This window comes from Gobio gobio (genome assembly GCF_949357685.1).
Source record: "Gobio gobio genome assembly, chromosome: 3".
NCBI lineage: Eukaryota > Metazoa > Chordata > Actinopteri > Cypriniformes > Gobionidae > Gobio > Gobio gobio.
In genome coordinates, this window is record NC_137099.1 from 60,917,721 (window position 1) to 61,061,899 (window position 144,179).

A 144,179-nucleotide genomic window follows, 5' to 3' on the forward strand; every position below is an offset into this window, starting at 1 on the left:
GCACTGCGAACGGCGCAGGGAAGAAGGGAACATCAATACATCACTTCACAGGAAGTAGAGAGTGAAAATAACCCAAATGTCTTTGTGCGTCGCGTGCATCACCTGTCTGAACTAATGATGGTGCAGAGCCGTTGGTTGGAAGAGTTTTTAAACAACTCTGCGATTAAGGAGTTTACATATGCATTTGAATATTCATAGTTATTATACAAACTAGAGTATTTATGAATGGTTATGGCAATAACTGTTACATTTGTATATTATATTTTATGAATATGTAAACAAATTAAAAGTGTTGAGAAGCACCTGAGGGCTGTCATGTTTTATTTTTTACTTTATTTACCTCAGGAATGTTTACTGTGCAGCTGCACTTGGGAAAGAAAGCGCACGAGATGAGACGCTACAAAGACCATAAGAATAGCCTACATACATAGTTAACCAAATCAAAGTATTTTCATATTGAATGACAGGTGCAGATTCAAATCTGTTCATAGTCAATACAGGTTATAAGTAAACTAATAAAACTAATGGACAATGTTTTGATTATATGTTTAGATAGCCTATACTTTGTGTTTTGTAAATGCATTTGCTTATTATATTGTGGCGCTGACGCTGTTTATTCTCCATTATAGATAGGCTTACTTGATTCACGTGCTGTTGGGGGGAGGTGTCCGGGAGGGAAATAGAGAAGGGGGGCGGAACGCTTAAAAAGAGTGAGTTGAGTGGCGGCGAGGAGTTAGTCTCAATCTCTCTGGCGTTTTGTTGTTTTTGGAAAGTTAAGACACCTCCTGATACCTGTGTTTTAGGTTGTACACGTTCAGGAAATAAAACACAGCCCGTTGGGTGTTTGAATACCAGATTCTAGTCTCCTGTCTGCTTCTCTGGGAAGTGCATAACGTCACACTGGTGTCAGAAGTGGGACCTATAACGTTACCACAGCTGTATGTTCGGGATTCCCAGAAGACAATGGAGAACAAATCGGTAAGATCGCTCCAGTTATCCGCTGAGAAGTCAGAGGGAGAGTCTCGGTATGGGCGGGACGAGCGTAATCCCGAGGGAGAGCGTGCACAGGAGGAGAGAAATGTGCTGATTAGTTCACTGGCGCCCACTAATCCTTTTCTGCCGCTTTTGCTGAACGAATTTGATCAAGAAGGTTCCCTTAAAGCTAGACCAGAGTCAGCCACATCCTGTTTGAGCATGTCTCGTGCTTTTGGTGAACATATTTGCATCGCGAGCACTCCGATCGCGGGAGCCCGCGACACCGGGCGCATCCGGCTGGTTAACCCGAAACCGGAAGTCAGCGGGAATAATAACATCCGGTCTGGAATGCGGATCGCGGATGAAAATGCCGATAAACAAAGACGCGGTACATGGGTTAAGGCTAATGAAACATTTTCTTTCTGCCCTGAAGATGCAACCTACAGTCATAATCATCCACAAACAAGCAATATACATGTTAAAGAGGGACTTTTTGGCGAGCTGTACAGCTCAGTTGCCAGTCAAGCTAACCCATTTGGCTCATCAGAAAAAGTTACACCTTACTCAGTCGCCCCCCCTTACAACACCCAGTGGCCAACCACACTGCCATTTAACCCTTTCCCCCACCAAATGAGCTGTGTCCACAAGCACTCTGATTTACCGATGATGAGTAATATGAGACAAACTATGGAAACTCAGCCAGTGTTGGGCATGTATCCGACCTCATCAGCTACCGCTCACCGCTGTTTCCTGGAGTCCCCAGCCAAAGAGCCCATACCCACCTGCTGCTCCTTTTCTAACCTGCCAATGCAGTCTGTCACACACATACCTGAACAGGGGTCGAGCAAAACCCGTAGCTGTCTGAAATTGGGGCGCTATGATGGTCATTCTTCTTATGAGGCGTTCCGGAAGAAGTTTGAGTTGGTGGCCGAGGCTAATGGCTGGGATGAAGCCGAGAGAGTGGGCCAGCTCGCAGCGGCTTTAGATGGTGATGCACAACAGGTGCTGCTGGATGTCCAAGGAAGTCAGGGGTATAGTGTTCATGCGCTGCATCAGGCTTTGTCTCGACGCTTTGGAGACATTACATCCTCTATGGCCTTACGGCAGCAGTTTCAGGAGCGCACCCGTCAATCAAAAGAGCCCCTGGGTGTGTTTATGGCTGACCTGCGACACTTAGCCCATCGCAGCTACCCGACATTCAACGAAAGCGTGAGGGATGCATTGGTCCTGGATGCGTTTGTACGGGGATTGACCCCAGATCGGTTACGGCAGCAAGTGCGAATAGCTCAGCCATCTAACCTTGATGAAGCCCTTGACCAAGCGCAGGTTATAGAGGGAATATTGGATGAACGGCCCATCGGAATGTTAAGCTACAATAATGTTGGCCGCCCCAGGGTTTTTGCTGCATACTCCGGGGAGCAAACTCAGTCGCAAACTGCTAGGGCGAATACGTCCCAGAGGGAGCTTGTGGTTTGTTGGCGCTGTGGAAAAACTGGTCATTTGCGCCGGGAATGTGCTACCCTGGATGTGGCAGTGTCCACTCCGCCGTCGGGAAATGGACAGGGGCCGGAGTAGAGGGAGGTGCTCTCGGCCCATCAGCCATTCCAGAACCTCCCAGTGGATCATCTGTTGCCTTGGTTAGTCCAGTAGAGTGCTGCCGAATAGAGGCCAAAGTGGATGGACAACTTGTGCGGGCCTTGTTGGATACTGGATCTACAGTCACCATTATTCATCCTAAATTCTTGACGAGAAGGGTCCTTCAGACTGCTCATTTTCCCCTGGTGACTGTCATGGGTGAGAAAGCGACTTTGATGGGACGTTGCAAGACAGAAATCTGGGTGGGGGGACACAGTACAGTTATGTGGGTTTGGGCCGCTGAAATTCCAGAATGTTGTCTCCTGGGTATCGACTTCCTGCACCAGGCAGCTGCGGTTTTGGACTTGAGGGCAGCGACCCTAATGCTAGCTGGAAAGTGTTCAGTGCCAATTCACTTTAATTCTATATGGCCGGGTCCTCAGTCACACTACGTGGGCCGTGTGAATCATAACTCACAAGATCAGGGGGTCCCATGTCAAGACTCCCCCACATTGTCACCAACGTTCCAGTCTATAGAGACACCATTCTCTGGCTCTATGGTAGGACGTTCCACCGTTCCACAACCGGCCGTCTCTGATAGTGGGAACTGCAGTCCAGGTGGGAAAAACTCAGTTTCCTTGCAAACGGTAAAAGACGTCTGGGAGAGAAGTAGCAAGGGTTTGGAAGAACTCCAGAAGCAGAAATTGTGGCGAGTGATGGAACGCCATTATAACCTTTTTGCAGCCTCAGCCGGTGATGTCGGGCAGACAGTATTGGTACAACATTGTATAAACACTGGGGATGCACCACCCATCCGGCAACGTGCACGACGGTTACCTCCCACAAGGCAGTCGGCTGCGGATCACTGCCTAGAAGAGATGAAGGCTTCGGGAATTATAGAGCCATCGGAAAGCCCCTGGGCCTCACCGGTCGTATTGGTCCCTAAGAAGAATGGAGGCTGGCGTTTCTGTGTCGACTTCAGACGCCTGAATGAGGTGACCGTCAAGGACTCTTACCCGCTTCCACGGGTTGATGAGTCGCTGGATCAGATCGCTGGGTCTAGGTGGTTCTCTTCGCTAGATCTGCGTAGCGGGTATTGGCAGGTGCCCCTCAGTGTTGAAGCGAGACCGAAGACTGCCTTCACGACAGGTACGGGCCTCTGGCAATTCAAGACCATGCCTTTTGGTCTGTGCAATGCCCCAGCAACCTTTGAGCGGCTGATGGAGCGGGTGCTCCAGGGAATTCCGAGAGAAGCATGCCTTGTTTATTTGGACGACATTTTAGTGCATGGAAAAGACTTTGAATCTGCCCTGAGTGCCCTTGACCTAGTCATGACCAGGATAGCCCAGGCTGGTCTGAAATTGCATCCGGAGAAGTGCCAGCTGATGCAGAAGGCCGTGACCTTCTTAGGCCACTATGTGAGTGCGGCAGGGGTGGCTACTGATGATCAGAAAACAGCAGCTGTTCGTGATTGGCCAGTCCCATGCAGCCTTAGGCAGTTGCGGGCTTTCTTAGGACTAGCATCGTATTATAGGAAATTCGTCCCTGGGTTCGCTACGATGGCTGCTCCCCTCCATGAGTTGACAAAGAAATCACAGCGGTTCCAGTGGGGGCAAGAGCAGCAGCAGGCTTTTGAAAGCCTGAAGGAGGCTTTGTGTCATACACCAGTCTTGGCCGCACCAGACCCTAGATTGCCATTCATCCTGGACACAGACGCCAGCAATGTGGGTCTGGGTGCAGTTCTCTCACAGGAGGGGGAAAAGGGAGAGAGGGTTATTGCCTACTACAGTCGGGCCTTCAACCGGGCAGAGCGTAATTACTGTGTGACAAGACGTGAACTCTTAGCCGTGGTAGAGGCAGTCAGTCATTTCAGGCATCACCTCTGCGGTCTCCATTTTGTGATCAGAACGGATCATGCTTCCCTCCGTTGGCTGTTGTCTTTCCGGGAGCCGGAGGGACAGGTGGCACGGTGGATAGAACGTCTGCAGGAATTTCAATTCACCATTCAGCATCGCAAGGGGGAGAGTCACCAGAATGCGGACGGGTTGTCAAGGCGCACCTGTATGGCATCCTGCCAACAATGTGAGCGACTGGATGGATATGTGATGCAGGGACCGGCTGACAAGAACCCAGAGATGGGATTGGAGGCATCTTGTAGTGCAGTGCTGCCTGATTCACATGTAGCATGGGCCGTTGAGCAGCATAATGACCCGGAGCTCCAGGTGGTCATCAACTGGGTGGAAGCTGGAAGGAGGCCTACGTGGGAAGAGGTTATGGCTTTTGGATCAGTGGTGAGGGGGCTGTGGTCCATGCGGGATGGTCTGGCATTGAATTCTGGAGTGTTGCAGAGAGGATTCGTGGAACCAGTGACAGGCGTAACCAAGTGGCAGACAGTAGTGCCTAAGTCCTGTCACCGTGTGGTTCTGGAAGCAATGCATGGACAGCCGGGGGTAGGACATTTTGGAGTGAACAAAACATTAAAACGAGTTCGGCAAGAGTTCTATTGGCACACCTGCCGCAGGGATGTGGAGTCCTACTGTCGTCGGTGTGATGCCTGCACTGCTAAGAAAGGGCCAACGGGCCAGTCCCATGCCCCGCTACAACAACGCCTGGTAGGCTGTCCCATGGATCGCGTGGGTGTAGATGTACTAGGACCGTTTCCTCAGACTCCTCGAGGAAATCGGTTTGTGGTGGTCGCCATGGACTACTTTACAAAATGGCCAGAGGCCTATGCTGTTCCCAATCAGGAGGCAGGAACAGTGTCGGAGGTCCTGTTGGAAGGTATGTTTGCTCGCTTTGGGGTTCCCGCTGAGGTGCATACTGATCAGGGGAGGAACTTTGAGTCACATGTGTTTTCCGAGTTCTGCCGACAGTTGGGCATCCGGAAGACAAGGACAACTCCCCTACACCCCCAGAGTGATGGGTTAGTAGAGAGGTACAATCGAACACTGGCCACCCAGCTGGCCCTGTGTGTGAGTCAGGATCAAAAGGACTGGGATCTTCAGGTGCCGATGGTCCTACTTGCAAGTCGGAGTGCGGTGCAGGAGACCACAGGATGTACACCAGCTCTCCTCATGCTGGGCAGAGAACTGCGAACCCCATCCTCCCTATTGATGGGTCAACCTCCGGATGCACCGAAAGCCCCGGCCGGATTAGAGTATGCCCATCAGCTACAGGACCGGCTGCAGTCAGCCCATGAGTTTGCTCGTCGTCAGGCCTTGCAGGCGGGGATACGACAAAAAAACATTAAAACGAGTTCGGCAAGAGTTCTATTGGCACACCTGCCGCAGGGATGTGGAGTCCTACTGTCGTCGGTGTGATGCCTGCACTGCTAAGAAAGGGCCAACGGGCCAGTCCCATGCCCCGCTACAACAACGCCTGGTAGGCTGTCCCATGGATCGCGTGGGTGTAGATGTACTAGGACCGTTTCCTCAGACTCCTCGAGGAAATCGGTTTGTGGTGGTCGCCATGGACTACTTTACAAAATGGCCAGAGGCCTATGCTGTTCCCAATCAGGAGGCAGGAACAGTGTATGACCATAATTGTACGGGACGTGATTTTAATGCTGGAGAGCTGGTATGGGTCTATAGTCCGAAGAGGCAGAAGGGACGTTCACCTAAGCTGGATTGTGCCTGGGTAGGACCTTGTTACGTAGTAAAGAGGCTTGGGGAGTCTGTTTACCGTGTTCGGAAGAGGCCTGGGGGAAAGACTGTGGTTTTACACCGGGACAGGATGGCCCCATATCTGGGAGAACGACAACCCTTCAAGAGCGGAGTACAACGGCAGACTGCTGGGGCGACCCACCCTGCGGACGGAGGAGCTGAACACGCAGCGCCAGACAAGGGGTGGGGAACCTCAGCAGGCTGTGAAGAGGGTGACTCTTTGACCCAGGCTCCTGGGGGCACTCTGGATACTCCCGGAGGAGCTGAACACGCAGCGCCGGGAGGATCTGGGGTTCTTCTGGGTCGGTCTGGGTTGGGGGCACTTGAAGATCATACCATGAGCCCTGGTCATCATTCGACTGACAGAAGACATCGTAGAGGAGGCCGTCATGTCAGTCCGGATGTTGAATACCGGCCGACTACCCCTTTAAGGCATAGGCTACCTGCCAGTGACCTGCAGCAGACTCCAAGAGCGAAGACTGGATCACGGCTCCGGCCCAGAGAGGCACTTCGGGTACCCCAGCGTTTCATGGAGTTCACCTTTCCTCGAGGACGAGGAAACCTGAGGAGGGGGCAGTGTGGCGCTGACGCTGTTTATTCTCCATTATAGATAGGCTTACTTGATTCACGTGCTGTTGGGGGGAGGTGTCCGGGAGGGAAATAGAGAAGGGGGGCGGAACGCTTAAAAAGAGTGAGTTGAGTGGCGGCGAGGAGTTAGTCTCGATCTCTCTGGCGTTTTGTTGTTTTTGGAAAGTTAAGACACCTCCTGATACCTGTGTTTTAGGTTGTACACGTTCAGGAAATAAAACACAGCCCGTTGGGTGTTTGAATACCAGATTCTAGTCTCCTGTCTGCTTCTCTGGGAAGTGCATAACGTCACAATATGGTTTTCAATTTGAAAGTAAAGTAAATTACAATATTAATTTATGTTTGGCTATATCATAATCTGCACTGTCGTTGCCTTTCTTTGATGACGTTGCAGGGCGTTCCAAATGAGCAATTATTGTCAGCGAAGTCCACTTCAGCTGATATACCGTGCTCAGGGAGTAGGGAGCAGTGAACAGTGCGTAGGGACCCTGTCGAATGGAATGCACCCTGAGACAACTCGGTAGTCCCGAGTCATATTTAAGATTCGTTCAAAATGAACAAATCGTTCATGAACGACACATCACTACAGTAACGGAAACAGAAAAGATTCATTCTGACGAGTCTCAGGTTTGAGTCTTTCGTTCTTCCTGTCAGTCCCACAGAGTCTATGCTGTCAGTAGCGGAAACAGAAAAGATTAGTTCTTACGAGTCTTTCGGGTTTGACGTTTGAGTCATTCGTTCTTTTGCCACGTGACTTGTCACCGTATTGAACACTAGTTAACAACCTTTTTACTAACAAGCACATAGTTATTTTTTTTATTTAATTTTAATTTTTTATATATATCATTCTCAGTTAATATCAGACATACAAATATGGGAAATATATTGACTATTCAAGTCTAACATCACAAGGACAACAAAATTATATAACAACTCAATAGAGAAAAATAAAATACAGTTGATTCAAAACGAGTAATAGTCTAATTGACTTGAATTTGTGTTATTAATGAATAAAAATCAGTTTAAAAATGTTACCTTAATCTTTGTAACATAGCTTATAGGCCTATAGCACCTATACAAATACATATTACATATATATTGTATGTATGTGTGTGTGTTTGTGCTATATGATTCAAAATGAGTAATAGTCTAATTGACTTGAATTTGTGATGTTAGACTTGAATAGTCAACATATTTCCCATATATGTCTGATATTAACTGAGAATTATATATATAAAAAATAAAATTTAAAAATAACTACGTGCTTGTTAGTAAAAACGTTGTGAACTAGTGTTCAATACGATGACAAGTCACATGGCAAAAGAACGAATGACTCAAACGTCAAACCCGAAAGACTCGTAATAACGAATCTTTTCTGTTTCCGCTACTGACAGCATAGACTCTATGGGACTGACAGGAAGAACGAAAGACTCAAACCCGAACTCGAGACTCGAAAGATGAACTAATCATTTTTGTTCTTTCCAGTACAGATTCAGTGTAATGCGCATGCGCGGTCAACAAAAAATGAACGAATCACTCTCTGCGAGACGAATTCATGAGTCCAAATTTACTGAGTAATCAAAGCAACCAATAAACCAGTTGTGTCATAATCTTACATGAATATTACTTAGAAAGAAAACATGTTTCGAGTGAATATATATAATCATTCCACATTGAGGAAAAACAAAATCACATTTTTTCTCGTGTTAGTACTTTTATTTCCTTTTTTTTGTGACAGATTTTCAATTTAGTTTAATCTCTTATTCAGTTTGCACATTTCCATTTTTTCCCTCAGAGATAGGAGCAGCTAAATTAAACATTTCAAGCAACACACACCCCTCCATTTTCAAACCCTATATTACAAATAAGTTTATAGACAAATTAAGTTCGTACCCATGTAAAACACACTCGCTTACAAATCCTCAAATCCACACAAGCGGCTCTGCGCTTTCACGCATGCGCACGCACACATTCACTGAATGACAGCGCCCTCTGCTGGCCACGGGTCGATAAAGCTTCTCCAGTGTTCAGATCTCAAATCATCAGCCTGTTTACATATACCAATATGGTATCTTACCAACTTAATCTAAAATATTAAGTTTAAACGTTAAGTAAATCTGTGATAAATGTCTGTTGTTATACGTTTAGTTCAAGTAAAACACTAAGACAAATCTAGACATTTAGGACCAAACCGTGAAACTGAATTACAAGTTTGTACAACTTATTCACTAAATGCCCCATTACCCTGAAACAAAAACTACAAGCTCATGTGCAGGAATTACAGCGGCTCATTTCAGTCACAGATGATGCAGATAATAACAGAATTATTACAGAGGAAAACAGAACAGAGAAATGATGAGAAATGAAATCACAGCACCAAGAACAGAAGTTTGACTCGTCTTTCACATCGCATCAGTCTCGTTTTCTCTTCCTCTGATGCTCCACATGTGTTTATAAAGTCAAACGTGTTTATTTCTGTCCTCTTGAGGGTTTCCGTGACCCCTGACCCTAACTAACATCTGTCAATCAATCACTGTAGCATTAAAACACAATTCATACAGATTGCATGCAACCTTTAAAAATATCTAAATATGGACCATTTTGTGCATTTTATAAAGGAATAGTTCACTCAAAAATGATCATAAAAGTCATCATTTACTCAACCTAACAAACAATTCATATTTATTAAATGGAAAAGAGCTGCATAAACACAACATGCAGGCGAGTAAAAGATAAGATCATGTCTATGTTTGGGTGAATGTTTCCTTTGAAACGCCTCATCTCCGCTACAATAGGAGCATTTACCAACAGCATTTAAAAATTAATCATTGGAATCATCATTCATTGATAATCTACAAACACCTCTACCCTAGATCTCACCCTGAAGAGACGAGGATGAGCGTCCAGTCGTCTATTCCCAGAAGATCCCGTGAGTCCCGTCGTCCTTCATTATGTGGGCGTGTGACGCATTGTGACGTGTGTATTACGGCTGTGTAGTGTGAGAAGGAGAGAGATTGCCCAGAGAGAATACAGCAGGGAGAGCAGCTTCAAGAGGAGGCCAAAGGTCAAGAGGTCAAAGTTCAGCTGATCACCAGGATGCCGAAGTATTGCTTCAGCTGCTCCAGGAAGACGAATGTCAGGACGGTGTGAGGAATCAAGCGGATCCCGGCCGGAACTAAACCCTGTCGTGGGATTGGACGGAGAGAATGATCAGTAATGAAGAAGATCACAATGTTTAATAATAAAATAAAGGCAAACTGGTACCTTGTAGAAGGCCAGTGGTCCCAGTTTGGCAGTTTCACCCAGGCAGTGCATCACACCCTAATGTGCAGAAACACATTTGACAAATGAACAATGAACATAATGACACAATAATAACCGAAGAAAGAGGAAACTCACTCTGTATTCTCCTTTAGAGTTCATTAATCTCGTCTTTATGACGTCCAGCGGCTGGCAGAGGAACGTCGCACAACCTCCCTACAGAGAGAAAGGCATGACATAGACATTTTATATATATATACACATACACACACACACACACACACACACAGATCAGGCATAACATTATGACCATTATGACCAGTGAAGTGAAAAACACTGATCATCTCTTCATCACCTGTGAGTGGGTGGGATATATTAGACAGCAAGTGAACATTTTGTCCTGGAGCATTGTTGAGCCCATGTCCACTCTTTCATGGAAACAGTATTCCCTGGTGTCTGTGGCTCTTTCAGCGGATAATGCGCCGCCACAAAGCACAAATGCTTCAGGAATGGATTGAGGAGCACAACAACGAGTTTGAGGCGTTGACTCTGCCTCTAAATTCTCCAGATCTCAATCCAATCGAGCATCTGTGGGATGTGCCGAACAAACAAGTCCAATCCCTGGAGGCCCCACCTCACAACTTACAGGACTTAAAGGATCTGCTGCTAACATATTGGTGCCAGATACCACAGCACAGGATTTTAGGTCATAATGTTATGCCTGATCAGTGTGTATTAATAGGACCATTAAAATGTCAAAAAACTATACATTACCAATCCAATACAATCAAATAATCAGTTTTCAAAAATAACCTAGGTTTGACCAATCAGAGGCTCCGGTACTCACAGCGATGAAGCTGGACAGGAAGTGTGTGAGTATGTTGTCTCCCATGAGTCCTGTGCCCAACACCAGCTGCTTGGCCTGATCATAACATGCCAGCTGACACAGAGAGAGACGTTCAGCATCATTACATCATCATAAAACGTTAGTTTGGCAGAAGCTTTAATCCAAAGTGCATTCACGGTTTTATTCATCCATCTGTGTGGGACTCAAACCAGCCCCAGATACCTTGTTTCAAGGATAATCAGTAAAAATCAGGGCCCGTATTCATAAAGATTCTAAGACTCCTCTCAGAAAACTCCTAATTTAGCTTAAAAACTTTTACGTAGGAGTCTTAGCTTAAGAGCTATTCGGGACCGATCTGAGAGCAACTCTGAGCAAGGAAAATACAAAAACTTTTATCTTAGTGAAGAGGCGGGGCTGACCCCGTTGCTACGTATGACACAGTCTTTTGAAGACTGTGATTGGTTGGTTGTCCAAAAAGGGGAAAAAAGGAGCGCTTTTAAGTATAGGGTCCATTCTAAGCCTTCACTTTGAAATTACAGGTGCAAATTGTCCTATTTTACCATTCTCACTCTCTCTCACACACACATACACATATATATATATATATGTGTGTATATAAATCCTTTTATTATGTACCATGCTGTTAATTTCCTATAGGGTATTTGTTTGGCTTAGAATTATAAACATTGTTCCACTCGTTCCAATTACACTGGTTGCTGGCATGTCTATTTAATTGGTGGTTTGAAAGTTTGGTTTAATGCAACAAACATGATCCCTAATCTATAGCGTCACTGTCACTGTACTCCATTGTCTAAAACACATTTCTTCTCCTCGCTCTTCGTCTTTCTGCCATTTTCTCCTCTGCTAAAGAAACTCTTAAGCCTCTTAAAAGTCCTCGTCCGTGCTCCTAACAAATTGGACTTTAAGACCTCTTTTAAGGGTTAAGATCCTTTCTGAATTGCTTTTTTCATTACTAGGATTTTTTTGTTAATTTTAAGAGTAAACGCCCATATTTCTAAGAATTTTCTTAGAATTTTGTCATTAGGAGCTACTCTTTGCATTAAAATTCTTTATGAATACGGGCCCAGATATTTACTATATTCCCATCATGCACTGCTTCCTCACCTGTCCGACCGTGACCAGGGCTCCTCTGCTGGACGCCATAGTGGCTCCTGAGAACAGCTTCCTGGTCCCCTCTGAGAGAAAGACACGTTTAGAGAGAGACATTTGCAGATGTTCATGACTGTAAGAGATCCGGAAATGTGCTTTACCTTCTCGCCAGACCCGGAAGAGTCCGTCCAGCGCGTGTTTATAGCTGAGACACACACACACACACACACACACACACACACACACAGATAAATCACTTCATGACAGTCTGGAGCGTAAAGACTGTTTTTAGATCGAGACACACTCACTTTCTCCTCTGCTCTGCAGGAAGCTTCATATCGTTCTGCATCCTGTAGAAACACACAGCATGAAACACTCACACACAGGCCAGTTGAGCTGGAAAAACAGACACAAACCCCGCGATACACACCGAACGTTAACCATGTCTGCTGGAGTCCCGATGAAACCGCCGGTGAAGCCTGCAGAGAAACACAGAATGTGAGGATATCGCAATATATTTGGGTATATCTGCCGCCCCATACACAACAAACTGAGATGCTCTGTGTATTCTGACACCTTTCTATCAGAACCAGCATTAACTTCTTGAGCAGTTTGAGCTCCAGTAACTCGTCTGTTTGATCGGACCACACGGGCCAGCCTTCGCTCCCCACGGGCATCAATGAGCCTCGGCCGCCCATGACCCTGTGGCCGGTTCTCCACTGGTCCTTCATGACCCTGTGGCCGGTTCTCCACTGGTCCTTCATGACCCTGTGGCCGGTTCTCCACTGGTCATCCATGACCCTGTGGCCGGTTCTCCACTGGTCCTTCCTTGAGCACTTTTGATAGAGACTGACCACTGCAGACCGGGAACACCCCACAAGAGCTGCAGTTTTGGAGATGCTCTGACCCGGTCCTCTAACCGTCACAATCTGGCCCTTGTCAAACTCGCTCAAATCCTTACGCTTGCCCATTTTTCCTGCTTCTAACACATCAACTCTGTGGACAAAATGTTCACTTGCTGCCTAATATATCCCACCCACTAACAGGAGCCGTGATATTCACTTCACCAGTCAGTGGTCATAATGTTATGCCTGACATAACAGGCATAACATTATGACCACTGACAGAGTTGTGTATCCACAGATTCTGTAAGGGGTTTGAGCCAAACTGTCTAGCATGGCGTGTCTCATCATAAGGTGTGACGATCATGGCTGGTCTGTGATTGTGTGTGTGTATTCACCTCCAAACGCGCCCAGCAGGACCTTCTGATAGAAAGGCATTGGTCCCTGACTGCCGCTGCCCATCATGTCTCTGACCGTCTCATAGATGGCGAACCGCGTGAGAGAATACGACATCTGCAGAGAGACAGATCATCATCATCATCTTCTGTGCTTGATCCTTAACAGTGTGTCGCCTGTAAACACTAACTCTCTTAAAGGTCCCATGGCATGGCATTTTTCTATTATTTTATAATGTTTCCTGAGGTGTACTTATATTGTTAGTATGATTTTTACATCATAAAATGTCATAATTTAGAAATAAAAGGCATTTTTTCAATACTGATGTTTGTCCTCTGGCTGAAGGCCCTGTTACAAGAGGCGTGTCTGCTGTGAGACTTCAGTAAAAACGCCCACTGTTGTGATTGGCTGACATCTTTGCATTTTAAATGAGCGGAGGGGGCGAGCAGGCACGAGTCTGCCAGAGAGACGGATGGACCTGAGTTCACTTCACATCAGTTCTGTCAGTCTCAGTTCAGTGCTGTTGTAGTTACAGCATATACTTCAGGTTATTAGTTTATTTCTAGTCGGAGGGGCTGTCACTCATGTCAGAAAGTTAGTAACTTTAGTAAATTATGGATCAGCGCTGACTGGAGACGCGAACCGTTTAGAACGATTCAGTCCGATTTGGTGAACTGATTCGGTTCACTAAAAAGAACCGGTTCAAAAGAATGATTCGTTCGCGAACCGGACATCACGGAGACGGAGCGATTGCTAACAAAGTTATTTATAGTAACTACTGAGTTGTGAGAGCGATTTCTGTCAGCGCGAGTTTATTGTGTTTGTATCTGAGAGTTCTGAATAAACACGAGTTCCAGTCACACCGAGTCCTCTTCATCATTATTACCAACTTTGTAACACATGCAAAGTATCATTACAGCTGTCGAGACGAACGAGTTACGAGTAAGTGTTGATAATAGCATTATTCTTAGACATGTTCCTATCATATGAAAAGCGTCAGTGACGCGCATTGAGTACACAGCGCAAACAAAGACACAACAGCAGTTATCGAATGTAATCCAGTTTATTGTGGGGATAGCTGGCTAGCCTAGCCGGATACCCTCACGCTTACCCCCCGTCTGCTTTATCTAGCGCCGCGTAAGGCGCCTCCGCTGTGGGCCAGATGCAGTACTGGGGGTCGGGGATGTTGGAGGCCGACCGGTCAGCCCGAGCTTCGGTGTGTGTGAGGTTTATCTCTAAAGCTGTGGCTCTCTATGTTGAGCAGAAACGACTGTATGCACATTTTAGAACAGATAGACGCGACGAGGACGTACAAAAACACTGACTCACAAGATCGAAAACACCGCTCTGTCGAGAGAGAGAAGCCGCAGTGTGTGCACGAATAATAAATAATTAGCTACACATAAGAAATCACTGATCACAGATCAGAAGGAACTGAAAAAAGACTTCTGTTTTCATTTGTACATCCAAACACTGAGAAACTGCCAGCATTCACTCGTTCACAAGTAATGATCTCTCTCGAGCGTTTGCATGGGCGTGCCAGATTCTCAGGGCGGAGGAAAGGGAGGTAACCGTTCCTGCTTGGACGTCAAACCAGGAGACTTCAGGATTGGCTCGTCTGGCCTGTCATTTTCTCAAAGGCAGAGAAAGACAGCCAGAACTCGGTTTTACACAGATCAACATTTCTATCCACTTGGGGACAATATTCAGGCTAGGGGAACTCATATTAATGTTGAAAAACCTCATAAAATGAAAATTTCATGCCATGGGACCTTTAAAGCCCTTGATCTCACACTTACACTGACAGGATCTTGAGTTTCATGAATAAACACAGACTGAGAGTGTGAACTGCTTCTCTACGGGATCACAATAATAATGTGGAAGAGTTTCAGACGGAGAGTTGACTACTTAAAAACGCTCTACTTCATAATAGCCACTTTCACACATCACTGGACTAATGTTTCCGCACTATTGTGGTGTGTTATTTGTGTTTTATACCTATTGTTACGGTTCACACGCAGCACACAAACTCTGGTAAACTCGGATGTCATGTGCCAGAAATGTAACTCTCTTCATCAGAAATATACTGCACTTTTATTCGTTGAACATTAAATGTTGGAATATTTCCACCTATCGCTCATGTCATTTCTTTGAAAGACTGATGTTGACACTAGGTGCGTTTACATGGAGCACTGTAATCAGTTTAAAAGTCCAATCCGAATAAAAATACTCCATATAAACACCTCAATCGGAATAAAAATGGCCAAACCGAATGAAATTCTAATCGGTTTGAGAGGGGTGGGATAAACCTTTTCATGAACCGATCAAGCGATAAATTCCACCATGTAAACGATCTGATCCGATTACTTTGAGTGCACGTCTTTCTGTGACGTGATATACAGCGCGCGCCTCCTCAACTGAAGAGCGCGCGCCGCGCTCACACCAGGCTAATGTTGACAAGAGAGGAAAGTTCATTTTTCTGAGGTACTTTTTATTTCGTAACATGTTATGAACATGATGTTTGAATAATGACAGACATAGCCTGGCTACACCATCTCATCTTGACAGAGTTTGTCCTTTAGGCTTCACTGCGCCTGACAGAAGAATTTATTTTTCTGAGGTGATTCTTGCACTTTACAACAAATAATAAATAGCTTTAATAAAACTGTATAAGTCCTGGTGGCCGTTGAGAGCTGCCATTTCAACGAGGAACATTCAAGCTGCTCTGTTTCTCGTTAGTTAAGTTAGCTATTCAACAACTGCTTCAAATTGGTTAAGTAACGTTACCCACAGTCTACTTTAATTACTTTTGTTAATATTTATACCTTTGTGATTATGGTATCTTTCCTTAATCATCTGAAATATATATGCGTTTAGTACTAGTATGCGGAGCATGTCTTGAATGCTTCATTCTTGTTTCACCATACATCGTTTTTATTAATAATTTGGGTGCATTTTATAGTTAATTTTGTGTTTTTCAAAATAAATGAATTGAATTAATTTTGATTCCGCATTCATCATTCACAGCTGTTGAAATAGCCATTGTATAGGACATTAGTTTAAACGCATGTCTGCCCACAGAAAAAAAAAATAAATATAAAAATTACCAACACAGAACTATTGATCCACGATACGTAACGAATCTGAGGCGGCAGACAAACTGTGTGCGCATGTCACAGAATGATTCCTACTGAAAGTCAGCACATGTGAACACCAGATGGGTTTAGATAACGTCTCATGTAAACAGTCCACCGAATCTTTCAATCGGAATTATTTTAATCGGAATGACAAAAAGTGCGCATGTAAACGTGGCTAGTGTTTTCTGCATTGTCATGCTGAGTGTTCATAACTCTGCAGATCGGTTTCGTTTCGCCATCAGTTAGGCAGCATTTTTTCCAAAACATTGCTTCATTTTCAGATAACAAACAATGAGAATTAATTTGTGTCCGCTTCCTTCCTTCCTTCCTCTCTCGCTCTCTAAACAACATGAAATGCAAGGCAAAGGCTGTGTGTGTGAACGTGGCTTGTGAAATGTCGCGTCTCCAGTTTTACAGGCGTTTGCAGTGTTGAACAGAGCATCTCGGCTCAGATTTCCCAGACGGATATCTAGCGGATCTGACCTGTCTGCAGAGGGAAGCGCTGAGGCCGTTGTAGAGCGCCAGCACACCGTCGCTCTTCACCACGTGCATCGCCATGCCAACCATCCTCATCTTCACCTCCTGCTGCGTCTGCAGGTGCACCTGTTCAAAAACAACATCATCATCATCATCATCATCATCACAGTAACAACCAATACAAAAACAAAATAACTAAAGCACACACACACAATAAAAACTATTTGTGTCTGGTTTGAAAATAGAAATGAGATAAATCAATCTTGACCAAAAATCGATGCACCTCTTGATCAATTTTTGGTCCTGATCTTGTATTGGCAATGCAAGAGTCCAGCACTCGGTTAAGTCTCCTCCAGCACATCCCAAAGACTTTCAGTGAATTTAAGGTCTGGACTCATGATCCCTCACAACCACTCTCTCACAGTCTGAGCTGATGAATCTTGGCATTGTCATCCTGGAATATGGCCACGATGTGTCTTCATACATGGGTGATTAAGAGATGAAAAGCTACTAGGGGTGTAATGAGTCGAATCATGATAAAATTTGGCGATCCAAACCGCTGAATCGACTCATTGATTCATAACGCTTCGAAGCTTCATGAGGCCGTGTTTTGAAATCGTCATCACTATATAAGTCGTTATTTAGGTTTTTTTTGCGCACAAAAACTATTATCGTCGATTCATAAAGTTATTTTAGAACCACTGTAGTGAGATGGACTTTGTAACGACGTCTTTAGTGTCTTTTAAGGGTCTTGAGAGTGAACCGTGCATTGAGCCAATGGAGGCCTTTCAGAGCATCAGATTTACACTAAAATATCTTCATTTGTGTCTGAAGATGAACAGAGGTCTTACGGGTGTCGAACGACATGAGGGTAAGTAATTAATGACAGAATTTTCATTTTTGGGTGAACTAACCCTTTAAACTTGATGCCGAGTTTCAGTGAAACTACACACAGACAGCAGTCATGCGTTCACGGGAACAGGGCATGTTAATCAGTCAACAATGGCTAGCGGAGGAGCAGAAGAACTTGAAAAGCCTCCTGCATTTTGGCTTCCCCGTAAAATATAATGACGGAAGAAGGGTGGTGGACAAAACTGTAACAGTATGTAGGCACTGTGGCACGAGAAAGATGTATGAAAGTGGCAATACATCGAGCATGGCATCTGAAGCGACACCTGCTGACGTTTTACGCCCGTTTCACACACACTCTGTTTGCGGTGCATATTTTTTTCCATACCCAATTTAACGGATCACAGCTTTCACACTGCACGGTCCATCAGTGCACGCATTCAAGGAGTGGTGTGTAGGCTATACAGCAGGTCAGCAATAGTTTCCGCACAGAGTCTATTTATTTACTGTGCTGTACGCGCTGAATTAAAGTGCCCGCGCATTCATTGTCCGCATGAAAACAAACATGTATCGATGTGAAAATCTAGTAATTCCACCACAGATGCATATAATGTAAAGTCTACTCTGTTTCATGGCTTCTTTTCCTCAGGTAAAGCAAGGAAAACGGCATTTAGGTAAACAAGGAGAAATAATGAAGAGCACTTGTTCTTCATGACCGGCAGGATTTCTTGTAAAAAGATTTAAAAACGAAAGAAAAGACGAGAGTCGGATGTTTTTTCCTATTGTAAGTTCTCATTTAAAATGTTTGTTATTTTAACATAGTCTATAGCCTATGCTTTGCCACTTGCGTGAGCAACGTAATATATAAATGTAAAGTAGGTATTAGGCTATATATATATATATATATAAAGTAATTCATTGAATAAAACGTTGTTTAAATGTAGTGCGTTTAAACATTATATCTATAAAAGAGTGTATAGGCCCACAAAGAGAATCGCAATGTTGACAAGTGTGAGAGGTCTACTCTCTCCCCTGAGAATGTTGACATCCTAATCTTTTTTATTATTTTTTTATTTGTCATTATAAGCTCAGGACCATTTTCACGTCTCAGGTTGTTATACTTTAACAACTGAGTAAAATGTGATTTATTCAGCTGGTTGTTTTTTGTATTAAAACCATAACCATATAGGTTATTTTTGTTAACACCAACAGTTGTGTAATAAATGGAAAGCAAATAAAAATTGTCTCCTCCCCCTTTTTTCTGATCAGAAAAATGATCCGATCCGTGAACCATGAGTTTTGTGATCCGTTACACCACTAAAAGCTACACACTCCATCAGTGAGAGTTAGAAGAACTGATGCCAAACATATGCTAGAAACATAATAATGACTGCAATAAGGATCCAACCATAGACTCTTAAGCATTTGCCTATTTAAATCCAAACAGTGACATCTTTTGGTTCGGGCAGTGTGTGTGTGTTTTATGTATGTTTTTACTTTCTGCTCACCAAGGCTGCATTTATTTGATCAAAAGTACATTAAAAACAGAAATAATGTGACATTTGTACCATTTAAAGTAGTTGTTTTCTATGTGAATGTGTAGTAAAGTGTAATTTATTCCTGTGATCAAAGCTGGATTTATCATCATTACTCCAGTCTTCAGTGTCACATGATCCTTCAGAAATCATTCTGATATGATGAAACATTTCTGATTATTATCAGTGTTGACCAGTTGCGCTCATGGCCGTTTCCAGCTGAGGTCACAACAAAGGTTGTGAAATAATTGCCTCATATATAGTACAAACTCTGCGGTCTTGTCTGTCACCACTCGTCAATGTCAACATACTAGAGATGACCAAACAAATCAAAGCAGACGGGCTTTATGTTCACAGAAGCTGCTGAGCACCAATTCCAGCTCAGCGCTTCAGTTAACGGTCATAAAGTCTGAGATGAGATGTAAGCTAAACTGAACATCATATTTGACAGCTGTTTGAAGATGTTAAATGAACAACATAAATAACTAGGCAAACGTTTGTCTAATCTCGCCAACATTATGTGATTCATGAAATAGTAACCGAGGGGACAAAGAGAGAAGGTTCAGGAAAACCAGCATTTATTTACAACAGAAATCGTATGTACCATTATAAATGTTGGACCAAAATGTTTAGGCCATTAAATGCGTCCTTGCGGAATAAAAGTATTGATTTCTTTTCAGATAACAACATATATAGCGTGTAGGGTGTGTACACTAAATATTATCTACCCAAATATAGACAGATACTTGAACTAGTTGAACTCAAGTGTGTAAAATGTGATTATAGCGAAATATGCAACAACCTGCCCATTTAATCATTACAGAAATACCTGCCACAACATGCAACAGGATGAAACAAAACCTCACAAACACCACAATACATAAGCCGGAGTAAAACAACAACACACACACACACAGTAATCCATTGTGGGACGGATTGAACTTTGAATAGAGGCCAACGGTCGCTCTCAGCAGCATGCCAACAATTTAGGCCAACAATAACTCCACATATCATTCTGCTCAAAAGAGTCTGAACGGGGGTTTTACAGGCTTGGGCAGAATATAGTGGGAAGATATTACAATATCAAGAAGATTATGCGTTTGCAACTGGTTTTTACCATATTCAAAGACCATCGGTAACACTTTACAGAAAGAGTCCCAAACTAGCATTAAATAACAGTGAGCATTTATTCATCTTTGTTCATGTCAGTTCATGTAAAATACAGCAGCTCATTGTTAGTTCATGTCTTTGTTAGTCGTGTGTTTCATGTTCACTGTGTAGTAAACAAATGTAGCCCTTATTGTAAAGTGTTTCCAGATGATTTAAAATGGTCAAAGGTCACGCGCTCAGATTGGACTCACGAGGGTCTCTCTTTAAACAAACAGTGTCTGAAGGGTAACCGGGTCAAGCACCACTTCAGAAGTCACAACTCGCTGTTTTTGGGCTTCAGTCAGTGTGTGTGTGTGTTTGAACGCTGCTTATCTCTGGCTTTTGTTTTGGTTTTAGTGGAGAGCAGACAAATCACACAGTCCGTTATCTCCCAAAACACACAAGAGCACTCAGAAGATTAGAGACGATAGAAAGTACGAGGACAAAAGTCTCTCAGCTCCCAGAGGAAGGATTGCTCAATAAACTCGCTCCCATTCATTCGGGTCTCATTCATTGCTCGAGCTTTCCGGACACCTGATACTTTTCTCTGTGACAAACTGAGTGAAAGTACAGTCTCGCGGAGCAGAAGTGAACTCAAGGACAAAGCAAGACTCGAGATAATCAAAGTCCACCGTCCAAACCGGACTCAACTGGACAAACAGGTGGCACTGCAGGCATGTGCTGATCGCACACGTGTGCAACTCATGAGGAATCCGGACTAAAGCATGCATGAACTCTCACACACACACACACACACACACACACACACACACACACACACACACGTATACTGATGTCGATAGTGATAAACTGCATTTTCTGCCCCAAAAACCAGCTGAAGCCGCATTACTCAGCACAATGATTGACAGCTGATCCCAAAATACCTCTGGCCTTTAATATAAAAGCATCTACAGCCCTTCATTTCAACTACGCATGTGAAATTCTCCTGGAAGACAATTAAAGACAACTCTATTATAAGCCTCACATCTATTACAAGAACAAACTAGCGCTGTATAACAGAGGGATTGTGGGTTCCTGTGATCGACAGTACTGTAATTAAAGGGATAGCTCACCCAAAAATCCTTTACTCACTAACATTGTTCCAAACTTGTGTGGGTTTCTAAAGACAATATTTTGAAGAATGGTGGAAACCAAACAGTTGATGGACCCCATTGACTATCACAGTACTTTTTTCCTACTTTGAAAGAAATTCATACAGGTTTGGAACAACTTTAGGGTGACTAAATGATGACAGAATGGTCATTTTAGGGTGAACTGTCTCTTTAAATGTCCTTTGGCAGAGAGCAGCCCTGACCTCCGTCCTGTTATAATGAGATTACACACTCGTTCATTTGGATTAGTTAGACAGGACATCACATGAGGCCAATACACTGATCCCAAATCAGATCTCAAATGACTTCTGCTTCACTTATTTTACACAATATTTGCTCAAAATTCGATTGTAAATGTGTAATTTGACAAGGCTGTCCATAGATTTTGGAACAGACAAGCTTTCAAAAATTATTATGTTTATATTGTTAAAATGGCCAAATATTATCCAGTTTATCAGACGTAACATCTTAAGATTTTGGGATGAATAGACTAGCATTATAGTGTTAAAATCACCAAATATTACCTGATTTATCGGATGTATAAAATATTTGTTAAAATTCGAAAGTCTGACAGTTGGAGGAGGCCATTTTTTTCCAAGAACAAATATGCTGAGATTATTAAAATGGCCAAATATTACATTTTTTTAAAGCCTGTCAGTAGATTTGTGGACGAACTACTAGCATTATAATGTTCATACGGGTAAAAATCACCAAATATTATCAGACTTATTGGATGTACAGTGTTAGAATGGCCAAATATTATTCAAATTGTCAGATATAAATACATATTTAGTGCAATTTGACAAGGCTGTCATAGATTTTGGAACAGACAAACGCATTTAAATGACAAAATGTTTCCAAGAATAATTATGATTGTTTAAAATGACAAACTTCTTTCATCTTTAGAGAGTGGCCCTGACCTCCGTCCTGTTATAATGAGATTACACACTCGTTCATTTGGATTAGTTACACAGGACATCACATGAGGCCAATACACTGATCCCAAATCAGATCTCAAACTACTGACTTCTGCTGGTTTTCACATCTAAAGTGCAGGATGAATAATAGTTTCATTTTAATGCTTTTCAACAATATTTTCACAATATTTGCTCAAAATTAGATTGTAAATGTGTCATTTGACAAGGCTGTCCATAGATTTTAGAACAGACAAAATGCTTTCAAGGATTATTATGTTAATATTGTTAAAAATGGCCAAATATTATCCAGTTTATCAGACGTAACATCTTCACAAATGTTGTCGGTAGATTTTGGGATGAATACACTACGAGGATTGTTATGTTGATAGTGTTCAAATGGCCAAATATTATCAGATTTATCGGATGTATAAAATATTTGTTACAATTCAACAAGTCTGTCAGTTGGAGGAGACCATTTTTTTCCAAGAATAATTATGTTGAGATTGTTAAAATGGCCAAATATTACAATTTAACAGCCTGTCAGTAGATTTGTGGACAAACTACAAGCATTATAATGTTCATACTGGTAAAAAATTACCAAATATTATTGAATTTATGGGATGTAAAATGTTCATTACCGTATATTATGTCCATATAGAGTTAAAATGACCAAATATTATCCAAATTATCAGACATAAATAAATATTTAGTACAATTTGACAAGGGTGTCATAGATTTGGGAGCAGACAAACGCATTTAAATGACCAAATATTGTCAGATTTATCAGATTTAAAATATTCACTACAAGTCTGTCGGTTGGAAGAGACCAAATGTTTCCAAGAATAATTATGATTGTTTAAAATGACAAACTTCTTTCAAGGATTATTATGTTGATATTGTTAAAATGGCAAAATATTATCCGATTTATCAGATGCAAAATATTTGTTACTGTCGTCTGTAGGTTGGAAGAGACAACATTTTTCCAAAAATGGCCAAATATTACAAGACTGCGAGTAGATTTTGTGACAAACTACAAGCATTACAATGTTCATACTGATAAAATGACCAAATATGATCTTATTTAGAGATCTTACTTTGAAATAAACTTCAAGTGCTATAGTTAATATTATCCAAATTATCTGATGTAAAGAAATATGTATTGCAATTGGACACGGCTGTCGGTAGATTTTGGAGCAGACAAACTTCTTTCAAGCTTTATTATGTTTATATATTGATAAAAATGGCCAAATATCCGATTTATCAGACGTAAAATATGTGTTGCAATTCGACAAGTGTGTCTGTAGATTTTTGAAAAGACACACTACAAGTATGATGTCCATAACGTGTTAAAATGGCCAAATATTATCCAAATTTTCGGATGTAAATAAATATTAATTCTCATTTCTACATTTTTGGTTCAGACTCATTTAAAATGTCTGATTTACCTGAAATATTCAGTACAGTTCAATTTGACAAGGATGTTGACATATTTTAGAACAGCCAAGCATTATTAAGTTAATAGAGTTAAAATGGGCAAAATATTATCCGTCTCGCTATGTTTAATAATTATCCAAATGAGGAACTTTGGACAGTTTTTACTTCAAAGCCACACACATGTGCTCAAGGGGTGTTTATCTTCCTCTGGGGATGAAGATGACTCTACCTTACCTGAACTAAACACACACACACACACACACACACACACACACACACACACACACTCGCCAGCAAAAGCCTGACCGCGGCTGATGAGCGGGTCCGCGGACACGCGCACAGGACCCCTCACGCGCCTCACCTTGATCAGGTCCAGCGGGTGCGTGCAGCAGGCGGCTCCGCACGACGCGATCCCACCGAAATACCAGCGCGACATCCGTTTCTCCGTCATCTCTGCGGTTCCTGTTAACTTCTCTCTTTCTGGCTGCAAGCGACGCGTCGTGTCCTGACCTGACCTGCCCTGCCGTTGGTAGCGTGTGTGGATGTTCTCTCTAAGCTTCCGCGAGGTCGAGAGCTGCCCGGTGATGATTCCGATGTGCACGAGACATCCCGAGTGCGTGGCGTGCGTGACCGGACAAAAAAAGCGTCGCAAAGTTCACGAGCAGCCAATTGCTCGCGCGGAATCCGGAACGGCCTCCCGGTGCGCCAGGTCCACCTCCTACTGGCACACGCACTTTACAAATCGCACAAAACAAGTAAATAAGCATGCATCCGAGTGCTCGGTGTTCATTGAGAATGAGCGCTGGATTCTTAAAGAGACAGTAGGCGCGGAGATAACGCGGGGAGCGCGCTGAATCCTAACCACAGCACTGTCACTTTAAGACGAGACACTTCCTCATTCTCACGCGACTCTCAGAGGCGGGGTGGAGCCACAATAGAGTTGCAATAATGTTGTGTAAAATGTTTAGTGGGGCAATAGAGGTTTGTTCTGGAGACATGCTTTGATGCATGCCTGAAGCCTTTCTAACGCTGTCGGACTGACTGAATGAATGAGTATCTCTCTATAAAATGTCCATTTATAATATCTCCTATCAGTCTGTCTAAACAAATCAAGTACTATGACAGTGAAGAGTTAGCCTGACAATCTGACAGTCTCTTTATGAGTAGCCAGTCCCTTAAAAAAGCATTTCTTTATTTTGCTTAAGGGATTTGCTGCCATCAGAACCCCAATCTTTGCTTTTCAGGAGATGAAACCATGCACAACATATATGAAATATCCTTAAAGTCCCCATGAAATCAGTTTTTCAGCTTTTAGTAGAATATGTTAGTCTTACTGTAGTGTGCTCCAAAAAAACCCGACAAAATTCGCATTTAGAAGATATAAAAGCGTTTAAAACTTACAGTCTCTCACTTCCTCCAATAAGAATCAATGATTCTGATGACATCACTACTAGGGCTGCAACTAACGATTATTTTGATAACCAATTAGTTGGTCGATTATTTTTTCGGTTAATCGATTAATCGGATAAAAGCCTGTTTTCTGTTGGTTTTTTGGGGGGTAAAACACACCATTCCACATCCTGTCCAACACTGTCCATCAAACAAACTTGCTATGAAAACACACATAGTGAATATATCTACCATTACATAAATTACCCTTGGTTTTACAATGAACAAAAAATAAATAAACAACAGGGTTATTCTAGTTATTCAATGGTAACAACACATTTACCATTGTTTTGCTTCAAAGCCATAGTTTAACTATATGGTATTTGTGTGGTTATACAAATGGTAATCAATACTGCATCATTTTTGCGCTATACATTATGTACAAAAAAAGTTACTAAGCAAATCCCTACATTAAAATGATATTAAAGAAAGAAAAAAAAACTAATTCAGTGTTATCGCATAAGAGGAATGTTCTGCAGGAACACACACGCACACACACACACACACACTCTCTATGGACACAGTACCTGTTACTGTCATTTCTTTATCCTGTAGAAACTTCTTACATTTATATTCAATTACACGCCGTTATCCCTTTACAGTTACTACTATCACTTGAATTACATGTTGACTTTTAAAACTAAATTTAGCGCCTAAAGCAGATATTTCAGATAACATGAACGTTTTTGCACTGAATATTAATAGTCTCCCTCTCTAAAGCGTTCTGTGTGTTTGACGCAATGCGCCGGCGCTCCTTCAGTGAAGTTACTGCCAGGACCAGGACGCTCTTTCATGCAAAATGCAAATACTTGCGTGAATTAGTAACATTCACAGATGAGGATATAACTGCAGTTCTCTATATAGATCAGTGGATATATCCTGTAAAATGAACATTTTGCACTGAGGCTGCAGATGCATACACACATCTGTTATGACAGGGTATGTTAAACGCTAATGCAATCGCTTGAAGCTTAAAATAAACAATTCTGAGGTTTTGGGCACTTGGATCACGTCCCTTTCCTGCATCAGCTCACTCTGTTTCCACTCCACTACTTCTAGATGCACATTTTGTCCATAAAGATGTGTTATTCACTGCTGTAATTTGACGTGACTGGTGAAAGCTTTGCGTACAGAGAGCAGACCTGACTAATCGATAATGAGAACTCCCGTGCCAGGCCAGTTCAGTAGTGCAGAGTTTACAGGTTACTCTTTTTTTTTTTTGAAGGCTCAAAGTAAAGTGCTCCCACACTTTGGATGACTTAGTTCGATTAGTTTTATCTTCCGCTTTTTTCTTTTTCTTTCTCGAGCTTACTACACTGCCGCCTGCCTCCGCCATCTCGCTGAATGCTGCAGAGACCATAGATATCCATAATAAAAGCTAGATGTCTTACGGCGGAGTCTCTAACGTCATCACCAGCGGCCATCTTGTCACAGGCAGGGCTCTGTGGCTCCTGATGTAAGGCGAGTGATCTGCATGAACACAAATACTCTTATCTCACTGAAATCTTGATGGATTTACAAATGGTTTGGTTTCTTACAAAGTTATTAACGTGGCTATACTTATGGATGCTTTTTCATAAGTATGCAGTGTCATAACTACATCTCTGACGTTTATAACAAACCAAACAGTTTGAAAATCGGTAGACAATTTAGCAAGTTATGGTTATCTAAAAAGTGCAAGCACCCATGAAAAACAATGTTATGAGTGAGCGAGCTGACTGTGACAAGATGGCCGCCAGGTGCGGACGTCGACCTCCATTGGCCAGCAGCGCGGACGAGACATCTAGCCTTTATTATGAATATCTATGGCAGAGACACTGTACGGGAAGCACGTGACTTAAAACGAGGCCAGCTATTGGCTATTCGCTACTTCTTCTGCTGTACTGGCTGAGTAAAACCTCCGGTGGCTCATTACTGCCACACTTTGATCACCGCAGATTTAAAAAATGCACAAAATGAGCCGCTTACGACAAATAAAAGTTATTTACCAACTAATCGATGACTAAACTATTTTAATAATCGATTTTAATCGATTAAAGGGTTAGTTCACCCAAAAATGAAAATTCTGTCATTAATTACTTACCCTCATGTCGTTGGACACCCGTCAGACCTCCGTTCATCTTCAGAACACAAATGAAGATATTTTAGTGTAAATCCAATGGCACTTTACACTCTCAAGACCCTTAAAAGGTACTAAAGACTAAAGTTACAAAGTCCATCTCACTACAGTGGTTCTACAATAACTTTATGAATCGGCGAGAATAGTTTTTGTGCGCAAAAAACCCCTAAATAACGACTTACATAGTGATGACGATTTCAAAACACGGCCTCATGAAGCTTCGAAGCGTTATGAATCAGCGAGTCGATTCAGCAGAATGAATCGCCAAATTTCAGCAGTTTGGCGGTTTGACATGCGATCCGAATCATGATTTGACTCACTGATTCATAACGCTTCGAAGCTTCATGATGCGCTGTTTTGAAATCGTCATCACTACGTACGTAAGTCGTTATTTAGGGTTTTTTTGCGCACAAAAACTATTATCGCCGATTCATAAAGTTATTTTAGAACCACTGTAGTGAGATGGACTTTGTAACGACGTCTTTAGTGTCTTTTAAGGGTCTTGAGAGTGTAAAGTGCCATTGAGCCAATGGATGCCTTTCAGAGCGATCAGATTTCAACTAAAATATCTTCATTTGTGTCTGAAGATGAACAGAGGTCTGACGGGTGTCGAACGACATGAGGGTAAGTCATCAATGACAGAATTTTCATTTTTGGGTGAACTAACCCTTTAAATCGATTAGTTGTTTCAGCTCTAATCACACTTCAGCTTCAGATTTTCTGTCCAATCAAATGCTCTCTAGAATCTGAAACCCCGCCCCCTACATTAACAGGTGCTGAAGCTGCTGCTGAAATCGGTCATTTGTTCACACATTTACTGTTTTCTACATAGTGAATGGCACATAGTGCACTACATAGGAGATAGGGAACGATCAGACTATATAGCACAGAGTCACCGCAGACGAGAAAACGTATCGGACCGTTTTGAATTCTGCACAGAATGCTGTATTTTAATGTGATATGGAGGACAAACGGTTAGAGATTAGGAGGAAATCGTGGCCTTACTGAGCTCAACAACTCTGGACGAGCTTTGATATAAACTAAACACTATTGGCTGTTATAAAAAAGGGGGAGGGGCTGTTCGACATGCCCCGCCCTGTCTTCCTGTTTCAGTGAAAATTACGTCAACACATTGAATAATGCTGCGCAGGGGGACTTTAAACAGGGGACTTTAAATATCTCCTTATCAATAATGTCCCCCGTTAAACACCAAGGGTTTCAAATGAACCCAGTTTATGACCAACTCACTCTCTCTTCACAGCAGTTACTATGTCTCTGAAGTATTGGTGTTCATGAATTCCTCCTCCTCTCATGGCGGTTGTTTCTGAAGGAGGAACACAAGCTCATATTCCACTAAGATGACATCATCAGACTCACAGTGGACACTGTGTTTATTGTCTCTGTCCTGTATTCTGCTATTGTGTTGTGTGATTCCTGCCAACGCATGCAGTCCAACACACGACGTGTACGAGCACACAGTCAGGCTATATTATTACATTAGGTTTATTAGACAAAGAATGCACACTAACACATCAATAAATACATTACACGATATATAATCATTAATAACACTGAGGAAAAAAAGACAAACAAAAACAAAATGCAAGACTAATGCAACAACAAAAAAGAGGAAACTTACTTAAATTGACCTCCGTGTAGCACATGAGACTCATTAAAAGGCTATGAATTGGAAATGTCAATGAAGGATAGAGTCAGATTTCTTAATGCAATTGCACTGTTTAAATAAACATCATGTCGTCCCTAACCCAAGTGTGCTACACAAGAAATATGAGAAATATGAGTTATTGACAAGCTGTCAAAAAACACACCATAAGAGTGTCTTTAAAGCCGCCTATAAGACTCAATGCATGTTTCAAATCTTCTGAAGCCACACTAAAAAAAAACAACTCTTTGAATGAACATAATAAAATCATGGAAAGTATTTCCAAATGATTAACTTGCTTTATTTCAGCATTATGCAATTCTGTTATTCCAATTTAATGTACTTACGTTGGGTCAACTTAATTTATTAAGGTTGATTCAACTTATTTACTATGGTTAGGCACAGATTAATTTAACTATTTTGCAATGTTTTGGACCAACTAAATTATTTAAGTTAGTCTAAATAAGTGCTTAATGCTGAAAGAAAGCCATTTATTCACATGGGAATCCTTTCCATAATTTAACTACATGAATTCAAAGAATAGCTTTTGAGTGCATTTACAAAACTTTTTGCAAGATTTTATTGGCTAACCAGAAGATGTTTTTTTTGACATCCATGGCATGTCCAAAGTAGTTTTTATATTATTAAAACAACTTTAATAGTTTTTAGTAGGTCCCCACCCCAATCACATGCTCTACACTTCACCACAATGGTAACCTCCAAAATCACTAACATAACACAAACTTAAATACCAACATAACAAAATATTAAGCATTAAAACGTCTCTCAATTTTCTCATCTTGTTAAAAATGCATCAACTAGCACTTTATTTAAACATTTACTCTCCGAATTCAGCCCCTTTGCAACGCATGATGGGAAGTGAAAGTCTTATTTCTTTGGGTTACTTGATTGAAACATGTTATTTCAAAATGAAAACGTCAAGTTATGTCAAAGAGTAACGGTTTTAAGTCAGTTTAACATGAATCAATTACATTTGAACCAGAAACCTAATATAATGGTGTTAAATCAAGATGAATTGCTTAAATAAAGTGAACAGCATCATAACAGACTCAAATTTTGGTTATTATTCATGGAAAATCTCAGAAAATGCTGAAGCTCTTGAATATTATTCTTCATTCCTCATACTTAAACTGGCACACTTGTGTTGGGAAACTTAAACTCAGGTGTGTTCCTTGCACAAAGCTCTCATATTGCTTCAGTGGACAAGATATTTGGACTTTTTATGGATGTTTTTATCAGGTTTTGGAGATTGACATCTGTGTTTTCTTGATTGTCTTTCTTTCCTCTGTTATGAATGTTTTGTGTTTCTGTGACGTTAATAAGCTGTATGTGTATATGTTGCAAAAGGGACGGATAATAAAGAGTCAAATCAAAGGAAGTTGATGCAAAACTCTCCTTTTGTGTTCCACACAAAACATACAGTTTTTGAATGACATGACAGTGAGTAAATAAAGATATTCCTGAATTTCTGAAGATGAAACCTTCACTAGGACACAGTTTTTCCAGGTTGATGTCCTCTTTGCTCCTTTTACACAAAGACCTTCTCCGGTTTGCTCTCTGCCGTGGAGGGAGGGTTCGATTTTCCTCCTCTTCCAAAAACAGGGATGGCTGGAACTCCAGGGGAGACGGAGCCCATATATAGCACAGCCCCGCCCACCAGCATCAGCACGGTCACGGCCCATCCCAGGTAGAGTGCCGGTCCGAGTTCACGTTTGAGCGGCGCGGCAATATTCGGGTCGTAGAAATCCCGTATCACGGCGTACGCGGTCCAACACACCGGCACAAGGAAGAAAAACGAAGCTAGGACGAAGAGCGCAGCGCCAACCTGTGACATCCGAGCTTTGGACTCGTGAGCGTCTCCGAGGCAGCGCGTGCACTTCAGCCCGGCCACGCTGAGCGGGAGCGCCAGCAGACACAGGAAGAGCGACAACACACACAGGCCGCGGCACATCTGGGCAGAGCCTGAGAGGGCGAGGCCGGAGTCGTAGACTTTACACTGCAGGCGGCCCATCTGCGACAGGCACGACATCCACAGCCCCTCCCACAGCACCTGCGTCACCATCAGCTCGTCCCCCACGAACGCCGACACGCGCCACCAGGGGGCGGCACAGACCAGGATCCCAAAAGCCCAGCCTGCGATGGCCAGCACCAAACCCATCACCTGAAGACTCGTGTTTGCCATGACTGAATGCCTACGGATGATTGATTCACTCTGTAAAAGACAATGTAGTTTAAAATACAGGATATTTATTTCAAAGAAAATGTTTCCTTTGTGTGTGTGTGTGTGTGTACATTCGCTAGGTTTGGAAAAGAGATTTATGACCCTCCCATAAAAAATAAATCAATAGTTTTCATTTCAGACACACACATTTAAGATTTATTTATAATACTTTTAGAATTTGCACCTGCCTCCCATACCGGAGACCCTGGTTTGAATCCCGGTCAGAGCGGGTTGAGTAGAACTGGTTACATTTGGTGCCGTGACCCGGATGGTAGTGAGGTTTAGGGGGGTGAGTGTAATGTAGGCCAGTAAGAGCTGTGTGTGTAAACCTCACTCTTCTGGGCTCAAGAGCCATACTAGCAACTGTCACCAGCAGCTGTGGTCTTTAGTGTCCTTGTAAGAGCGTCCACCTCCCACGCCGGAGACCCTGGTTCGAATCCCACTTGGAGCAGGTCTAGTAGTTACATTTGGTGCCGTGACCCAGATGGGAGTGTAATGGACATAGGCCAGTAAGAGATGTGCTTGTAAACCTCATTCCCCTGGCTTCAAGAGGCATGCTAGCGACTGACACTAGCTGCTGCGGTCTTTAGCGCCCTTGTTAGTACGCCCGCCTCCCAAGCCGGAGACCCTGGTCCAAATCCCGCTCTGAGCGGGTCTAGTAGAATCTGTTACATTTGGTGCCGTGACCCGGATGGGAGTGTAATGGACATAGACCAGTAAGAGATGTGCGCGTAAACCTTACTCCTCTGGCTTCAAGAGGTACGCTAGCAACTGACAGTAGTGGCTGCGGTCTTTAGCTCCTTTTTTAGTACGCCCAACTCGCATGCCGGAGACCCTGGTTCAAATCCCGCTCGGAACGGGTCTAGTAGAATCGTTTACATTTGGTGCCGTGACCCAGATGGGAGTGTAATGGACATAGGCCAGTAAGAGATGTGTGTGTAAACCTCACTCCCCTGGCCTCAAGAGGCACGCTAGCGACTGACACTAGCGGCTGTGGTCTTTTTAGCGTCCTTGTTAAAGCGCCCACCTCCCACGCCAGATACTCTGGTTCGAATCCCGCTCTGAGCCGGTCTAGTAGAATCTGTTACATTTGGTGCCGTGACCCAGATGGGAGTGTAATGGACATAGGCCAGTAAGAGATGTGTGTGTAAACCTCGCTCCCCTGGCCTCAAGTGGTGCGCTAGCGAATGACACTAGCGGCTGCAGTCTTTAGCAAAAAATATATATAATGTAATGATTTACAAAGATATGAATAAACTGTATTGTACTGTACTGTACTGAAAAGTCAACAACTATATTTTACAACAATGTATAAACAACTACTTAATAATATAAAATGATCTGACATTACTGTTTTCATAATTATTAACTACATACATTATTTCTAAAAATTACAAAGATCACAACATTATTACACTTAATTTCACTATGACTAGTAGAGAAACTCCTACTAATCTCAGTAACAATTAGTTTCCATTAGTTAATTTTAGTTAATGCATTAACTAACAATGAGCAGCACATTTGCTACAGTATGTATTAATGTGTGTTAACATTCATACAACTGTTCATTGTTAGTTCATGTCAGCTCCATTAAATAATATTAACAGATACAACTGTTGATTTGAATTGTGCATTAGTAAATGCTGAAATTAACATTAACTAAGATTAATAAATGTTTTAGAAGTATTTTTGATTGTTAGTTCATGTTACTAAAATCTCTTCACCTTTTAAAAAAACAAAAGCATTCGGTGTAAACTCTAAATCAACAGCAACATAATTACAAAAACAACTCAGAAGTATCTATTCAAATAAATGATATTGAATGATTTCAGCAGATGAAGTGGAATATCTTCAGTACTTACAGTGTCTGAGGAGCGTCTGTGTGTCGCACTGATGTTGTCGGACTCTCATCTGTGTTTGTAGAAACACTCTCTTTGTTCTCACATGTGGGAGTAAATCAGCATCTGAGCGACGGACAATATCATCTCATCATTATGTGAACACACACATAAATACAGCATGCACTTATGCAAGCGCCTACACACACATGCACACACACGCACAAACACACATAAACAAGAGACACAGTCATGCAAACTTACACACCACCACAAATACATACTGTGTATTCATTAGAAGGCAACTCATAGACACACTTATTATGATTTTCTGTTCACACCAAAACAGAAGGTGGCAGTATGGAGTCATGTGACACCATCCACAACTATAGTTAGGGTTACCAACTTTGTCATTATAAAATAATTAACAAAAGGTGACATGCCGCAATATACAGTGTTTTGTTTTAAGTCATTTGTCATAATGTTAGCTAATCTTCTAATAAAATGAACACATAGCATAACATAATATGCCTTGGCAACATACGGTCGGTTTAATAAAAGTTTGTTAATTTACAGCAGGTACCTTTAAAGGGGTCATGAACTGGCTTTTAAAAAAAATATATACTGCTGTCTGAGGTCAACTTATGAAATTTGTGTGTTTTTTACATTCAAAAACATCATAATGAATAAGTAATAGGCTATTTTCTGCCCTGGTTTTGAGGCTCTCTCAAGGCATGCTCGGTTTCTATGGGTGTGCCCCACTGAAGACTTGGAAGTAAATGCCCATGGCTAGGATTGGATAAGATTTGCATATTTAATGAGCTTCAGCTTCCCTCAGTCCAAGTGGGAATTGTTTTGAAAGCGTGTGGGGAAACACTCACAGGACTCGCAAAATATCTTTATCAAACAAACACAATGATTAATCTCTCATCCACCTGCGATTGATTGGAATGTAATTTTTTTATTACTTATTGAATGTTATTTATAGTTTATTACTTGCCTGATCAGTGAATATAACCGCGAACCGTACACACACACACACGCACGCAAGAAAGGAATGTTAATTCACTGTTTAAGATGGCCCATCAGCAGGCCGGTGATACGTTTTGGTAGCCCGTCTGAAAAACACATAGCCCCGGGGACATTGGGCTTTTAAAAAAGTCAAGTCCGAGCCCTGGCCCATAACATTACAAGTCCGAGTATGATCACTAATGAATCAATAACATCTTCTCCAGCCTGTGACAGTGTGCTAAGGTATGTAATCAATAGATATTAAACAATCTGTAACAATGCAATATAAAAAAAAATGTTTTACTCACATAAGTGTGTGTTGCACCGTTCCTGTCGGATCCAATATAGAAGGCACAGCATTGTGTTTTAATCTCAATATGTCTGCAAATCCAGTCTCGACCTGTATCTTGTTTACAAATGATTCCACGGTGAAATGAAGCGAACAAACACGCAATGTCTTACACACGTGAGCTGGAACCGGCATGTTTATTGCTCAGTAGTGCGACCCGTTTAGCTCCACGAGTCGGTGGGTGGGCTTGAGGCGGTGCTTCTGCATTCTATGACGTCAGTGGTCGACATATTGTGAGATCTCTCGTTTTCTGGGCCTGTTGTCAATAAAAGCTTTTCTTTGACAAACAAGGAAGTTTTCAGCTCCGAAACTTACAGGATATTCTTATATCAAAATGAAATTGTATTTATCAAAGGCTCAAAGGAAAGTTGATTTCTCAATTCATCACCCCTTTAAGGGTGCATTGTGTGAATATCAGTGGCATCCAGTGGTGAGGTTGCTAATTGCAACCGTCCACCGCTCCCTTTCACATAGAGAAGCTACAGGGCCAACACAGGAAAAAGATGTTGTGGTCGGAGACAGCAGATCGTTTTTTTGTCCGTTTAGGGCTCCTGTAGAAACATGGCCGTGTAAAATGGCAACTTCACTGTAAGGGGAACTGCGGTGTGTGTAGATAGAAACGGCTCATTCTAAGGTCATAAAAACATAACGGCTCGTTATGTAAGGTCTTTATACACCACTGAAAACATAGTTACAAATATAAAATTACATTTATGTCAGTATATCCTCATAAATAATACACACTGACCCTTAAAACAACCCTTTAATTAAACCATTACCTTTACTATTTGTCTAAAACAAAACACTTGTGACTCCTGCACTGTAGGTTAGAAAAAAGTATCCCCTTCAAGAGCCAAACTAAAGCAAACACGGATCCCCATAATGGTGACTTAAAATGTCAACCCTTTCATTCTGTGAATCTGGTCATTATCATCAGGTGTTCATCACTAATGCCCAATCATCACTCAATTTATCACTTAATTATCTCATTAACTTTAACACTGATTTAGAGTTAATTTTAACTCTGGAGAGAGTTAATTTAACACTGGGGTTTTTGCTGTGTGGATATTTTTGGCTGCTCCCCAGCCAGCACAGTCATGTGGGGCCCATATGGGCGTCACCTGGGCTGTCTAACTGGGGCCCAGCCAGTTTTGTCCTCAGTTTCCATGTAGGCCCCACATGGGTTAGCCCAGATGAACTGAACACTGCTCAGTGTGCACACTACAGGCTGTTAAATGTAACTGAATCAGTGTTGGAGTTAATGAGATAATTAAGTGATTAATAGAGTAATGACTGAATATTACTGAAGACTCCTGATGATAACAAGCAGAATCACTGAAGGACAGAGAAACACAACAGACTTCTGACACAACTTCACAAAAGCATTATCAGCTTCCCATTTTACCTATTAGATTGACTTTCTGTCATCTTAGTTCTTATTGATAATTAACAGAGGTTTAGTTCTTATTGATAATTAACAGAGGTTTAGATATTGAAGTTGTATTGAAAATAAGAGTTGGTTTGATGTCACCATCGTGGTGATCAGTGTTTTCTTTAGTTGGCCCGTTTGACGACTTTTTAATGTTAGTGATTTTCTGGCTGCTGTGACTGGGTTTGCTATGGCAAGAAAAGCAAGAGAAAACACAATCAGATGCTGTCGGCTGCTTGATGATAAGAGTATAATCATTGTGAAGAAGCTTAATTCACTGATCTCATGAGTTTAGCAAGAGCTATAGGATACTATTAACTTGTTTTATTGTGATTCTAGAAAAAAGAAGCCAGTATGGTTTTAATCAGAAGAGCTGAAGAAGTTTTAAATCAGACTGAAAACTAAGCACTTTGAACTCCTGCAAGATTAACTCACACACAGACATCAAGAATCAGTCTATGAGTCTCAACCATGGTGACATGCTTCATGCCGCAATGCATTATGAGAGCCATGGATGAGTTTTGCATGATGCACCCAGAATGCATTGTGGCATGAATCATGAGATTCATAGACTGATTCTTGATGTCTGTTTGTGAGGAATTCTCGCAGGAGTTCAAAGTGCTAAATGTGTAATGTGTTAATAAACTGGAGAACAAACCTTATGTACATGCTTGAAAATCATTTACTTTATCTGATGAAAACACTGCTGGATCTCCTGCTGTAGAGACACAAAGCTACTATAATCAATGACTCTCAGGAGATCAGCAAATAAAGCCACTGTATGATGATAACAACTGTATCATCAACAACAAACCAACATCATACACTTTCTCTTGCTGTTTTCATTATAACAAACAAATACAACAACCAGAATTGTTTATTTTTTTATATGAAACAGTCAACTAAAGCAAATACTGATCACCATAATGGTAACTTTATTACTTTCAATACAACTTCAATATCTAAACCTCTGTTAATTATCTATAAGAACTTAGATGACAGAAAGTCAATCTAATAGGTAAAAAGGGAAGCTGATAATGCTTTTGTGAAGTTGTGTCTGAAGTCTGTTGTGTTTCTCTGTCCTTCAGTGAATCTGCTTGTTATCATCAGGAATCTTCAGTAATATTCAGTCATTACTCTATTAATCACTTAATTATCTCATTAACTCCAACACTGATTCAGTTACATTTAACAGCCTGTAGTGTGCACACTGAGCAGTGTTCAGTTCATCTGGGCTAGCCCATGTGGGGCCTCCATGGAAACTGAGGACAAAACTGGCTGGGCCCCAGTTAGACAGCCCAGGTGACGCCCATATGGGCCCCACATGACTGTGCTGGCTGGGTGACCAATTCAAGATGTTTTTGTCCTTTTGTGCAGCCTGAAAAAAGTCCTTACATGACAGGTCACAGTTCACAGATATTTGATTCTTCATTTTTGATCAGCTCTGTGCTGCATCAATTTCTTAAGTCTGACCATTTACATGGTCATCAGAGAGAAAATTCTCTCTTCCAAGGCATTTGAGCCTGGCACACTGAGGACAAATGAGACAATCCTGAACATGTTGATCAAGTTGTCTTTCCCCGCGTTTTGGAAAACTGCAACCCACTTCTCACTTTAGTGGACTTTGTGGTATCCTGTGTGGCTTTCTTTATTTCCTTCTTGCTAGCACAAACTCTTCATAGAGTTGGTCCGTACTCACCGTCTTTGTCATTTTGAGGGCAACCACCACCTGCTCCAGGTCAGTGGAGGAGGGCTCCTCGTGAAGGCTTATTAGTTTCAGTTTCATCATAACATTTTCGGATGAGAAATCAATATATGCAATGACAGTAATAGAACTCCAGAAAGTGCTGCCTTGATCTCTGTGCTGACACTTGTTTGTCCATCAGCAGCTTGGTCTGATATCCAAAAAAGCTGTCTTCTTTCCGCTGAAGCATCTTCACTTAGAATTTTCCCACCTCCTCGTAACTATCTGTGATGCAGAGCTTTGTTTCCTCCAGCTTTCTAACGAGTGTGTCAGAAACACACCCCACGCTGTGGAAAAAGCACAGATAAATCTGTTTGGATGAAATAATGTTTAGTTGAAAATGTTTTCGTTGTAGTCACCATTATGGTGATTAGTGTTTATTTTTCCCCTTTTATGCTTTTCTAATCTTGACAAAACACAGCGAAAAGGTCTGAGAAACAAGGTTCCACATTTGGTATTTGTTTTGTGATAACAGTGAAATTTGAACAGAAATGTATCAGTTTGTTACAGGAGAATGCGTCAAAAAAAAATTCCAATGGAATGTGGATGACACCCGGTGGATTTTTTTGGTACAGCACCTAAATCAAATCTCACAGGAACTTCAATTTGTCTGATACAACTTGGTTAGAGATATGACTTTGATTTTATAGTGATTGTAGAGTAAAAATTATTTTGTAAAATAAATATTTTATATAAAATAAAAACATATTTAGTACAGTACATTTGATTTACAGTAAATTTAAGCTTCCATAACCTTTTCATACTTAAATTTTTTTAAGTGCTTTCCCTTCAGCAATAATCTACTGAGTGTCTTCTTTAAATCAAGACTAAATTGATATATTCCTCTATATTATATAACTTTATATTCTAAAGCATTCTTGAATTACAACCATTTAAGTTTGGATTGTGCATTTTCATGTCTATTCTCAAAAAGGGGGGGTGACAGGTAAGTGGAAATCAATTCATAGCTCAATCCACCACAACGACTAGGAGTGAAATAATAGGACCTGCGTGTTTGTGGGCATGTCTTGCTTTATTTGAATAATGTGGGGAAATGTCTGATTTGATTAGCACAGTCACATGACCACACTGTTCATTTCCCTGCCTGCACTTTCAGTTTATTCCATTCAGCCAGAGAAAGAAGGTAGCAGAAGGTGTAGAATCCAGTTGACAAACTTCACAGAAAAATGTCTGCCGCTCACACAGGTACAATAAAATATTCATTAATTCATATGAAACTTGCAAACATAAAATAAGAGACATTTGTCACAGTTCTGTTCAGTTTGTGTTAGTTTTCATGGATATTCAGTTTGTTTTCATTAGTCACGTCTTCCTTTGTTTTATTTTCCAACCACTCATTTGTTATCATGGTCCTGCCAAGACTCATGAGTTTGATCTGTTCCGCTGTGTTTGACCTCGTTTGAGTTCCTATTTAAGTCGTCCCTTTTCAGTCACTTGTTGGCTGCGTCCGAAATCTGGAAAATGCTGCCTTCGTAGGTCACATTCCAAGATAGGAAGGCAACAAGGCACGTCCACATCTAATGTTAGCTTCCTGTCTCCTGAGAAACCTTCATCTGATGGATTTTTGAAGGCAGCATAGATGTATCCTTCACTGCCTTTGATAGCCCACAATCCTGTGCGTTCCATTGTGTGACGAGAAAAAAGATGGAGTTAAAAAAGTTGCGTTTGCTGGTCAGTTTGTTTGTTTTGTCTTTATTCTTTGTACATCTAATCACTAAAGTTGTATAGTATTTAGCAGCGTTAGACACAAGCAACTTACGTTATGATTTTGTTCCTTTAAACGTTTTTATGGATTTGGCTTGTTTACCCCACATTTGTGTATTTCTATTTGTTTTCAGGAGACACATATTGTATAGTCAGCCTTTAGTCACATGACCTTTAAAACTGAATTTACATTTTTACATTTCAAACCTATTAATTTGAGCACTTGACCATGGCACAAAGCACTGACACACTTAGACTATAACACCAAGTAAACATTGGTAGGTCACGGCCCAAAAACAAAAAGTAGTTCTGCAAGTTTTTTTGCTTTCAGGTGTCAAAATGCAGCCAATGTGTGACGCTGTCAGATTTTTTTAACAGTGTGAGGCAGTATAGACACACTTCCTGGGTCAGGTTCACACCGACAAAGAACAACAAAAACAAACTGTGAGAGATATAATGGCATCAGCATATAAAGGTCAGTCTAAATTAATGAACCTAATGTGATACAGCTAGTTTAATACCATACTGAGAAATTAATCATATACTGTGATTTTTGATGCTGGTGATTGACAGCAATAAATAGTAAATCAGAAAGTAAATAGTGAAGATGATCTGCATTTGTATTTAGCCATCCCACTGAGCAAAGTTATGTCCAAAAGACGTCTTTTCAATGTCTTTGCCCCTAGAGGCGTACGTTGAAAAGACGTCCACTGAGGAGCTAGAATGAAAGTTTTTATGACGTCTGTTTTTGACGTGTTCTGCACGTCCGATATAGACGTTCATGGAACCTCAAGGTTAAAAACTAGTTCAAATGTGCTCATTGTGGACATATTTCCCATTTGTAATTGCAAAGCAACTCACAGACAGTGTGTATGTCCAGAAATTATGACAATAAAAGAAACTTAGCTCACACCTATAGACACTTTAGACAACTTAGCATCTGTAATTCACACATCTTTGGATGGTGAGAGAATCGTGGGATTCAATCCAGGATCTTCTTGCTGTGAGGAGACAGTGTTTCCCACTGAGACACTGGTGCTGCCCTTAATCACAGACATAAGACACACTTTGACTATTTCTGTCAGACGTCTACAGAAGCTTTAATAACTTTGCTCAGTGGGATGTTACACCCTTAAATTTCTACTATTCAGTTGTATTAATTCATTTTATAGAATCTATTTGTATACAAGTACAGAGTATCACAATTAAAATACAGTATGATGTTATCAAAATGGTGAGGTTATAATTATAATTATATATAAATATGTAGGTTATGTCATTTGTCTTCTATGTCAAGTTTGAGTCACCATCCTTACACAAAAGGAATGTGACACAGCCTGTTGCTCAAAAAGTTATTGTACCGTCATTCACAGTGTTTGTATACATCAGTTCTGACCATGTTAACTAACCTGAATAGCTAAAAAAAAAAACATAAATATTAAATGTACTCAGAACTAACACTATATTGATAGTTCTGGTGTTTACAGTGATGTAGATGTTGGCTGCTCATCTACAGTATTTGCAACAGCTTGAAGAATAAAAAGTGCTAATTAACTTTCAACTGTGTCATGATCTCACAGATGTGGTGCTTTAGTGAAAAACCTGATGGGAAATGGGAAATGGAAGCATGCTCTCTCTCTGTCTCTCTCTCTCTCTCTCTCTCTTTCTCTCTCTCTCTCTCTCTCTCTCTCTCTCTCTCTCTCTCTCTCTCTCTCTCTCTCTCTCTCTCTCTCTCTCTCTCTCAAACAAACAAACAAACAAAAATAAAAGTTGTACCTTTCACTGGGGTGGGACGCTTAAGGGTATTTTTGTACCTCTAAGTCAGGGGTAGGCAAGTTCGGTCCTAGAGAGCTGATGTCCTGCAGAGTTTAGCTCCAACCCTACTAAGCCACTACAGTATAATGCTGCGTTCACACCAAACGCGAATTGAGCGTCAAAATCGCGTCTACCGTGTCTAGTTTCACGCGCGTACATTTTGAATGCATTCGCGCGTCAGCAGAGAATTGGACGCGCGTAGAAATCGAGCGCTGGAAGCGAAATTGACGCGCGTTCAAGGCACTCCAGGAGAAATATGTCATAAAACACCACTCTGCCTCTTTTCATTTTCATTAAACATATATATTAAGCATTAATAGCCACACAAATGTGGTCCAGGCAACTCCTACATTATCTTCACTGCATGTATGTTTAAATATCCTTAAAATATAAAGTTATGAAACTTCTCTTTGCCCTCAGTCAAAACGATTTGGCAGACAACAAATTATATATTCATGAGAGCAAAGCTCGCCCGTTAGATCCACACAAGACGAACCACTACAGGACATCAGAGCCAGCGGCAGACGCCAGAAGGACTGGCCGAGGAAAGGCTGCCTTCGCTGGGGTTATGAGCAGTGATTGCCCGTTGATAGCCTGGATCTCACAACTCCAAAAACACAAGATTATTTTTTTTAAATAGGCGCTCTCTTTATAAATAAACCACAGATTTGAGCTTTAAACAACTACATTCCCACCTGAAAACGTCTTAAAACTACATTTTGTGACACAATAGTACTGGTTTTAATTTATGCAAGGTTTCTCATACACGTCACTTTACCACGTGACAGCAGCGAGCAGGCTCCTGATTGGTTAACGCGGCGCGAATTGACGCCAAAGTTCAAATTTTTCAACTCGGGCGTCAGACGCGAATTCGCTTCAAACGCGTGAATGCACAAAAGCACCATTCGCGTGTAACGTGCGTATCGCGCAAGACGCTCAATTCGCGTCCAATTCGCGAATGAGGCGGATTCGCGTCCTTCGCGCCGCGCGTAACGCGCCTCCCGCGCCGCGGGACCTCCAGACGCGCGTCAAAGCGCCTTTCCATTGACTTAACATTGAAATCACTCGCGCCAGACGCTCAATTCGCGTTTGGTGTGAACGCAGCATAACACTCATGGCTCCCAGCATGCATTGCAGCATTAAGTATGTCAGCATTGTTGATATTCATATGCTGATTCTTGATGTCTGTGTGCGACTAACAAGTCCCCCTTAGAATGTGTGTTTATTTATTAACATTTATAATCAGTGATGAGTTTAGTCAAACACTTTTCTTCATGACATTTTTTGAATATTGCTTCTTTTGATTTGAACAGATTATGTGTTCTGTTAACACTATAAGAAAAACCACAGACTCACAATAAAAGCCAAGAGTCAAACTGGTCAACTAAAGGAAAAACATATTCAATTAATCATCAACATCTAAACCTCTGTTAATTCTCAATAAGAGCTTCTATAGATGTCTTTCAGGGTTGGAGCCAAACTCTGCAGGACAGCGACTCACTAGGACTGAACTTGTCTACCCCTGCTCTAAGTAGAGGAAAACAATGGTATAATGGCCAACCAATTGTGTACCTTTAAAGGTACAGTTATACGTTTTGTTTCCCAAGGAACAAAATTGTACCTCCACTGTACCTTTTTTTCTGAGAGTTTGTGATGTATATCAATCAGAAAGTATACTGTAAAACAAAATAAGTTTAGCTAACTTAAAAAAACAAATAAGACAACCTACTGCCAGTGCTTGAAGTGGAAAAATAAAGTGCCGGTACTCACCAGAGGGGGCGGGGCTTTGTTGGGGGCGTGGTTATGGGGGGATTGTTTAGTCAATAATTCAAGAAGGTCCATATTTTAAAGCTCTTTCTAACTTGTTTTCAGCCTTAGAACTAACATATAGTTCTTGTAATTGTTTAACTATATTAACTATATCATTTGTTACAATAAGGGTTTAATTACAAAGCAAGACCATTGACGGCACCTCTTTAGACCTACCATGCAGGCCAATGTTACCTTTATTCTTTATTTTTTCTGATCAAATAGCAACACAGTTAGAAACTATAGCTACAACATGCGGCTGTTGTCATCGATAGAAGTAGTGTCACTCTCGTCCTCGTCCTCGTCTCCACTTGTGACCTCGGCACAAGTGCTTTGTATTTTAACCGAGCAGCTATGGTTGCGCGTTTCACACACCCTCTCCGGACCACATTGAGTTGTTGACACTAGGCTTGTTTGAGATGAGCAAAATCTGCGCAGAACCGATCACCGGTGATCAGCGCGAGATGCATGCCGGTTAGAAAAGTGTCCGAGGGTCCACCTTGCTCTGATGTCATGCTGACGTATGTCAAAAAACTCTCGCGAGCGAAAGGCGGATGTGTCGGATTCTGCAGTCGAGCGCAGCTGCTCTCCACCGACTGCGCTGAGCAAAAGCATGATGGGAAACGACTTGCTGACGACACGGCTTAATGCTTATTGGTTTAAAGGTCCCATGGCATGGCATTTTTCTATTATTTTATAGTGTTTCCTGAGGTGTACTTATATTGTTAGTATGATTTTTACATCATAAAATGTCATAATTTAGAAATAAAAGGCATTTTTTCTATACTGCTGTTTGCCCTGTGGCTGACTGCCCTGCTTCAAGAGGCGTGTCTGCTGTGAGACTTCAGGAAAAACGCCCACTGTTGTGATTGGCTGACATCTTTGCATTTTAAATGAGCGGAGGGGGCGTGGTTTAACGAGGCACGAGCAGGCACGAGTCTGCCAGAGACAGATGGACCTGTGTTCACTTCACATCAGTTCTCTCAGCATGTCTCAGTTCAGGGTGAACTGTTGTAGTTACTAGAATATACTTCAGGTTATTAGTTTATTTCTAGTCAGAGGGGCTGTCACTCATGTCAGAAAGTTAGTAAATTATGGATCAGCGCTGACTCGAGACGCGAACCGTTTAGAACGATTCAGTCCGATTTGGTGAACTGGTTCGGTTCACTAAAAAGAACCGATTCAAAAGAATGATTCGTTCGCGAACAGGACATCACGGAGACGGAGCGATTGCTAACAAAGTTATTTATAGTAACTACTGAGTTGTGAGAGCGCTGTCTGTCAGCGCGAGTTTGTTGTGTTTGTATCTGAGAGTTCTGAATAAACACGAGTCCCAGTCACACCGAGTCCTCTTCATCATTATTCTACCAACTTTGTAACACATGCAATGTACCATTACAGCGAGATGAACGAGTTAGTAAGTTTGATTAAAGCATTATTTCTAGATATGTTCCAATCATATGAATAGCGTCAGTGATGCGCATTGAGTAACTTACACAGCGCAAACAAAGACACAACAGCAGTAATCGAATGTAATCCAGTTTATTGTGGGGAAAGCTGGCTAGCCTAGCCCAGATACCCTCACGCTTACCCCCCTTCTGCTTAATCTCACGCCGCGTTTGGTGCCTCCGCTGTGGGCCAGATGCAGTACTGGGGGTCGGGGATGTTGAAGGCCGAGCTTCGGCGTGTGTGAGGTTTATCTCTAAAGATGTTACTGCTGATGTTAAACAGAAAAGACTGTATGCACATTTTAGAACAGATAGACGCGACGAGGACGTACAAAACACTGACTCACAAGATAGAAAACATGAAAACACCGTTCTGTCGGGAGAGAGAGAAGCCGCAGCGTGTGCACGAATAATAAATAATTAGCTACACATCAGAAATCAATGATCACAGATCAGAAGGAACTGAAGAAAGACTTCTGTTTTCATTTGTACATCCAAACACTGAGAAACTGCCAGTTCACTCGTTCACAAGTAACGTTAATGATCTCTCGAGCGTTTGCATGGGCGTGCCAGATTCTCTGGGCGGAGGAAAGGGAGGAAACCGTTCCTGCTTGGACGTCAAACCAGGAGGCTTCAGGATTGGCTCGTCTGGCCTGTCATTTTCTCAAAGGCAGAGAGAGACAGCCAGAACTCGGGTTTACACCGATCAACATTTCTATCCACTTGGGGACAATATTCAGGCTAGGGGAACTCATATTAATGTTGAAATACCTCATAAAATGAAAATTTCATGCCATGGGACCTTTAAACAACCGTGATGAATGGTTCTTTTTAAAATGTTTGATTTTAAAACTCTGATATCATGTTTTTATGTTTGAATATTCCCAAACTCTCAGACAGTGCGATCTCTCTGTGGGTTATGTGATTGTTGTCATATATAAAAAAGTATATAAAAAGTTTTTGTATACTTTTTTATATATGTGACAACAATTTTTATTATGTTTTTATTAAAAACTAGTATGTAATTAAAGTAAAAATGATTGATAAACACGTCTTTCGAATGGAAATAAATAACAAAAACTTTGGGTGTCTTGTTCATCATATCTATTTTCATATAAAAGCAAAAGAACTTAAATTACATCCAGTTCATCAGCAACAAAGCGCACGAGTGTGAATCCCGCGATATCCGCCTCTGATATCGCAGGTGTCTGATCCACTACGAGAAGAGAGAACTGTCCGGCATCTCAAACAAGCCTACTGACAGCGGCAAAAGCGACTCATGCGCTTTTCACTTGTAAAACTCAAGGGTGTATGGGTAATGTAGTCTCTGCTCGCAAATGAGCGTACCGGTACGCTAAAAGCACTGTCTACTGCATTCAACTTTTTAAGTTAACTCAACTTATTCTCTACAGTAAAAATCTACTTAAATACTTCTTCATCTAATGAGTACCGGCTAATCTTTTTAACTTAAACCTTATAGACAAAAAAGAAAAGAAAAGTTGAGCCCATGGACTGTAAAAAAAAAGATGGATGGCGTGCCTTCACTTTCTTCCGTTGACGTAAGTGAAGCCATCAGTGTTCAAATATGGCGCTGACATCTTGAGTCTCAAGTCTGCTCAGTAGTGAGCCAAAGTGGAGCTGTGATATCAAGGTCCCACCTAGTCAACAACATTTTGTGAAATAAACAGTTATGGAAATTTAGAGATTAAAGGTAAAGCTCCAATCTCCTCCAGAAATTCCAGAGAAATGCCCGTTGGTGGCTCAGTGACTTCACTCAGAGAAGCTGTCAATCTCAGCTGTCAATCATGACATCACACCTCAGATTTTATAGCATCAAATTACTAACTAAAACCAAACTTATTTAGAGAACGAACACTTGAACTAACCTCAGTGTGATAAAAACTGCCTAAAATGACATAAAAATGACATGAAAACAAATATTTGAAGTGTAATTTGATTGTTTATTTATATTCGCATGGAGAGGGCTGGGTTTATGTGCTATACTGGGACCAACCACCTAGGGGCGATCAAAATGCTTTTTTTTTACTTTTCAGGGCTTGTGGGTGGCACACTTGCACAGCAGGTTGACGCTATAAATTTTGTACAATCACAAAAGTAACATCTCAGCACATGAGTGGATAAATGGGTCTGGTGTATTAGAAAAACATAGATGGGGTTAAAAAAGCAGGCATGTTTAATCATCTAGAGCTCCAGCTAATGGCATGATCTGTTTGGCAGGTGATCCACATGATCTGAGGATTGTGCTGCTTGGAGTCTCTGGAGCTGGAAAGAGTTCAACAGGAAATGCAATACTGGGTCGAGAGGTGTTTAAAGAGAGCAGAACCAGAGAGAGTGAGATACAGAGAGGAAGAGTAGAAGACAGAAACATCTCCATCATCGACACTCCAGGATTCTTCAACACTCAACTGACTGATGAAGAGATGAAGAATGAAATGATAAAGAGTCTGTTTCTCTCTGATCCTGGTCCTCATGTCTTCCTTCTCATCATTAACCTGGAGAACTTTGAGGAGGAGCAGAGGAACATTGTGGAGCAAATTCTGGAAAAATTTGGAGCTCAAGCTTTGAACTTCACCATGATTCTGTTTATTGGACGAGAAAAAATAGCAAATAGAAAATGGAAGCTTTTTATGGACAGTAGAAAGTTTCGGAACCTCGTCAGTCACTGCAGAGAAAAATATCATGTGGTCAACAGTAAAAAGGATATTATTCCAAGTCACATCACAAAGCTTCTAGAGAAGATGGATGAATTCATCAAACAGAATGATGGCCAACATTATGACATTGACATTTGCTTAAGAACTCCAATAAAGGGCAGACAAGATAAGATAAAACAAGAGAAAGAAACAAAAGTGCAAGAGACGAAACAAGAGCAGATAGAAATAGTGCAGGAGACGATTAACGTGCACAGTGTGACGGAAAAGAGCACAACACATGTAACTGAAAAAAAAATTGTGACAAAAATCGAGACAACTGAATTATATGAAGACAGACGCTATAGAGTTCAGCAAGAAAACAAGAATGATGAGGAGGAGGCAGTAAAACAATCAGTAAAATCACAGAGAAACTCTTTTGAAAATATGAGATTAACAAATACAGTCCAGAAACCAGAAAAATGCTGGAAAACCAGCGGAACAGGAGAATGGGACCAGAAGAAACAACATACGGTGACAGAACAGCATCCAACGGAGACAGGTTAGAGAACTTATATTTGAAGCACACACAGTAAATTCCCGGTGTTGAATTAACACCTCTCTGTGTTCATATGGGAACCACCAGCAGGGTGTTAAAGTAACACTGAAGCAGTGTTAGAGTTAATAAGATACTTAAGTGATTCATTGAGTGATGAATAATACATAATTAAAATGAAGATACAATTTATACAAAACGAAATTCACTTTAAAGAAAGCAATTCACTTTCTACAAAACAAAACAAAAAATCACTTTCCACAAAACAAAACTCCAGAATCATTTCTGACAAATTTTGATGTAAAATTAAAAAAATACCATTAGGCAATAATATTTAAACATCAATATGAAGAAAAATAAGTTTGAATGGTACTATATTTATCTGAGCAGACATTTGCGAATAAAAGCTTTATTGATGTGACACTAGGCTCTTTTACAATAAACACGTTATAATCTGTCCAAAACAAGCCAAATACATCTTGTCTAAACAGTCTTGCGTGTATGACATTTAAAGCTACACTGTGTAACTTTTTTTAGTTTATTCATAGCTAAAAACACTTAGTTCTTTCAAAAATATATGTGCTCATTAATGTATATTTACTTCTTTCAAGTAATAAAGTATTCTCGTAAGTTTATAATATGCAATTGAAAATACATACGGGTGAGGGTTTGAATGCGGGTCGCCATGTTGGCCCTCCATCTTGAAAGTACATTAGCCAAAGAGGGACATACCCGTAAATTCAAGCTTCGCCTTTGGCGTTTTAACACTCGATGGCTCCGTGTCGAATGTGGACTAGGTCGAACTGGAAGCCATATTAATCTTGGACTAAATCGGCCACCATAGGAGTTAAAACGAAATCGGAATTGAGAGGAAGAGAAACTAATATTCACTGGATGGTCATATACCTTTCCACCGCTAGATGGGGGAAAATATCACACAGTGTAGCTTTAATGTTGCAACAGGATTCATATTTAAACGGTCATTTAATATTCACAGATGCTAACAGAATAAACTGACCTTACAATCAGCGGCGGAGTCCTTTGCTTTTAGAAATGAATTACCATTCATGAGGAGAATAAATCCAGGATTATTGCTCAACTTCTCAAAACGATGTAGCTGAAGTTACAGCGCTTCACTAGATGTGTTTGTATGAGGTGATGTGTGGGCATCGACTCTGCACAGTAAAATCCCCAGAGTTAAATTAACACTGCTCAGAGAACATTTGGTCCCACTCTACAGAGTGTTAAAGTAACACTGAATCAGTGTTAAAGTTAATGAGATAATTAAGAGATTAATTAAGTGATAATTGACCATTAGTGGTGAACACCTGATGATAATGAGTAGAATCACTGAAGGAAAGAGAAAAAGAAAAACACAAGAACTACGACTGACTATAAAAAAGACATTAAATCTCTGAAGATCTCAGCAGAGGAGGATTAAACAACTCCACAAACAGCATTACCAGCTTCACACATCACTAACCAGACTGACTTTATTTCTGTCAGACGTCTCTTATTGAGAATTAACAAATGTTTTGTTTGATTTTGTTGTGAAAATTGTTAGTTTTTAATGTGACCATCATGGTGATCAGTGTTTTCTTTAGTTGGGCAGTTTGATGACTTTTTAACATTAGTGTTTCTCTGGCTGCTGTAACTGAGTTTGTTATGGCAAGAAAAGCAAGAGTAAACACAATCAGATGCTGTCGGCTGCTCGATGATGAGAATATGACCATTGTATAATGATTTAATTCATTGATTTTATGACTGAGTATGAGCAATATACTATTCACTTTTTTTAATTGTGATTTTAGAAAAGGTCCAACACTGTTTTAATCAGAAAAGCTGAATAAGTTTTGCAACCGATTGTACACTTATCGTTTCTAACTCCTGCGAGATGAACTCACACACAGACATCAAGAATCTGCCTATGAATCTCAACAATGGTGACATGCTTCATGCCACAATGCATTCTGGGAGCCATAGATGAGTTTTGCGTGATGCACCCAGAATGCATTGTGGCATGAAGCATGTCACCATTGTTGAGATTCATAGGCAGATTCTTGATCTCTGTGTGTGAGTAAAACTCGCAGGAGTTAGAAGTGCTTATTGTGTGATGTGTTATTAAACCGCAGTACAAATCTTACGTACATTTTTTTTGATAATTGTTTAGTTTCTCTGATGATAACATTGCTGGATCTTCTGCCCTAGAATCACACTGCTCCTATAATCAATGACTTTCAGGGGATCAGCAAATAAGGCACTATATGATGATAACAACTGTATCACAAACAACAGGCGTCAAGATTTTCTTGCCATTTTCACCGTAACGAACAGTTACAGCAGCCAGAGAAAAACTTATGTTAGCAACTCAAGGGTCAAGAGCCCAATTAAAGCAAACACTAATCACAATAATGGTAACTTCAAACAACTTTAATTTTCAATAAAACATCAACATCTAAACCTCAATAAGAGCTTCTGTAGTCATCTGATAGAAATAAAGTCTGTCTGGTTAGTAATGTGTGAAGCTGGTAATGCTGTTTGTGGAGTTGTTTAATCCTCCTCTGCTGAGATCTTCAGAGATTGAATGTCTTTTTTATAGTCAGTCGTAGTTCTTGTGTTTTTCTTTTTCTCTTTCCTTCAGTGATTCTACTCATTATCATCAGGTGTTCACCACTAATGGTCAATTATCACTTAATTAATCTCTTAATTATCTCATTAACTTTAACACTGATTCAGTGTTACTTCAACACTCTGTAGAGTGGGACCAAATGTTCTCTGAGCAGTGTTAATTTAACTCTGGGGATTTTACTGTGTGGATCGTCAGTATTTGAATCTCGATAGAACACACAATCCGTGGGCGTGGTCGCATTAGCGGATAATGAAGTGGCTCGCGGGTGACTGACATCTATTGCTTTTAAAGCAGATTACATAAACACAGAATATTTGTTTTCGATTTGGTTTACAGTGTTTAAAACCTGACATTTCAGCGTTTCTTTAGACATATGTCTCATGTTTGTGAGACAAGTATTAAATAAGCTTGAGTTCCTTTTTCTGAAGACTATCTGAATGAACGTTTTTGACAGAGAGGCTGCAGATCGCGCATCATGTTTGTTTTCTTTATTTTGCAAAAAGCAAAACATTTTGTTGTTATTGTGACTGTACACCAAAAAAAAAAAAAAAGAAACTTAACAGATTATAATGATGTTTGCCTGAATGATAAAAAACAACAAGAGTTATTTGAGTCTCTTTGGCACAAAAGAGAGCCGATTGCGCCGGCGCGACCGCCGACTCGAGGGGGTTAACACCCTGCTTTTAGTTCCCATATGAACACACCGGGGAATTTACTGTGTACATTTCCCAAATATCATGACACATTTCTTGAAAATAAAACTCTGCGAGAGTCCATACAGAACAGACACATGACAATCATGACACATTTTAGAAATCTAATTTTTTTATCTAATTTTTTTCTGCTCTAAAACTGTCGGGGCCTCAGTTTCAGAGTCCATACAGTACAGACACATTAAACCCGGTGAGAGCACAGATCTCAGGATCGTGATGGTGGGTAAAACTGGAGCTGGAAAGAGCGCAACAGGAAACACCATCCTGGGAAGAAAGGAGTTTAAAGAAGATTCTTCTTCTGAATCTGTGACTGGAAAATGCCAGAAACATCAGCAGACGGTGGAAGGACGAAACATCTCAGTGATCGACACGCCAGGACAGTTTGATACAAAAATCAGTGAAGAACAACTGAAGGATGAGATTGAGAAGTGTGTCCACATGTCTGTTCCTGGTCCTCATGCATTTCTTCTGGTCATGAGACTGGACGTGAGATTCACAGAGGAGGAGAAACACACTGTGAAATGGATCCAGAAGAACTTTGGAGAAGATGCTGCTCGTTACACCATCGTTCTTTTCACTAGAGGAGATCGGTTAAAAACACCTATAGAGGAGTTCTTGACCAAAAGCAAGTGGATTAATGAGCTAGTTAGAAAGTGTAATGGTGGTTATCATGTGTTCAATAACACAGATGAAGAAAATCGATCACAGGTCACTGAACTGCTGGAGAAGATCGACCGAATGGTGATGGAGAATGGAGGAGAGCATTACACAAATGAGATGTACAAGGAAGCTCAGAGGAAAATAGAGGAAGAAGATGAAAAGATAAGGAAGGAAGAAAGAAGAGTAAGGCTGGCCGTAGTGGGAACAGGTGTGGCAGTGTGTGCAGGAGCAGCAGTTGTTGGAGGAGCAGTAAGTCCAGCTTTAATCTCTGCAGCAGCAGCTGCAGGAGGAGCGGCACTGGCCTCTGTTGCTAAAGGAGTGACTCAAAAAACTTTAATTGCTGCTGGAAATGCAGCACTCGCCTCTGTCAATAAAGGAGAGCCACTACCTTCAGTTTTAATTGCTGCTGGAAATGCAGCTCTGGCCTCTGCCGTTAATGGAGTGATACTGCCTGAAGCTTCAACTGGAGGGAGCAGCAAGAAATAAGTTAAAGTTAAAGCACTGAAAAATCCAATAGTTGTTTTAACTAGTGTTAAACTTAACTAGTGTAGTTTTAACTTAATGTCTTAACTTAATTGTAAAAATCTAATACGCTGTATTCACATGCTATGCCTTGTTTAGCCAGAAAACCCAAGTTAAGATTAATTGATTGGCTTGAGTGTCATTTTGTCAAGCAAAAAAAAATAAAATAAATAAAAACCTCCCTCCACTTCTGCAGTTATTTTTCTCATTTATGTTATTTTAATTATCTTTCTAATGATGCAGCAACAAATCAGTTATTTTGTTTCAAAGGAAGGGACATAATAATTAGGTTACCGGTACTTATAAAAACCACCCAGCCAGCACAGTCATGTGGGGCCCATATGGGCGTCACCTGGGCTGTCTAACTGGGGCCCAGCCAGTTTTGTCCTCAGTTTCCATGTAGGCCCCACATGGGCTAGCCCAGATGAACTGAACACTGCTCAGTGTGCACACTACAGGCTGTTAAATGTAACTGAATCAGTGTTGGAGTTAATGAGATAATTAAGTGATTAATAGAGTAATGACTGAATATTACTGAAGACTCCTGATGATAACAAGCAGAATCACTGAAGGACAGAGAAACACAACAGACTTCAGACACAACTTCACAAAAGCATTATCAGCTTCCCTTTTTACCTATTAGATTGACTTTCTGTTATCTTAGTTTTTATTGATAATTCCCACTGAGCAAAGGTGTACGTTGAAAAGACGTCCACTGAAGAACCAGAATGAAAGTTTTTATGACGTCTGTTTTTGACGTGTTCTGCACGTCTGATATAGACGTTCATGGAACCTCAAGGTTAAAAAACTAGTTCAAATTGTGGACATATTTTCCATTTGTAATTGCAAAGCAACTCACAGAGAGTGTGTGTTTGTCCAGAAATCATGAAAATAAAAGAAACTTAGCTCACACCTTTAGACACTTTAGAAAACATATCATCTGTAATTCACACATCTTTGGATGGTGAGAGAATCGTGGGATTCAATCCAGGATCTTCTTGCTGTGAGGAGACAGTGTTTCCCACTGAGACACTGGTGCTGCCCTTAATCACAGACATAAGACACACTTTGACTATTTCTGTCAGACGTCTACAGAAGCTCTTACTGAGAATTAACAGAGCTTTAGATGTTGATATTTATGGTTAATTTGAAGTCACCATTGTGGTGGGAAGCGTTTGTTTTAGTTGGGCTCTTGGTCCCTGTACTCGAGTTAGCTTTTCTTTGGCTGCTGTAACTGTGTGTGTGAAACACAGTAATTATGGCTGAGAAAGCAAAGATAAAGTGACTTCAGCTGTTGTCAGCTCCTTGTTGATGACAAAATCATCAGAAGTCTAGAATCTGATGTTATGCTTTTGAGTTTTACGTTCTTGTTTGGCAAATAATAATTGGTTTATATACTATAACCTTGTGAATCCACTGTATTGACACCAATAGCAAGAAAATAATCACTTATCCTAAAAGATGATAAAAAAGCATGTGCACATTGTTTTGAGAAAATATTTCACAGTCACACGCAGACATCAAGATTTTGCATATGATTCACAACAACGGTGACAATCATAACAAAAAAAACTTCATGCTGCAATGCATGATGGGTAGCTTCAAAGTACAAAACTCATGCTTGATTGTCACCGTTGTTGTGAATCATATGCAAAATCTTGATGTCCGTGTGTGACTATGTGAAATATTTTCTCAAAACAATGTGCACATGCTGTTTTATCATCTTTCAGGATGAGTGATTATTTTATTGCTATTGGTGTCAATACAGTAGATTCACAAGGTTATAGTATATAAACAAATGATTACTTGCCAAACAAGAACCTAAAACTCAAAAGCACAACATCAGATTCTAGACTTCTGATGATTTAGTCATCAACAAGGAGCTGACAACACCTGAAGTCACTTTATCTTTGCTTTCTCAGCCATAAGTATTGTGTTTCACACACACAGTTACAGCAGCCAAAGAAAATCTAACTCAAATACAGGGACCAAGAGCCCAACTAAAGCAAACGCTTCCCACCACAATGGTGACTTCAAATTAACCATAAACATCAACATCTAAAGCTCTGTTAATTCTCAGTAAGAGCTTCTGTAGACGTCTGACAGAAATAGTCAAAGTGTGTCTTATGTCTGTGATTAAGGGCAGCTCCAGTGTCTCAGTGGGAAACACTGTCTCCTCACAGCAAGAAGATCCTGGATTGAATCCCACGATTCTCTCACGATCCAAAGATGTGTGAATTACAGATGATAAATTGTCTAAAGTGTCCAAAGGTGTGAGCTAAGTTTCTTTTATTTTCATGATTTCTGGACAAACTCACACTGTCTGTGAGTTGCTTTGCAATTACAAATGGGAAATATGTCCACAATGAGCACATTTGAACTAGTTTTTAACCTTGAGGTTCCATGAACGTCTATATCGGACGTGCAGAACACGTCAAAAACAGACGTCATAAAAACTTTCATTCTGGCTCCTCAGTGGACGTCTTTTCAACGTACACCTTTGCTCAGTGGGAATTATCAATAAGAACTAAGATAACAGAAAGTCAATCTAATAGGTAAAAAGGGAAGCTGATAATGCTTTTGTGAAGTTGTGTCTGAAGTCTGTTGTGTTTCTCTGTCCTTCAGTGATTCTGCTTGTTATCATCAGGAGTCTTCAGTAATATTCAGTCATTACTCTATTAATCACTTAATTATCTCATTAACTCCAACACTGATTCAGTTACATTTAACAGCCTGTAGTGTGCACACTGAGCAGTGTTCAGTTCATCTGGGCTAGCCCATGTGGGGCCTACATGGAAACTGAGGACAAAACTGGCTGGGCCCCAGTTAGACAGCCCAGGTGACGCCCATATGGGCCCCACATGACTGTGCTGGCTGGGCATTAACCCTTAAGTTTGTAAACTTGGTACTGGGGTCAGAATTGTGTTAATATTATCGTCCTTTAATATTTAGAGTTCCTGGGAAAACATCAAAAGTCATAAGTGGTATCATTACAACGCTTAGGCCCTCTACTTTTTACACAAAACCACAATATTTTTAACTAATTATTGCAGTATATGAATGTTTAAATTCTTGTTTTCACAATGATTATACAGATAAAAAATATACATAGGTTAGAGTGGGGGAAAACTTAAGGACTGTGTAACTTTTTCTGTGAAACAAGTTAAATTGTGCCTAGAATAGTTATCCTAGTTTTCAGTGACAATATATACCAAGAATGAAAAATGTCCAGAGTTTTCATTTTATTAGATTTTTAACAATGCCACCACTCTGACAAAGCAATTTGCTTTCTTTGTTTACAGCAGAATCAGAGTACATGTTTAGCTTTAAATTAAAAAGACAAGACAAAATAACAGTAGATAAATATAAATATTTATTAATGAACCATTTTGAAAATCTACATTTTTGAAAAATATTGTTAGCTGATGTTAACTGGCTGGCTAACTAGCTAGCTGATGCTACTTGGAGGTAATATTTAAATATAAAGTCCACATATTTTTATTCAAACCACCTAGTTAGATTACATTTGATGGAAAAACAAAGAATGTGATGTTCAGAAAATGGTAACTACAGTCCTTACACAACAATATCCGTCTGCAATACTGGAGGCTGCACTTTCAGGACCGCATTTTTAGGAGCGCATTTCTAGGACCCTATTTTTTTGTGATAGTGCCACCTACCGAATCAGAGAACAGCAGTCTCAGGAACACATTTCCAGGACCCTAGTTTTGGAGATCTGAAACAAGTGCCACCAAGGCAGTATTTTAACCCCTTTTTTTTCCTTTTTTTTTATTATTTTTTTTTTTTTAGTTTTTTAAAGGTTTATTACACCCAAATACTGCTTTCTTTATTGCAGTTAAATCTGGTTTCATGTTGAGTAATTATTGGGTCCAAGTTGCACAATTTAATAACCCATCAAGTAAAATAAACAAGGAATGGTTTAGCCTTTTCAGTCAATCACATTTTCAAGTACAGAGGGAATACACAAGGAGGACTCTGGGGTAGATTTAAGGTTGTGTATATTTTATAAAATAATATATTGCAACAGTTGAATTTGAACACACACAAAAACAAATGTCTTCATGACGTGAACCACATAGGAAGAACTTCATGGACAACGTCTTCACTGACTCCTAAGAGAGAGAAAGATAGAGAAGTTAATGAAATAAGGAACATTGAGTTGAACTTGTTCAACTCTCTAATTTTTAATTTCAAATTTTAAAGATCTTAGTCACCACAGAGCACACACATTATATACAATACAAAATTATATCAACCTTCATACCAAATAATGTTAATATTACTGTTAGTGCATACTGTTCATACAAGTACAAGTACTGTAGATTTCATACAATTACTTTTTTGCTATCATATATTGAATTTTGTGGGCGTTTGTATTCATTTTGGTGTCATTTTTGACTTAATCTCCCATTAATTTGTGACTGCACAACAGTAATAAAGTAAACAGTGTCTATTCACACTTGTTGGGTAGTGCTATTCACACTAGCTCCGCCTAACATCTACAGCTATTTGCACTTGGTGTAAATATCATCTATCACTAAGAAAATTGTATTTTCACTTAGTGCAAATGTCTGCTGCCTAAAGCAAATCAAATTAGTTAGTTATTGATTGAATTTGAAGCAGGAAGTTGTACGTTATTTGTTTGAAAGTTACGAAAAATGCACTGCACGCTGCCACGCGAAATGGGGTCTCAAGCACTCAATGCGCACTACCGCCCACTCCGATGACGTCTTTTTTGCCGCACGCACCTTTGCGCTTGTGTGGACACAGTGAGTATGAACCAGGCTTTATATATTACATCTTTTGGAAAAGGAGCAAAACAGGTCCCCTTTAAAAGTAGCAAAATACTGAAAGATCAAAGACTGTTGAGCTTTAACCCCTCAAAGGGTTTGTTCACCCAAAAATGAAAATTAGCCCATGATTTACTCCCTCAAGTCATCCTAGATGTATATGACATTCTTCTTTCAGACGAACACAATCGAACACACGTTATATTAAAAAAGTCCTGACTCTTCAAGCTTTATAATGGCAGCCTAAAAAGTGCATCCATCCATCATATAACTGCGGGTGTTAATAAAGGCCTTCTGAAGCGAAGCGATGCATTTGTGTAAGAACAATATCCATATTTAACACATTATGAAGTTAAATATCTAGCTGGAATGTGGGTGACACCTGGTGGATATTTTTGATACAGCACCTAAACAAAATGTCATACACTCTAAAAAGAGATGTGTTAAAAATGACACATGTTGTGTTAGTTTTAACACATGTAGTGAGTGTGCTCAGGGACAACACATGTTGTGTCAAATTTAACACGATAAATGTGTAAGTCATTTTAACACACTAATTGTGTCAGGTAATCACATACTCAGATGTAATTTTAAAAATAAAGTGAAACTAAATTATTAAGCATTTAATCAGTAGTCGAGTACAGAACGCATGTGCACACAAAGTACAATGTTTCAAACTCTATGACTCTATAAACTCAATTATTCACACTTCAACACCACATCGATGCTGCTTTTGATAAAAGATCATGAAGAGATAACAGTTGACAGAGTTTGCGCTTTGAATTAAATTAAAATGTAGCAACTGATAAAACATTCTATATAAATAACTTTTATTTACTCAGGCCTGTTTGTTTGAGAACATAAACACTGCATACAATGCACAATGATGGTGTGTGTCGCGCTTTATAATATGATGTGTTGAGAACAACACAACCAGATGTGTTAAAAATTGACACATGTTGTGTTAATTTTAACACATGTAGTGTGTGTGCTCAGGGACAACACATTTTGTGTAGATTTTAACACATGTAGTGTGTGTGTTCAGGGACAACACAAGTTGTGTAGATTTTAACACATATTGTGTGTGTGTGTTCTCAGGGACAACACATTTTGTGTAGATTTTAACACATGTAGTGTGTGTGTTCAGGGACAACACATTTTGTGTAGATTTTAACACATGTAGTGTGTGTGCTCAGGAACAACACATGTTGTGTAGATTTTAACACATGTAGTGTGTGTGCTCAGGGACGACACATGTTGTGTAGATGTTAACACATGTAGTGTGTGTGCTCAGGGACAACACATGTTGCGTAAAATTTAACACAACCTGTGTCGTTTTCTTTAACACATCTCCGTGTTACCTGTAACTCAACTAATGTGTTATTCCTCTTACACAGAAGTGTGTTGAAACCTTTTACACAATAATGTGTTATAGTTACACAACGTGTGTCAGATGTGTGTTACATGTTACTTCGTGTTTGGATGAACACTGACACGTATTGTTAACTTGTGTTTAGTCCATTGACGTTTAATAAAGAGTGTTTGACTGTTTATTGTATTACCTGGATGTTTTAGACATCATGAATCTACACACACCAGCTCTTATTGAGATGAACAGAGGTTTAGATGTTGATGGTTCATTGAATGTTTCATCTGAAGTCACCAGAATCGTGATCAGTGGCTCCTTTATTTGAGCTCTTGACCCTTTACTTGTCTTTTAATTCTCCTCTTTCTGCTGTAACTGCCTTTTAATCAAATATGTTTGTTATGGCGGGAAAGAAATCACGATCAGAAGTTTCTTGATCAAGTCATAATCTCAAGATCTGATCCAGTTTATGATTAAATGGATGGTATACATTTACTTTATTTATGTGCTGTTAGCTATAAAAGTTTTGTGAAGTTAGTCCATGATGTCCAGCAGTGCAGAATGAATTCTTAAAAAAATACAAATTCAATGTTTTCAGAAAGTTTAGAGCTGCAGCAGATACTCGTCAAACACACACATCAAGAATCAGATCATGAATCGCAACAATGGTGACAAACGCTTCATCCTGAAGTGCATGCTGGGAGTCATGGATGAGTTTTGTACTATGGTGACTCCCAGAATGCATTGCGGGATGAAGCTTTTGGTTTGTTACCATTATTGAGATTCATGAGCTGATTCTTGATATGTGTGTGTGCCTGTGTGACACCATAGACTAGAACATCCTATGTGCTCTGTGTATCTAAAAACAAATGTGCAGATAATGACAACAATATTATAAAATAATTATTAACAGCGCAAAATATTTTTTACAGTACAGTTTGAGATATCAAACACTTGACTGAGCTCAGCAAATGTATGCGATGATAACATTATCTTCTTATCGTCGTTTTCTCATGGGTAGTTCTGCTGCTTCAAGTGTGCATAATAAACACACAGTCACAGCAAACAGAGTAAAACTGATGTGAAAGAGTCAAGGGTCAAGAGCTCAAATAAAGGAGCCACTAATCACGATTCTGGAGACTTCAGATGAAACATTCACTGAATCATCAACACAAATCCTGTTCATCTCAATAAGAGCTTCTGTCTGACAGAAATAAAGTCAGTCTGGTCAGTGATAACAAGTGAAAAGCGGAGAAAACATTTGAAAAAGACATTGAAAAAGAGGCATGATGTGATTGGCTGCCAAAACACCCACTGCTGTTCATCCAGAGTAACATTTAACACACATTGTGTGTTATATCTACACAACATGTGTCAAAATACCATCAACACACTCAGTGTGTTGTTTTTTAACACATCTCTTTTTAGAGTGTAGGAACTTCAAATTTGTAATACAGCTTGGTTAGAGATATGACTCTGATTTTATAGTGATTTTAGAGTAAAACTCTATATTCTAAAGCATTCTTAGATTACAACCATTTAAGTTTGGACAGTGCATTTTCATGTCTTTTCTGAAAAAGGGGGGTGACAGTCAAGGGCAGGGGTCTCCACACTCGGTCCTGGAGGGCCGCTGTCCTGCAGAGTTTAGCTCCAACCTCAAATAAACACACCTGAACCTGCTAATCAGTGTCTTACAAGGCCCTAGTTCAGGCATGGGCAACTCCAGTCCTCGAGGGCCACTGTCCTGCAGAGTTTAGCTCCAACCCTAATCAAACAGGTGAACCAGCTAATCAATGTCTCCTGGATTACTACACAATAAAATCCCCAGTGTTAAATTAACACTGCTCAGAGCACATATGGTCCCACTCTACAGAGTGTTAAAGTAACACTGAATCAGTGTTAAAGTTAATGAGATAATTAAGAGATTAATTAAGTGATGATTGACCATTAGTAATGAACACCTGATGATAATGAGCAGAATCACTGAAGAAAAGAGAAAAAAGAAAAACACAAAAACTACGACTGACTATAAAAAAAGACATTCAATCTCTGAGGATCTCAGCAGAGGAGGATTAAACAACTCCACAAACAGCATTACCAGCTTCACACATTACAAACCAGACTGACTTTATTTCTGTCAGACGTCTACAGAAGCCTTATTGAGAATTAACAGATTTTTTGTTTGATTTTGTTTAGAAAATTGTTAGTTCTTAATGTGACCATCATGGTGAATAGTGTTTTCTTTAGTTGGGCAGTTTGGTGACTTTTTAATATTCGTGTTTCTCTGGCTGCTGTAACTGAGTTTGTTATGGCAAGAAAAGCAAGAGGAAACACAATCAGATGCTGTCGGCTGCCCGATGATGAAAATATGATCATTGTGTAGTAATTCAATTAATTGATTTTATATGAGTTTATATGAATTTATTTTAGTATGAGCAATATACCATTAACTTTTTTTTATTGTGATTCTAGAAATGATCGAGCAGGGTTTTAATCAGAAGAGCTGAATTTGTTTTGAAATGGATTGTACACAAATCACTTCTAACTCCTGCGAGTGTAACTCACGCACACACATCAAGAATAAGCCTATGAATCTCAACAATGGTGACATGCTTCATGCCACAATGCATTCTGGGAGCCATAGATGAGTTTTGCGTGACGTACCCAGAATTAATTGCGGCATGAAGCATGTCACCATTGTTGAGATTCATAGGCTGATTCTTGATGTCTATGTGTGAGTAAAACTTGCAGGAGTTAGAAGTGCTTATTATGTGATGTGTTATTAAACTGGAGTACAAAACTTATGTACACATTTTTTGATAACCATTTAGTTTATGTGAAGTAAACATTGCTGGATCTTCTGGTGTAGAGTCACAAGGCTACTATAATCAATGACTCTCAGGAGAACAGCAAATAAGGCACTATATGATGATAACAATGTATCATCAACAACAAGCCAACATCATCTGTCATCAACTTGTCATCATGAATTTTCTTTTGCTGCTCTCAGCGTAATAAACAGTTACAGCAACCATAGAAAAAAAATGCTGACAAGTCAAGGGTCAAGACCCCAACTAAAGCAACACTAATCACCATAATGGTAACTTCAAACAACTTTTATTTTCAATAAAACATCAACATCTAAACCTCAATAAGAGCTTCTGTAGACATCTGACAGAAATAAAGTCAGTCTGGTTAGTAATGTGTGAAGCTGGTAATGCTGATTGTGGAGTTGTTTAATCCTCCTCTGCTGAGATCTTCAGAGATTTAATGTCTTTTTTATAGTCAGTCGTAGTTCTTGTGTTTTTCTTTTTTTCTCTTTTCTTCAGTGATTTTGCTCATTATCATCAGGTGTTCATCACTAATAGCCAATAATCACTTAATTAATCTCTCAATTATCTCATTAACTTTAACACTGATTCAGTGTTACTTTAACACTCTGTAGAGTGGGACCATATGTGCTCTGAGCAGTGTTAATTTAACACTGGGGATTTTACTGTGTAGAAGGCTACAGGCAGGTGAGTTTTATCAGGGTTGGAGCTAAACTCTGCAGGACAGTGGCCCTCGAGGACTGGAGTTGCCCACCCCTGCCCTAGTTAGACATTGATTAGCTGATTCAGGTGTGTTTAATTGGGGTTGGAGCTAAACTCTGCAGGACAGCGGCCCTCCAGGACCGAGTGTGGAGACCCCTGGTCAAGGGTGTCACGTACTGCTCCAAGACTTTGGGTTGGAGATCAAAATGCAAAATGCTTTATTAGAGGGACAATCCAGACACGTAATCCAATGTACAGGCAATGGGTCAATAAACAGGCAGGCAGTCCAAACAAAAACAAATGAACAAACAGACAAGGCAGGAGTGACAGGCAAAAGGGTAGTCCAAAAACAGGCAGAGAGTCCAGATAACAAGATCAGTGGCGGCTGGTCAATAGAGGGCGCTGGGGCGCCGCCCCCATCAAAATTCCAGAAACATACATGTATACAAAAATGAAATAAAAGTGAAATAAAAATAAAATTGTTTACTCATACGATGTGCTGGCTGTTAGTAAGAGCCTCAGCATTTAATAACAACTGGCTTTGATGGGTTAACTATTTTATATGTTCTTCAATATGTTTCATGTGTGAGGGACGCCGGACAAATGGATGTCTATCTGAGTCTAAAAATATACGGGCAGCATGTGACCTGAAGCTGGTCTCTAATTGGTTCTTAAAGATCCTCCTCCGGACGCAGGTCGCTGCGTCCCTGGCGAATCAGAATTGAATGCGTGTTATTTTATCCAATCTGATTGGTTCTCGTCACCTGTCATTCAACTTTCCGTTCTTGGCCACTAAAGCGAAAGTGCGCGGGCGACAAAGTCACTCCGACTCCGCCAAAACCTTGCTAGGATGATCACTTTCGTAGAGATGGCAGCAGTTAAACCAAATTCACAAGGCGTTTGTTGGAAGATCCCGAACCGGACCAACACGATTTACAAATCGTTCAGCTCACCCACACTTTATTGAAAAGACACGTTCAGTTTGTAATTGTAGTGTCTATTCTCTAACTGAACGAAATAATTGTATTACTATGAAAATCAAAACGACGGTGGGGTGGACAAGAGGGCAAGAGGTGGGCAAGAGATGTAACCAGTAGCCGTGGCTTTGGGAGTGGCCTCGTGGGGCAGCGAAGCAAGTGCATTCTGGGAGTGGTTGTCTTTCTCAGTCTAGAAGATACCAAATTCAAAAATAATTTCACATTTCTACTACATAAATGACCCAGTTTAAATACACATTCATCTTCCCAGCGCTGAAGTACCCCTTTAAGTGTAATATTCACCAATAAGACTTTCTTGCCACAGATAAAACATACTGAAATTTGATTTTTAAATTCATTGACATCAAGAATCAGCATTTGAATCTCAACAATTGTGACATTCTTCATGCCGCAATGCATGCTGGGTACTACCATAGTATTAAACTCATGGCTCCCAGCATGCATTGCAACATTTAGTATGTCACCATTGAGATTCATATGCTGATTCTTGATATCTGTGTGTGTGTCTAAATATTTTACTCACAATGTATTTAAAAACGAAAATTCTGAATGCTGATCTGTGGCAAGAAAGTATTAAAGGTGAATATGAACTCACTAAATAACCATTTTGCTTTATGGTGATAACTATATCATTTGATAAATTTTGTTTAAGGCTTCCATTTCAACAATTTATGCATTTCTAATACTATTACAAGATCCACACACTGACATAAAAAGCTAAGAATCAAACTGCCCAACTAAATAAAACACTGATCAGCATAACGGTGACCACGCATTTTCAATAAAACATCAACATATAAACCTCTGTTAATTCTCAATAAGAACTGTAGATGAATGACAGAAATAAAGTCAGTCTGGTTTGTAATAAGAGAGATTTAATGTCTTCTTTTATCTTCAGTTGATTTAATCTAAAGTAGTTAGATACAAGTACAAGGCAAAAGTAGTTGTAGTTCTTGTGTTTCTCCGTCCTTCAGTGATTCTGCTCATTATCATCAGGTGTCTTCAATAATCAAACAATCATCACTCAATGAATCACTTAAGTATCTTATTAACTCTAACACTGCATCAGTGTTACTTTAACACCCTACTGGTGATTCCCATATGAACACCGAGCGGTGTTAATTCAACACCCAAAATATTTCTGTATTTAAAGCACTGTTACATTTCAAACTGCATGATGGACAGCAAGTTTACAGAGTCAGGATTTCACAACTAGTTTAAAGGATTGTAATAGTGTTGTGTAACACCATTTAGTTTTCAAACCTAAAAATATTAACATAGACACTCATAAACTGTTATAGAAACAATCATAAAACTGGTCTTCTGTTCCAGACCTAAATGTAACATTCTTACAGCGCTAAACACACACAAGCGAAATCCCAGTCAACATGTGAGATCATGCAATGTCAACCCCTTTAAAAGTTTCTCAATGAGTTTATAATATTACTGTTAGCCATACAATTTTTTCAGATCATTAGACAAACTATAATTCCTTATTACTTCTCTTCCGTTGAAACTATGATTTTAGAAGAGCACTACAATAACATTAAATAAGTTTCCAAATACCCAACCAAATGGAACACTGATCACCATAATGGTGAGTTCAAACCAAAACATTTTTGGAAAATCAACATCAATTTATGAAGTCAGATTATGTGATGTTACTCAAATGTTTCAGTTGTATTGAAAATTCAACATTCAAGATGACTTTGGTGTAGCAGGCTACAGCTGTCTGGCCAAATGGCAATTCATTTGCGGTGCTGTGAGCCAATCGCGATGGTCGAGTCCCTATATATAAATCGGGACTTTTCGTTTGACAAGTTACGTCATCGACACGCGACTGTTGTCCTGTTTACCTGCCGGCCTATCTGTCTGATGTCTGTTTTGGTCTGCCTGGGTCATCTATTCGATCCTAGCGTTACCGGTAGGAAAAGCTCTGGTTCTTTGTTTCCACTCTTTTAACTTTATGACGGGCTTATAGGGAATGTTTTAATTTTAGAATCCCCGTTGCTGTAGTAGCCCTGTTAGCAGCTAAAGTTGTGCCCGGTTATTGGTGACCAGAGCCTGGGGCCGTGACTGGATGCTGTTTCACAAAGGTATGTGACTACGATAATCATTAGATAAATGTTACGGTGAGATGCGTTTACAAGTAGACACTTTTTGTATTTCAGGAGAGGCTTTATAGCCGGGGTGTAGCGGCCAGCGGGCGACATCAGCGCCGAACGCCTGCTGCTTTGCTTACGTTTTTTATTCCTATTTGTTTACGTATATCATTGGATCATGTCAACAACTGTGGCTGCCTTTTTCACCCGGGACCTAGAATAAGTGGAACCGAGGTTTGCTTACATTAATCGGCAGCTTCCTGGTGAGCTCGGTCTTCCTGTTAGACCGTGAACTGGTTTCATTCAGCATCATATGACCAGTTTCATGGTTTAAGTGTGGAGTGTTGGATGGACTGACACCATTAACTGTTATTATTTTGGTCTATATTTTATAGGCTCAGTGTTTTGTGTGTTTATTTAAACTCTTGTAGGGAGGCTTTTTGTTTGCTGCTGATATACATGAGTATTATTCTGATTCATTTGGGTTGATTATTGATTTGTTTTGTCTACCCCGATCAAAGATCGTTAAGCCAGACGGCATTTTTTTGCCCCATTGTGCTGGCTGGGCTATGATAGTTTGTTTGTTTAATTTGTATTTTGCTTTGTGATTCAATTGCTATCCATATCTTTAACCCTAGTACCATCTTGGGTTTAACAGTGTTTTGCAATTGTTGTGTGTGGTTGTGGTTGATTTTCACGTGCTTGTCTTTTGTCTAGGTGCTGAAGACCGCCAGTGGGAACAGTGCCCCTTGTGGTGGTGGGTCCCTTGGTGTGTGCAGTGGCGGTGCGTTCACCAAATGTGATCATTTCCCTTGCGGTGTGTGTGAAATTTATCACGTGTGAGTGGGGTGTTGTGTTATGGACGATCATTGCTCGGGCCACTAGCCTCCCACTGGTAAGTTTCAGCCCTAGCTTCACCTCGTGTGTGTGTGTGTGTACATTGTGATTAGAGTATACTGTGTTTGTTATTTGATTTGGTGTCAATTACATTCTATTCTCTGTGAAATTCGTACTATGTTTGTTGTGAAATCTTGAATGTTTGGAGTGACTCTGGAGTGTATGGCTCCATGGGTTGTACATTTTTATAAAAAGTAAAAAGAGAAATTAAAATATTATTTTTGTACTTGACCACTGTCTCTGGCTGATCCTTGCACGAACCTGAGTGTCTTGTTAGCGAAAAACCATTAAATCTTTGGGTGTAAGTCCCATCGTGGCGTAGTCTGCTATTTGTCTGGGTCTAAGCCCAGCTATATATATATATATATTCCCCCTGCCACATTGGGAAATGAGTGAATGCAACTAGAGAAAGAAAACTGTAGAAGTGGAGGAAAAGCCTATTAAGAATGGACCAGCTTCAAAAATGTTTTTTTTTTCTTGACAAAATGGCCACCAATCAATTAATCTTAACTTGGTTTTCATCCGAACAGGCTCTCAGTCAGTCGGACCTGCAATGTTTTTTTTTCTCTGGTGTGTGTGTGTGCAGGCGTGCGTGCATGCCATGCGTGTTTTGGTACACATAACTGATGATGATTGGTGGGTGGGAGACAAGGTTGAGGTTGTTATGTTGAGTTCACACACACACATACATGCACACTCATATGCACAGTCACACACACCAACGACCAGGAGGAGTCAGAGCTATGGCAAGTCCAACAACTTCAAAGGTAGCTTTCGCAAACTGGAAGTATAAGCGCTACTTTTCTCTCGTTGAGGTGAAAGGTAAGAATATTTATGTAACGTGCAAATTATGCCCAGGAAGAAAGAGTCTCTCCACATCGGTGGCACATAATTCTAATCTAACGAAGCACCTCACATCATCACATGCCGCCACAAAATTAGTGGCTAAAAAGTGATAACGTGAGCTCCACTACCAAAGGAGTAGTACTGATAATATTGACAATAATGTATTGAATTTGATAGGTGTCTGTTACCTTGTCCCACAGCAACATTACAATAGTGTACATTAATGTACAATGTTTTATAATAATAATTTATTCTACTTAGTGTCCAATTCATAAATGTAACATATTTAATATTGGGGGCATCCAAGTTATTTGACACAATTGAACATTTGAAACAAAAAGTAACACAGTAGTTACTTTCCCTGTTAAATAGTTACTTTTATGATGATGTAACTCAGTTACTAACTCAGTTACTATTTGTAAGAAGTAACTAGTAACTATAACTAATTACTTTTTTTAAAGTAGCATGCCTGACACTGGTTAGAATCATTGTTGGAATATTCATTCAAAAAAATGTAATCTCTGTGTCTGATTCAAAGAAGGCAGAATGCTAGATCTAATGAGCTGTAACTGAAGAAAATGACCGTCAGTTTTACCCTTCCGGTCAAATATTGCCCTGCAAACATCCATAACAGCTTTAAGTTGTCAATGCTGCACAGCAAAAACTCCAGAGTTAAATTAACTCTCCTGGGAGTATATGTGAGACCACAATCAAGAGTGTTAAAGTGTTAAAATAAGAGTGTTAAAGTTAATGAGATAATTAAGTGATTAATTGAGTGATGATTGGCCATTAGTGATGAACACCTGATGATAATAAGCAGAATCACCAAATGAGAATTTTTTTTTAAATGCAGTCACCATTATGGTGAATAGTGTTTGCTTTACTTTTTGACCCTTGACTTTTTAATATTATATTTTGTTTGGTACTGTAACTGAGTTGTAACAGCCAGACAAGCAATGACAAAAGCTAAGTGCTTGGTGTTGGTGATGTTTTGACATCGTCATTACTTGACCTGATTCACTAACTTCATTTAGAGCCTAGTCTCTGAGTTGGGTTTATCTTGTTGATTATAACATAAGATCCAGCATGTTCAATATAATTCTAAGGATTTCATAAAAATTGTTCCGATAAAAAAAAATCTGTTTAGGCACACGCAAATCAAGAATCAGTGTAGGATTTTCAACAATGGTGACAAACAGCTCGTAAAGCTCATAATTTATTCATGAAGCAATGAATAATGGGAGTCATGGAAGAATTTTGATTGATGGCTCCCAGAATGCACTGCAACATGCTTTTTGATGGTCACCACTGTTGAGATTCTCAGGCTGATTCTTGATGTGTGTGAAAATTTTTTTTTGGCGGGTTGGTTTTTTGATCAAAACTTTTAAGAAAACCTTTGGATAAAAGTTGAAAATGCTTGATTTTATACATTGGAATCACAAAACTGGTATGAACATAACTAATATATAAGGAGATAATCAATGAATCAGCTCAATTGATGACTATGTCAAAACATAACTAAAACCACCTGATCATCTTTTACTCTTTACTTGTCTGGCTGTTAAAGCAATCAAACCAAAATCTGATGTGTTAAATGGCAAGGGTCAAGATCCAAACTAAATCAAACACTGATCACCATAATGGTGACTTAAGAATTGTGGTGTTATCATTTGGCGATTCTGCTTGTTATCATCAGGTGTTCATCACTAATGGCCAATCATCACTCAATTAATCACTTAATTATCTCATTAACTTTAACACTGCTTCAGTGTTACTTTAGCACTCTTATTTTAACACTTTAACACTCTTGAGTGTGGTCTCACATATACTCCCAAGAGAGTTAATTTAACACTGGTGTTTTTGCTGTGTGGCAAATGGGATAATCCACAGCTTACTTACTTGCATTCCCATCTATTGTCAACATAATACATTCAAATTGTAGTCACTTTTGGTGTGCCATATTTACAGATTTTACCAGAACATAATATATTATTTATATTTTATCTAATCATCATGTGTTCAATTAAATGGAGTAACATTATTATATTCTCTTTATGATTTACATACCATTCATGATGGAATCAGTAAAATAAAACTACAGTAAGTAATGCTCTGCTGGTTCAATTTTAAGTGTAAGAGTCTCTAAGTGAAACTGAAATTTGGAATTTTGAGATGGCTGCTGCTATTCCTCTTTTAATCAAAGCTCGAGGTAGGGGCAGTCCACATATAGAAAAGAGCAGTCCAGCACTCCCAACAGCTACTGCTCCTATGATTAAAGATTCAACTAGTGTCAGTCCAGCAGAGGCCAGTAATGCACATCCAGCAGCCATTGCTCCTGAGAGTAAAGCTGAACGTAGTGACGCTCCACCAGTAGCGGCCAGTGCTGCACCTCCTACTCCTGCTCCTACTATACCTGCTCCCAGTAAGACTGTCTCTGTGAAATTGTTCCACAGCCTCATTCTTTCATCCTCCTTTATTTTTTCCTCCTCTTCCAACTTCTTTCTCTCTTCTTCCTCTCTCTGCTTCTTCTCTTCTTCCTCTATTTTCCTCTGAGCTTCCTTGTACATCTCATTTGTGTAATGCTCTCCTCCATTCTTCATCACCATGATCTTTATCTTCTCCAGCAGTTCAGTGACCTGTGTTCGATTTTCTTCATCTTTGTTATCGAACACATGATAACCACCTTTACACTGTTTGACTAGCTCGTTTATCTGCTTGTGTTTGGTCAGAAACTCCTCTATAGGTTTATCTAACTGATCTCCTCTAGTGAACAGAACGATGGTGTAACAAGCAGCATCTTCTCCAAAGTTCTTCTGGATCAACTTCACAGTGTGTTTCTCCTCCTCAGTGTATTTCACGTCCAGTCTGATGACCAGAAGAAACGCATGAGGACCAGGAACAGACATGTGGACACACTTCTCAATCTCATCCTTCAGTTTTGCTTCACTGATTTTTGTATCAAACAGTCCTGGAGTGTCGATCACTGAGATGATTCGACCGTCTACCGTCTGCTGTTGTTGTTGTTGACATTTCTTAGTCACAGATTCAGAAAAAAGTTCTTCTTTAAAAGCCTTTCTTCCCAGGATGGTGTTTCCTGATGCGCTCTTTCCAGCTCCGGTTTTACCAACCATCACGATCCTGAGATCTGTGCTCTCACCAAGTTTCATGTTTCTGTGCTGTATGGACTCTGAGACTGAGGCCCAGACAGTTTTAGAGCAGAAAAAAAAAAAGATAAGATAAAAAATATATATATTTCAAGAAATGTGTCATGATTTTTGTGAAAAGTGTAATAAAATGCATGTTCTCACCTGTCGGGGTTGATTGTTGTTCTGTCGCTGTCGGTTGTTTCTTCTGGACCAAAAGTCCTGTTCCACTTTTTTTCCAGCAATTTTCCGGTTTCTGGCCTATATTTTCTCCTGTTTTTTTGATTGAGCTTCTCAGTGATTTTACTGATTGTTTGACCACCTCCTCTTCATCGTTCTTGCTTTTTTGTGGAACTCTAGACCATCTGTCTTGTGTTCTCTCAGTGTTTTTTGTCACATGAGAAATAAAATCTTTCTTTTCAGTCACAACATTTGCTGTGTCCCTTTCCTTTAATGTATGCAGTTTATTTTTTTCCTGAACTGTTTTTATTTGCTGTGTCTCTTGCTCTTTCTTTCTGTCCTTTTCTTCCTCTTGTTTTTTCTTTTCTTTTCTGCTCTTTATTAGATACTTAAAGTAAATTTCGTAATTCGGGCCATTATTCTGTTTGATTTCATTAATCATGTCAAGAATTGTTGTGATGTTAGTTTGATCAATCACAGTTTTGCTGTTGATCACATGGTAATTATTCCTGCAGTGGCTGACTAGATCCTGAAATGTTCCACTAAATTTAAAGGTCACCCTTTCTTTCTTTGACATTTTTTCTTGTCCAGTAAACAGCACCATTGTGAACTTCAAAGCTTGAGCTCCAAAGATCTCCAGAAACTTTTCCACAATGTTCCTCTTCTCCTCTCTGAAGTTCTCCAGGTTGACGATGAGCAGGAAGACGTGTGGACCAGGATCAGAGAGAAACAGACTCTTCATCATCTGCTGCTTCATCTCTTCATCAGTCAGTTGAGTGTTGAAGAATCCTGGAGTGTCGATGATGGAGATGTTTCTGTCTTCTACTCTTCCTCTCTGTATCTCACTCTCTCTGGTTCTGCTCTCTTTAAACACCTCTCGGCCCAGTATTGCATTTCCTATTGAACTCTTTCCAGCTCCAGAGACTCCCAGCAGCACAATCCTCAGATCATGTGGATCACCTGCCAAACAGATTATGTCATTAGCTGGAGCTCTAGATGATTTATAAATGCTTCTGTGATGCCCTATGTATTTTTTGCTATTTTACCAGACCATTTATTCACTCATATGCTGAGATGTGACTTTTGTGACTGTATAGATTTTATCAACCTGTTGTGCTCAGTATCTCAGTACAACTTGAGCACCAATGCAAATTGTTCATTCATCTAGTGCTTTATAACATTTACCTGCACCATTGTTCACAAAAGGGATGGTTAAACTAAAAATAGCTAACAACTAACTAAAAAACTATACTAGCCAGTTAACTGACCAACCAATGAACGAGCTGGCAAGACTAAAACAAACTATCTAGCTAGCTAGTTAACTATCCAACCAACTGGTTAGCTAATTAGTTAACCAGCTAACTATTTAACTAAGTACTTAACTAGCTATCTAATTAACTAACACCATGCCACTCTAGCTAGATAGTTATTTAACTATCCAAGCAACCAACTAACTAGCTAATTAGTAACTAGCCAACTAACCTGCTAACTAACTAAGTTGCTACCTAGCTAAAAACTAGCTATGTAGTTAATAGCTAGTTAAAAAGTTAGTTAGCAAGTCAACTAACTTGTTAACTAGCTATCTAATTAACAAGCCAATCAACAAACAAGCTTACTAGTTAACTATAGAAACTAACTAGATAACTAACTAGCTAGTTAATAGCCAACCAACTATAGCTGGATAAACTAAAACTAACATCATGCCAATATATCTATCTATCACATATGCTATTATTTGGTGTGCTGTTTTTACTTTTAACTCATTTTATGTAATGCATTATCATGTTTATTTTATTGATTCAAGCTCACCAAAAACTCCAATAGCCACAAAATATGACTAAAGGGTTAGTTCACCCAAAATGAAATTATCTCAAAAATGTACTCACCCTCAAGCCATCCTAGGTGTATAGGACTTTCTTCTTTCAGCCAAACACAATCAGAGTTATATAAAAAAATATCCTGACTCTTCTAAGATTTATCATGACAGCGAATCGAGGCTGAGATTTTGAAGCCCCAAAAAGTGCATCCACCCTTCATAAAAGTGCTCCACATGGCTCCAGAGGGTTAATAAAGGCCTTCTGAAGTGAATCAATGTTTTTTTTTAAGAAAAAATATCCATATTTATAACTTTATAAACTGTAATTACTGATTTCCAGTAAAGGCCATCCGCACGTTCACGGGAGAGTCGAGTTCCGGTGGGAAGGGTGACCTTCCTCCAACATTTTTCTTTGTAAATTCTCGTTTTAGACCTATAATTCATGATCAGTATTTCAAGCTCAGTCCTAGAGAGCTGATGTCCTGCAGAGTTTAACTCCAACCCTACTAAGCCACCACAGTATAAAACTAATGGCACCCAGCATGCATTGCAGTATTAAATATGACACCATTGTTGAGACTCTATGCTGATTCTTGATATCTGTGTGCGTGTAAACTTATTCTCCTAGAATGTATTTAAAAGTCAGAGTTCATAATGTCTGATCTTCGACAAGAAAGTATTGTTGGTTAATACTATTTATTACCATTTTTAGTCAGTGATGAGTTTAGGCCAGTGGTTCTCAACTCCAGTCCTGGGGACCCACTGCTCTGCACATTTTGTATGTCTACCTTATTTAAGGCACCTGATTCTGATCATCAGCTCGTTAGGAGAGAGCTCCATGAACTGAACTGAGTGTGTCAGATAAGAGAGACACAAAATCTGCAGGGCAGTGGGTTCCCAGGACTGGAGTTAAGAACCACTGTTTTAGGCCATAAAAAAATTCATGATAATTTTGGATTTGGATTTTTGATTTGGACTGATCATGTTTTGTTAACACTGTAATATTATCCACAAACTCACATAACCAGCCAAGAGTCAAACTGTTCAATTAAATGAAACACTAATCACCATAATGGTAACTGACTTGCCAACACAACATTAACATCTAAACCTCTGTTAATTCTCAATAAGAACTTCTGTAGATGGATGCCTGGATCTGTAGATGACAGAAATAATGTCAATCTGGTTAGTAATAAGTGAAGCTGGTAATAAGTCCACCTTTTTTTGGGGGGGGGGGGGGGTTTATTCCAACCAGAATTCAACGTCTGCCCAACGCTGGAGCTTGACGTCAAACAAACGTTGGATTTACCATAACGGTGACCAAATATTTTCACTAAAACATCAACATCTAAACCTTTGTTAATTCTCAATAAGAGCTTCTATAGATGTCTTTCAGGGTTGGAGTCAACCTCTGCAGGACAGTGACTCTCTAGGACCGAACTTGTCTACCCCTGCTCTAAGTAGAGGAAAACAATGGTATAATTGTACCCTTAGGACCAATTGTGTACCTTTAAAGGAACCCAAGGAACAAAATTTTACCTCCACTGTACCTTTTTTTCTTAGAGTGTATGTCAGGTCAGACGTCACCCCTCCGCTGGAACTCGACTCTCTCGTGAACACGTGTATGGCCGTTAGCTGAAGCCAGTAATTACAGTTTATAAAGTTATAAATATGGACATTTATTTTACAAAAACCCATGGCTTCGCTTCAGAAGGCCTGTATTAACCCCCCAGAGCCGTGTGGATTACTTCTATGATGGATGGATGCACTTTTTTGGGCTTCAAAATCTAAGTTACCATTCACTGCCATTATAAAGCTTGGAAGAGCCAGGACATTTTTAAATATAACTCAGATTGTGTTCGTCTGAAAGAAGAATGTCATACACACTTAGGATGACTTAAGGGTGAGGGTGGGGGAAAATGTGATTCTTAGATGCATCACGATTTGGACATGGACAATTCTAAATCGACTCACAAATGTCAAAAAAAATCGATTTTCTAAATGGTGATAACGTAATGTTGACAGAACGCAAAAGGCGCAACTCTGAAGTGCAAAAGTGCAACGCCCGGACCGTCTGTGGCGTGCACGTATAGAGACGCATGATGGCTGAGCGAGAAATCCCACCGGCACCCTCTGCATTAAAAGTTAACGTATGGAAGCACTTCGGCTTCTATGAAGTTGAAGGGGAAAATGACCTGGACACGAGCTAAACTATATGAAATTGTGTCAAACTAAACTAAAATATTTTCCAAACATGAGAAACCATATAACAAGTTTCCAATGCTCGGTTGTACCGGTAACGTTAGTCGCTGCCAACCAGAGGACCACAAACTCTATCGCAAATTTGATGGTCAAGGATTTGCGTCCGTACTCTCTGCAGATGTTAAAGGGTTAGTTCACCCAAAAATTAAAATTCTGTCATTAATTACTTCCCCTCATGTCGTTCGACACCCGTAAGACCACCGTTCATCTTCAGAACACAAATTAAGATATTTTAGTTGTAATCTGATGGCTCAGAAAGGCCTCCATTGGCTCAATGGCACAGTACACTCTTAAGACCCATAAAAGGTACTAAAGTCGTCGTTACAAAGTCCATCTCACAACAGTGGTTCTACAATAACTTTATGAAGTGACAAGAAGTGAGTCGATTCAGCGGTTTGGAACGGCAAAATCACGTGATTTCAGCAGTTTGGCGGTTTGACACGTGATCCGAATCATGATTCGACTCACTGATTCATAACATTTCGAAGCTTCATGATGCCGTGTTTTGAATTCGGTCATCACTATATAAGTCGTTATTTAGGGCTTTTTTCAAAACAAAAACTATTCTCGTCGCTTTATAAAGTTATTGTAGAACCACTGTAGTGAGATGGACTTTGTAACGATGTCTTTAGTGGCTTTTATGTGCCAATGGAGGCCTTCCTGAGCCATCGGATTTGCACGAAAACATCTTCATTTTTGTTCCAAAGATGAACAGAGGTCTGACGGGTGTCCAACGACATGAGGGTAAGACATTAATGACAGAATTTTACATTTTTGGGTGAACTAACCCATTTAGTGTTCAGATGTTCATTTCATAAAAGCTGTTTTCGATTGTGGTATATAGCAAAAAATTGTCTGTGTTTTAAGTCATAAGTCTTAGACTCTATTATTTATTTGTGTATAAGAGCAGCTGTATGTTACTCGTTATTCAGAATATACTAAAGTCCACAAGCACTACTTTTGTGTGAGAGCTGCTAGTACAGAATTTGATATTTTTGTATTAAAGCTGTGATTTTGGTACAGCAAAATGTTTATTTTATTGTCTGAAGGATTATATTGCTCATTGCACATAACAGGAGGGTGTTAATACTTTAAATGTTCGTGATTTAGAATATGCTGAAGTCTGTATTCATTTACTTCAAGTTTTTATTTTCCTGTTGGTTTTTTGCAATGTTGGGACATATTCTGGCTAATGTAACCTTCCTGTTGACTTGTAAAATCACTTACATTTGTTTTATTAATAAAAGACATTGGAAGTTAATTCATTATGGGTCATTACAAATACTTTGCTTTAAAAGTACCAAGTGAGAAAATAGAAAATCTGTATAGAAAAAAAGATGCATCAATAATCGTTTTATAATCGCATCGCAGCCCTCTGAATCGTAATCGAATCGAATCGTGAGGTGCCTAGAGATTCCCACCCCATACTTCAGGGTGAGTAAACCATGGGCTAATTTAAATTTTTGGGTGAACTAACCCTTTATCTGTTTCCCATCATTGCTCAAAGCATTTCAACACAGTGTATGTTGTGGTCATCTAGTGGTCACATGGATGAACAGCACCCTAGTTACTGAATCCCTTTAAACACCAGAAATATAAAATATGTAATAATATGTAAGTTCTGAATAAATTTAATATTGATGGTTTTTTTTTTAGCTCTTCAGGTTAGTTAACATTGTCAGAACTGATGTATACAAACACTGTGAATGATGGTACAATAAAGTTTTGAGCAACAGGCTGTCACATTCCTTTTGTGTAAGGTGAGTCAAACTTGACATAGAAGACAAAAAACACCTCACTATTTTGATAACATCATACTGTATTTTAATCGTGATACTCTTGTATTCAAATATATTTTATATAAGGGTGTAAAGGTGTAAAATGGCGACTAAATACTAATGCAGATCATCTTCACTATACTTTCTGATTTACTATTTATTGCTGTCTGTCAACCACCAGCATCAAAAAGCAGAGTATATGATTAATTTCTCAGTATGGTATTAAACTAGCTGTATCACATTAGGCTCATTAATTTAGACTGACCTTTATATGCTGATGCCATTATATCTCTCGCAGTTTATTTTTGTTGTTCAAAGTCCCTCTGTCTTTGTCTGTGTGAACCTGACACAGGAAGTGTGTCTATACTGCCTCACACTGTAAAAAAAAAAAAATCTGACAGCGTCACACATTGGCTGCATTTTGACACCTGAAAGCAAAAAAACTTGTAGAACTACTTTTTGTTTTTGGGCCGTGATCTTCCAATCTTTACTTGGTGTTATAATCTAAGTGTGTCAGTGCTTTGTCATATATGAATAGGTTTGAAATGTAAAATGTTGATTCAGTTTTAAATGTCATATGACCAAAGGTACACACTGAGCAAAGTTTTGTCCATAAGACATCTTTTCAATGTCTTTGCCCCTAGAGGCGTACGTTGAAAAGACGTCCACTGAGGAGCCAGAATGAAAGTTTTTATAACGTCTGTTTTTGACGTGTTCTGCACGTCTGATATAGACGTTCATGGAACCTCAAGGTTAAAAACTAGTAATGTGCTCATTGTGGACATATTTTCCATTTTTAATTGCAAAGCAACTCACAGACAGTGTGTGTTGTCCAGAAATCATGAGAATAAAAGAAACTTAGCTCACACCTTTAGACACTTTAGACAACTTAGCATCTGTAATTCACACATCTTTGGATCGTGAGAGAATCGTGGGATTCAATCCAGGATCTTCTTGCTGTGACACAGTAAAATCCCCAGAGTTAAATTAACACTGCTCAGAGAACATTTGGTCCCACTCTACAGAGTGTTAAAGTAACACTGAATCAGTGTTAAAGTTAATGAGATAATTGAGAGATTAATTAAGTGATGATTGGCCATTAGTGATGAAAACCTGATGATAATGAGTAGAATCACTGAAGGAAAGAGAAAAAGAAAAACACAAGAACTACGACTGACTATAAAAAAGACATTAAATCTCTGAAGATCTCAGCAGAGGAGGATTAAACAACTCCACAAACAGCATTACCAGCTTCACACATTACTAACCAGACTGACTTTATTTCTGTCAGACGTCTCTTATTGAGAATTAACAAATGTTTTGTTTGATTTTGTTTTGAAAATTGTTAGTTTTTAATGTGACCATCATGGTGATCAGTGTTTTCTTTAGTTGGGCAGTTTGATGACTTTTTAACATTAGTGTTTCTCTGGCTGCTGTAACTGAGTTTGCTATAGCAAGAGTAAACACAATCAGATGCTGTCGGCTGCTCCATGATGTTTAAATCAGAAAAGCTGAATAAGTTTTGCAACCGATTGTACACTAATCGTTTCTATCTCCTGCGAGATGAACTCACACACAGACATCAAGAATCTGCCTATGAATCTCAACAATGGTGACATGCTTCATGCCGCAATGCATTCTGGGTGCCATAGATGAGTTTTGCGTGATGCACCCAGAATGCATTGTGGCATGAAGCATGTCACCATTGTTGAGATTCATAGGCAGATTCTTGATATGTGTGTGTGAGTAAAACTCGCAGGAGTTAGAAGTGCTTATTGTGTGATGTGTTATTAAACCGCAGTACAAATCTTACGTAAAATTTTTTTGATAATTGTTTAGTTTCTCTGATGGAACTCTGATGGAACCATTGCTGGATCTTCTGCCCTAGAATCACAATGCTCCTATAATCAATGACTTTCAGGGGATCAGCAAATAAGGCAATATATGATGATAACAACTGTATCATAAACAACAAGCGTCAAGATTTTCTTGCCATTTTCACCGTAACGAACAGTTACAGCAGCCAGAGAAAAACTTATGTTGGCAAGTCAAGGGTCAAGAGCTCAATTAAAGCAAACACTAATCACAATAATGGTAACTTCAAACAACTTTAATTTTCAATAAAACATCAACATCTAAACCTCAATAAGAGCTTCTGTAGTCATCTGATAGAAATAAAGTCTGTCTGGTTAGTAATGTGTGAAGCTGGTAATGCTGTTTGTGGAGTTGTTTAATCCTCCTCTGCTGAGATCTTCAGAGATTGAATGTCTTTTTAATAGTCAGTCGTAGTTCTTGTGTTTTTCTTTTTCTCTTTCCTTCAGTGATTCTACTCATTATCATCAAGTGTTCACCACTAATGGTCAATTATCACTTAATTAATCTCTTAATTATCTCATTAACTTTAACACTGATTCAGTGTTACTTTAACACTCTGTAGAGTGGGACCAAATGTTCTCTGAGCAGTGTTAATTTAACTCTGGGGATTTTACTGTGGAGGAGACAGTGTTTCCCACTGAGACACTGGTGCTGCCCTTAATCACAGACATAAGACACACTTTGACTATTTCTGTCAGACGTCTACAGAAGCTCTTACTGAGAATTAACAGAGCTTTAGATGTTGATATTTATGTTTCATTTGAAGTCACCATTGTGGTGGGAAGCGTTTGCTTTAGTTGGGCTCTTGGTCCCTGTCCTTGAGTTAGCTTTTCTTTGGCTACTGTAACTGTATGTGTGAAACATGATAGTTGTGGCTGAGAAAGCAAAGACAAAGTGACATTAGGTGTTGTCAACTCCTTGTTGATGACAAAAGCAGAAAGCGAGCATCTGATGATGTTTTTTTAAGTTTAGTGTTTTTTTTTTTGGCAAATAGTCATTTATTATATCCACTATAAGCTTGAGAATCTACTGTATTGGCACCAATAGCAAAAACTGATCCTTTGTCCTGAAGGATGATAAATTAAAGTAAATTATAAAGAAGTTGGATTGCAGAGTGTGCACACAGCGTTTTGAGCAAATATTTAACATAGTCACACACAGACATCAAGATTTTGCATATGATTCACAACAACGGTGACAATCAAAACTAAAAAGCTACCCACTGAGCAAAGTTATGTCCAAAAGACGTCTTTTCAATGTCTTTGCCCCTAGAGGCGTACGTTGAAAAGACGTCCACTGAGGAGCCAGAATGAAAGTTTTTATGACGTCTGTTTTTGACGTGTTCTGCACGTCCGATATAGACGTTCATGGAACCTCAAGGTTAAAAAATAGTTCAAATGTGCTCATTGTGGACATATTTTCCATTTGTAATTGCAAAGCAACTCACAGACGTCTAAAGAAGCTCTTACTGAGAATGAACAGAGGTTTAGATTTTGATGTTTATGTTTCATTTGAAGTCACCATTGTGGTGGGAAGCGTTTGCTTTAGTTGGGCTCTTGGTCCCTGTACTTGTGTTAGTTTTTCTTTGGATGACATTACTGTGTGTGTGAAACACAATAGTTATGGCTGAGAAAGCAAAGATAAAGTGACTTCTGGTGTTGTCAGCTCCTTGTTGATGACTAAATCATCAGGGCCCGTATTCATAAAGATTCTAAGAGTCCTCTCAGAAAACTCCTAATTTAGCTTAAAAACTTTTACGTAGGAGTCTTAGCTTAAGAGCTATTCGGGACCGATCTGAGAGGAACTCTGAGCAAGGAAAATACAAAAACTTTTATCTTAGTGAAGAGGTGGGGCTGACCCTGTTGCTGCTTCACACATTACTAACCAGACTGACTTTATTTCTGTCTTTATTTAATGTCTTATTTTATCTTCAGTTGATTTCATCTAACACTCAAAAAAAAAAGAAGTTTCAAATTAAACACGAACACCTCTGTTAATTCTCAATAAGAGCTTCTATAGATGTCTTTCAGGGTTGGAGTCAAACTCAGCAGGACAGTGACTCTCTAGGACCGAACTTGTCTACCCCTGCTCTAAGTAGAGGAAAACAATGGTATAATTGAACCCTAAGGACCAATTGTGCACCTTTTAAGGTACAGTTATACATATTTGTTCTCCAAGGAACAAAATTGTACCTCCACTGTACCTTTTTTTTCTGAGAGTGCACTGTAAAAAGTGAACAGTTGGATCAACTTAAAATTACTACAATTGGTAACACCTAAACAAATTAGGTTTTCTCAACTTAAAATATCACATTTTATCAACTTAATTTCACTAGGTCAATCACACTTATATTATTTGAGTGTATTCAATCCTATTATTTACATTAGTCTAACTTAATTTTACTGCATTCCAACTTAAAATGTATGAATTTTTCCTAGTTGGATTAACTTAAAAAAAATTACTTCAATTTGTAACACCTAAAAAAATTACTTTTTTCAAACTTAAATTATTACATTTTATCAACTTAATTTCACTAGGTCAATCATACAAGACACAAATTGCTTTAGAAATATTTATTAACATTTATTCATTTTCCATATTACAAACTTAGTTTGAAATCATTACAAACTGCTCACATTTGTTGTACAAAATGAAATTTACATTTACTGACACTTAACATCCATTTCAGTCATTTACTGACACACTTAACATCCAAACAGTATTTTTGCAAATTGTCTTTGCACTGCATTATGCTCAAAACTGAGCCACTAATATATTTATTAAAAGAAATATAAAAACAGTGCATATGCCCATAAAAGAGCCACCTAAAAACAATTAAAGGGATAGTTCACCCAAAAATTGTTCAAGTTGTTCCAAAACTTTATGAGTTTCTTTCTTCTGCTGAATACAAAAGAAGATGGGTTGAAGAATGTTGTTAACCAGGCAGTTGACGGTACCCATCGACTTCCTTAGCAGGAAAAAAAAAAAATACTCTGGAAGTCAATGGCTACCGACAACTGTCTGGTTACCAACATTCTTCAACACATCATCTTTTGTGTTCAGCAGAAGAAAGAAACTCATACAGGTTTGGAACAACTTGAACCATTTTTGGGTGAACTATCCCTAACCATATGTAAGGAATAATTGACGACGGGCCGTTCAATTATTAGAACAATAATGCACACCCGAGGTGGTGATGCGGTCACGACGCGAAGCGGAGTGGCCGTTACACCTCGGGTGCTCAAGAGATGCTCTTGTGCATCTGCCAAATGCATTCACCCAAAAATGGTTCAAGTTGTTCCAAACCTGTATGAGTTTCTTTCTTCTGCTGAACACAAAAGATGATGTGTTGAAGAATGTTGGTAACCAGACAGTTGTCGGTAGCCATTGACTTCCAGAGTATTTTTTTTTTTTCCTGCTATGGAAGTCGATGGGTACCGTCAACTGCCTGGTTAACAACATTCTTCAACATTCTTTGGCAGACGCTTGGATAAAAGCGTCTGCCAAATGCATAAATGTAAATGTAAATGTATTATTCTAATAATTGAACGCCCCGGAGTCAATTATTCCGCTTATACTACGGTTACCACACCTCAAGACATCGATCCGAAGATATATTTAAAGGGATTCGTCCGGTTTTTGTACTTAAATCGCTATTGTGAGTAGGACTATTTCTTCCGCGTCTCATCCAACGGCTCTTTTGCTAGTTCCAAAACGTCATTTTAAAGCTGTTAACGAAGGCTTGAGCCGTTGATAGCATTCTACTGCAGTTATTAATAAAGTTATTACAATGAGAGAGAGAATGAATGAGAGAGAGAGAATGAGAGAGAGAGAGAGAGAGAGAGAGAGAGAGAGAGCGAGAGAGAGCTTGTGTGAATTAGGCTACCTCTGTGCGTCTCTAAACAGCGCTGTTATTACCTCGCTAGTGAAAAAATGTCACGTGTAGCCTTTAAGTTGCTCCACTATATAGGCTAACTGATCAAATCGTCAGGGCAGCGCTGACACCTTTTTGTGCAAACTGTAGTGCGAGTGCGAGTGCGAGTGTGTGTGATTTCAGTAATGAGACAGAAAAGCTTGCCTTTGGTGTCCGCTTCCGTCTGTTGGTTTTCATCTGGACTGTCTAATACTGCTGCCGCCCAGTTGTTGAACATTTTATATTCACCGTAAATATTAAGATTTACTTTAGGAAAATCGTCTGTCATATTGTTGTTTTTTAGTCTGTTATTACAGTTAACTATGCGAAGTGATATGGAACTGTAATGCGGTCAAGAGCTGCCTGGAACTACGTTCGCTGTGCATCTCCCAGAAAATAATTGCACACCTCAGAACGTTCATCAGCCAATCAGATTCAAGCATTCAATGGCCCGTAGTATAAAAGTGTATTATGAGAAGTGCTTTAGAACCACTTACAGGTAATGTCCTAAACAGAGCCATGTTTTTATAAAAAACAATGATTAAAAAAAAATCGACTTATTTATGATTATGATTATGATTTTAAAAAGCAATCGACTTATTTTTGGCACATATAGAACCCATAAGTAAGCAATGACTGTTGACAAGGACAAATGTATAGTACAAAGCACTAAGCAATCGACTTATTTTTGGCACATATGGAACCCCATATTTTTTTTAATAAATGGCAACATTAACCAGTGCTGAAAAAGAAGCTTGCTCAGTTGAAACCGCTTGTCGTCAAATATTACACAAAAAAAAATTCCTTCCTCTCCTGAAAGATTAGCGCTGGTCTCTGTCTCCTCAGTTCCATCACAAGCCCCTATACTGGCAACTCCTAACCACTTGAGAGACCTCTCGAGCTGTCTTAAATGACTGGGAGAGTAAGAATGATTCTTAGCTTTAAGAAATTTGATAACTTGCTTTTATACTTAAGTTTGAAAGTTGGAGTAAATTTCATGAATTCTCAGCACTTAAGACTAAAATGGCACTTTGAGAAGCTTGATAAATACGGGCCCTGCCCACTGAGCAAAGTTATGTCCAAAAGACGTCTTTTCAATGTCTTTGCCCCTAGAGGCGTACGTTGAAAAGACGTCCACTGAGGAGCCAGAATGAAAGTTTTTATGACGTCTGTTTTTGACGTGTTCTGCACGTCCGATATAGACGTTCATGGAACCTCAAGGTTAAAAACTAGTTCAAATGTGCTCATTGTGGACACATTTTCCATTTGTAATTGCAAAGCAACTCACAGACAGTGTGTGTTTGTCCAGAAATCATGAAAATAAAAGAATCTTAGCTCACACCTTTAGACACTTTAGACAACTTAGCATCTGTAATTCACGCATCTTTGGATCGTGAGAGAATCGTGGGATTCAATCCAGGATCTTCTTGCTGTGAGGAGACAGTGTTTCCCACTGAGACACTGGTGCTGCCCTTAATCACAGACATAAGACACACTTTGACTATGGCCCTGTCCACACGAACACGGGTATTTTCAAAACCGCAGCTTTTTCTACGCGGTTTGGCTGTTCATCCACACGCAAACGCAGTATCCGGTTACTGAAACCAGACTTTTTTGAAAACTCCGACCATGGTGAAGTTTTTTGAAACTCCGGTTACAGCGTTGTCGTGTAGACGGTGAAACTGGAGATTCCGGCTTGTTAAGTCGAAATGTGCGCCGTTATTGCTTTTGTTTATACATAAGTGGAGTCTATGCAATGGCGGACGTAACTTTTAATAACTCTGCTAACAGCGCTTATTACATATATGCAGATACATGCGCAGTTATCTCATTGTATTGTAGAACAGAGGCACCAGAATTAGGGTTGGGAACCGAGAACCGGTTCTTATGCAGAACCGAAACTGATTTTTGAAAAATACCAGAACCGTGCGAAATTCCTAAGTTTTGGTTCCGAAAACGGTTCTGGTGCAATGTGTGTGCGAAACGCTGGAAGCGTATCCTTTCATAGCGAGTGACAGCCAGTGTTGCCAAGTCCGTGGTTTTCCCGCTTTCCACTGTTGCCGCGGGCTGTGTTTCATGTCCGCGGGTTGAAGCGATTGTGCAATTGTGTGGGATTTTTTGTAAAAACCTGGCAACCCTGGCTCACCTCATCATGAATATTAATTACGTTGCCTGCCGCTTCCAGGAGTGCAGCAGTTCAGCACTGAAAGCCCTCGCGCTACACATTTACGGTTTTGCGTCAGATATTTTCTCGTTAACCACCAGCATGGCGAAGAGAAAGTCACAAGTATGGATTCATTTCCAAAGAATGAATGATAATGAAGCAAAATGTAACACATGTGAAAAGTTAATAACATGCAAAGGAGGCTGCACTAGCAATTTGACAAAACATTTGCTACAGCACAGAGTGCCACAGGGCTTATACCAGATTTATAGTCAAAGGCCTATATATATATATATATATATTTGTCAACCGTTGAGTCACCATGGTTTAGGTAAGCGTTTAGGCACAATTACCTTTGTAATGCTGAATTGCAATTTATGCAATTTTTAAGTTCACTGAATAACTGAATTACTATTAAATTAATATACAACTAAGTAATAAATATAACTAATAAATATAATTTATAACTTGGTTTTATTCAGAGACAGAGAGATAAAATGTAATAAGACAATTTCAGAGGTGTTCATTTGAAAAAAAATGTGTTGCAAGAATGGTTTAATTAATACTGTAATATATGTACAGTACAGGACTTTTTTGACATTGCCAACTTGTAAATTAATTTTAGAGCAAGTATAAACACAAAATGGATTGTTTGAGTTGCGTATTGTGCCTTTTTCCTTTACCACTATTTGTTTAATAATTTTAATGGAACCGGAATCGGAACCGGAATCGTTAGGCGGAACCGGAACCGGAACCGGAACCGGAAAAATTCTCACGATTCCCAACCCTAGCCAGACTACAATAATACAACATAGTAAGGCAAGTGTGTGAAGCTTCAGTCCACTTGGGCCTGCCCCTGTGTATATACAGTTACCTGTCACTGAGTCCAAAGTAAACTTGCAGAAGGGTTTCACTGAGCCCATGGCATCCCTCAGTGCATCGGTGCCGTGGATGGGACCCATGTGGAAATCAAGCAGCCAATTATAGCGCGGTTTTGCGTATTCATGTGGACTGAGATTTTTTTAAAACCGTGCTTGTGTGGACGCGATTGTTTTTTAAAACGGAGAAGGAAAAACTCTGGTTATAAAATTACCCGTGTACGTGTGGACTAGGCCTATTTCTGTCAGACGTCTACAGAAGCTCTTACTGAGAATTAACAGAGGTTTAGATGTTGATGTTTGTTTCATTTGAAGTCACCATTGTGGTGGGAAGCGTTTGCTTTAGTTGGGCTCTTGGTCCCTGTACTAGAGTTAGCTTTTCTTTGGATGTTATAACTGTGTGTGTGTAACACAATAGTTGTGGCTGAGAAAGCAAAGATAAAGTGACTTCAGGTGTTGTCAGCTCCTTGTTGATGACTAAATCATCAGAAGTCTAGAATCTTATGTTATGCTTTTGAGTTTTGTGTTCTTGTTTGGCAAATAATAATTTGTTAATTGTCTCAATAACCTTGTGAATCCACTGTATCGGGACCAGTAGCAATAAATTAATCACTAATCCTGAAAGATGATAAAACAGAATGTGCACATTGTTTTGAGAAAATATTTCACATAGTCACACACAAACATCAAGATTCTGCATATGATTCACAACAATGATGACAATCAAAACAAAAAAAACTTAAAACACAACATTGGCTACTTGCTTTCTGATGATTTAGTCATTAACAAGGAGCTGACAACACTTAATGTCACTTGATCTTTGCTTTCTCAGCCATAACTATTGTGTTTCTCACACACAGTTACAGAAGCCAAAGAAAAGCTAACACAAATATGGGGACCAAGAGCCCAACTAAAGCAAACGCTTCCCACCACAATGGTGACTTCAAATTAACCATAAATATCAACATCTAAACCTCTGTTAATTCTCAATAAGAGCTTCTGTAGACGTCTGACAGAAATAGTCAAAGTGTGTCTTATGTCTGTGATTAAGGGCAGCACCAGTGTCTCAGTGGGAAACACTGTCTCCTCACAGCAAGAAGATCCTGGATTGAATCCCACGATTCTCTCACGATCCAAAGATGTGTGAATTACAGATGCTAAGTTGTCTAAAGTGTCTAAAGGTGTGAGCTAAGATTCTTTTATTTTCATGATTTCTGGACAAACACACACTGTCTGTGAGTTGCTTTGCAATTACAAATGGAAAATATGTCCACAATGAGCACATTTGAACTAGTTTTTAACCTTGAGGTTCCATGAACGTCTATATCGGACGTGCAGAACACGTCAAAAACAGACGTCATAAAAACTTTCATTCTGGCTCCTCAGTGGACGTCTTTTCAACGTACGCCTTTGCTCAGTGGGGAAGAACACGGTTACTGGACACATCAAAACACTGAATGTTTCATTGTTCTTGTGAAACCTTGTTTGACCTGTTTAATCTGCCTCAGGTGAATCTGAATGACAACTTCTTCAACTGCACACATAAAGTCTGTAGTGAGATGATAAAGTTACATGTGTGCCATTTAAGGCCATCTGTGTTATGAATAAGATATTTTAATGCAAATGTAAATTATAAATACAGAACTAAAATGCAATATTTTGGTTTATCTGACTATAATCTCAGGATGTGTTCTGAGCTCTAATAATTTAATACTGTTTTATGAGAGATTCAGTGTTATAATAAACAACAGGAATCAATGGAGCCAAAAATATATTATAATTATAATTACAAACAGAGCATCTTATTTTGGCTCTAGAAAAGTAAGAAAAAAAGAAAGAAAGAAAGAAAAACATATTTTGTGAGAGAAGAGATCTGAAAACAGGCTTTTCCATTTTGAACTTTTAAATCTGTAAATCCTTGTTTCATTTTAGTTATATGTGTAGCTCTATTGTTTATTTAAGGACACAGAAGCTTTAATTTAAATATTTATTTTGAAAAAGTCCATTGCATCAGTGAGTGACTTGTAAAACAGTGAAAGTTCAAACGATGCTCTGAGCAGATAATAATGCGTTCATCATCTGAAGCTGCTCCACCTGTTCTTCACACAGATCCTGTTCCACTAAAAACACTTCATTAAAGTCAACCACAGAATAATTATGTCTAATTATATATAATTATATATTTTCTCCGGAGCTGATGTACAGCCGATAAAATTCTGTTGCATTATTTTCCTGTTTAACACTGTGAAGCTGCTTTGAAACAATCTGTATTGTAAAAAGCGCTATATAAATAAAGTTGACTTCACATGACATGACTTGACTTGAATGTTGGTTACAGAAGTGGGTAGTCCAGGGATCAGGAAGTAAAAACCAGCTTTAGATTAAATCAACTGAAGATAAATAGACTTTATTTCTGTCAAATGTCTACAGAAGCTCTTATTGATAATTAAAAAATGGTAAGGTGTTGATGTTTTATTGAAAAAAAAAAAAACAGTCACCTTTATGTTAATCTGTGTTTGCTTTAGTTGGGCTCTTGGGTTTCTAATATCAGATTTTCTCTGGTTGCTGTAGCTGTGTTTGTTATGGCGAGAACAATAAGAGACAACTGAATGGTTATTTGTTGATGATACAGATGTAACCAATATGTCGTAGGATTCTCTGGGTTTACTTTTGTCATGTGAAGCATTGATTATAGTAACAATGTGACTTACATCAACAATGAGACATTAATAATCAATGTATGAATCTCATTGTGGGTGCATCATTGAAACTCATCCATGGATCCCAGAATGCATTGCGACATAGAAACCTGTCACCATAGTTGAGATTCATAGGCTGATTCTTGATGTTTGAGTGTGAGTTAGTCTGGTAAGATATGCTCACTGTAGAATCACAACAACAATCAAGCAAATATCAATAACAAACATCACTTATTTAAAAATCAGATATAAGATCAATGTACTAAGCCACAACATGATGATTATAATCTTATCATCAATGAGCCAACCTCAACTGATCACACTGTCTAATCACATATAATAACTGTGTGCAAAATTCAAGGGTCAAGAGCTCAACTAAAGGAAATACTGATCACCATAATGGTGACTTTATTATTTTCCATAACGCAGCAACATCTAAACATCTGTTGATTCACATTACAATCAATGCGGCCCAATGCTGTTTCGACACCAACCTTCCTTAACATATATTCTTCTGAGGCAAAATAAAAGACATGACAGCAGTGATATAACAGTTATTTAACACTGTGATGAAGATTTTTCCATTACACCTCACAATAAGCATTTATAGATCCAAGTACGTCTGATATAACGGTCCATGTTTAACATGTTTGCTGGGTTTATAGTTAGTATTTTCATGTTTAATATATTTCAACATCTTGTTCCTCATTCATGTCAAGCCTTTGTATGATTTGATCAGGTTTGTTAGTTGTGTAATGTCCTGAAAAACATAAGACACACAAACACCCATCTGATATATGCACCCGAGCAGGTTCAAACTGTAAGGTGTGGTGTGTTTAGTTTAAATGATCACGGACATAATTATTCTGTGTTTGACTTTAATGAAGTATGAATTGTCAGACAATATTTGTTTGAAGAAGAGATGGAGCAGCTTCAGATGATGATCAGATGATCTTTGTTTGTTTCTACTGTGAGCTTTCACTGATTTACACGTCACTGGTGCAATGGAGTTTGCAAAATAAAGAATGTAATTAAAGTTTCTGTGTTTCTGTCAAACAAGAGGTCCAGAGGTGGGTAGTCCAGGGGTCAGAAAGTAGGCAGTCCTGCCATATTTTTATTCCACTCATGAACTCAGTCAGCTGATTTCACTAATTAATTCTACCTCCTGGCTGAAAAACTGTGCTATTAGCAAATCCAGGTGTTTGGAAAAAAACACAGAGCAGGACTTTTTATCTTCTGAACCTGGACTTTCCACCTCTGGCCCAGATTAAATAAAAATTGAGTGTGCACACTACAGGCTGTTAAATTATTAAGTGATTGAGTGATGACTGAGCGTTTTTGAAGACACCTGATGATAATGAGCAGAATCACTGAAGGACAGAGAAATACAAGAACTACAACTGACTTCAGCCACAGTCTTAGATGAAATCAACTGAAGATAAATTGACTTTATTTCTGTCAGACGTCTACAGAAGCTCTTATTGAGAATCAACAGATGTTTAGATTTTAATATTTTATTGAAAATAATAACCATTATGAACTTTTAATAATAATTACCATTATGGTGATCAGTGTTTGATTTAGTTGAGCTCTTAACCCTTGATTCTTGAACATTAGTTTAGTCTGACTGTTGAACTGCCAGAAAAAGTGTGATCAGATGTTATTGGCTCATCAATGACGAGAATATAATCATTATGTTGTCGCTTAAATCACTGATCTTATGTCTGACTTTTATAATGTGAAAATTGTTATTAGCTTGCTGTGGTGTTCTCACCATTTCACAGAACACACCATTTTACAGAACACACTCCATGCGTTGTACAACCAAAACTCAAACTTTATTCTTCTTCTTCCTATTACTCAACACAGTTTCTCACTAGAGCCCCTAGTGGTGCAGTTCCACATTACATGTGTTATAGTAAGCCATTACTATGAATGAAGTGTTATATACTTCCCAACACAACATCTCCCCTGTTACTCAAACAGAATTGCTTCTCTTATAATATATATTTTTTTCAAATAAGATAATGAAACTCAAGTCTTATTTACTCAAACAACAAAATTTTCAAATGAACACTTGTGCATTCAAACACAGTCTCAACTAAACTCTCAACTAGGCATTTCAAATGAGAATAATGAAATCTTAGTGCACTTTATACTTTAAAGTAACACATAACATTCATCAAACATTTCAGTGTACATTGATTTTTTTTTAAATAGGGCAGCGATCCGCCTACACCCTTTACATATCCTCGTCTGACTTATTTCTCTCTCTTCAGACACATTACTCCATCACATAGTCTTGAGTCCACATGGGTGGGCGTCTCTGTCTCAAGCCTCTATTCAAACTCAAAGTAGCATTCTCCGTTGTACAGCCTCTTTCGGGTATTTCATCTTGTGCAGAGTGTTCCTCTCTTTCTGGGCATAGCGAAAGACGTGCTGAATTCCATCTTTTCCCATCACTTAAGATGAAAGTACTCAGTCCTGTTTGTTGTTGTACTGACAACGGATCAGTGAACCGGGCTTCTCCTTTTTTCACGTGAAAAGGCTTCCTCACTCTCACCTTATCGCCAATCGCGATTTTCAGAAATTTAGCACCTCTCTTACGATCAGTGTATTGTTTACTTTTGTTCTGCTTTTGTGTCACACGAGCTCTAACCTGAGCAAAGTGATCAGCGCTCTTCTCAGGCAGAAGAATGTTCAACTTTGTTCTCATAGGTCGGCCCCTTAAGAGCAGAAAAGGGGTCTCACCCGTTGTAGCATGGGGTGTTGCTCGATAGTTCTTCAACATGGTCAGGACTGCAGATTTCCAGGGCTTACGAGCCATCTCAGCTGCCTGAAGACATTCTTTAAGCACCCTGTTGAATCTTTCAATGGCACCATTAGCCTGAGGGTGATAAACACTGGTCTTTATGTGCTTTATTCCCTGTGTTTTCACAAAATCAGCAAATTCAGACGAAGTGAACTGCGGTCCATTGTCTGTCGTGATGGTGCAGGGGTTTCCTTCTCGAGCAAAGATAGTGGTCAGAAATTTCAGAACAGCCTCTGTTGTTACTGATGAAGCAAAACCAACTTCTGGCCATTTGCTGAAATAGTCAATCAGTGTTATTGCAAACTTACAGTCAGTAGCTCCCTTCTCGAAAGGTCCTACTATATCAATAGCAACATGTTGAAATGGGCCTTTTGGGAACTCCACTGGCTGCATTGGAGCTGTGAATGTTTTGGCCGATTTATCACTGGCCTGGCAGGTCACTCATGCAGATAGAATTGTGTGAACAAGATCATCCATCCTTGGCCACCAATACAACTCCCTCAGACGCTGTTTGGTTCGCACCAGCCCCTGATGTCCCTCGTGTGCCAGGTGGATGAGGCGTTCCCGCAGTGCAATAGGAACAATCAAACGACTCCCTCTGAAAATCAATGGAGATTCAACAGCCAGTTCATGTCTAACAGGAAAGTATGGACGCAAGTCACTGGAGACAGACTTTTGCAGTTTAGGCCAACCTGACTGAATTGTCTGGCGTAACTGTGACAGCTCTGGACAGTCCTCTCATTCAGCTTTAAAATCCACTAGCGGCAACGCAGTCAGAAATGGCTGAATTTCTGCGATTTCAGAAATCAAATCCTCTTCAGTGGATACAGTGGTGTCTGTGTGGCTCAGTGGCATACGTGAGAGACAATCCGCAACACAGTTTTTACTACCTGGACGGTACTGTAGATCATACTGGAAGCACATGAGCCTAGCAGACCAACGAGCTACCCTCATGCCTGCTCTATTCATGCCCTTTGTGGAGAGGAGAGTGGTAAGGGCCTGATGATCAGTTCTTAGGGTGAAACGATGTCCCCACACATACGTTCTCCACTTTTCTACCGCCCAAACACACGCAAGTGCCTCCTTCTCCACAGTAGAATATTTCCTCTCAGCTGTTGATAGCGTCCTGGATGCAAAAGCTATCACACGTTCAACACCACCAGGATGTAGCTGCGTCAAAACAGCACCAAGGCCGTAATCTGAAGCATCTGTGGTAATGAACGTCGGCAGGGAAGGATCATAAATAGACAGAACAGGGCTCTCCAGCAGCATTCTCTTAAGCATATCAAAGCTATCAACAGTTTCTTTACTCCACTGTAGTGGTGTTTGTGCATCAGCTCTGAGCATCTGCCTCAGCGGCTCAACCACAGTAGCATAGTTCGGAAGAAATTTGTTGAACCATGAAGTGAGCCCTAGGTACGAACGTAAAGCTACCATGTCTGTAGGTCGAGGTGCTTCTGCAATGGCAGTCAGGTGATCTGGGCTGGGACGTAGTCCTTCTTTAGAAATTACATGGCCCAGGAACGGAATGCTTGTTTGGTTGAAGGAGCTTTTGTTGAAGTTAATCTGCAAGCCAACCTCTTCTAGCCTTTGACGAACAGCTTGGAGGTGCCTATCATGGGCCTCTTGAGAATTACCATAAACTATAATGTCGTCTAAGTAATTCTTTACACCTTCCAGCTCCCTTAGGACCGTTTGCATCATTTTTTGGAAGGCTGATGGTGCTGACGCTAGTCCAAACGGAACCCGGGTGAAACGAAAAAGGCCTTCATGCGTTATGAACGCAGTCAGATTACGACTGTCTGGATGGAGAGGCAGCTGGTGATAAGCTGAACTCAGATCAATTTGGCTGTAATGTGAAGCACCTGCCAGTTCTGAAAACAAATCCTCCATGTGAGGTAATGGGTAGCAATCCATAATCACACTCTTATTGGGCTCACGGAGGTCTACACACAGTCTAATATGGCCATCACGTTTACGTACCACCACCAACGGACTCACCCATTCAGAAGCATCAACTGGTTCGATTATGCCCGCTGTAAGGAGACGATTAAGCTCAGTGGACACCTCCTTGCGGATGCTGAGAGGTAAGCGTCTCAATTTTTGACGTACGGGTGTCATTGTTGAATTAACTTGCACTCTGTGGATGAATCCTTTCACACATCCGAGGTGAGTAGCAGATACAGGTGACACTGTGTACACAGGATGTGTGGAATGCTCAGCCGTATAAGGAGGTGCAGGTGAGAGTTCACATTCATTGTCTATGCGCTTTACTTTTCCACTTACAATGTCCAGCTTCAGCAGTCTAATTAAATCTAACCCTAGCAAGGGAGATCCTGCAGTCACTACATAAAAAGTAGCTGGGACAACGCTGTCATTCGCTGATACACCTACTAATGCTGATAAACAGCCCATAACTGGTAGGTTCTCTTTTGCGTAAGTGACTAGTTTGATTTTGGGCTTACTCAGTGTGCATTGTGAAAAGTGTTTCTTGTACACAGCTTCTGGAAGTATGGAAACTGATGCGCCCGTATCTACAACCAGTCTTAACTTGTGTTTATTACCATCTGGTGCTTCAACATTCACTTCACATGTGATCTTATCATTGGCTGTAGCAGATTGTTTTATGCTATCCACGCAGAGCACAGTCACGTCTGGAACTACCACCTCTCTTACTTCACTCACGGCTGCTTTACACACTTTAGCAAAGTGACCCTTTTTGCCACAGTGTCTGCATGATATTTTAGCAGCAGGGCAGTTTTTATCATTTGCCAGATGTTTTTCCGATCCACATCTGAAGCACTGTCGACGTTGCTGACCAGGCGTTGTTTGTTTTCGATCGTCCGATTGTCTCTGAGCAGCGTGTGACTGCTTAGTTGCACGCGCGCCCTTTCCCCCTCTGCCGTACTTAGTATCCATACTAATGGCTTGTACCGACTTCATAGCTGTAGCAGTGGAATTACAGAGTAATGACGAATTTTTAACTGCAGCTTCCACTTGACAAGCGATTGTAATCGCTTTCTCTAAAGTGAGGTCGTCCTCCAACAGTAATTTGTCCTTAACTGTAGTCAATGACACATTTGCGATCAACTGATCACGAAGCATTTCACTCTCCATTTGCCCGAACGCACATGGGGCTGCTAACGCTCTTAAAGCGGCAACGTATTGTGTAATAGTCTCATCCACTCTTTGCACACGTTGTCTGAACGTATGTCGGCACGCTACGACGTTAACTTTAGGCACAAAGTGTTTCTGAAGTGCAGCCATTGCTTCATCAAAAGTAGTACCTTGGTCTGGCAGAGTATAAAACAGGCGCTGGCCTTCCGTCCCCAAGCAATGAAGCAAGACCGCTCGTCTGCGCGCCTCCGGCCATGCATCTCCCGTTGCCTGGATGACGGTCATGTAATTATTGAAAATTTTCTGCCACGTTTCAAATGGAATCGGTGGCTCCCCACTAGCAGAAAGAAACGGGGGCGGGCTCGGCACTGAAACGCTCATCCTCGTCGCCAATTTGTGGTGTTCTCACCATTTCACAGAACACACCATTTTACAGAACACATTCCATGCGTTGTACAACCAAAACTCAAACTTTATTCTTCTTCTTCCTATTACTCAACACAGTTTCTCACTAGAGCCCCTAGTGGTGCAGTTCCACATTACATGTGTTATAGTAAGCCATTACTATGAATGAAGTGTTATATACTTCCCAACACAACACTTGCGTTTGATTATTGATGTGATTCTACAGTGAAGAGACTCAGTTTAATCAGAAATGATCAGACTGAATTGAACACTAAACATTAAAAATAACTCATGTGGGCTCAACTGACACTCAAACATCAAGAATCAGCTTATGAATCTCAACAATGGTGAGCTGTTTCTATGCTGCAATGCATTCTTGGAGCCATGGATGAGTTATGTATGATACACCAAGAATGTATACCGGCATGGAGTACGTCCCCGTTGATCAGATTCATACACTGAGTCATATGGTTATTTTAATCACTGCTTCTCATACCATAAGCAGACACAGAGAATACCATTACATGATGCTTACATCTGTATCAAAGCTAAAATCAACTGATAATGTTTTTTCTTGCTGTTCTCACCATAACAAACAAAGCTACAGCAACCAGAGAAAATATGATGTTTAAAAGTCAAGGGTCAACTAAATCAAACACTGATCACCATAAATATTATTTTCAATAAAACATCAACATCTAAACATTTGTTAATTCTCAATAAGAGCTTTTGTAGTCGTCTGACAGAAATAAAATCAATTTATCTTCATTTGACTTCATCTAAAGCTGTGGTTGTAGTTCTTGTGTTTCTCTTTTCTTCAGTGATTCTGATTGTTATCATCAGGTGTCTTCAATAATGCTCAATCATCACTCAATCACTTGATCATTTAACAGCGTGCAGTGTGCACACTTAATTTTTATTTAATCTGGGCCAGAGGTGGAAAGTCCAGGTTCAGAAAATAAAAAGTCCTGCTCTGTATTTTGTTCCGAACACCTGGATTTGCTAATAGCACAGTTTTTCAGCCAGGAGGTAGAATTAATTAGTGAAATCAGCTGACTGAGTTCATGAGTGGAATACAAATATGCCAGGACTGCCTAATTTCTGACCCTTGGACTACCCACCTCTGGTTAGTAGGGTTGGAGCTAAACTCTGCAGGACATCAGCTCTCTAGGCTCTCTTCGCATACAGAAAGGCCGGAAAAACTGCTAGATCTGCTTATTTCTCGACTCTCTTGGAAGAAAACAAACACAACCCTAGGTATTTATTCAATACAGTGGCTAAATTAACCAAAAATAAAGCTTCAACTACTGATGTTTGTAAACAGCACAGCAGTAATGACTTTATGAACTTCTTTACATGTAAGATTGATAATATTAGGAAGAAAATTTTAACCATGCAGCCGTCTAATACAGCATCACATCAGACAGCATTGTAGCATCACTTAGGAAAAATTACACTCATTCACTGCTATAGGAGAAGAAGAATTGGCTAAACTCGTTAAATCATCAAAATCAACAACATGTATGCTCGACCCTATACCGACTAGGCTATTAAAAAAGATGCTACCAGAGGTCATAGATCCTCTTCTTAATATCATTAATTCATCTTTGTCATTAGGATATGTTCCGAAAACTTTTAAGTTGGCTATTATTAAACCACTTATTAAAAAAATGCAACTTGATCATCCTACAGAATTAGTCAATTATAGACCAATCTCAAATCTACCCTTTCCGTCAAAAATACTTGAAAAGGCAGTGTCTTCACAAAAAATATGTTCCTTTTTTAGAAAGAAATGGTATCTGTGAGGATTTCCAGTCAGGATTTAGACTGTATCATAGCACTGAGACTGCTCTCGTCAGAGTTACAAATGATTTACTCTTATCATCCGATCATGGCTGTATCTCTCCATTAGTGTTACTCGATCTTAGCGCTGCATTTGATACTATCGACCACAACATTCTTTTGAATAGACTCGAAAATTATGTAGGTATTAGTGGAATTGCTTTGTCATGGTTTAAATCATACCTATGTGACCGTTATCAGTTTGTAGCAGTAAATGAAGAGATGTCACACCGATCACAAGTTCAGTATGGAGTACCGCAGGGCTCAGTGCTAGGACCGCTACTCTTCACCCTGTACATGCTACCACTGGGAGATTTTAGGAAGCATGGCGTTAGTTTTCATTGTTATGCTGACGATACTCAGCTCTATATTTCTTCACGCCCTGAAGAAACTTACCAATTCACAAGATTAACGGAATGCATAGCTGATATAAAACATTGGATGACCGGTAATTTCCTGCAACTCAATTCAGAAAAAAAATGAATTTTTAATTATTGGACAAAAAAGCTCCACAAGTAGTAACCTAGAATACTGTCTAACACTTGATGGCTGTTCTGTCAAGTCCTTGTCGTCAGTGAGGAAACTGGGTGTGCTCTTTGATACCAATCTTTCATTTGAAAGCCACGTTTCTACACAGCAAAAACTCCAGTGTTAAATGAATTCTCCTGGGAGTATATGTGAGACCACACTCAAGAGTGTTAAATTGTTAAAATAAGAGTGTTAAAGTTAATGAGATAATTAAGTGATTAATTGAGTGATGATTGGCCATTAGTGACGAACACCTGATGATAACAAGCAGAATCGCCAAAGGAGAACACCACAATTCTTATGTCACCATTATGGTGATGAGTGTTTGATTCAGTTTTGATCTTGACCCTTGACTAGTAGTGGGAAGTTCGGATCATTTTACTGACTCAGATCTTTGAGTCTCATTCAGCAAAATGAACGAATCTTTTTTCGAGTCATTTCAAGTCATTTTGTTCATTTCAGAAAAATATTATTAAAATGACATGTTAAATAGCCCAACCCATCTAGTACTTCTGAAAATGTTGATTACATTTGTAAAACTAAATAAAAATAAACTATAGGGTACTGCAACCAAAGCCAAATGATAAGATTTGACGTTTGAGTAATTTTTTCTTTTGTCACGTGTGACTTCTCACCGTATTGCACTTTAGTTCACAACCTTTTTACTAACAAGCACGTAGTTATTTTTTTATTTTATTTTATTTTTTTTATATATAATTCTCAGTTAATATCAGACATAAACAAATATGGGAAATATATTGACTATTCAAGTCTAACATCACAAATTCAAGTCAATTAGACTATTACTCATTTTGAATCATATAGCACAAACACACACATACATATATATATATAAATATATATATATATATATATATATATATATATATATATATATATATATAGATAGATAGATAGATAGATAGATAGATAGATAGATAGATAGATAGATAGATAGATAGATAGATAGATAGATAGATAGATATAGATAAATATGTGTGTGTAATATGTTTTTGTATAGGTGCTATAGGCCTATAAGCTATGTTACAAAGGTTTAGGTAACATTTTTAAACTGATTTTTATTCATTAATAACACAAGGACAAAAATATATATATATATATATATATAACTCAATAGAGAAAAATAAAATACAGTTGATTCAAAACGAGTAATAGTCTAATTGACTTGAATTTGTGATGTTAGACTTGAATAGTCAATATATTTCCCATATTTGTATATCTCTGATATTAACTGAGAATTATATATAAAAAAATAAAAATAAAATAAAAAATTAACTACGTGCTTGTTAGTAAAAAGGTTGTGAACTAGTGTTCAATACAGTGACAAGTCACGTGGAATGACTCAAACGTCAAACCCGAAAGACTCGTAAGAACTAATCTTTTCTGTTTCCGTTACTGACAGCATAGACTCTATGGGACTGACAGGAAGAACGAAAGACTCAAACCCGAACTCGAAAGAACGAATCTTTTCTGTTTCCGCTACTGACAGCATAGACTCTATGGGACTGACACAGTGCTTTAAGTGGAAAAAATAAAGTAATAATGTAAATGTTAAACAATAACAAGTTTTTCTTGGATAGGATATGTCCCTTATGCCATCATGGTATTTTTTTTAAATTCTTGAAACAATAACAAAACTATTATTGATGAATAGAATGTCTTGATTATTAAGAACAGGTACTTTTTGTACCCATTTTTGCCAACAGGATGGTAAATAATAAAAAAAATTGTTTAAAAACATATATTGTATATGCTTTTAATGATCCTCACCTCCCAAAATGAAACATAAGTATGCAAAACATTTAACGTTGCTGTCAAATTATTATTTAAAAATGACTCGCCTAACAGGGTGCACTCTAAAAAGAGATGTGTTAAAAAACAACACACTGAGTGTGTTGATGGTATTTTGACACATGTTGTGTAGATATAACACACAATGTGTGTTAAATGTTACTCTGGATGAACAGCAGTGGGTGTTTTGGCAGCCAATCACATCATGCCTCTTTTTCAATGTCTTTTTCAATGTCTTTTTCAAATGTTTTCTCCGCTTTTCACTTGTTATCACTGACCAGACTGACTTTATTTCTGTCGGACAGAAGCTCTTATTGAGATGAACAGGATTTGTGTTGATGATTCAATGACTGTTTCATCTGAAGTCACCAGAATCGTGATTAGTGGCTCCTTTATTTGAGCTCTTGACCCTTGACTCTTTCACATCAGTTATTCTCTGTTTGCTGTGACTGTGTGTTTATTATGCACACTTGAAACAGCAGAACTAACCTTGAGTAAACGATGATGAAAAGATAATGTTATCATCGCATACAATTGCTGAGCATTTGCTGCTGAGTGTTTGATATCTGAAACTTTACTGTAAAAAATATTTTGCGCTGTTAATAATTATTTTATAATATTGTTGTCATTTTCTGCTCATTTGTTTTTAGATACACAGTGCACATAGGATGTTCTAGTCTATGGTGTCACACAGGCACACACACATATCAAGAATCAGCTCATGAATCTCAATAATGGTGACAAACCAAAAGCTTCATCCCGCAATGCATTCTGGGAGTCACCATAGTACAAAACTCATCCATGACTCCCAGCATGCACTGCAGGATGAAGCGTTTGTCACCATTGTTGCGATTCATGATCTGATTCTTGATGTGTGTGTTTGACGAGTATCTGCTGCAGCTCTAAACTTTCTGAAAACATTGAATTTGTATTTTTTTAAGAATTCATTCTGCACTGCTGGACATCATGGACTAACTTCACAAAACTTTTATAGCTAACAGCACATAAATAAAGTAAATGTACACCATCCATTTAATCATAAACTGGATCAGATCTTGAGAATATGACTTGATCAAGAAACTTCTGATCATATTTTCTTTCATGCCATAACAAACATATTTGATTAAAAGGCAGTTACAGCAGAAAGAGAAGAATTATAAGACAAGTAAAGGGTAAAGAGCTCAAATAAAGGAGCCACTAATCACGATTCTGGTGACTTCAGAGGAAACATTCAATGAACCATCAACATCTAAACCTCTGTTCATCTCAATAAGAGCTGGTGTGTGTAGATTCATGATGTCTAAAACATCCAGGTAATACAATAAACAGTCAAACACTCTTTATTAAACGTCAATGGACTAAACACAAGTTAACAATACGTGTCAGTGTTCATCCAAACACGAAGTAACATGTAACACACATCTGACACACGTTGTGTAACTATAACACATTATTGTGTAAAAGGTTTCAACACACTTCTGTGTAAGAGGAATAACACATTAGTTGAGTTACAGGTAACACAGAGATGTGTTAAAGAAAACGACACAGGTTGTGTGTTAAATTTTACGCAACATGTGTTGTCCCTGAGCACACACACTACATGTGTTAACATCTACACAACATGTGTTGTCCCTGAGCACACACACTTCATGTGTTAAAATCTACACAACATGTGTTAAAATCTACACAACATGTGTTGTCCCTGAGCACACACACTCCATGTGTTAAAATCTACACAACATGTGTTGTCCCTGAGCACACACACTACATGTGTTAAAATCTACACAACATGTGTTGTCCCTGAGAACACACACACACAATATGTGTTAAAATCTACACAACTTGTGTTGTCCCTGAGCACACACACTACATGTGTTAAAATCTACACAAAATGTGTTGTCCCTGAGCACACACACTACATGTGTTAAAACTGACACAACATGAGTCAATTTTTAACACATCTGGTTGTGTTGTTCTCAACACATCATGTTATAAAGCGCGACACACACCATCATTGTGCATTGTATGCAGTGTTTATGTTCTCAAACAAACAGGCCTGAGTAAATAAAAGTTATTTATATAGAATATTTTATCAGTTGCTACATTTTAATTTAATTCAAAGCGCAAACTCTGTCAACTGTTATCTCTTCATGATCTTTTCTCAAAAGCAGCATCGATGTGGTGTTGAAGTGTGAATAATTGAGTTTATAGAGTCATAGAGTTTGAAACATTGTACTTTGTGTGCACATGCGTTCTGTACTCGACTATTGATTAAATGCTTAATAATTTAGTTTCACTTTATTTTTAAAATTACATCTGAGTATGTGATTACCTGACACAATTAGTGTGTTAAAATGACTTACACATTTATTGTGTTAAATTTGACACAACATGTGTTGTCCCTGAGCACACTCACTACATGTGTTAAAACTAACACAATATGTGTCATTTTTAACACATCTCTTTTTAGAGTGTGGAAGACCATAACAGTGGATGAGTTTTCCCTCATTGTCCTGCATGATTTGCCATCAGTAATGTGTGGCACTGCACCTATAACTTGGTTTTATATGTAATATTTATATATGCATATATGTGTTTATAGAATTTGCAATATACACAAAATGCGATTTATTCTATTAGAATTTCCACCCTGTTAGGTTTATAGATCTAACAGGGCGGAATCAACAGGGTGGAAAATTTTAAGATAAGTTAGCCGTAGCTCTTTGAGGGATCAAAGTTTAGCTAACTAACCTTTTACAGATAAACAGAACTTTTATAACTATGTCAGATATGTTTTAACATTTTTTTGACCGGACAAACATTCTTCATAACAGAGCCTAACAGGGTGGAACTTTAAGAGCAGGATAACATTTCAAAAACTAAAAAAAAAGGTAGAGGTGAGTTGAAGCTTACTTAATTTTGTACGGTTGAATTCCAGCAGGAAAAACTAATTCTGTAATTTCCTGAAAATTGTCTCAATGAAATTGTGGTCTTTTTTGGAAGTCGAGAAATACATACTAACAGGGTGGAAGATGACTTCAGGGACACAGTAAATGAAGACAATTGTAAAAAAAAAAAAAAACTATAGTTTCACATGATTTATATGTATAACTAGAGGTAGTTTAGCCTATTCTATAACATAATCTAAAAATATTTTGAGATTTTCATCATTTCATTGTTTATAGTTCTTGTGGAAGTTGACAACACTTTTTTTGCAACTTATTTCAATATCGTGATAATACCGTATACCGTGATAAAAGCTTCAGCAATTAATCGCAACATGAAAATTTGATACCGGCACATGCCTACTTCCAAGTCTTCAGTTTGGCACGCCCATCAAATCCTAGTGTTTCTCAGAGAGCCTCAAAACCAAGGCAGAAAATAGCCTATTACTTATTCATTATGATGTTTTTGAATGTAAAAACCACATAAACGCCATAAGTTGACCTCAGATAACAGTATAAATAAATAAAAACAGCCAGTTCATGACCCCTTTAAGTTTTGTGTTTTTATTGACAAATAGTCATTTATTATATCCACTATAAGCTTGTGAATCTACTGTATTGGCACCAAAAGCAATAAAATGATCCTTTATCCTGAAGGATGAAAAATTAAAGTAAATATATAAAAGATGGTTTACAGTATGTGCACACGATTTGATCAAATATTTCACGTCTCACACAGACATCAAGATTTTGCATATTATTCACAACAACGATGACAATCAAAACTAAAAAAAGCTTCATGCTGCAATGCATGATGGGTAGCTTCATAGTACAAAACTCATGCTTGATTGTCAACGTTGTTGTGAATCATATGCAAAATCTTGATGTCTGTGTGTGACTGTGAAATATTTGCTCAAAACATTTTGTGCACCTGCTGTTTTATCATCCTTCAGGATAAATGATAATTATGATGCCATTGGTGCCAATACAGTGGGTTCACAAGCTTATAGTGGTTATAATAAATGACTATTTGCCAAACAAGCACACAAAACTTAAAAAAAAAACATCATAAGCTCACTTTCCAAAAGTTTAGTCATCAACAACAAGCTGACAACACCTGATGTCACTTTATCTTTGCTTTCTCAGCCACAACTATTGTGTTTCACACGCAGTTACAGCAGCCAAAAAAAAGCTAACTCAAGTACAGGGACCAAGAGCCCAACTAAAGCAAACGCTTCCCACCACAATGGTGACTTCAAATGAAACATAAATATCAACATCTAAAGCTCTGTTAATTCTCAGTAAGAGCTTCTGTAGACGTCTGACAGAAATAGTCAAAGTGTGTCTTATGTCTGTGATTAAGGGCAGCACCAGTGTCTCAGTGGGAAACACTGTCTCCTCACAGCAAGAAGATCCTGGATTGAATCCCACGATTCTCTCACGATCCAAAGATGTGTGAATTACAGATGCTAAGTTGTCTAAAGTGTCTAAAGGTGTGAGCTAAGTTTCTTTTATTTTCATGATTTCTGGACAAACACACACTCTCTGTGAGTTGCTTTGCAAATACAAATGGAAAATATGTCCACAATTTGAACTAGTTTTTAACCTTGAGGTTCCATGAACGTCTATATCAGACGTGCAGAACACGTCAAAAACAGACGTCATAAAAACTTTCATTCTGGCTCCTCAGTGGACGTCTTTTCAACGTACGCCTCTAGGGGCAAAGACATTGAAAAGACGTCTTTTGGACATAACTTTGCTCAGTGGGATAGATTCAGACGTGCCTTCCTACCTTGGAATGTGTCCTAAGAAGGCAGCATTTTCCAGATTTCGGACGCAGCCAACGAGTGACTGAGAAGGGACGACTTAAATAGGAACTCAAACGAGGTCAAACACAGCGGAACAGATCAAACTCATGAGTCTTGGCAGGACCATGATAACAAATGAGTGGTTGGAAAATAAAACAAAGGAAGACGTGACTAATGAAAACAAACTGAATATCCATGAAAACTTACACAAACTGAACAGAACTGTGACAAATATCTTTTATTTTAAAATTAAATAACATGAATGTGATGTTTGCAAGTTTCATATGAATGAATGAACGAATATTTTATTGTACCTGTGTGAGCGGCAGACATTTTTCTGTGAAGTTTGTCAACTGGATTCTACATCTTCTGCTGCCTTCTTACTCTGGCTGAATGGAATAAACTGAAAGTGCAGGCAGGGAAATGAACAGTGTGGTCATGTGACTGTGCTAATCAAATCAGACATTTCCCCACATTATTCAAATAAAGCAAGACATGCACTTAAACACACAGATCCTATTATTTCACTTTTAGGTGTTGTGTTGGATTGAGCTATGAACAGATTTCCCCTTTCACCAGTGAGAGTGCCCCTGATCACCACCAGAGGCTACTCCACCCTGTCACTTTATCAAGGACTACATTATCTATAATCCTTTGCCCGGACTCATGATCTCTCATTGTTTACACCAGTGTAATTTACCTCTGCCTACATCTAGCCTGTTCACCCTGTCATTCACTGTGAGGTTTTGTATGTGTTACACTGCATCTCTGAGAGATTAGCCCTGGTTTCTCATGTATCTGGACTCTCTGCCTGTTTTTGGACTACCCTTTTGCCTGTCACTCCTGCCTTATCTGTTTGTTCATTTGTTTTTGTTTGGACTGCCTGCCTGTTTATTGACCCATTGCCTGTACATTGGATTACGTGTCTGGATTGTCCCTCTAATAAAGCTGCATTTTGATCTCCAACCCAAAGTCTTGGAGCAGTACGTGACACCCTTAACTGACACCCCCCTTTTTCAGAAAAGACATGAAAATGCACTATCCAATATATTTGAAGTTCCTATGAGATTTTGTTTAGGTGCTGTATCAAAAATATCCACTAGGTGTCCCCCACATTCCAGCTAGATATTTTACTTTATAATGTGTTAAATATGGATATTGTTCTTACACAAACGCATTGCTTTGCTTCAGAAGGCTTTTATTAAACCCCTGGAGCCGTGTGGAGCAGTTATATGATGAATGGATGCACTTATAAAGCTTGAAGAGCCAGGACTTTTTTAATATAACTCTGATTGTGTTCGTCTGAAAGAAGAATGTCATATACATCTAGGATGACTTGAGGGAGTAAATCATGGGCTAATTTTCATTTTTGGGTGAACCAACCCTTTGAGGGGTTAAAGCTCAACAGTCTTTGATCTTTCAGTATTTTGCTACTTTTAAAGGGGACCTGTTTTGCTCCTTTACCAAAAGATGTAATATATAAAGCCTGGTTTATATACTCACTGTGTCCGCACAAGCGCAAAGGTGCGTGCGGCAAAAAAGACGTCATCGGAGTGGGCGGTAGTGCGCATTGAGTGCATGAGACCCCATTTCGCGTGGCAGCGTGCAGTGCATTTTTTGTAACTTTCAAACAAATAACGTACAACTTCCTGCTTCAAATTCAATCAATAACTAACTAATTTGATTTACTTTAGGCAGCAGACATTTGCACTAAGTGAAAATACAATTTTCTTAGCGATAGATGATATTGACACCAAGTGCAAATAGCTGTAGATGTTAGGCGGAGCTAGTGTGAATAGCACTTGCCAACAAGTGTGAATAGACACTGTTTACTTTATTACTGTTGTGCAGTCACAAATTAATGGGAGATAAAAAAAAGTCAAAAATGACACCAAAATGAATACAAACGCCCACAAAATTCATTATATGACAGCAAAAAAAGTACTTGTATGAAATCTTGATTTTTATATTATAAAATATTATATAATTAAACTAGAGCAAGAGTGCTGTTTTCACACACAAATATATATATATATATATATATATATATATATATATATATATATATATATATATATATATATATATATATATATATATATATATATCTGCAGCGCAAAGATGATTTTTGCTATTAGTGATTGGCGATGTAGTTCATTGTCATACACTGTAAAATCGAATTAGTTAGACTTACTTGAAAAAAGCATTCAAACCGATTGCCTTAAAAAAACCAAGTAAAGTGAAATAGGAATAGTATGTTGTGCTAACAAATGCTGAATTTGTATAGTTCACTTACACAAGAGTTCTAGTGGCTAAAAAATAACTGTAGAGAGTACTTGATCTTTTAATTTAGGCTTACTCTTGACTTAGTTTAGCTACCATAGATGTTACCATTGTTGTGTTTTGCATGCTGAATGTTGAAGTCTGTGTGTGACTCAAGCATGATCAGCTGCAAGATATTGTTACAAATATAGAGGGATTATATCAACTCATTTAAAAGTTCCACAGTTGTTTATGACGTAAGTGTTAGCAATACAATTGTAAATGATCGTTATATGACAAAGGGAAATATTACATAGGTTAATTTTAAAAGATGATCTTATTTTCTGACTCATTAACTATAGTTAATTATTCAGTCAGAAGCTAGGTCAACTTTTAAAAGCAACCTATTTATTACTTCTCTTCCTTTGAAACCAAATAACTGTGATTTCTTGTTGCATCGCTGCATCAGAAAGAGAGTTTTAATAATATAAATGTTCCAAGTGCTCAACCAAAGTGAACACTTATCACCATAATGGTAAGTTTGTTTTGTTTTTTTTTGCTTAACAAAATGGCACTCAAACCAATCAATTATTCTTAACTTGTTTTTTCTGAGTAAACAAGGAATAGTATGTGAATAGTACAGATCACTAGATTTTTTCAATTGAGTTAAGACACTAAGTAAAGTTAACTAAAAAGTGTTAGTCAGAATCACTGTTGGATTTTACAGTGTATGTATTGAAATTATCTAGAATACATTTTTCACTCTCGTAAATCACTGAAATCACTGTACATGGAAACAAAATTCACAAATTCAGTCAAATGTTTTTGAAGAGTTTAATAAGTCTAAATGGTTTACAATTTTAATCTTTAAAATAATTATACACCCAAAACTATAATTCTGTGTACTTGAGCCCCAAGTGAAATTATACAGGTGAAGAAATGTTTCAATGTCAAATATAATAATAACAATTCACACATTTTACGTTGTGATTATTAAACTGCTTAATATTTTCACTTATATTCTCAGCATAATATATGATAACTGCTCAACTCAGTTGTACTCAGTCACTGTACAAAAACATGCTATATCTTATATCAGAATAACATTAGATCAATGACAAAAAAAGGTTCTATATGGCACCAAAAATGGTTCTTGGCTCGTAATCATTGAGGAACCTTTTTTAGTGCTATATAGCACCAATTTTGGTGCTTCAGTGGTTCTTCAGCGGTTCTTCAGTGGTTCTTCACTGGTTCTTTGACTAAGGTGCTATATAGCACCTCTGAAGAACCGCTGAAGCACCAAAATTGGTTAAAAAAAGGTTCCCCTATGATTACGAGCCAAGAACCATTTTTGGTGCCATATAGAACCTTTTTTTTTTTAGTGTGGATATCACAAATAGTGCTAATAGATTTGATGCATACACACCATTGAGATCATTGTCATGTTGGGTCAGGCAAAAAAAACGAGGAGAAGAGAGCAGGATCTATAAATGTAGCTACCATTATTAATAATAAGATTAATAAAGATAATTGAAATAGTAGAAATTACAGGAGTAAATGTGTGGCAGTAAAAACAACATAACATTTTCTGTTGAGTCTCTCTCTTGGAGTAAAATCGAATTAGTTAGACATAGACTTAAAAAAGTAAAGTGAATTAGGAATAGTGTTGTGCTGACAAATGCTCAGTTAGTGTAGTTCACTTACACAAGAGTTCTAGCGACTAAACAAGAACTGTAGAGAGTGCTTGATAATATACTTTAGATTTACTCTTGACTTATAGTATAGTACTATAATATAGTATAGCTCCCGTTTTTGTTACCATTGTTGTGTTTTGATGAATGTTGAAGTGTGTGTGTGACTCAAGCATGATCAACTGCAAGATACTGTAACCACTTTATATTAGGTGGCTTTAACTATGTATGTCCTTAACCCTACCCTTAAACTCACCCAAACCACCACACCTATCGCTAACTTTACCCATAGCCCAGAGTCAATTATTCCTTGCACATATATATATATATATATATATATATATAATTGCTCATCTATTTTCATGGGGAATATTCTTTTAGGTAAATTCAGATATAGGTTTATGGGTTGTTTTAATGGATGTGCACACGGATTCAAATGGTTAGGAAAAAGCCCTCCTAAATGTTAAAAACTGCTATAAAGTGGGACCACCCACAGTAAATTCCCCAGTGTTGAATTAACACCGCTATTTGTTCATATGGGAACCACCAGCAGGGTGTTAAAGTAACACTGAAGCAGTGTTAGAGTTAATAAGATACTTAAGTGATTCATTGAGTGATGATTGTTTGATTATTGAATACACCTGATGATTATGAGCAGAATATCTAGTCTCGAGGTCATGAATGCATGAACTAACTTTTCTGCATCAGAAATAGATAGCATGTAACGTAGCTTAGCAATGTTTCTAAGGTGGAAAAATGCCGTTCTTGTAACATATGAAATATGATTTTCGAAAGACAAGTTGCGGTCCAATATAACACCCAGGTCTTTTACTGTATCGGATAAAGTGACAGGACATCCTTCTAAGTTAAAGTTGTATTGTGAGAGGTTTTGTTTTTTGGACCAATAAGTAATACCTCTGTTTTATCTGAATTTAATAGCAGAAAATTACACGTCATCCAGTATTTAATATCTCCAACACACGCTGTCAGTTTAGATAATTTAGCGTTTTCATCTGGTCGTGATGAAATATATAATAGAGTGTCATCAGCATAGCAGTGGAAATTAATTCCATGTTTTCTTATAATATTACCAAGTGGCAGCATATATATTGAGAATAGCAGAGGGCCTCTCGTATTACAAACCAGATTGACTTTATTACTGACATCTACAGAAGTTCTTATTGAGAATTAACAGAGGTTTAGAGGTTGATGTTTTATTGAAAATATGTGCTCCATTTAGTTGGGCAGTTTGACTCTTGGCTTTTGATGTCAGTTTGTGGTCTTTGTAACAGTGTTTCCTTAAACACATAATTTGTTGTGAAAGAAACCATGAACAAGACCGGTCTTGTGATATGTCTCTCAACATCATAAAGGAGACTGATAATTGAAACATAAAAAATTTAATTATCAAATTGTTATTAGTAGATTTTCACCAGCAATCCTTCCTTGCCAGATATCAAATATTCTGAATTTTGTTATTAAATACATTGCGAAGAAAAACACTTTACACACACCCACACAAACATCAATACTCCGCATATTAATCTCAATGACAGTGATATGCTTCATGCTGCAATGCATGCTGGGATATATAATCATCATAGTATAACACTCATGACTCCCAGCATGCATTGCAGCATGTCACCATTGTTGAGATTCATATGATAATTCCTGATGTCTGTGTGCGCAAACATTTTTTGCCCCTCAATTGTATCTAAAAATCTAAATTTAGGATGACTGATCTGTTGCAGTAAAGCATTTATGGTGAAAATCTATTATAACAACTTTTATTAACATTTCTATTATCTACTTTTCTCAAAGATTAGTTTAGTCAAAAAAACAACTTTATGATGATAACTATATCACCTGATAATTTAAGTTTATGGCTTCCTTTGCATCAAAGTATGTTCCAGTAAACTCTGTTACTAAGACCACAAACTCACATAAAATGCCAAGTCAAACTGCCCAACTAAAGAAACACTGATCTGACAAATGACCAAAAATTTCCCATAAAACATCAACCTCTAAACCTCTGTTAATTCTCAAAAAGAACTGTAGACAAATGACAGAAATAAAGTCAGTCTGGTTTATAATAAGAGAGATTTAATGTCTTTTCAGTTGATGTCATCTTAAGCTGTGGCTGTAGTTGTGTTTCTCTGTCCTTCAGTGATTCTGCTTATTATCATCAGGTGTCTTCAATAATCAAACAATCATCACTCAATGAATCACTTAAGTATCTTATTAACTCTAACACTGCTTCAGTGTTACTTTAACACCCTGCTGGTGGTTCCCATATGAACACAGAGCGGTGTTAATTCAACAATGGGGAATTTACTGGGCCCAATTAAAAGTTTCAAAAGGTGTTTATGACGCATGTAATTGTTACATGCAATTGGCAGTTGTTTTCTGACTATCCTTGTTGTAATATTCACTTAATAATTTAAGTCCTGCACAAACTGCTATCCCTCCATTGTATAAAGCTTTAGACACTCCACCAGTCATAGCCAGTGTCACTGTTCCAACAACTATTCCTGCCGATGCCACCCTGTTAATCAGCATTTCCTTTTTGTCTAACCTCTCTTTCTCCTTTTCTAAGTCCTCTAGTGCCCTTTTATACATCTCTCTCTCCTTTTTCAGCGTCTGTCTATGCTCTTCCAACTTCTGCTTCTTCTCTTCTATCTCCTGTAGTTTCTCTTCCAACTTCTGCTTCTTCTCTTCTATCTCCTGTAGTTTCTCTTCCAACTTCTGCTTCTTCTCTTCTATCTCCTGTAGTTTCTCTTCCAACTTCTGTCTATTCTCTTCTTCCTTCCTCTTTCTCTCTTCTTCCTCTATTTTCCTCTGAGCTTCTTCGTACATCTCATTTGTGTAATGCTCTCCTCCGTTCTCCATCACCATTCTCTCTATCTTCTCCAGCAGTTCAGTGACCTGTGATGGATTGCCTTCATCTTTGTTATTGAACACATGATAACCACCATTACACTGTTTGACTAGCTCATTAATCTGCTTGCTTTTGGTCAGGAACTCCTCTATGGGTTTATCTAACTGATCTCCTCTAGTGAACAGAACGATGGTGTAACGAGCAGCATCTTCTCCAAAGTTTTCCTCAATCTATTTGACTGTGTATTTTTGTTCTTCTGTGAATCTGTCGTCCAGTCTGATGACCAGAAGAAACACATGAGGACCAGGGACAGACATCTCCACACACTTCACTAATTCATCCTTCAGTTGTTCTTCACTGATTTTTGTATCAAACAGTCCTGGAGTGTCGATCACTGAGATGTTTCGTCCTTCCACCGTCTGCTGATGTTGTTGGCATTTCTCAGTCACAGATTCAGAAGAATGTTCTTCTTTAAAAGCCTTTCGTCCCAGGATGGTGTTTCCTGATGCGCTCTTTCCAGCTCCAGTTTTACCTACAAGAACAATCCTGAGATCTGACAAGATTAGAGAAGATAAAAAGACAAATGTAACTTATGTAAGCATGTAATAAATAAAACAAGTTTCACAGACAAGGCTCAAGTCCCAGACTAAAATGCATCTTTGAGCTGTTTAAAATGAAAGAAACTTGCACTGGCATACACTCAAAAAACAAGATTTATGTATTTGGATTGCATATAAAAAAAATTCCATCCATTTGGATTACATAGTTTTAACATAAATGATAAACGTAATGTGATGTATATTTGTCATTCATACATACCCAGATAGCAATGAGTCGGCGGACCACTGGCGGTGATCCGGCGGCTGTAGAAGCGTCAGAATTGCGTAATCGCAAACACGTTTGACGGCGCACCGCTGGCGGCAGCCCCGTTCCGCCGCCTTTATACCAAAAGGCGGCCGTCGGAGGCAAACGCTATTTTCGAGCGATCTGCCTCCGCTTATTGTGTAATAAATAATATATATTTATTTATTTATTATTCATTTATTTGTAACATGCAGTTTATGATGGATAACAATTGAACAAACCAGATAAATTCCCATTTGGCATTTTTATTCCACATTTCAAAGTACAGTAACTGTCAATGATACAAGATAATATAAATTAAATATAAATAAGATGAAATATAAATAACAGACAACAAATAAGCTTAAATAGGCCTATAAATAACAAAAAAAAACATTTTTACTAAAGAACCTTGATGTTTCCAATTAAATTTTGGTTTAAAAAAAAAAAAACAGCCTTACAAGCAAATTATAACACTTACAATATTAAGAGGTCAGCTCTGGGATGAAAAGAATTACCATTAAACATTATATCAAATAATGAGGATATTTGGTACCAAAGAATGTGCAGGATACCAAATAAATCGAGGTATCACATTTAACAAGCCATTTCTAACGATAGGATAATTGGTAATAATTTAGAGTAAAGCTCTGGAGAAGAATAGAACAATAGTAGAACAGACCATTATAACAAGCCTGACTATGGGTTCTCGGGTTTTCCCCGACCTCCAGAATGAGGCAGCGCAAATTGGCTTATCTTCAGTGATTTCTTGTGCGCCTATATAAAGGACAAACAACCTCGCCATCCCATATCTATCCAAGGAGCTGCCTTCAAGGCACACTCTAAAAAGAGATGTGTTAACTCTCCTGGGAGTATATGTGAGACCACACTCAAGAGTGTTAAAGTGTTAAAGTGTTAAAGTGTTAAAATAAGAGTGTTAAAGTAACACTGAAGCAGTGTTAAAGTTAATGAGATAATTAAGTGATTAATTGAGTGATGATTGGCCATTATTGAAGATACCTGATGTTAACAAGCAGAATCACCAAATGAGAAAAATCTAAAATCATTATGGTGAACAGTGTCTGCTTTACTTTTGATCTTGACCCTTGATTTTTTAATATTATTTATCATTTGGTGCTGTAACTGAGTTGTAACAGCCAGACAAGTAATGACAAAAGTTGATTGCTTGGTGTTGGTTATGTTTTGACATCATCATTACTTGACCTGAATCACTAACCTCATTTAGAGCCTAAGTTAGGTTTATCTTGTTGATTATAACATAATATCCAGCATTTTCAATATAATTCTAAAGATTTAAGTTATTCTGATAAAAATAAATAAATACAAATTCTATTTAGGCACACGCAAATCAAGAATCAATGTAGGAATCTCAACAATGGTGACAAACAGCTCGTAATTTATTGATGCTCCCAGAATGCACTGCAACATGCTTTTTGATGGTCACCACTGTTGAGATTCTCCGGCTGATTCTTGATTTCTGTGAATGTTTTTTTTTTTTTTTTAATCAGAATAACTTTTAAGAAAACCTTCGGATTAAGATGAAAATGCTTGATTTTCTCCTTTGGAATCACAATGTATAAATGTAATTCAGATATAAGGATAAAATCAAGGATTCAGCTCAATTGATGACTATGTCAAAACATAACATCACCTGATCAACTTTTACTCTTTGCTTGTTTGACTGTTAAAGCAACCAAAACAAAATCTAAAGTGTTTTATGTCAAGGGTAGTGATGTGTCGTTCATGAACGATTCATTCATTTTGAATGAATCTTTAATATGACTCGGGACTACCGAGTTGTCTCAGAGAATGATTCGTTCATTTTTTGTTGACCGCGCATGCGCATTACGCTGAATCTGTACTGGAAAGTAGGGCTGGGCGATATATATCGTGAGATTGTTATGCGCATCTCATCAGTAAAGCCGGTTAATTGATTAGTAGTAAATCGCCTTCACCTGATTTCAGATGGAGCGGCATTTACTACAAAGAGCCGTAGTTAACTGACAAGCTGAGCCATATCGCATTAATATCGAGGACGTATCGCCAGCGATAATTAATGCGATATGGCTCAGCTTGTCAGTTAACTACGGCTCTTTGTACACAGCAAAAACTCCAGTGTTAAATTAACACTCCTGGGAGTGTATATGAGTCCACTCAAGAGTGTTGAAGGTAATGAGATAATTAAGTGATTAATTTAGTGATGATTGATCATTATTGAAGACACCTGATGATAACAAGCAGAATCACTGAAGGAGAAAATCTCAAATTGTAAGCCACCGTTATGGGGATGGGTGTTTGCTTTAGTTGGGCTCTTGACCCTTATGTTATTCACTTTAGATTTTGTCTGGCTGCTGTGTCTGAGTTATAACTACCAGAAGAACAAAGATAAAAAGTGATCTGTTGGTTATATTATAACAATCATCATTTGAATTATGTTTTTGATTTATGTTGCTGTTAACAGCACAACTGTGATTCTGCATAAATATACAAAGTTTTAGATATAATATAAAGGATTTCTTAAAATTTGTTTTTAAAAAAAAGTCTCTCTTTTAGGAACACACAGATGTCAAGATTCAGTCTATGCATCTCGACAATGGTGACGAGCAGAATATGTAATTAGGAAAAGTAAATTACATAGACAATTAAGATCATAATTTATTCATACCGCAATGCATGATGGGATCCATTAATGAGTTGTGATTGGTGGTAGCCACTGCAACATGCTTTATTATTGTCACCATTGTTGAGACTCACAGGCTGATTATTGATGTCTGTGTTTCTAAATTAATTTATTTGAAAATCTTTTGATCAGAACAATGTTTATTAAATATTTTGGATTATAAGAAAAAATGATAATCACATGCTGTATAATCACAACGCTGCTGCTAACAATGCAAAACCAAACGATCTCAAAAAGTTTCATTTTTCTGATAACAGTATGATTATGTCAAAACATAGCCCACACTGTCAGATCACACTTTTCTTTGTTAAGTTGACTGTTATAAATCAATAACAGCAGACAAACAAAATCTAAAGATAATAATATAAGGGTCAAGAGCCGAACTAATGCACACACCCATCCCCATAACGGTGGCTTACAATTTATGATTTTCTCCTTCAGAGATTCTGCTTGTTAACATCAGGTGTCTTCAATAATGCTCAATCATCACTAAATTAATCACTTAATTATCTCATTAACTTCTCTAACTTCTTTCTTAATTTAACACTGGAGTTTTAGCTTTGTAGTAAATGCCGCTCCATCTGAAAGCAGGTGAAGGCGATTTACTACTAATCAATTAACCGGCTTTACTGATGAGATGCGCATAACAATCTCACGATATATATCGCCCAGCCCTAGGCCCAAATGGGTTTGACCTGGGCTATCTAACTGAGACCCAGCCAGTTTTGCAGCCAGTTTCCATGTAGGCCCCACATGGATTTGCCCAGATGAAATGAACACTGCTTAGTGTGCACACTACAGGCTGTTTAATGTAACACTTAATCATTGTTGGAGGTAATGAGATAATTAAGTGATTGAATAATGATTTTGTATTAGTGAAGAACACCTGCTATTAACAAGCATAATCACTGAAGGAAAGAGAAACACAAGAACTACTTCCAGCCACAGCCTTGGATGAAATCAACTGAAGATAAAATACATTACATCTCTCAAGATCTGATTAAACAACTCCACAAACAACATTAGCTTCACTTAATACTAACCAGACTGACTTTATTTCTGTCAGACATTACAGAAGTTCGTATTAAGAATTAAGAAGAGGCTTAGATGTTGATTACTTATTTGAAAGTAATAGTTTGATTTGATGTTACCATTGTGGCGATCAGTGTGTGCTTTAGTCAGGCTCTTGACTTTTTAACATAAGTTTTTTTTGTTGATAGCTGTATCTTTTTGTCATGGTGAGAACAGCAAGAGAAAATATAATCAGATGCTGTAAGCTGATTGATGATAAGAATATAATCATCATATATTTGCTCAACTCATTGATATTATGTGGGAGTTTTATACGGGTAGTATGTTATTACTTCTTATTACTGTTATGATTCTACAGCAAGAGAATAATAGAATTTATGGAGACACTGGAGCTGCCCTTAATCACAGACATAAGACACACTTTGACTATTTCTGTCAGACGTCTACAGAAGCTCTTACTGAGAATTAACAGAGCTTTAGATGTTGATGTTGATGTTTCATTTGAAGTCACCATTGTGGTGGGAAGCGTTTGCTTTAGTTGGGCTCTTGGTCCCCGTATTTGTGTTAGCTTTTCTTTGGCTGCTGTAACTGTGTGTGTGTGAGAAACACAATAGTTATGGCTGAGAAAGCAAAAATAAAGTGACTTCAGGTGTTGTCAGCTCCTTGTTGATGACTAAATCATCAGAAGTCTAGAATCTGATGGTGTGCTTTTGAGTTTTATGTTCTTGTTTGGCAAATAATAATTTGTTTATATACTATAATCTTGTGAATCAACTAAATCGGGACTAGTAACAATAACATAATCTCTTATCCTGAAAGATGATAAAACAGCAGGTGCACATTGTTTTGAGAAAATATTTCACATAGTCACACACAGACATCAAGATTTTGCATATGATTCACAACAATGGTGACTATCATAACAAAAAAAACTTCATGCTGCAATGCATGATGGGTAGCTTCAAAGTACAAAACTCGTGCTTGATTGTCACCGTTGTTGTGAATCATATGCAAAATCTTGATATCTGTGTGTGACTATGTGAAACATTGTCTCAAAACAATGTGCACATGCTGTTTTATCATCTTTCAATATGAGTGATTTGTTTATTGCTATTGGTGTCAATACAGCAGATTCACAAGGTTATAGTATATAAACAAATTATTATTTGCTGAACAAGAACATAAAACTCAAAAGCACAACATCAGATTCTAGACTTCTGATGATTTAGTCATCAACAAGACGCTGACAACATCTGAAGTCAATTTATCTTTGCTTTCTCAGCCATAAGTATTGTGTTTCACACACTTATTGTAACTGACCTGACTGCTCGTTTGAAAAATGTCGCTTTTCTCCCCGCTGTGCATTTTCTCTCTCCGTGTTTCTCTTAGTGGGCGTAAATGAAAACGAAAGTGTTTTAGGAGTGACGCAGTGGGCTGTGTTATTGTCTTTATCCTATCCTAAGAGCTTCTGTAGAAGTATAACAGAAATAAAGTCAGTCTGGTTAGTAATGTGTGAAGCTGGTAATGCTGTTTGTGGAGTTGTTTAATCCTCCTCTGCTGAGATCTTCAGAGATTTAATGTCTTCTTTTATCTTCAGTTGATTTCATCGAAGGCTGTTGCTGAAGTCAGTTCAGTGATTCTGCTCATTATCATCAGGTGTCTTCAATAATCAAACAATCATCACTCAATTAATCTCTTAATTATTTTATTAACTTTAACACTCTGTGGTACCATATGGGATTTTGCTGTGTAGTATCTCTTTTGCTCTCCAAGCTCTCCAAAAAAATCTCTTTTGCTCTCCAAGGCTGCATTTATTTGATCAAAAATACAGTAAAAACAATACTATTGTGAAACATTATTACAATTTAAATCAGTGTTTTCTATGTGAATATATAGTAAAGTGTAATTTATTCCTGTGATCAAAGCTGTATTTTCAGCATCATTACTCCAGTCTTCAGTGTCACATGTTCCTTCACAAATCATTGTAATATGATTGTTTGGTGCACAAGAAAAAAAATCTGTTTATTATCAGTATTGTGATAAAACAATTGTGCTTATTCATTTGGGCTCGCTGCAGCCTGCGGTGGATGTCCAACCCGGCCCACATCCAAGTGTGATGTCAGAGGCCAGGCCAATGCCGCCCTGCAGCTGATTTTTAAGATTTTATTGGTCATATCAATCACAGTAGAGACTGCCTCTACACCAAACACTGATCCCTAAACCTACCCATCACTGTAACGAATTAAGTACTGATTGCCTACACCAAACTCTTTTCCCTAAACCTACCCGTCACTGTAACGAATTAAGTACTGATTGCCTACACCAAACACTAATCTCTAAACCTACCCGTAACTGTAACCAATGAAATTAGCTGCAGGGTGGGAGTTCTGACGTCACACTTCGATGTGGGCGGAGTTGGATATCCACCGCAGGCTGCAGCGAGCCCTACTTGGTTCATTTTTGCATGAGAAAGGCCCCCTAGTGGACACTGTTTTAGACCTCATTGACAAACATAAGCTATTGTGAATGTAATGACAAAAACATAAGTGTGTATGCAAAAACATAATTACTGTAAAAAACTGTTCATTTTTATTGTTTTTTGCTTATATTAAATATTTTGGTGAGGAGATGAGAGAAAGAAGATTCAGTGTAGCTATTTTTATTACAATATACAAAGGGAATTCCAAAAGGTAACAATGTGGTTGTAACATTGGGTGAACTCGAAAACAAAGGGAGAGCTTGATGCAAACGCAAAAGAGTTTAACAAAATAAACATAAGACCAGAGGGGTATTGCACAAAAGCAAGATAAGAGATTAACCTTGGATTTTCCAGTTATACTGGCTGAATTTAACCATTACTCAGTTGCAGAGGTGGAAAGTCTAGCGGTATCAACAGCTGATTTCACTAATTAATTCTACCTCCTGTCTGAAAAACTGTGCTATTAGCAAATACAGGTGTTTGGAACAAAATACAGAGCAGGACTTTTTATTTTCTGAACCTGGACTTTCCACCTCTGTTCACATTTCTAAGTCTCTGCTGCCCTGTGGTGGACAACTTGAGACAATGACAATCAGGTAATGTAGTGACTCGTGACTGCCCAGCCAGCACAGTCAAGTTGGGTTTGACCTGGGCTGTCTGACTGGGGCCCAGTCAGTTTTGTTTCAATGGAAGTGGGTTACCCCAGATTAAATAAAAACAAAGTATGCACACAACAGGCTGTTAAAAGTAACACTGAGGCCCAATCCACACGAAGCCAGAGCTTTCCCTATCCAATCTTTTTTTTCCCTTGTTTCAAGAAATATCCGCCTACACACGAGAGCACTAAAACCGACTCAAAACGATGTCGTATACATGCCAGGCCAGTATGTGGCGCTGTAATTCTGCCACAGAAAAAAAACGGAGAAGAAGAGTTGTGGCTAGAAGGGGTACAGCAATGGTAGGAAGTGAGGCAACATCCAACGATAAAATAACAATTTGCTACTTACCAGATTGTGTTTTATTAATGCCAATTTGCCAAGAGTAACATTTACATATGTGGTTTAAACAGTATAACTGGGACGGCAGTGGCTCAGTGGTTCATGTAGGTTGTCTACAAACCGGAAGGTTGGTGGTTCAATCCCCGGTTCCACCTGATCAAGTGTCGAGGTGTCCATGAGCAAGACACCTAACCCCAGCTGCTCCCGATGAGCTGGATGGCACATTGCATGGCTGACAACGCCGTCAGTGTATGAATCGGTGAATGTGAGGCAATGTGTAAAGCGCCTCACCTTCCATGGGTCTGTTGTCCAGTTTCGCCTGAAATGCGTCAGATCACCTTCTGAATTGGTTTGTTTGAGTGATTGGATTTAAGTCAGTCTCAAAATAATTTTGGAAGGCGTTTACTTCTGGTCTTTTCACAATCAGATAGATATTTGGTCAGAGAAAATGAATAAAGTGACCAGGTGTAAAAAAAGGCCACAACTCTTACAGCTGTGCTGAAGGAATGCTCACTTCGGTTGTTGGACAATAAACACCATACTACTGCTTGATTTGAAGGCCTGTTGCCCTGTTGATTACAATAAATAGGTCTAAAAAACTGTTCAGTACAGTTCATTTTTACATTTAAAAAGCAGACATAAAAGTAACTTAAAAGTTACTTTCCCTAGTAACTAATTACTTTTGATATACAGTAATTGGTAAAGCTTGGTAAAGATTGGTAAAAACTTTTAAAAGAAGTAACTAGTAACTGTAACTAATTACTAATTTTCAGTAATTTGCCCAACACTGGTTAAATCAGGTAGAAATACCTCATTAAAATAACATTTGCCGGTTTTTGCAGTGGATTATTCTCTGAAATGAAAGTATCTTTGAATGAGTGTCTATAAGAATTTAAATAAAAGAAGAATACTGAAGTTCATTAATATTACCATACTGAAGAGTACAATACAACTCCACAAACAGCATTACCAGCTTCACACATTACTAACCAGACTGACTTTATTTCTCTCAGACGTCTAAAGAAGCTCTTATTGAGAATTTGCAGAGTTTTGGTTGATTTTGTGTTGAAAATTGTTAGTTTCTTTATGTCACCATCATGGTGATCAGTGTTTTCCTTAGTTGGGCAGTTTGACGTCTTTTTTATTGTTAATGTTTCTCTGGTTGCTGTATCTGAATTACCCATGGCATAGAAAAGCAAGAGAAAACACAATCAGATGCTGTTGGTTGCTAAATGATAAGACAAGTCAGTTTTATTTATATAGCGCTTTTAACAGTGCAGATTGTTTCAAAGCAGCCGCACAGTGTTAAATAGGAAAATAATGCAACAGAATTTTATTTAGCCGCATAGCTGTTCTGGAGAAAACAGTGATGTCATCAGTTCATTTCAATTATCATACAGTGACAATTTGGGCATTAGAACAGTAGTTAGATCAGTAATTTAGTTTAATAATTAGATTTATTTGGATATTTAGTTGAAAAATGTAGTGTTCCCAACTGAGCACGCCAAGCCAGAGGCAACAGTGGCAAGGAAACCAAAACCCCATCAGGAGCATAATAGAGAAAAATAAACCTTGGGAGAAACCAGGCTCAGTCGGTGTGCCAGTTCTCCTCTGGCCAATTAACAAACAGCGTATGATTATTATTCTGACAACTTTACAGGTCAGAAGTCATAATAGATCGGAATATTCGAAATATCGGAGTTATCACGCCGGAGACGGGTTTATTGAGGATGCCGTATTGATGAAACAATTATTAAAGTGCAGTATTCGAAATATCTTAGGCAACACGCTGGAGACAGGTTTATTGAGGATGACATATCGATTTAACAATTATTAAATAGGAATATTCGAACAATCGGAGTCATCACCCCGGAGACGGGTTCATTGAGGATGCCGTGTCAATGAGGCAATTCCAGGGGGCGTGTAATTGACACGGTCTCTGCAGACACTTCAGGGTCCTGCGTTGGTCATGTCTGGGCGCAGGTCCACCATCTGATCTGGATACGGCCTGGATCCGGCTGACTGCAGTAGACCTCAGGATAAAACAGAGAGACTATCATTAGCGTAGATGCCATTCTTCTGATGATGTAACGAGTACATCAGGTGTTATGGGAAGTGTTCCCGGTTCCGGCTGACCTAGTTAATGCAGCCTAACAATCATTTCATTGAAAAAGTGTTTTATGTGTATGCCATAGTAAAGAGATGTGTTTTTAGTCTAGATTTAAACTGACAGAGTGTGTCTGCTTCCCAAACAATGCTAGGAAGACTGTTCCAGAGTTTTGGAGCTAAATAGGAAAAGGATCGACCGCCTACAGTTGATTTCGATATTCTCTGTATTATCAACTTGCCAGAATTTTAAGAGAGCGGTGGACGTGATGGAGTATAATGTGAGTATAATGAGTATAATCGCTCAAGTACTGGGGAGCTAAACCATTTAGTGCTTTGTAAGTAACACGCAAGATTTTAAAATGTATGCGATGTTTAATAGGGAGCCAGTGCAGTGTTGACAGAACTGGGCTAATATGGTCATACATCCTGGTTCTAGTAAGAACTCGAGCTGCTGCGTTTTGGACCAGCTGGAGTTTATTTATTAAGCGAGCAGGGCAACCACCCAGTAGAGCATTACAATAATCTAGCCTTGAGGTCATGAACACATGATCTAACTGTTCAGCATTTTGCATTGAGAGCATGTGCCGTAATTTAGATATATTTTTAAGATGGTAGAATGCAATTTTACAGATGCTAGAAACGTGGCTTTCAAACAAAAGATTGGTATCAAAGAGCACACCCAGGTTCCTCACTGACGACGAGGACTTGACAGAGCAGCCATCAAGTGTTAGACAGTATTCTAGTGTGGCAGAGGTTATATGGTGAGGAATGTTAATCACCACTTGAATTCTACCCGACTACGCCACCCTGGTGGGAGGCCAGGGAAAATAACTCCCAATAAAAGACACACAGATAAGTTCCACCAATTGAAGGCAAGGAATTAAGAGAGACGCGAGTAGCGATACAAAATATAAACTTTATTATATTAAAATCACAAGCGCTGATTTAAAACTCCCACAATGACGGAATCATAATACCCAGGGCCAGGATTAGTGGGAACCAGGCAGGCCAGCTGCAACTCGGAGGTCATCCAAAACCCACCTCAATTCACACAAAAGCAAACACCACGCACACCCACCAAAGGGAAGTTGTATCAGCACACAGCATACTGTGAAACACCGCAAAAGGAAGCAGCTAGCCTCCCCAGTTCCACACGACCTCGCTGGCCCTGAAAAAAAGAGAGAAAGACACATTAAAGAAAACAATTAATAAAAAAATAAGCCAAAGTAATACAATTATGGTCACAACTCTGACACTCAGGCCTCCAGAGGACACCACATAGGCCTACAAAACCACCCAGCACCTGATTGGCACTACAGCAGCATTAAATCAAGGAATAATAAGCAAACAAACTTTTACAACAAATACATACCAAAAAAAAGGGAAAGTAAACAAAACCAAAACACAAGTACAATAGAATAGAATACAAAAATAATCAAAAGAAAGAAAATAACAAAGAAACACATAACATCCAAAGTAAATTATATCCGAAAGCTTAACTGGCAAGCAGCCTTGCGGACGCACATCCGAGGTCCACTTTAACGGCCCAGACGACTCGCAAGCAGCAGAACAGTACACAATCCAAATTACCGTCAATGACGCGATCAAAATCAGAATAGTCCCATAAGCAAAACAGCAGCTGCGTCACCCGATATCACTAGCTAGGAACCAGACTTAAATGTTCACCTTTCCCTTTAACCAAAGATGATAAGAGTTAGAGAATTAGAAAAAGTTCAAAAGACGACAAATATGAAAGACAAGAGCGGTGTACTTACGGTTGATGTCAAACACTGAACGCACAGCTGTATGGTTACTCACTACCGGTGCCGCAGCTCGATCTAGCGACCAGCAATCACACCCAAACACCTGCCCTCGCTGCTGTTACTGAGAGCAACGCGCAATAAATACAAAAACTGTGATGGTTACAAGTTGAGCATCAAAACATACCTGCAAGTGAATTTCCGCCACAACTTGCCGCAATGCCAAACGCCACCAGCTCCGCTCTAAATTAAACTATAAATAGCGCATATTAGCCTCGTGATATATGCATCACTACACCAACAAACACTCGACATACCTGAATGGGAAACGGAACGGAAATGCCAAGGGGAAAGAGAGAGAGAAGCACCCCACGTCACACGCATACCCGTCAAAATAAGGGTCCCTAAATAGTGCAGTTACTATCACCCAATTGGTCCACTACCTACACTCCAACCAACCAATAAGATGACGTGACACCTGCCACATTCTACCCCATTTTTTTTTTTAAATCGACGTCCCGACAATGACCCACCAACACATACCCATGAACTAATTCTGTCCTACATCCCATGGCCTAAACCAAATTGAGATCCCATTAGATATAGGGCCTTGTACGGGGGCAGCTCTTGTGACTCCTTCAACAGCCCGTGGTAGACGGTACAAATTCGAGTGATGGCCCGCAGTAGTCCGCCCAGTTCTCCTCAAAGGGACACCAGCCCTACCCGACTGATCTTGTGGCCAACTAGTAGGTCCTGGTGCTACACCAGATACAAAATCAGGTACCTCATGGCCCCTGCCAAGTGGAGTCTCCCCATCAAACCCCACTGGGCTACTCTGAGGGGTAGAAGCGTCCAGAGAAACCAGCCCCTGAGGAACTGGTACCTGAGAGGTTGCTGGTACCAACCTAAGCAAGTCAACATCTTCTGATGAGACTTCTGCCGAGGGCACCTCATTCTCCACAACAGGGAGAGGTATTGGTGCTGGACCCGGACCATCCTTCTGGATCTGGGCCTTCAAAGCAGAGCGATGAACGACTCTAATCTTTCCCAAATCCGCCACTGGTGCAATGGTGTATACTGCCCCACCCTCCTTAGGTGCCTTTACGACCTGATACACCACCGGGCTCCACAGGTCCTGAATTTTATGGCGGCCTCTCATGCCATACTCACGTAAATAAACTAGTTGCCCCTCCCCCAGTGGTGCATCACGGACGTTGGCATCATGATTTACCTTACGCCGACCAGCAGCAGCTTCCAGTCGTCCCTGTGCCCCTTCAAAAGCCACCTGAAGCCTAGCCTGATGTTCCCTCACCCACTCATGCACACTACCGATCCCAACATCCTGAACTCTACCCAAAAGAAAATCTACCGGGAGCCTTGGCTCCTGCCCAAACATCAGGAAATATGGGGATTCACCAGTTGCCTGATGAAGGGTGGTGTTGTAGCAGAACAGCACTTGTGGGAGACATGAGGCCCAGTCCATTTTTCTGGACACCGGCAGAGCACGCAATAGGTTGTGCAATGTCCTATTAAAGCGCTCGCACTGCCCATTCCCCGCCGGGTGATAAGGGGTAGTGCGAGACTTTTCCACCTTATATAGTGCACAAAGTTGCCGTACTAGAGAGGACTCGAAATTACGGCCCTGGTCAGAATGAATCCGACCGGGGACACCGAACTTGTAAAACCATTCCACCACCAGAACTTGGGCCACTGTTTCCGCCCGTTGATCTCGTGTAGGCACAGCCATGGTGTACTTGGTAAAGACATCTGTCATAACCAACACGTTCTCCAGCCCCGAACGAGTTGGCTCTAACACAGTAAAGTCTATGGCCAATATTTCATTTGGCCTAGAGGCTAAAAGATGGCCCATGAAACTGGTAGGATGGAGTTGGGTATCTTTGGCAGCCTGACACCGCTCACACTCTCTACACCACTGCACCACATCCGCCGTCAGGCCCGGCCAGTAGCAACGCTGCTGTACCAACTCTGTGGTACGTTCCACCCCTTGGTGCCCATGTTCCTGGTGTAGCAGTGTCAGCACTTCATGATGTAATACTGAGGGTAAGACCACCTGAAGTACCTGTTCTCCTCCATCAGAGCGGAATACACGGCGAAGTAACACCCCATCCTGCTCACACAAACGGCTCCATTGCCGTAGCAAATTTACCACAGCCCTGGGCAACTGCCGACGTTCCTCTCTACTGGGAGGTGCCCCACGCCGCCAAAACCGCAACGCCTCACCAATAACAAGGTCCTCCCTCTGTAGGGACTGCATGTCCACAGCCAAGTTTGGAAACACCATGACTGCTGCTTGAGAACCCACCCCTGTTGTTACACCAGCCTGCCTTACCATGACTGGGAGAACTGTACCGGGCAGTAAGTGTTCCAACTCACCCTGACTAGAGGGACCCTGCCGGGAGAGAGCATCCGCATTCCGGTTGCTTCTTCCGGAGCGATACCTCAACTCAAAATCAAACGCAGCCAATTGCGCAGCCCACCGCTGTTCCGTGGCCCCCAGTTTAGCAGTATTCAGGTGGCTAAGGGGGTTGTTATCAGTGAAGACGACACACCTCTGCCCCAACAGATATTCTCTGAACTTCTCAGTCATGGCCCACTTGAGCGCAAGAAATTCCAACTTCATAGAGCTGTAGTTTGACATATTGCGCTCAGTGGGCCTAAGACTGCGGCTAGCATAAGCTATGGGCCGCACCTTCCCTCCCTGTTCCTGGGACAGAACTGCTCCCAATCCACCATGGCTAGCATCTACCTCCAGGATAAAGGGAAGGGAGAAGTCTGCATAAGCCAATATCGGGGCAGAGGTGAGCCTACTCTTCAACTCCTCAAAACTCCCTTGACACTGCTCTGTCCACGCTGAACCAAAACTAGACTCTGCTCGAGCCCTAGGCTTACGACCCGCAAACTCAGCTACTAGTCGGTGCAGAGGGGCTGCCAACTTGGCAAACCCCTCTACAAACCTCCTATAATAACTGGCAAACCCCAGGAACGAACGGAGCTCTGCCACTCCCATTGGGCGCTGCCACTGCCTCACTGCCTCTACCTTACTGGGATCTGTCGACACCCCTTTGGCCGAAATTACATGTCCCAGATAGCTTACCTCTTGCTGGAAAAACACACATTTAATTAATTTGGCCTTCAACCCCTCTCGCTCCAGCCGACTCAAAACCACTTCTAACCGCTCCAGGTGTTGTGTCACAGAGGAGGAAAACACTACTATGTCATCCAAATACAAAAGGAGGGACTGACACTGCTGATCCCCAAACAACCTCTCCATCAACCTCTGGAAGGTGCTTGGGGCGTTGCAGAGCCCAAAGGGCATTCGATTCCACTCAAAAAGGCCAAAAGGTGTGCAGAAGGCAGTCTTGTGTTTATCCCCCTCTGTGACAGGTACCTGGTTGTACCCACTGGCAAGGTCCATAGTGGAAAACCACTGGGCCCCCGTCAGTGAGTCCAAGGTTTCCTCTATACGTGGCAGAGGGAAAGCATCTTTTCGAGTTTTTGCGTTCAGCTGGCGGTAATCTACACACATACGCAACGTACCATCTTTCTTTTTGACCAACACGATAGGGGAAGCGTAAGGACTACAACTCTCTCTGACAATATCTGCCTCCAACAACCGATTTATGTGCGTTTTTACCACATCGTACTCAGACGGAGGTATCCGTCGGTACCGTTGTCGAACTGGGACCGCATCTGTCAAAGGGATGTCGTGAGAAAGGAGTTGAGTACATCCCAAATCACCTTCATGTGCCGAAAACACCGTCTGAAACTTTAACAACAGAAACCTTACCTGCTCCTGCTCAGTCTCTGTCAACATGGACAAATCAAGACTCTTGATTTGTTCTTGCACTGAAGGAAGGACGGTCGGAATCTGGAGATTTATTGACGCAGAAACCGATTTCAACTCTGAGACACCACGGGGTAAACTCATGATAAATACACTATTCAAAGTGCCCAAAACAGCGTGCCGATAAAGCATTATGTCAGTCTTACCTACATTAACAACAGGTACATAGACGGTGCCTCGAGTCACTCGCATTAGTGCAGGTGATGCCAAAAGACCTGCAGGCAACCCAGTTTCCGGTGGTTCGAAAAGTACAGTTTCCCCAGCAAAGTGCCCAGAACAAGTAGCGGCCACAACTTTCATGGTGCCGCCCGGAACACGACACGCACTGCGACCCCGCAAACGCACCTTGCCTATCCGGCTATCTGTGGGGACAGTACTTGCCTGACGACAGTATTGTAATGCTTGAAACACTGGCTTGGAGGCCTCTAACACAGAAGGTACATCAAAAAGGGCAGTTCCGTGCTGGCCAAAGAGCTCCTGATAGCACCGCCTCAACACATTCATCCCCAAAATACCAGGGACTTGGGCACCAGTGCCACCAGGAGGGTCCTTAACCACCAGCACGCCACATCCTGGAATTATTTGACCACAAAGCTCAACGTCCAACTCAATATATCCCACATACGGTATCAATGACCCGTTGGCCGCACGAAGCTGTAACCACTGACATGCCTGGAGACGATCCTGGCCCCATGGAGCAAACTGTTCTAAAAAACAACTTTCCGTAATGGTAGACACCATGGAGCCAGTATCGATCAAACAAGGCACCTGTACCCCTCCCATACAAACCATGAGATGGGGACAGGATGCCATTAAGTGCGACAAGGGACCTACCACCGAGTCATGGTCTTTCCCTACCGAACTGTGACTCTGCAGTTCGGCGGGACCTAGTTTTCCGTCGGCTGAGAAAAGGGCTGCTGAGCCCTCAGTGTAGAAGGTGACTCACGCCGAGCACGGGAGGAAGAAGGAAAAACATGTTCTCCATCGCATTCACGGGCAAAATGGCCCGGTTTTTGACACCGACGGCAGATTAAAACCTCAGTACGGGAGGGCCGACTAACACTTTGAGGAAACCGCATGCCGGCAACACTCTGAGTAAGTTGATCTAATTGTTGTTGCTGTAATTTTAACATCTCCCGCAAATCCTTCAACTCCGACTGGGAATGCCCTTGCACTCCATACTGGATGCCATACGCCATTGGAACTGACTGACTCCTCCCTCTCGCACCCCCTGGCATTCCCTCCCGCTCCCACCTAATCGCTTCCCCACGTACTTCTAAGAGGGTAGAGACAGGCTGGTGGCGAACCAATTGCTTCAGTTCCCGGCGGAGGGCACTATCAGCAACGTACTCAACAAACTGATCGCGCAATACAATTTCAGCATTAGGAATAGCATTGGGCGATTGCTGTTTAACCCTCTCCAGGAGAGTCATCAAGGCCAGGGAAAACTCTAACAGAGATTCCCCATCTTGCTGCCTCCTGGAGAAAAAGGCTTCTTGGAGTGCTACATACGATTGAGAGCAACCATACAACTCACGTAAAATCACAATAATTTTATCCGGATCACCCCATTCCCTACACAGTAAAATCCCCAGAGTTAAATTAACACTGCTCAGAGAACATTTGGTCCCACTCTACAGAGTGTTAAAGTAACACTGAATCAGTGTTAAAGTTAATGAGATAATTAAGAGATTAATTAAGTGATAATTGACCATTAGTGGTGAACACCTGATGATAATGAGTAGAATCACTGAAGGAAAGAGAAAAAGAAAAACACAAGAACTACGACTGACTATTAAAAAGACATTCAATCTCTGAAGATCTCAGCAGAGGAGGATTAAACAGCTCCACAAACAGCATTACCAGCTTCACACATTACTAACCAGACAGACTTTATTTCTATCAGATGACTACAGAAGCTCTTATTGAGGTTTAGATGTTGATGTTTTATTGAAAATTAAAGTTGTTTGAAGTTACCATTATTGTGATTAGTGTTTGCTTTAATTGGGCTCTTGACCCTTGACTTGCTAACATAAGTTTTTCTCTGGCTGCTGTAACTGTTCGTTACGGTGAAAATGGCAAGAAAATCTTGACGCTTGTTGTTTATGATACAGTTGTTATCATCATATAGTGCCTTATTTGTTGATCCCCTGAAAGTCATTGATTATAGGAGCATTGTGATTCTAGGGCAGAAGATCGAGCAATGTTATCATCAGAGAAACTAAACAATTATCAAAAATTTTTTACGTAAGATTTGTACTGCGGTTTAATAACACATCACACAATAAGCACTTCTAACTCCTGCGAGTTTTACTCACACACAGAGATCAAGAATCTGCCTATGAATCTCAACAATGGTGACATGCTTCATGCCACAATGCATTCTGGGTGCATCACGCAAAACTCATCTATGGCTCCCAGAATGCATTGTGGCATGAAGCATGTCACCATTGTTGAGATTCATAGGCAGATTCTTGATGTCTGTGTGTGAGTTCATCTCGCAGGAGTTAGAAACGATTAGTGTACAATCGGTTGCAAAACTTATTCAGCTTTTCTGATTAAAACAGTGTTGGATCTTTTCTAAAATCACAATAAAAAAAGTGAATAGTATATTGCTCATACTCAGTCATAAAATCAATGAATTAAATCATTATACAATGATCATATTCTCATCATCGAGCAGCCGACAGCATCTGATTGTGTTTACTCTTGCTTTTCTTGCCATAGCAAACTCAGTTACAGCAGCCAGAGAAACACTAATGTTAAAAAGTCATCAAACTGCCCAACTAAAGAAAACACTGATCACCATGATGGTCACATTAAAAACTAACAATTTTCACAACAAACTCAAACAAAACATTTGTTAATTCTCAATAAGAGACGTCTGACAGAAATAAAGTCTGTCTGGTTAGTAATGTGTGAAGCTGGTAATGCTGTTTGTGGAGTTGTTTAATCCTCCTCTGCTGAGATCTTCAGAGATTTAATGTCTTTTTAATAGTCAGTCGTAGTTCTTGTGTTTTTCTTTTTCTCTTTCCTTCAGTGATTCTACTCATTATCATCAGGTTTTCATCACTAATGGCCAATCATCACTTAATTAATCTCTCAATTATCTCATTAACTTTAACACTGATTCAGTGTTACTTTAACACTCTGTAGAGTGGGACCAAATGTTCTCTGAGCAGTGCTAATTTAACTCTGCGGATTTTACTGTGTACTAGGACGGTATCTAATTTCTTCCCGCGCTTCACCTTCCAAATGGTCGAAAAGAAAAAATGCTTTGTCAGCTTTGGACAAATAACGAGCCCGCATACATGCCTCAGCCTCCTACACCCACTCATCAATACCGATGCCAGATTTGCCGCTAAATTTTGGACACCGTCTGTCCCTGGGCACAAAAACAAACCGGTCTGGTACAACAGTATCGGTCTCAGCTGGCTGGGGAGGGTCAGGCATTGCAGAGGCAACAGCAGGAGAAATGCTAGGACCAGGTAACTCACCTGGCACCTGCTCACGCCGCAACCGGTCATTGTCGGCTCGCAACTGTGCCACTAATTCTCGCAACTCCTGCATCTCTTCCTCCATACTTATCAGTACTATGCTCACCCCAGAAATAGAAAAGGGCTACTGATAAAGAAACAACTTGTCCAAAAAAAACGCACACTGCTGTTTTGCTCTGGAAAAGAAAAAAAGAACAACAAAGTCACAACCAATATCCAAGCAAAATTTTACCCACGTCTCACTTAAGATCCCTGCCTTACCAGGTAAACCCTGCTCGACTACGCCAAAATGAGGCAGAGGATATATGGTGAGGAATGTTAATCACCACTTGAATTCTACCCGACTACGCCACCCTGGTGGGAGGCCAGGGAAAATAACTCCCAATAAAAGACACACAGATAAGTTCCACCAATTGAAGGCAAGGAATTAAGAGAGACGCGAGTAGCGATACAAAATATAAACTTTATTATATTAAAATCACAAGCGCTGATTTAAAACTCCCACAATGACGGAATCATAATACCCAGGGCCAGGATTAGTGGGAACCAGGCAGGCCAGCTGCAACTCGGAGGTCATCCAAAACCCACCTCAATTCACACAAAAGCAAACACCACGCACACCCACCAAAGGGAAGTTGTATCAGCACACAGCACACTGTGAAACACCGCAAAAGGAAGCAGCTAGCCTCCCCAGTTCCACACGACCTCACTGGCCCTGAAAAAAAGAGAGAAAGACACATTAAAGAAAACAATTAATAAAAAAATAAGCCAAAGTAATACAATTATGGTCACAACTCTGACACTCAGGCCTCCAGAGGACACCACATAGGCCTACAAAACCACCCAGCACCTGATTGGCACTACAGCAGCATTAAATCAAGGAATAATAAGCAAACAAACTTTTACAACAAATACATACCAAAAAAAAGGGAAAGTAAACAAAACCAAAACACAAGTACAATAGAATAGAATACAAAAATAATCAAAAGAAAGAAAATAACAAAGAAACACATAACATCCAAAGTAAATTATATCCGAAAGCTTAACTGGCAAGCAGCCTTGCGGACGCACATCCGAGGTCCACTTTAACGGCCCAGACGACTCGCAAGCAGCAGAACAGTACACAATCCAAATTACCGTCAATGACGCGATCAAAATCAGAATAGTCCCATAAGCAAAACAGCAGCTGCGTCACCCGATATCACTAGCTAGGAACCAGACTTAAATGTTCACCTTTCCCTTTAACCAAAGATGATAAGAGTTAGAGAATTAGAAAAAGTTCAAAAGACGACAAATATGAAAGACAAGAGCGGTGTACTTACGGTTGATGTCAAACACTGAACGCACAGCTGTATGGTTACTCACTACCGGTGCCGCAGCTCGATCTAGCGACCAGCAATCACACCCAAACACCTGCCCTCGCTGCTGTTACTGAGAGCAACGCGCAATAAATACAAAAACTGTGATGGTTACAAGTTGAGCATCAAAACATACCTGCAAGTGAATTTCCGCCACAACTTGCCGCAATGCCAAACGCCACCAGCTCCGCTCTAAATTAAACTATAAATAGCGCATATTAGCCTCGTGATATATGCATCACTACACCAACAAACACTCGACATACCTGAATGGGAAACGGAACGGAAATGCCAAGGGGAAAGAGAGAGAGAAGCACCCCACGTCACACGCATACCCGTCAAAATAAGGGTCCCTAAATAGTGCAGTTACTATCACCCAATTGGTCCACTACCTACACTTCAACCAACCAATAAGATGACGTGACACCTGCCACACTAGGTTACTACTTGTGGTGTCACAAGCACGCCAGGCTCCACCCTCTCCCAGACACAACGCTCACTGTCACCCGAGTACTGATCACACGCACCTGCACTTCATTATCACTCCAATCACCACCTGCACTTAAAGGGATAGTTCACCCAAAAACGAAAATTTTATGTTTATCTGCTCACCCCCAAGGCAGATGTAGGTGTCTTTGTTTCTTCAGTAGAACACAAATTAAGATTTTTAACTCCAACCGTTGCTGTGTGCCAGTTGTGTAATGCATGTCAATGGAGTCTAATTCTATAGAGTAAAAAAAACATGGACAACTTCAAATTAAACCCTGTGGCTCGTGACGACACATTGATGTCTTAAGACACGAAACGATCGGTTTCTGAGAGAAACCGAATGATATTTATGCAAATATATCACCTCATATCAGACGAACGCTTTAGCTCTCCAGATATATACATAGATACCTCATTAGTGAAATAAAGTCAAATTGAGGATCTACGTATACATATCTATGACCCGGCCGGAATTTTTATTCCACTCATGAACTCAGTAAGCTGATTTTACTAAATTATTCTACCTCCTGGCTGAAAACTGTGTTATTAGCAAATCCAAGTGTTTGGAACAAAATACAGAGCAGAACTTTTTATGTTCTGAACATGGACTTTCCACCTCTGGCCCAGATTGATGATAATGAGCAGAATCACTGAAGGACAGAAACACAAGTACTACAACTGACTACAGCCACAGCTTTAGATGAAATCAACTGAAGATAATTTGACTTTATTTCTGTCAGATGTCTACAGAAGCTCTTACTGAGAAGCAACAGATGTTTAGATTTTAAAGGTCCCATGGCATGGCATTTTTCTATTATTTTATAATGTTTCCTGAGGTGTACTTATATTGTTAGTATGATTTTTACATCATAAAATGTCATAATTTAGAAATAAAAGGCATTTTTTTCTATATTGCTGTTTGCCCTGTGGCTGAATGCCCTGTTTCAAGAGGCGTGTCTGCTGTGAGATTTCAGTAAAAACGCCCACTGTTGTGATTGGCTGACAACTTTGAATTTGAAATGAGCGGAGGGGGCGTGGTTTAACGAGGTCTACGACGCACGAGCTGCTGCCAGAGAGACGGATGGACCTGTGTTCACTTCACATCAGTTCTCTCAGCATGTCTCAGTTCAGTGAACTGTTTTAGTTACTAGAATATACTTCAGGTTATTAGTTTATTTCTAGTCGGAGGGCCTGTCGTTCATGTCAGAAAGTTAGTAACTTTAGTAAATTATGGATCAGCACTGACTCAAGACGCGAACCGTTTAAAACGATTCAGTCCGATTTGGTGAACTGGTTCGGTTCACTAAAAAGAACCGATGCAAAAGAATGATTCGTTCGCGAACCGGACATCACGGAGACGGAGCGATTGCTAACAAAGTTATTTATAGAAACTACTGAGTTGTGAGAGCACTGTCTGTCAGCACGAGTTTGTGTTTGTATCTGAAAGTTCTGAATAAACACGAGTCCCAGTCACGCCGAGTCCGTCTTCATCATTATTCTACCAACTTTGTAACACATGCAATGTACCATTACAGCGAGATGAACGAGTTAGTAAGTGTTGATTATAGCATTATAGCATTTAATAATTGTTATCATCAGGTGTCCTCAAAAATGCTCAATCATCACTCAATCACTTGATCATTTAACAGCCTGTAGTGTGCACACTTAATTTGTATTTAATCTGAGCCAGAGGTGGAAAGTCCAGGTTCAGAAAATAAAAAGTCCTGCTCCGTATTTTATTCCAAACACCTGGAGTTGCTAATAGCACAGTTTTCAGTCAGGAGGTAGAATTAATTAGTGAAATCACCTGACTGAGTTCATGAGGGGAATACAAATATGGCAGGACTTCTACTTTCTGACCCCTGGACTACCCACCTCTGCTTAGTAGGGTTGGAGCTAAACTCTGCAGGACATCAGCTCTCTAGGACCGAACTTGCCTACCCCTGACTTAGAGGTACAAACATGTACCCTTAAGGGTACAACCCCAGTGACGGACACTTGTACTTTAAAAAGATACAATTCTGTAGGCTACTCTTTTTTCTTTTTTTTTGAGAGAGAGAGAGAGAGAGAGAGAGAGAGAGAGAGAGAGAGAGAGAGTACGTTTTGCATTGTATATTTTTTGTTTTCTATCTTTGTCATATTATGTAACTTAATGTTTAGTTCAAGTATTACTCTGCTAAATGACACAACAGCAAACACAAAGTCTGAAGTGACAGTGAAAGTGTTTATGAATGGAAATGAAAGCACTGATCAGCTGATAAGCTGATCATCTGTTCCTGCATGAACAGAAGAACATGATTAACTGGACTGACATCAAAACACTGAATGTTTCATTGTTCTTGTGAAACCTTCCCTTACGAAAAATAACTATGGTTTTATTATACACTGTAAAAAAATTAAGTTGAGCTAACTTAAAAAAATAAGGCAACTTATCGCACTCAACTTTTAAAGTTATCTCAACTAATCCATTCCAGTTAAAATTAACTTAAATACTTGTGTTCATCTAATGAGTACCAGGTAGTCTTTTGAACTTAAAACTTCTTTGTCAAGACAATTAAAAAAGGAACAAGTTGAGCCAACTTGAACAAATAAGTTAACCTATCACACTAAACTTTTTAAGTTAGCTCAATTGATTCGCTCCAGTCAAAATCAACTTAAATACTTTTGTTCAGCTAATGAGTACCAGGTAATCGTTTTACGTAAAACTTATTGTAAAGGCAACTAAACAATATTTAGCAATGCACACAGTTACAAGCCTTGTGTTTTCATCTCCATGTTTGTTTTTTAAAGTTAACTACACAACATGAATAACATCTGCCTTTTAGAGGCACACAGTTTACCCATTTCATTTAAGCAAAGAAGTCGCAAAGTTGCAATGAGAAGCACAGTTAGCTCAACACCTCAACACATCTCATGTCAACACAAATCTCAAACATGGTGATGATCAACATGTATTTCAATAAAAATATGAACTCTGAACCATATGACAACTAAATAACTGACAACAACAGCAGCATAAATCAAGCCTGTTAATGCAAAGCAATAATATTTTTTATTATTATAATTACCTACACTCAAAAAAATGTCTAAACATAAGATTTATGTATTTGAATTGCATATACATTTTCCATGCATTTGGATTACATAGTTTTTACATAAACACATTTATAAACTTAATGTGATTCATAAATGCCATTCATATGTAAATGAAACTGGTAAGATTTATGTAATAGTCAGCAAAACACCCATTGTAAATTAACACTTCCTTGTGTTCATGCGTGTGCTCATTACTGAGTTAAAGTATCATTGAAACAGTGATGATGTTAATGAGATAATTAAGTGATCATTAACCATCAGTGATTAACACCTGATGATAAGAGCAGAATCACTGAAGGAAAGAGAAACAACTACAATTGACTTCAGCCACAGCCTTAGATTAAATCAACTGAAGATAAAAGAAGACATTAAATCTCTGAAGATCTCAGCAGAGGAGGATTAAACAACTCCACAAACAGCATTACCAGCTTCACACATTACTAACCAGATTGGCTTTATTTCTGTTTTAATGAAAATAATAGTTTCATTTGAAGTCACCATGATGGAGAATGGTGTTTGCTTTAGTTGGGCTCTTGACTCTTGTCTCTGACTGTTATAACTGAGTATTTATGAAACACATTTGGTATGGCAAGAAAAGCCAATATAACATGCGTCCAGGTGATGTTGGCTATGTCTTGAGGATGACATGATCATCATGTTATGGCTTAAATCAGTGATCTCATTCTCAGTCTCAAGGTCTAGTTGTTTAAGTAACGTGTTATCAATTTTTGTATTGTTCATAATAGTAGCATCTGATTCTACAGCATGAGATCCAACACTGTTGTGGTGATCAAATAATATGCATATTAAAAAAATAGTGCATAAATGGTTTCATCTACAGTATCACTTAGACACACACAGACATCAAGAATCAACGTATGAATCTCAGCAATGGTGACAATCAATGAAAAATATTCAGATAAATATCAACTCTGAACATAAAGCAAGCAACTAAAATGTCAAACAAAAACAGCAAAAGTAAAAGCAAATAGTAAGAATCAAAGAAAATTAGTCACAATTCAGATGCATAATTTATTCATGCCGCAATGCATGCAGGGACCCATGGGGGAGTTTGGATTGGTGGTACCCAGCATGCACTGCAGCATGAAGCATGTCACCATTGTTGAGATTCATACGCTGATTCTTGATGTCTGTGTGTGTCAAAGGAATGCTATAGATGACAACCTTTATAGCACTAGATGATTTTATTTTTAATACTGCAAGTTATTTAATAGACCACAGTACTGCTGGAGCATGTGCTGTACAATTACATGGCTACTATGCATAATACAAAGTTGATAACACATTATCTCTATAACTAGATAATTGGCCTCTGAATGAGATCAGTGATTCAGCCACTACTTGATGACATCATCAATAAATAGCCAAGATCACCTGAAAATATTTTCTCTTGGCTTTCTTTCCCAAAACAAATGTGCTTCACAAACACACAGTTAAAGCAGCCAGAGAAAAACTAATGTTAAAGAATCATGGGCCAAGAGCCCAACTAAAACAAACACTGATCACCATCATGGTGATGATCATCAAACAAAACTATTATTTTCATTAAAACAGAAATGACAGAAATTAAGTCAAAATGGTTGGTAATGTGTGAAGTTGTTGTTTGTGGAGTTGTTTCATCCTCCTCTGCTGAGATCTTCAGAGATTTAATAACTTGATTTCGGCTGTGACTGGAAGTTTCTCGCTTTTCTGTTCTTGTTTCTCTTTCCTTCAGTGATTCTGCTCATTATCATCAGGTGTTCATCATTAATGCTCAATCGTCACTCAATTATCTAATTAACGTCAACACTGCTTCAATGGTACTTTATCTCAGTAGTGAGCACATGCATTAACACTTGGAAGTGTTTATTTAACATCGGTGTTTTGCTGTGTGCTATTACAGAAATCTTACCTGTTTCATTTACGTATGAATGACAAATATTGATCACATTATTTTTATTAAACTACTTCATAAATTGTACCTGTTTCATTTATGTATGACTTACAAATATGAATCACATTCAGTTTATTAATTTGTTTTTGATAAAACTATGTAATCCAAATGCATGGAAAATGTATATGCAATTAAAATGCATAAATAATATGTTTAGACATACGTTTTTCAAGCTGCATCTATTTTTACATTTGTTAGAAGAAAATGTTACTAACAAAAGTTTTTTTTTGTACAACTTAGCCAGAATAAAACTAAATTTAATTTCTAAAACAAAACAAAAAAACTCTCAAGTACTTGTCCAAAACTTGTCCCATTTTTACAAAGTGAGTTATCTGAACAAACATTTTTACCTTCAACAATGTTGGGCCAGTTCCCAGCATGCTTTGCAGCTTGAAAAAAATCTCTGGTAACAACTATATAAAATTATTATTGCTTTGCATTAACAGGCTTGATTAATGCTGCTGCTGTTGTTGTCACTGGTATTTAGCTGTCATATGGTTCAGAGTTCATATTTTTGTGAATTACAATTGTTGATTATCACCATATTTGAGATTTGGTGTTGACATGAGACGTGTTGAGGTGTTTAGCTATATGTGGTTCTCGTTGCAACTTTTGTGACTCATTTGCCCGAGTGAAATAGGTAAACGGTGTGCCTGTTTATAATGGCTCTTTGCTATTAAAAGGCAAATTATGTTAATGTTGTGAAGTTAACTTTGAAAATAAAACATGGAAATGAAAACACAACGATTGTATTGGCATACATTGCAAAACATTGTTTAGTTGCCTTGACAAGAAGTTTTACGTTTAGAAGACTACCTGGTACTCATTAGCTGAACGAAGGTTTTTAAGTTGACTTTATCTGGAGAAAATGATTTAACTTAAAAAATTGAGTACAATGGGTTGCCTTATTTTTTCAAGTTGGCTAAACTTGTTTTTTTTAGTTGCCTTGGCAAGGAGTTTTAAGTTCAAATGACTACCTGGTACTCATTAGATGAACAAAAGTATTTAAGTTAATTTTAACTGTAGTAGATTAGTTGAGATAACTTAAAAAGTCAAATGCGATAAGTTGCCTTATTATTTTAAGTTAGCTCAACAATTTATTTTTTACAGTGTATATACAGTGACAATGGTTTCTACAATCTACTTATGTTTACAATGATTTTAGGAAACTTAAGTTCAGAGTTGATCATTTAATCTGAATATTTTTCTGATTGTCACTATTGTTGAGATGCTGATTCTTTATGTCGGTGTGTGTGTCTGTCAAATTTTTTTACTGCATAATTAGTTTAAAAAGTCTTTCAGAATATCAAAGCACTGCTAGATTTTATGCAGTAGCTTTGTAGATCATTATAATAAGATAAGTATGATTCATTCAATTCTGTCAACTCTCAATAAGAACTTTAGTATGAAAGAAATAAAGCCTGGTTTGTAATAAGTGAAGATGCTGAGATCTTGAGAGATCTGTTAGTGTTTAACGTTTTGTTGGGATATAAAGGGTTTCTGCCTGATGCCTGTTTCATACTCCGTTTGCAGTGAGTATGCAGTGTATTTTTTTCCGTACCCATGTAAACTGGTCAGAGCTTTCACACTGCACACGGATGCGGTCCGGCAATGGTTCCAGGAGCGGTGCATCTGCAGCAGTGTCTATTAACACCGATCACTGAAACAAACCAATTCAGAAGGTGGTCTGGGATGCATTTCAGACAAAACTGGACAAGTCTAAATGCATCTGGTTGTTTAAACCACATATGTAAATTTTACTCCAGGCAAATTGTTAAAAAACAAGAGCGTGTTATAGTGAAAGAGCAAGTGAAAGAGTTCTTAAATGGACACACCCTGGTGCTACCTTTTCCAGTAAACAGAAGCATTTTAATGCAAGACAGCATCTATTTTTAGTCTCCTGTACATGTCAGAGAAACAATTGTCCCTTCTGTGCTTTTAGACTGAGCATATCAAACAGTAAAGAATTTGCACTCAACTGCTAACTGAATGCTAACTGGTTTCTCATGAAACTGTCAATTCTTACATTTATATTGCAGTACCATAAGACATGAATATTACATATACTATGGATGTTTTATTATGGATGGACTTCGCATGTGACTCTTGAGAACCCAGATTTTAATCTGATCTGAGTTATGTCCTAATCAGATCCCTAGGACATTTTGGGAATGTTTTTAGTGGACCATTAGGAGCTCTAGACTATATTCCTGTGACGTTTCCTTTAGGAGACCAACATTACATACATTGTAAAATCCAACAGTGATTCTAACCTAACACTTTTTAGTTAACTTCAGAATAATGTCTTAAAGGGGTCATAGAATGCCATTTTGTACAAGTTAATATGATTCTTTAGTGTCTAAATGAAAAGTTTGTAATATACTTTAATTAAAAATTCTCATTAGTATTGTAAGAAAACACTCATTTTACCTGGTCAAAACCAGCTCTGTTTTCAGCAAGTCATTTCAGTGCATGTGACTTTAAATGATAATGAGCTTTGCTCACCCCGCCCCCTCTGCTCTGTGGGGCGTTCGGTTCGACCCGACACAACACCACAACACACGTGGAGTGTTGCCTTGACAACAGTTGAGGGTATATCTTCGAGAAATAATGGCAACGGGAGTCTCTGAGGACACATCTGAGCAACCTTATCCTTTTGAACCGGAGTCGGACCAGGAACAAGATGACGAACCCAACGAAGTTCGAACAGGACGTTTCTGAATGGTTGGTTAACGTCATGTCACTTTGATCTATCTTTGTACTGGCAGAGTAGCGTAGTGAGATACGAATGCTGTGTTTACTGATGTAACGTTATATGTTCATTGACAGATTGATGTTATAAGATTTTTTTTTACATTACTTCTTAATCAGTAACAGACACCGTTATAAACCATCTACAAAAGTAAGCTTAGTGTAATGTTACCACGTTAACTTTATCACCCGAGTACACAGTTTGTAATAACAACCATAACGCGTTGTTCATTATAAACGTGGGATTATGAATTATATTGAGAACATTCACAGAAAGCATGCCATAATGTAACTTAACCTGTTAACTTTAGCCTCATTCGTCGTGAAGCGTGCAAGCGATTTGCAAAGATTAATATAAAGGTTAATAAAACGTTACACTCACTTCTTCCTGAGGTGCAGCAGGAACACGATCCTTTTTTCAAGAGCAACTTCTTAGCAAAACCTGCTTTATACTGACCCTCGTTTATAAAGCAGTCTGCTGAGAAATGATTCGCGCAAACATTGACGTTGATCGGGGGGAATATTCCCTTCTAAAACAAAACTCAGCAGCCACTGCGTCTTCAGCGGTTCGGATTTAGGAACATCAAAATGACTGCTGTGTTCGTTATTACACCCAACAACACAACACCACAATCGCTTAGACGCCATTCTGCTCCAGAGTATCAACAATGGCGGACTGATGACAGCTCGCTCAGGGCGGGTCTGTGTTGAAACGCTGCTGTCAATCAACAATCTTAGGAGGGGCGTACACCGTGTAACGTCACACGATCAGACGGCTCGATTTGAGACAGGGGAAAATATATAAGGAGATTAAAAAAAAACACTGGATGTATTTTTATCATTATAGGATGGTTGTGTACAGGCACTGCCAACACACATTTCCGTATACTCAACTTGTAAAAGTGCATGTACCATTCTATGACCCCTTTAACTTAATTGTAAAAATCAAGTAATCTGTACTATTCACATACTATCCGTTGTTTACTCAGAAAACCCAAGTTAAGATTAATTGATTGATATGAGTGTCCCACAAAACAAACAAACACACAAAAAAAAACCCTCATCATTAAGGTTATCAGTGTTCCCTTTGGTTGGCCACTTTCACTTTATTGTAATTTTGTTTCTATTGATGCAACATCAAAACACAACAATGGTAACAAAAATGGTAGCTATTTTAAGCTCCTACGTGGGGACACACCAAACTGTGACTCAACTGGTAGATCATTATTGTACCACAACATGCATTTAAAACGTCAAATGCAGGGTGTGGTAAACAATGGAGCATTTAGACATGGCACATTCTCATAATACTGTGTGTTCTCATTTACTGACATATATTGTTGTGGACTAATTAGTTTTTGTAAACAGAAAGTAATGTGGCTGAGTGGGTATACTTTTCTCATTCAACAATTTGATCTCTAAGTGATCTCTCCATGAGCTCCCAGGATACTCGTGATGTGGTCCCAATGTGAGGTCACAGCGAGCTAAAAGTGTAATCTTGCAGCGCACTCACTGTATCCTCATATAATGGTCACAATGTGAGGTTACAGCGAGCTAAAAGTTTGGGTGAATTTCAGGTCATCTCAACATGTGGAGAGGAGGGATGAGGGGGTGAAGGGAATGAGATGTACATTAAGACTACTGCACAGTAAATTCTCCGGTGTTGAATTAACACCGCTCTGTGTTCATATGGAAACCACCAGCAGGGTGTTAAAGTAACACTGAAGCAATGTTAGAATTAATAAGATACTTAAGTGATTCATTGAGTGATGATTGTTTGATTATTGGAGACACCTGATGATAATGAGCAGAATCACTGACGGAAAGAGAAACACAAGAACTACAACTGACTTCAGCCACAGCTTTAGATTAAATCAACAGAAGACATTAAATCTCTTTATTTCTGTCATTTGTTTGTAGGTCTTATTGAGAATTAACAGAGGTTTAGAGGTTGATGACATTATGGAGATCAGTATTTCATTTAGTTGGGCAGTTTGACTTGACATTGTACGTTGGTTTCTGTAATAGATTTAATAAAGGACATTCTTTGTTGCAAAGTAAGCCATAAACCCAATTTATCATGTGGTATAGTTACCATCATAAAGAGGAATGATTGACTAAATCTAATCTTTGAGAAAAGCATGTGATGTGTTATTCATCATGAATAGATTTTCACTATTCATGTGTTTTCACCACTGATCAATTGTCTTAAATATAAATCATTATATATGTTTTTTGGGGGAAAAAATTTACGCACTCAGACATCTAGAATCGTCATATAAATCTCAACAATGGTGACATGTTTAATGCTGGCCATGAGTCATAAATGAGTGTGGATGAGTAAAAATCACCTACAGACTGAGTTCCTCATCTTTCCCGCCAGTCCCACTATGCAACATGACTTCACCATCCAGCTAGGTGCATCCCTGATCTCCCCTTCAAAATCAGTCAGAAATCTTGGAGTTACATTTGATGACCAGTTGTCCTTCAGAGATCACATTGCTAAGACAGCTCGCTCTTGCAGGTTTGCGCTCTACAACATCAGGAAGATCAGACCGTTCCTAACAGAACACGCAACACAGCTTCTTGTCCAGGCCCTGGTTATTTCTAGACTTGACTACTGCAATGCGCTTCTGGCTGGACTCCCCTCTTGTGCGATCCAAACACTACGAATGATCCAGAATGCAGCGGCACGTCTGGTCTTCAACGAGCCCAAAAGGACCCACGTCACACCTCTCTTCATCTCTCTGCACTGGCTACCACTCACTGCTTGCATCAAGTTTAAGTCGCTGACGCTTGCCTACAGAGCCACCACGCACTCAGCTCCTGCATACTTTGACTCGATTCTACGTCGCCACACCCCCACCAGAAGCCTTCGTTCAACCAAGGAGCGAAGGCTTGTGGTACCTTCACAGAGAGGCAAAAAATCCCTTTCCAGAACATTTTCATTCAACGTTCCCAGCTGGTGGAACGATCTGCCCACCGCCATCCGAAATGCAGATTCATTGACAACATTCAAAAGTCAACTAAAAACTCATCTCTTCTGTGAGCACTTAACCTCCTAAAAAAAAAAAAAAAAAAACAAACTTTCCTTTCCTCTTTCCCTCCTCTTTCCCGCCCTACTCTAGCCTGTGCTACACTGAGAAATGTACACGGACTAAGTATTTCAGGCACTTGTTGCGCTCACTCGACTCTTCACGACCAATCGCTTATTGTACCCCCAAGTTGTAAGTCGCTTTGGATAAAAGCGTCTGCTAAATGCATAAATGTAAATGTAAATGTAAATAAATGTTATACTATGGTGACTCCCAGCATGCATTGAAGCATGTCACCGTTATTGAGATTAATAGGCTAATTCTTGATGTTTGTGTGGGTGTATCAAAATTTAATTTTTTTCATAATGTATTTATATAACAAAATTCTGAATATTTGATCTCGGGAAAGAAAGGTTTGCTGGTGAAAACCTACTAATAAAAAGTAGTGATGGGCAGACCGAGGCTTCGTGAAGCACTGAAGCAGTTGAAGCAAATGCGTCATATTGTTTCGAAGCTTCGAATCAATCTGACACCCGTCTCTACGGTGCCATCTAGTGGTCATTTCCATGAGTTGATCTGAAATACCTTGACAATGATCCATGTAAAAAAAATTGTTTTTAACATCTGTCTGACAACTACATGATCTTGGTTTTGTAACCTGTAGCCTCGTCATTGTAAAGAACTATATATATTTTGTTTGTTATACAAAATGAACATTAATAAAATAAATAAAGCCACAATGTGTCACATTTGTCACAAAACATTTTTATTCAAAAATATGAATTGCTCTGCTGTTGAAGGACTCAGCTGACTTCTTTTTTTTACATATAATTTCTCCAGCCTTTGAAAAAATCCTCTCACAAGGGACACTTGTTGCTGGCATGCTCAACTATTTTTGGATGATGTAAATACATGGATGATGTATTGTTGCAGAAGGCTAGCTGCCTATCACAATACACACATCTCACTTTATTTGGTGCTTCCAAATGGAAATGCTCCCACACCACAGATGTACGGCATCTCTTGCGTGCAGCCTCCATTTTTATATATTCTATAAATATATCTATATATCACCTATGAATCTATATCTATATAATTCTATATATCTAACTTATGCTGTGCTATCTATCTGTCACTATCTAACTTAGCCTATATGAATGTGTCACTATATCTATCCTAACTATATGTCACTGTCTATACCTATCAGTCAATAGCCTATATCTAATTTAAATCTAGCCTAAATATAACCAACCAAAGCGCACTATAAATCTCACTGCTATCACAAAATCACTGCTATCACAAAATCACTCTCCTCTCATAAAAACCCACGAGGTGAAGATGGATTTACTTCACTTTTAAACTGTGGTGAATTAGGTTTATACAGATGTGTGACTGTGTGGCTTGTTCCTGCCCCCTTTAATCAACGCAGTTTCTGCAGGCGCCACCTGATGAAACACTTCAGAGCTTCATTTAGCCATAGTCACGTGACATGGGTGTTTCGAATCACAGTTCGGAGCAGTGTTTCGAAACATCTGCGCTTCGGGATCTCGGCAAAGCCCCGAAACGTCTGTTTCGCGTCTGCCATCCCTAATAAAAAGTAGCCAATTTTATTTATCAAATATTTTCTTTTATGATGTTGTAAAATATATCATATTATCATCTTTTCTTATGGTTTCTTACATAAAGAATTATGTGTTTGAGTAAACACTATGACAAAGACCACAAACTCACATAAAAAGCTAAGAGTCAAACTGCCCAAATAAATTGAACACTGATCATCATAATGGTGACCAAACATTTTCAACAAATCATCAACATCTAAACCTGTTAATTCTCAATAAGAGCTTCTATAGACGTCTGACAGAAATAAAGCCATTCTGGTTTGTAATAAGATAGATTTAATGTCTTCAGTTGATTTCATCTAAGGCTGTCAACTGAAGTCAGCTGTAGTTCTTGTAGTTTCTCTTTCCTTCAGTGATTCTGCTCATTATCATCAGGTGTATTCATTAATCAAACAATCATCACTCAATGAATCACTTAAGTATCTTATTAACTCTAACACTGCTTCAGTGTTACTTTAACACCCTGCGGGTGATTCCCATATGAACACAGAGCAGTGTTAATTCAACACCGGGGAATTTACTGTGTGAGGTGTGATCGCATCTCGGATAGGGATGCTAATTTCGCAAGAGAGATCAAATGTAAATTTTCTTTGTTTTCTCAGAGGATAGCCATCTCTTTCAGTTTCTCCAGACTTTCAACTCTTACAAGAACAGCCTTGGTTTACAATAAAAGGTGTAGACATGTAGGAGTGGCTCTTCATCTGTGTAATATGCATCACACAGAGACTATTTAAGTTGTGTCCTCACTGGTGCGATGCAGATCGGGGAAGGAACTTCAAATCTTAGGATACAAGACATTAACACAGCCAACATCAACAAGTAAGTTTTCCTCATTGACTTTTGTATGTGATAGATATGCCCCTCATGTACACTCTAAAATGGGATGTGTTAAAAAAACAACACAGAATGTGTTGATGGTATTTTGACACATGTTGTGTAGATATAACACAATCGAATAGCACTGGGTGGAGGGCAGTTTTGTGTTTATGAG

The 144,179-nt window shown here is 39.3% G+C and overlaps 4 protein-coding genes and 1 long non-coding RNA gene across 7 annotated transcripts; 2 read left to right on the forward strand and 3 right to left on the reverse strand.

Annotated features, from left to right (window-relative positions):
* Window positions 1–8,342: 8,342 nt before the first annotated feature.
* LOC307122981 (mitochondrial dicarboxylate carrier-like) lies at window positions 8,343–24,823 on the reverse strand. Its single transcript, XM_079811338.1, has 11 exons — window positions 24,228–24,823; window positions 16,877–16,996; window positions 13,259–13,373; window positions 12,449–12,497; window positions 12,327–12,368; window positions 12,180–12,223; window positions 12,034–12,104; window positions 10,909–11,001; window positions 10,200–10,277; window positions 10,065–10,121; window positions 8,343–9,982 (listed from the first exon to the last, which is right to left on the reverse strand). The coding sequence occupies exons 1-11, from the start codon at window positions 24,315–24,317 to the stop codon at window positions 9,881–9,883; spliced, it is 861 nt and encodes a 286-aa protein (XP_079667464.1). The 5' UTR covers window positions 24,318–24,823; the 3' UTR covers window positions 8,343–9,880.
* Window positions 24,824–28,924: 4,101 nt separating this feature from the next.
* Window positions 28,925–33,322, reverse strand: cldn31 (claudin 31). Of its 2 annotated transcripts, none has more exons than XM_079811340.1 (2): window positions 33,202–33,322; window positions 28,925–31,330 (listed from the first exon to the last, which is right to left on the reverse strand). In XM_079811340.1, exon 2 carries the CDS (start codon window positions 31,298–31,300, stop codon window positions 30,647–30,649), a length of 654 nt encoding a protein of 217 aa, XP_079667466.1. In that variant the 5' UTR covers window positions 31,301–31,330; window positions 33,202–33,322; the 3' UTR covers window positions 28,925–30,646. The 2 variants fall into 2 exon arrangements, with proteins under 2 accessions (XP_079667466.1, XP_079667467.1); XM_079811341.1 differs by having other exon boundaries at window positions 33,064–33,208.
* Window positions 33,323–38,833: 5,511 nt separating this feature from the next.
* Window positions 38,834–52,432, forward strand: LOC307122974 (GTPase IMAP family member 8). Of its 2 annotated transcripts, none has more exons than XM_079811323.1 (3): window positions 38,834–38,916; window positions 46,746–47,720; window positions 51,211–52,432. In XM_079811323.1, the coding sequence occupies exons 1-3, from the start codon at window positions 38,898–38,900 to the stop codon at window positions 52,200–52,202; spliced, it is 1,986 nt and encodes a 661-aa protein (XP_079667449.1). In that variant the 5' UTR covers window positions 38,834–38,897; the 3' UTR covers window positions 52,203–52,432. The 2 variants fall into 2 exon arrangements, with proteins under 2 accessions (XP_079667449.1, XP_079667448.1); XM_079811322.1 differs by lacking the exon at window positions 38,834–38,916 and adding an exon at window positions 39,799–39,910.
* A 12,325-nt stretch (window positions 52,433–64,757) lies between these two features.
* LOC307122986 lies at window positions 64,758–66,176 on the forward strand. Its single transcript, XR_013816115.1, has 3 exons — window positions 64,758–64,870; window positions 64,946–65,042; window positions 65,118–66,176. It is a non-coding gene; the product is annotated as an uncharacterized lncRNA (long non-coding RNA).
* Window positions 66,177–68,917: 2,741 nt separating this feature from the next.
* LOC307124215 (GTPase IMAP family member 8-like) lies at window positions 68,918–76,309 on the reverse strand (the record flags this gene model as incomplete). The annotated part of the gene is made up of 3 exons (XM_079813261.1): window positions 76,236–76,309; window positions 70,100–71,074; window positions 68,918–69,984 (listed from the first exon to the last, which is right to left on the reverse strand). The coding sequence occupies exons 1-3, from the start codon at window positions 76,252–76,254 to the stop codon at window positions 68,918–68,920; spliced, it is 2,061 nt and encodes a 686-aa protein (XP_079669387.1). The 5' UTR covers window positions 76,255–76,309.
* Between the last annotated feature and the right edge of the window lie 67,870 nt (window positions 76,310–144,179).

Bases quoted from the DNA above. Each gene is read 5' to 3' on its own strand.
- LOC307122981 (XM_079811338.1), bottom strand. From the start codon at position 24,317: ATGACGGAGAAACGGATGTCGCGCTGGTATTTCGGTGGGATCGCGTCG. The intron at 12,369-12,448 runs GTGTGTATCGCG...GTGTTTCTACAG, and splicing joins GCAGACATGGTTAACGTTCG to GATGCAGAACGATATGAAGC. The intron at 10,278-10,908 runs GTGAGTACCGGA...TTCTCTCTGTAG, and splicing joins TCCTGTCCAGCTTCATCGCT to GGAGGTTGTGCGACGTTCCT.
- LOC307122974 (XM_079811323.1), top strand. The intron at 47,721-51,210 runs GTTAGAGAACTT...TCGGGGCCTCAG, and splicing joins ACAGCATCCAACGGAGACAG to TTTCAGAGTCCATACAGTAC.
- cldn31 (XM_079811340.1), bottom strand. From the start codon at position 31,300: ATGGCAAACACGAGTCTTCAGGTGATGGGTTTGGTGCTGGCCATCGCA.